The following is a 144,179-nucleotide window of genomic DNA, read 5'->3' on the forward strand; positions in this document are numbered from 1 at the left end:
GGATAGCTGACCACAAGTACCAAGCAGGCCCGCCCATTCTACACCACAGACTGCAATGGAGGTAGTATAAACAGCCTTCTTACACACTTGTACATAAAAATAAATAAGACTCTGTGTCTGTGTGCATGCATACCACCAAAACCAAGCCTCATCACACATGAGTCCACTACTAGTCAAGGAAAAGTAAACACATCTTTTACATCTGTCAAAGACCCATATGCTAGCCTGGTTCCAGGAGAAGGAGGGAAGGCATGTATGCGGCAGTGGGAGGAGTAGTACTAAACAACTGAGAATATATGAAATCACCCATTTGCCCCATGCCATGCTTGATAAACTGCCTATCAACTGTACATGTTTTAGTTGTGAAGCAACAGCGAAGCGTGGGGCATTTGTAGGGAGAACTATTAACAAAATACTGAGAAAATCATCATTCTACTGTCTGAATATTTTTGTTTTTTCTGAATGTGTTATATTTAGAAAGCTGTTTTGCGACCAAAGTAAAATACAAATAAACAATTTGAATACAACCTACTACCAGCTAAACACACTGAATGTGTTGTACTTGTCAAGCAACCGGTAAGGTTGAGTGGTGTGGGTAGAACTCTGAAAAAATGTAAAGAAAAAATGTGGATTCTGGGGAATACTTCATATCACCTGAGCATGTTTTATTTAGAAATATATAGCAAAGCAGGAGGGTTTTGTGGGGAAGAAGGAGAGCCACGTGTGCGGCAACTGTAGCTTGTATAGTACTAAAGATCATATCACATTTGAATAATCACCCATTTGCATGCATCCAAACAGAGACTTACACATCCTCTCACAAATGCACTCAGAGACTCAGGCACCCAGTCACAGGCCCACTCACAGACTTATGCACCCAATTGCTGACCTACTCATAAACTCACGCATCTACTTGAGGAAATATAAATTTTTGGTCAAGTTATGTTCCCTATCGTGTACCCCACCGTCTCCATGTACGAGTTAAAGTGCATGTAACTTCCCTCCTGTGCCAGCTATGAAGACGCAAATACATTTGCGTCCAACGTTAACATGTCCTCTTTTAGACCCACCCTGAATGGGTTGAATAGTCCGTTCCTAAGTATGCCATGCCAACGTCTTTTTGTAGTGCACTTTACATGTTTTTCAGCTCTGGCAAAGTAGGCCCAGAATTTCTGCCATCGAGCCTTTTCCTTCTTCTGACTCTGACAGCTTCAGCCCAGGCTGCCCAGGCCGCCCCCGTACCCGTGAACTCTGCCTTACTTCTAGCGCGGCCCACCACGCTCAGCTCAGCCTGCTGCCTGCCAAGACTGACTACAACCTTCGGGTTATCTGTTATCTGTTTTCCTCTCCGAAGATGCATTCCTGCCTACTAGTTTAAGTAAACATTCCCCCAGCTGCAGAGGAAAAGGGCCGGCCTGTCTCCGTGCAAGTAATTCATAGCCTCTGTTACCATGCTCCCATGGAAGGCCCATGCCCCCACGCCTCTCATGCAGACACTCCGGCGCTTATACACGCACTCACAGTCAGTATAGAATAGCTTCTGCCCCAGAGACCTTTCCGCCCCGATAGCTCAGTTCCTAAACATCAGATATCAGATATGATAGAAGCACAAGTTGATCTGACATCGCAGACTTCTGTCTCTTTCCGTCAGTGCAAATGTCAAGCCCCCTGCACCCTCCAGTTTCACGCCAATCACACGTCATGCAGCTGCGCGCGCATCCAAGCTTCCGATTTCTGCTGACATTGCAACATTTCTGTTTAGTGCCACCCACATGTGACACCTATCTGTGATGTTTCTAGAACACACCTACAGTTACGCCTAGTCCACGCCTTCTAATACGTACTAGTAACACGTGGATGTTGTTATCTTGTCTACTCTCAGCTGTTACGCCTACTACATTGCTTCCTATGATGTAAATTAAGTATATAAGCTGTGTATTGTTAATAAAGCATTGCTCTATCCCTTCCTGAACCCCGTGTGGTTGCAGGAACATGATATCCTATTCCGGAATAATTCCTTTTTAAGGAATAAAACCCCTAAGAACTCTAACACCACGGACTCTGTCTTCTTTCTTTCCGATTGAGTTATTATTGATTAAGTACTTACCTGCATAGAAATTAAGAGAGTAAATTAAATATTTACGACATTTTGGCGCCCGAATAGGGACCCCTCCCCCACCTCACGCGCTGGTTGGTGCGTTGTAAGCTCTGTCCCCTGCCATCAGTTAGAAGGAAACTACGCGTACCGGCAGGATTTCCTGTATCTCCCTCTGGCCCACGGAGGTGACGAAGATTACGATCAGTACCCAGACGAGGCGGTGAGGAGTGCGGAGGATCCCGACCAGAGCCTAGCCGAAAGAAGCAAGGTCCGAGGTGTCAAGAGGCCCACCAGTTTTCCGAAGTGTCCACGTGTCGAGCCGAGTCGAGTCCGGTCCAGTCCAGTCCAGTCGAGTTTTCCGAGGCCTTCTGTTTTCCGTGCTTCCCGGTGAGTACCATTGCTGGGACGTATCAAGACGGGTTTGGGTACACAAGTCCGGTCTGCACTGTTTTAGGCAGTGTATCTGTACTGTTTAGCAGTACATCCGATGATTCAAGTTCTTGCACTGTTCTCAGCAGTGTATCTGTGCTGTTTAGCAGTACATCTGATATAGGGGGTAGTAATAAGTGTTCTTAGATGTTTTTCTTCATGTGATTAATGTCGTGGTATGAGTGTGACTGTTTTAATGTGCATTATTGTGTTCTTGTATAACTAGCTGTATCTAGTATTAAGTAGCAAGGATTGAGCGTCCAGTACTGAGTAAACAAGATGCCGTTTTTCAACAAGTTAAAGCAGATAGGAACTAGGAAAGGGATACTAGAGGAAGAAATTCCTATCCCCCCCAGGGACACTCCTGGGAACTTTATGTACCACAAGCATGGCATAGATGCCATAGTGTATCTAGATTTATGGGCCGAGTATACTAAACATCTAGACGAGAGACACAGATGGCCAGTTACTGGAACATGGGATGCCGAGTGCATCATGAAGGTAGAGGAAGCATTATGGAAAAAGAAAGCCAGACAATCTCAGAAGGACGCCATAGAGTTTTGGCGTAAGGAATCACGTAAGCGTGCTGAAAAAGAACTACGTAGAGAAGACAGACTTAAAGAATCAGAGAAAGCCCAAGAAAATGAATTAATTACTGAGGGGATCCGAGTAAAGTCAGAACAGATAGACCGTGCACGAAATAACCTCGTAAACGGTATGTATCTCGCGGCCGAGGGTTCGCCTGAGGCCATGTCAGAAATACCGAAAAATCTACCGTCACCATTGGTTCCAACTAAAGTAACCCACAAGACTACTAAAGACATATTCCTGAATTCTTATCTAGAGGATGTAGCACCCGCTTACACCAATCTGCCTGTCCGCGCCCTGCCTAACGACAGGGATGGGGGTGGTAACCCGCCCCAAGATCATATTCCGCCTGTTCCATCCCCTCCACCGCTTCCCATACCTAAAGTTAATCTACCAAAGCCACGTTTACCTGACCCTACTAAAGGACAAATTCAAGTACAAATACAGACTTCACAGAGAGATAATGCCCAAGCTTCCGCCTCAGGAGGTGCGACAGGAGGTTTTCGGACCCCGCCATCAACACGTAGGTTACAGCTCGGGGACTTGCAGAGTCCCTACACGTACAAATCACCCCGTCTCGATGCATTCAAAGGACAACTTACAGTTTGCAGATATGATCCAGTACCCGGCAAAGACGATAAAATGATAATGGCATCATTACGGTTACGATCTGCTACTGATTTCCTGCTGATGTTTCCAGGAATGAAAGAGCACCTAGATAGAATATATCAGTTTATTCAGACTGGGAAAGACCCCGACAGTATTAAGGATGCCATAGAGCATCAGAAAGTTGACGTTCAAGGACAGATACTACGTTTTTTCATAAATTGCCTAATAAGAGAACGAGACAGGCCTGAGACAGATCAGGGTGAATTAGATGCACTCAACAGGTGGGGTCAAAATATATCTGAAGGAAAACACGACAAGGGGACTTGCATAGCCAGTATGTACAAGAAAATAAGAAAAGCAGTGATAGACGTACACAAAGAAGAGAAAGAAAAGGCTTCCTCAGAGGGGGAAGAAGAATCTGAAGAACCAGAAAAGATTACCGACACCATAGCATATGTAGGTAAGGGAACTTACCTTAGGAAGGGCATCCGTCCAGAAAGCAAGAGAGTTCTTTTCTCTGCCTTAACAAACCCGAATTCTGCTGAACATCAGTTCCAGGAAACTGATAAAAGGCTTCGAGATCGAGTAGGGTACCATGTACTCAATTCTATGGATGAACAAGAACTAGCCCGGTCAGCCATATTATGGACTGAAAATCCGGATATATATAATGATGACACCGTAGCACAGACATTCTTGAACCTTTCCCCAGACGAGCAGAAATTAGCAGGTGTATACATGATTCAGCACCTCCTCACGAAATACAGAAATAAACATTCTGATCCAGGTCCCTTACACAAGATATTAGAAGAACTACTCATGGACAGATGGAGAGGTTTAAGTACCAAATTAATTCAAATAATTCTAGAACAACGCCGTAGATATGACACTTTCATAAGCTCCGAATATGTTCCCGCCCCGCCCCCAGAAAGAAAAATGTATCATATGGAACGTCAGCATGGCATTGAAAGTCAGAACCCCTTACGAGAAGTGCACCCAGTTATGGGTGACGATCATCACTTGAAACGAGTGTATGTACACACGCCTCTGACTAAGTTAGAACTGTTAGAAATGAAGAAACTAGTCCCGTGCCATGATAAGGACCCTGCAGGTTTTCATAGAGAGCTTAAGGACATGTTACTGATGGGGGATTATACGTACGAAGATATCACGAAAATGTTAAAGGTATTGCTGCCCACGGGCATCTACGAGAAACTAAAAGAAAAAGAATGGGAGGTGGGAGAGAAAAAGATTGTATGGACAGAAATAGAAGACGAAGAGAACAAACGGGTCCCAGGGGTAGGCCTTGGGGAGAAAACTAAAGCATTACCAGGTCTGATAGTACAGGTTCTGCCAAGATTATTGACAACTAGAAAGGAAGACTGGGATGCAATATCAGCATGTAAACAGAAACCCGACGAAGATACTAGTGACTTCTATTCAAGATTCGAGAAATGTTTCATTATTAATAGTGGTCTTAAACCAAGTAGCGAGTCGTACCCGCATCTTTTTGTATCAAAGTTGGTCGAAAATTCCCTGTTAGCAGTCAAAAACCGTGTATACAAGGTCGAGAGTACATGGCAAGCCAATACGCCATCCCAGATGTTACAAATGTTACAATATCATCAGAACAGAATTAGAGAAGAGCAGGATCAGGAACAGAAACGTATGAAAGACACGAAAATGAAAATGCTAGTAGCCCAGTCGGTTCCAACCGACGGCCACAGAAAGGGTACGACCCAGACAGGTCACACTGCAGCTCCCGTTAAAGGGACATGCAACTATTGCAAGCAGCCAGGTCACTACGTACATGAATGCCCAGTTCTGAAACATAACATAGCGACAGGTAAAACTAAAGAAAGACCGCATCCGCCTAGACAAGACCATAATCAGCATCAATCTTCACAGAATATGCAGCCCATGCAGAATGCACAGCCTACGCATGCTTCATCATCTACAGTACAGACAGTAGCGGTATCACAGCCACAGCCCATTGCCGCAACACAGCAAGTTTCACAACAGATGTACCAGTATGCCCAGTCCGCTTACCCTGATTATCCACGATATACATGAAACAGCCTAGAGAGGGAGGGTGGCTTGCCTCTTATTGAGATTCCTGTAGATCAAGAGGGTCCTTATGTACACAGTCAAGTATTGGGAAAAGACAGAAAGTTTTTAATTGATACAGGGGCAAGTCGCACCACAATCAGTCATGAAGAAGTTCCAGGGGCACCCCTCTCAGGCTCCCAGAATGTTTCCCTTGGTTTTTCAGGAAAGCCCATTGTAAATGAGGTATCAGAACCAGTTCCCCTGGCTGTGGGTCCATTATCACGTGTTACAGACTTGTTACTTACGAAATCATGCCCAGAAAATCTGTTAGGAATTAAAACATTGAAGGCTCTAGGAGCCGTGATTTGCTGTTCCCCGGAGGGAGTCAGACTCTTTCTGCGGGATTTCAAGGGACATTATATGTTGCGTGAATTTGATATCAGATTGAAAAATGTACCAGATCACCTGTGGGCAAAAGGCCCAACTGATGTAGGTTGTATGCACATTACTCCATACCGTGTTACACTCAAACAAGGTGTAGTTTTACCCAGAATCAGACAATACAAGTTACCACCCGATGCTGTAGTGGCTTTACTGGAAATCATTGAAGAGCTCATTACCCAGGGAGTGGTCGTAGAGACCGACTCCAATATCTGTAATTCACCCATCATTCCGATTCTTAAACGTACTGATCCCAATGCACCGCCAGTATATCGGCTGGTGATTGATCTGAGAGAACTGAACAAATGCATTATTCCACAGTACCCTGTGGTTCCCGACATCTCATCCTTATTGACTGCTATTGATTCAGAAGCGACGTTCTTTTCTGTAATTGACCTCAAGAACGCCTTCTTCAGCGTACCTATTGATCCAGAGAGCCAATATCTCTTCGGATTCAGTTTAAATGGACGCAGTTTCAAATTTTCACGCGCACCTCAAGGATTCACAGAAAGCCCCAGCATCTATAGCCAAGCACTGAAAAGACAACTTGATTGTATCACAATGCCAGTTAACACCGCTTTACTGCAATACGTCGATGATCTGCTGATCACCGCACGAAGTGAGCCCGAATGTGAACAAGCATCACTGACAGTTTTACATTTTCTGGCCGACAAGGGACACAAGGTGTCTCCTTCGAAGCTACAATTCTGTGTTCAGCAAGTTGTGTACTTGGGTCACTTGCTGTCCAAAGTGGGGAGACAGCTCACTCCCGATCGCATTCAGTTAATTGCAAATATGCCACAACCCCAGACACAAAAGGAAGTGCGGGCCTTCATAGGCCTCACCTCGTACTGTAGACAATGGATTCCTCAGTATGCATTTCTAGCCAAACCACTCATTCAGTTAACAACACAGGAGGCAGCGACTTCGACTGTCCTTCCATGGACTCAGGAACATACACAGGCTTTTGAAGAATTAAAGAAAGCATTATGCCAAGCACCAGTTCTAGCGACACCATGTTACAGCAAACCTTTTACACTTTTTGTTACAGAACGTGAGGGTACAGCACTGTCTGTCCTCACTCAAGATGAAGCAGGTTCATATAAGCCTTGCGCTTATTTTTCAAGTACATTGGATTCAGTAGCCCAGGCACTCCCTGCGTGCTTAAAGTCAGTAGCAGCAACAGCATTAGCAATCAGACAGAGCGATTCAATTGTTTTAGGACATCCATTAACAGTTCAAGTTCCACATTCTGTAGAGGTTCTTTTAAACAGAACCCAGACTCAACACTTGACCATAGCACGATTGACAGGTTATGAATTGACACTATTCCAGCCACACATAGAAATCAGACGCTGTAGCATCTTGAACCCCGCAACATTGTTACCTACAATTATGACAGATCCAACACCACACGATTGCATAGAAATCATTAATACAGTAACAAAACCTCGACGAGATCTAACAGATGTTCCACTGACAAATCCAGACCTGACACTTTATGTGGACGGTTCATGCATGAGAACAAGTACAGGAGAATTAGTGGCCGCGTATGCAGTAACCACTGAAACTGAAGTTAAAGAAACACACCGTATTGACACACTGTCCGCTCAAGCAGCAGAGCTCATCGCTCTGACCCGAGCTTGTATTCTAGCAAAGAACAGAAATGTTAACATATATACTGATTCCCGCTATGCGTTCGGAGTCGTACACGACTTCGGCATGTTATGGCAAGAAAGAGGTTTTCTGACCTCTCACGGCGCCAAGATCCAGCACGGTCCTCTCATTCAAGCACTATTAGAGGCAATACATTTGCCCTCAGGCATATCAGTCATGAAGTGTAAAGCACATACTAAAGTTACAGACTCTGTTTCCCAGGGTAACGACCTGGCAGACCAGACAGCGAAACATACAGCATTGACTCACACCCAGACTACTGATGTGACAAAGACAATAGTACCAACTCAGTGTATGTCAGTCAGGGATCCCACCCTAGACGTAATCGATATCCAGACACATGCCACTTCAGAAGAAATAAAGAAATGGACCGAACTAGGAGGGATCCAGACAGATCAAGGATGGGTCACAAAGGGAAAACCTACATGGTTCCTCCCCGACTCCATGGTTCAAATCATGATAAATACAGAACATAGTCCTGCACATCTAGGAGAAAAAGCTATGTTAGACAGTTTACAGAATCTCTGGTACAACAAACACTTACGAGCAGCAGCAAAACAGAAAGTGCGTACTTGCATGATCTGTTGTCAGTTCAATCCAGGTAAAAGCGTCCCTGTAGAGCAAGGTGGATTTCATCCTCCCGATCATCCTTTTGAAGTCCTCCAGATGGATTATATCCAGATGGACCGTTGTCGAGGATTCAAATACGTCCTCGTAGTTGTTTGTGCACTTTCCCGTTGGACCGAAGCCTACCCAGTCTCAGATTACACTGCCCCGACCACTGCCAAGCAGCTGGCTCGAGAATTCTTCCCACGATACGGCCTGCCTCGTGTCGTGTACTCAGATAACGGACAGCCGTTCTCATCCGAACTTATGAGGCATGTCTCCCTTTTGTTTGGATATCAGTGGAAATTCCACTGTGTCCGACATCCCGAAGCCGCAGGCCTTGTAGAGAGGCATAACCAGACACTCAAGATACGCCTTGCCAAAATATGCCAGGAGAAAGGGGTCGACTGGATAGTTGCCCTGCCAGTTGCACTGTTCTATATGAGAATGGTTGCACATTCGAGATCAGGACTATCCCCGTACGAAGTGGTCTTTGGCAGACCACCGAATATGTGGGGGACGCCCATTCCTAAGAAAATTACCGATGTTGATTGTAATATGTTGACAGATTATCTTGCCTCCTTGATGTCTGCACTCCAATCATGTCGTTCACAGGTTGCCGCAGCCTTCCCTGACAACACTGATGTAAAGCCGCACGATGTCCGTCCTGGCGACATGGTGCTAGTGAGGAACTTTGACAGAAAAAGTCCACTGGAGCCCCGCTGGAAAGCACCGAAGACCGTCCTTCTTACCACGAGGACCGCCGTGAAGTTGGAGGGCAGAAAGGGGTGGGTCCACACAAGTCATATTAAGTTATGTAATGAACTGAAACCAGACCCTGACTCGCCCACCCCCATCAAAGACTGTATTAAACCTAGTGACTTTAAGGTTCCCGAACGAGAGAAAACTCCCCAAGAGGAGTATAAACAGAAGCTCCGATCTAGCAAGTCAGACAGTTTAATTGTTTAAGTCCTCCCCTAGGTGAATCGGTTAAATAGTCTCTGACATGTATCCCCTAGATCGAGATAGAGAGAGAGAGAGACAATTCAAGAAACGTACATACTGCAAATCACTGCGTAGTCACTGTACAGTGACATTATTAATCATGTTTTTTCTAAGTATTCTGATAATTGTTGCAAGCGTGCTTCTTCCAATCTATTGCCCTATTTTCAAGCGTGAACAATCTGCTTACAATGTTTCTGCTGAGCATTCTTTTAGCGAGTTACCTCCACATGAACTTTCTTACAGACTTGCGCTGCGCAACAACACATTCATTAGTATGTTACATCACTCCCATCAGACTAATAACGCTACAAACTGCTGGATATGTGGCCGACTCCCTCCCTACCAGAATTACAAGGGAGCTCTGCCCCTCTTTCCGTACCCGTTCACTCATAACGGCTCCTGTGGTGCATGGTTCAAAATAATTAATTCCTTAGATCCTGATATTGCTGTTTCCGACGGGAGCTGAATTTGGGGAAACCTGAACTTAGTCCTGCTCAACGTCTGTTACCCTGATAAGGAGGGACTCCCCATTAGAATAGGAACTGATCTAGAAAATGAAGTATATGGATTAAGCAATTACACAATTAACCTTATGATTCTTACTGTTGAATCCGAAGCTGCACCAGCCCTGCCCGCTATGTCAGTATTACCAGTTACTGGTGAATTATGTGTCAGAAAGAAAGGTTCAGTACACTTAGGTCATAGTAAATGTACTACTGTGGTCGAATTCAGTGATCATGGTAAATCATCCTTTAGAGCTACCCGTCATTCTTATTTTGTTTGTGGTCATACCGCATACATACGTCTGCCTCCAGATTGGGATGGTACCTGTTATATTGCATTCCTTCTGCCACCTGTTTTCCTAGCCCCTCCTGATTATCACAGGAACACAAATCTAGTAAAGAATAGACTCCGAAGAGATCTCCCGCTTGTCGACTATACAGAAACGGCATGGGAACAATACACCGATTTTAATAAAGGATTCTTTTTCTTTTTAGGCCCCGTTCAAAACAGTAAATTAATACGTAGATTAACTAGAACCCTTGAAGCTGTAGTACATGAAACTGCCTCCGCCTTAGGTAACCTAACAGAGGAGCAATCTGCCATGCGGGTTGTTGTCCTTCAGAATCGTCTTGTTATTGACGTCATCTTGGCAGATAGAGGTGGAGCCTGTAAGGTCATCGGGTCAAGTTGCTGTGTTTTCATTCCAGAAAACGCGCCATCTGTATACAAAGCTATTACACGTCTTCACAAAATTGCAAGTTTAATACATCAGACTCCAGGCACCTGGACTTGGTCCGGTTGGTTCTGGACAACGTTGTCCGCTTGGGGACGGAAGATCCTATCCTTCCTAGGCTTTGGCCTTGTCATAATATTCAGCTGCTGCCTGTGCCTACAGTGTGGGCCGGCGATATGTGGACTGTGTGCCACCTCGTGCATTGAACATTCCAGTTTTCTCTCAAACAGACAACGGAAGAGAGACGAACAAATTATGTTACAAGAACAAACTGATCAATTTATGATGATCGATATATCATGAAGGGTCCGTAGGGAACAAGGAGGGAATGAGGAAATATACATTTTTGGTCAAGTTATGTTCCCTATCGTGTACCCCACCGTCTCCATGTACGAGTTAAAGTGCATGTAACTTCCCTCCTGTGCCAGCTATGAAGACGCAAATACATTTGCGTCCAACGTTAACATGTCCTCTTTCAGACCCACCCTGAATGGGTTGAATAGTCCGTTCCTAAGTATGCCATGCCAACGTCTTTTTGTAGTGCACTTTACATGTTTTTCAGCTCTGGCAAAGTAGGCCCAGAATTTCTGCCATCGAGCCTTTTCCTTCTTCTGACTCTGACAGCTTCAGCCCAGGCTGCCCAGGCCGCCCCCGTACCCGTGAACTCTGCCTTACTTCTAGCGCGGCCCACCACGCTCAGCTCAGCCTGCTGCCTGCCAAGACTGACTACAACCTTCGGGTTATCTGTTATCTGTTTTCCTCTCCGAAGATGCATTCCTGCCTACTAGTTTAAGTAAACATTCCCCCAGCTGCAGAGGAAAAGGGCCGGCCTGTCTCCGTGCAAGTAATTCATAGCCTCTGTTACCATGCTCCCATGGAAGGCCCATGCCCCCACGCCTCTCATGCAGACACTCCGGCGCTTATACACGCACTCACAGTCAGTATAGAATAGCTTCTGCCCCAGAGACCTTTCCGCCCCGATAGCTCAGTTCCTAAACATCAGATATCAGATATGATAGAAGCACAAGTTGATCTGACATCGCAGACTTCTGTCTCTTTCCGTCAGTGCAAATGTCAAGCCCCCTGCACCCTCCAGTTTCACGCCAATCACACGTCATGCAGCTGCGCGCGCATCCAAGCTTCCGATTTCTGCTGACATTGCAACATTTCTGTTTAGTGCCACCCACATGTGACACCTATCTGTGACGTTTCTAGAACACACCTACAGTTACGCCTAGTCCACGCCTTCTAATACGTACTAGTAACACGTGGATGTTGTTATCTTGTCTACTCTCAGCTGTTACGCCTACTACATTTCTTCCTTTGATGTAAATTAAGTATATAAGCTGTGTATTGTTAATAAAGCATTGCTCTATCCCTTCCTGAACCCCGTGTGGTTGCAGGAACATGATATCCTATTCCGGAATAATTCCTTTTTAAGGAATAAAACCCCTAAGAACTCTAACACCACGGACTCTGTCTTCTTTCTTTCCGATTGAGTTATTATTGATTAAGTACTTACCTGCATAGAAATTAAGAGAGTAAATTAAATATTTACGACATACTGACAGACCCACTCAGAGACTCATGCACCCACTCACTGACCCCTCAGACTCATGCACTCACTTGCCGATCTGACCCACTCAGAGACTCGCACATCCACTCACAAACCCACTCAGAAATGTATGCACTTACTCACAGATCCACTTAGACACTCATGTGCTCACTCACAGATTGACTCACACACTCATGGAAGCACTTGCAAACCCACTCAGACACTTTGGCATGCCTCATAGACCCACTCAGACACTCACACATCCACTCACACACCCAGTGAGACACTCAAGCACTCATTCACACCCCCATTGATACACTCATGCACTCACTCACACAATCACTCTTAACCCCTTCGATGCGGCCGCGATTTTCCCCGTGTGCGGCCACCGGACGAACACGGGCGGGCCATGACGAACCCCAGCCGTCATCAGCACACGAGCACCGTAGTGCATGACGGCTGGGGTTCGTCACCAGCATGGAAGGGGTTAAAGGTTACAGTTTACAGTTATGATATAAAATTCAAAAAGTCTTAGAAATGTACTTAAAAAAAGGTTATAGGGATGTTATAGTTAGCAAATAACATTAAACAAACCTTAGAAATTCAATGAAAAAACAAACATTACAGGGATAATACAGTTAGAAAACATAATTTTAAAGACCTTGGACATTCATTGAAAAAACCAAAGGTTACAGGGACCATATAGTTAGGCTCAAATTTCACTCCTACAACATAATTTTAATTCAGCAGTTATAGTTACCTGAGCTAACTACAACTTACGCTCCTGCTATGCATTGCTTTTGACCTTAAACATTACTTCATTCATGAGATGGTCAGTGAAATCAGCTGATTCTCTCCCTCACAGCAGAACCCATAGCTAGCAAGAGCAACTTCTACAACAGGATGAAGGCAGTCACCACCTGGATGAAGGACAGCTGCCTCAAGCTCAACTCAGACAAAGCTGAAGTCCTCGTCCTGGGCTCCACCCTCTCCGTCGGGGATGAATTTTAGTGGCCCTCAGTGCTTGGAACACCCCCACACCCACAGACCACACAAGAAACCTCAGCATCATCCTGGGCTCCTCAGTCTCAATGAACCATCAAATCAATGCCATCTCGTCCTCCTACTTCTACATGCACTGCTTACTTTGGAAAATCTTTAAGCGGATTCCCACTGAGTCCAGAGAAATGTTCACCCATGCACTCGTCAGCAGCCGACTAACTACGGCAATGCAATCTACGCCGGCACCACCCAAAAACTCATAAAGAAACTCCAAAACATCCTGAACGCCTCTGCCAGAGTCATCCTAAACATACCCTGCCACAGCCACATCACTGGCCATCTGTCAACAAAAGAATTACCTTCAAGAGCCTCATGCATACCTACAAAGCCCTCCACAATACCGGACCTGCATACCTCAATCACCGCCTCTTCTTCTATACTCCCACCAGACATCTCCGCTCTGCCCAACTGGTCCAAGCCACCATCCCACGGATCCGCAAGACCACGGCTGGAGAAAGATCTTTCTCCTACCTCGCTGTGAAAACCTGGAACTACCTGCCTCTTCATCTCGGGCACTCCCAGTTGCTGCCTCAATTCAGGAAAGACCTCAGGATCTGGCTCTTCGACTGTACTGCAGATCCACCCCCCACCCAGCACCTTGAGACCCTAATGGTCACGCTTTACAAGAAACCTGATTGATTGATGACATCTTAAATGATACCACAGAGGGCATCACTGATGACACCTCATAGACGCCTTAAATTTTAGCGCCCCTACGATGCCCAGAGATGGTTCTCGGATGAACTAAAAGCTATAAAACCTACACTTAGAAGGGGCCAAATGTAGTTGGAGGCATAATTACGCCCCTGAGAAAAAAGTGCTATTCATGGCCCAGCTTAAAGACTATAAACTGTCCATCCTCCACGCTAAAACCTTGTATTTTTCCAAGAGGATTACTGATTCCGCTTCCAAGGCAAAATATATTTTTTTCATAGTGGATGAACTTTCACACCCTGACAGAGTTACTATTAAACCTTCCCCTTCCCAAGAATTATGTGACTCCCTTAATTCCATTTTTGTGGAAAAAATTGCAAAAATCACAGAGAGTATTCCCCGTTACACACCATCCACTACACTCACAGTTGCTCCAACATTTAATATTAGCAACTTTCACACAGTGGACCAGCTACCCTCAATTTCTGAGGAACTTCTAGCCTTACTAAAAAAGGTGAGCTCTGGCTCACCTACGGATTGTTGCCCCCCCATATTCTGCGTGAGGTTTTTACTGTTTGTCCCAAACCCCCCCTGGCACTTCTTAATAAATCCCTCCGGCTTGGTCTGGTCCCTGACTCCTTCAAAACAGCCGAAGTGTTACCCATTTTAAATAAACCTACCGCGGACCCCTCTCTTATGAGCAATTTCCGTCCCATCTCCCTGCTCCGCTACCTCAGTAAAGTACTTGAGACTCATGTCACCAACTTCTTGAGCACGTTCATTGAACGCACCCAGTTCCTCGACCCACGTCAGGCTGGGTTCAGACCGGCCCATACATCTGAGTCAGTCATCTTGTCAGTGATGGAGGAGCTGAGGAGAGGAGCGGACCTTGGGATCAACCAGGCCTTGGTGCTCCTGGATTTGTCGGCTGCCTTTGACACGGTCGTCCATGATATTTTGGTCGACCGTGTCGGCGACGCCGGCGTCCGGGGGCCGGCTCTTGGCTGGAGTTGGTCTTTCCTGAGCAACCGTCATCAGGCTGTGCGTCTTTCCAACTTCTCAGCGGATACTGTCAAGGTGTCATGTGGCGTCCCCCAGGGTTCCTCCCTTTCCCCCCTTCTTTTCAATCTATACCTGACTCCCCTCATTCGGGCTCTGCGGGGTCGTAATGTCACTGCATTCAACTACGCTGAGGATATCCAGCTGGTCTTTGATATTGACTCCTCCGAACAATCTATACATAATTTCCAGTCCACCTTATGACTCATCAGTAACTGGATGGAAAACAACCACCTAAAGCTTAACCCCGACAAGACTGAGTTGGTCGTGTTTGGAGGTACTTCCAATCCCTGGAACTCTAATTTTTGGCCTTCTGACCTTGGTTCCCCGCCTTGCCCTGTTAATTCAGTAAAAAGCTTAGGTGTCATCATTAGTAAGGACCTCTCCATGAAGCCTCAGATTAGTGCCGTGGTATTCTCCTGTTTTTTTCATCTTCGGAAAATCCGGAAGATCTCTCGATTTCTAACTACGGAGGCCCTGACCCTGGCTTTGCTGGCCCTGGTAGTCTCTAGGATTGACTATGCCAACTCCCTCTATGTTGACATCCCGGCATACCAGCTGAATCGCCTTCAGCTGGTGCAAAATCAGGCCGCGAGACAAGTCTTCCATCAGCCCAGACACAGCCATGTTCGTCCCTTACTCAAATCCCTTCATTGGCTCCCAGTGGCCAAACGCAGCAATGTCAAACTTGGCTGCATTATTTTTAAAGCCCTGGCCGGCCTCGGTCCTGTTTTTATATCCTCTCTTCTCCATCGTTACTCTCCTCTGCGTCATCTCCGCTCTTCTCACTTGGCCCTTCTCACCACCCCCACATTTACCCATAAAAAACACGGCGGTCTCAGATTTTCATTTCTTGCCCCGTCTCGAGGGAATGCACTGCCCTTGGAGCTGAGACTCACTCCTTCTTATCCCCACTTTAGGTCCCTTCTGAAAACTTTATTGTTCTGTCAAGCTTATGCATAAACATTTCCCTTTCTGCTCCTTCCTAAATCATTACACTGTCTTAATGTTTTGCTCACCCAGTGTTCACAGCGCCATGAAAACGTTCGGTGTAAGTGTGCTATAAAAATATTTTTAACATAACATAACATAACATAACATGGCATCATCCACAGAAGTAATAAGAAACGCACTCACACACTTTTAGAACCTCTCATACACCCACTAGCACATGCAGACAACCACTCACATTCCCATTTATTGACCCATACAAGTACTTACACAACCTCACTCATCCATAAAGCCACTCACATATTTATTTTTTTCTTAGAGTTTTATATAGTGCAAACTTGACCCGTTCCGAATCGGGTATCAGAGCGCTTTACATAGCACCAGTTACGTTACACGAGGACACACATTAATTTTTGTTAGGCACAGGGAGATTAAGTGATTTGCCCAGAATCACAGGATGTTTGGCGTCATTACCGAGACTCAAACCCACTTCCCCATACAGATACTGATCCATCCACTCACTCATCCACACGGGTACTCAGAGACCCACTCACTCACCTACGCAGACACACACCCAATCACATACCCATAAAACCCCTCTCACACCGCTTACAAACCCATACAAATACTCACACATGCATGCACACACCCACATAACCAATCAACCCTCATCCCCCACAACACCTCACACAGCCACTCACACATTCATACAATTACTCACAAACCCAGCCACATAACCATACAACCACTCACACACCCACTCACACCCACACAACCGCTCAAACATCCATACAACCACATACACACACTCACACACAACCACTTACAAAACCACTCATAAAAACACTCACACGTCCACTCAGCTACTCAGAACCCACTCACTCACCCATCCACCACTCATACACCAACTCACACACCTATACAGGCAATCAGACACCCACTCACACACTGATACGGAGTCACACAGCTACTCAGATAACATATTTTAGAAATGGTATCCCTTATTACTAGTGCACCTAGTATACTAATCTAGCTTTTGTAGTAGGTTAGTATATATGTTTAAAGTTCATAAAATCTGAGAAAACACTTGAACTGACTTGATGATGTCATCAGTGATGTCATTTAAGATGTTATCAGTGATGTGTTTTCAGGGAATTTCTACATTTTTTAAAATTCTGTGTCCTAATTATAACGTCCCTGTGGATATATATATTCACTAAAAAAACAAAGGATACAGGGATGTTATAATTAGGAAATGGAATAAAAAAGATATATGTATTCACTGAAAAAGGGAGGTCAGGTGTGGGACTATTTCAGAGCTGTACGTTTTATAAAATTGTTCTGTGAGGCCATCCAGCCCTGGGGGTTTATTAAGTTGCAAGGGGGTGATCTCTGTCTGGACCCCTTCTGTACTGATAGGTTCTCCCAGCATCTCCCAACATCTCGCTTTGAGAGGAAGTCACCTGTGGGAGAGCTAGCTTGTCCATATAGTCACGTTGGGCTTGGGTGTTGACTTGTTCAGGCCTTTTTTTACTTTTCATAGAACTTGCTGAATATCTGAGCTTTCTCTGAATCTGCACACTGCAGGGCTCCCGAGTCTCGCATGATATCGCCTATACATTACGTGTGAACTCACCATGCCATCCTGCTCATAGAAGTTTGTTGAGGCATAACTAAGTCAATTATACCCTATTGGTAGAAATTGGGCTTAATTTCCCCCATACTGCTCTGACTTTGCATTGTAGGGTTAGTGTTGATGAAGCTTTGTGTGCCTGTTTGAACTGTAATATCTCCTTTTCTAGTGCTAGGCGCTCTTTTGTTCTCTGTCTGTTAAGTGTTGAGATGATTGCAATACACTTCCCACATACAACCACCTTAAATGTGTCCCAATTGTTAGAGGAATTAGTGTTGCAAGGGTTGTTTAATGGAAAGAATCCTCTAACAGCGTTCCGTAAGTTGCCTCTGAAGAGACAACCTCTTGTAAAGGAGCTAGGGAAGAACCACCAGTAATGCCATGGTGGTGGGTCGCCCCAATCCAAGGTCACCGCCACAGGCGCATTATCAGATATGGAAATGGGGTTGATAGTTGCTGCCTACAGGTCCTGGCTAAGGGCTTGACTAATAAACACATAGTCTAATTTTGAATATGTTCGGAGTGTATGAGAGAAGAAGGTATAGTTAGGTGAACTGGTATGAAGTGTCCTCCAGACATCTACCAGCCCCATGTCCCAAATTGCCTGTTTGAGTGCTCTGGGGAAACTGTGTGGGGGTGAGTGCTGTTGGTTCCTGAGTTCCAGGTGAGATTAAATCTCCCAATTAGAGGGTCTCACCTTCTGAAAAGCCCCTCAGTAAGGACAACAGTGCATGTAAATGGCATCTGGTTAGTTTCGGACATAAACAGATGCAAATGTGCACAGTTTACCTCCAATTCGACCCCTCACCAAGATAATCCTTCCCTATTTATCTGTTGTGTACCCTTCGGGCTGGAATTTCTAGGGATAAATGGAACAATAGTGCCACACCGTTGCCACACCATTGTGTTTAGATGAGGCCAAGGATTTATATATCTTGGAGTATGGTTTGTGTCTCAATCTATGATCTTCATCCCACTTAAGATGCATCTCCTGTATTGCCACAATATTGTGATGCTGGTCAAGGAGATAGTTTCACAATATGGCAGAGAGAGCACGTGACCCCATGGAATGTGACTGAATCTACCTTTCGAGCTGCCTAGAGGATGACTTCTCTTACTTAAAAGGAGTGTAGTTTGGCCTGGAGATCCCTTAGGTGTCACTTGTGTGTCAACTCAATGGATCCTATCTATCTTGACTTTCAATGTTGGGCCTGCAAGCAATTCTGAAAATACCACTGTGACAAATGCTTCTTGCTCAGGGACTTCTGTCCCCTCTTCAAGATCTCAAAGTTGTATGTTTTCGCATTGTTATGATCTGGTTTCAAGATTAACCTTTGAGTTCCTCTTGGAGTTTCCTTTTAAAATTTTGCAGAGACATCAGCAGATCTTCTTTAGTGAGAGACGTTATCGCCTGTGGATGTCAGTGGTGAAGAGTCTCGGGGTTTTGCCAGTCAGTGGGTATTGCCCAGTAGTGACAAAGAAAAACCATTGCACTATCTGGCATGTATGACTTACATCCTCAACTGGGAAGCATGGATGGCATCGGTAGAAAGTTGACCACTGTCCTCTGTAGCCAGCCTTGTGAGTGGCAGGAACTGTCTAAGGGTAGGCAGTATGATTTGCCTATTGACATTTCTTGCATCTAGCCACAGGGCTATTATCCAGTCCTCCAAAATAAACCAAGAGATGTAGTGATCCCCTAGCTTTTCATACCTGGCCTACTGTGTCCCGATAGGGGGGTCTCCATAGTGAAACTTAGCGGAAGCACCCTGCCCCAGACTAGCACCTACTCCAGGTTGCACAGTTGTGAAGTGACCATTATACAGTAGCCAGTGGTGCTGTAGAGAAAGTCTCCAGGATGACAGCATGTTTCCCCAGTGAAGTCTGGTGTCCAGGTCTGGATACATTGACCACAGGGCGCTAGTAGTGCTTGGCTCCTTGTTTGCAAGTATGCTGTCCCCCCTGCATTGAGTGTTGACCTTGAAAATGTTACTGGGTAAAATACCTAGGCTCACTGTGACTATCAGCCACTTCAATCAGCATCGCCATCTTGGAGTCAGGCACTGAGTCAGTGGGAAAAAACATAAAGCTCATCCCTTTAAATTCAGTCAACCAGAGAGTGACTCACTAGAGTGCAATCCTGCTGGTTGAGCACATCTCATGAAGGATCAGAGGGACTCCATGGTTTCTACAGTAGTGGGCACTGGTGCAATTCACTGCCCTGCTTGGGTCAGGCGGGAGCCTCATGAGGCCTTCAGGGCCCCGGCAAGGCCAACATCATCTCAGTACCAAAAGGAGGGGGAGCCGCAAAACAACAGTCACGACCACCCATGGATCAGGGCCTCTGCATTATAGATTGCTGCAACGCCGGCCCCCAGGTGGCTCACACGATGTTGGGTGGGATTGCGGAAGATCTACGCAACAACCTCACCACCACCAAGGCTCTCTGGGCTCCCCCTGCCTCCTCTCATTTTTAGGCAGGGTCGGATTGCTAAGGCGGGCACTCAGGCAATGGCCGAGGGGCAAGTATCGAAGTTCCAGCTGTGGGCAGCTTTTTTGGCAGCCTGAGGGGGCCCATTTGCGCTGTGTCTAATGTCTTCAGATGTTGCCAGCAGCCCAGTGGGGCCCTGAGTGGCCTTTCTGGAGGCAGATGGGCATCCATTACCTCCCTTTTATCAATGGGCAGAGGTGTCGCTCCCTTTCTCTCGTGTGGCTGGCCAATTATTGTGTGCACACTGAGCGGGAGCAGGGGGCCTGAGCAGAAGTTGCCTCACTTCTTTTCAGGTGTTTATTAAACTTCACCAAAGCAGTGTTTTACTGAACGGCAATATGCAAATGTGGGCCTTTTTTTTTTTTGCCTGCCCTGGCCGATTTTTAATCCCAATTCAACCCTGCCCTCAGTATGGTATTAGATGGCTCAGCAATGAAGGGCGCTCCACATCGGATAAGGCCTCAAGCATCTCCCTCTAATTAAGGATACAGGCCGAGTGATGAGGCAGTCAAGCCACCATGCTGTCTCCGGTAGTCCGCTTCACATCCGCTGCCATCTCGCTGTAAGGTTCCTCAAAGTACCCACCAGGGGTATTGTTGCGGTGACAGGTAGGGTAATGCCTTAACTGAATTATAGTGAGCAACGGAGCCTCTATGGATCACGTCCACTCTGCCATCTTGGCTGGCCACAAAGGGGCCTGTGCTTTTTTATGATTATGATTAGGGCACTCGGTTTTATGGTATTTTTTTAAAAAAAATTCTGTCTGTCTGTCTGTATTTATCCATATTTATTTTTTGGCCACCTTATTTGTATTTATCAATATTTATTTTGTGTTTTGAGAATAAATGGCATCGTAAATGGTATATTGCCACATTTATTTAACTGATAAACATGCACTCAAACTTTTGATTTGATTGAAACACTATACTCACGGGTAAATATCAGCATTGTAATACCAATATCCATAAACACATGCCTGTATTTACGGCAATGTCAATGTTTTTAAACTCTCTATGTTGTGTCCCTGCTCAGCTGTTGTTCTGAAAATCATGAAAGTCCCTCACAAAAAGCTGAATTTTCAGTATTTTTTTACATTTAAAAATAAATACCTGCAGAAAAAAATCGTTTCCCATTTGTATTTACCTGTAAAAGTCAGTAAAAACTGAAAACTGGGAGATTTCATTTTTATGCAACAATCGCCTTTCCATTGTGCAGTAATAAACCACTAGTGAATACCGCTTGTGCATGTTAAGCCTCAGTTCTGTTACTGGGATACAACAATTCCTTATATGCGCCTGTGAAGCTTGTCTGGCTAACAAGAAAGCACTCCCTCTTATTTACGTTTACATCACAAGAACTTCCATTTGGAAGCAGGATACTTTTTCTTACAGATCTACTTTAGTATGGGGGTAGTTGTGTTGGTGGATGGTGTATGCTAGGTATGTCAAGTGTTACTTACTGCAGTTCTCTGTCTCCAAAAATGATATGCTTTTCATCCCATTTGAAATATTTTCCCATGGGGATTCCCTCAAACCCAGTGGCGGCCCATGCAGGTAAGCGCAGTGGGGTGGGGGTGGCGGTGTGTGGCAGTCGACATAGAACGGAATAGTGGAAATAAAATAAATAAAACCACTTACCTTGCGCTTGCCACATCGTCGACTCAGCACCCTCCCGCCCCACCTCCTCGCTGCACTTACCTGCATTTATTTATTATTTATTTTTTCAATTTGTAGGGCGCAACAGCTACCCAAAAAGGGTTTCCCGGCGCCTAGACACAGCTAGTATTGAGAGCGGAAAAAAGGGAGAAATGGCTGTTGAGTGTTATTGTTCAAACAGCCAGGTCTTAATAAGCTTTCTGAACCTGAAGTAATTTTCCTCCTTCCGGATGCAGGGGGGGAGCGTGTTCCAAAGGGAGGGTCCCAGATGTGCAAAGGACCTGCCACCTGTTCTCGCCCGTTTAAATCTCGGTACGCAGAAACAGGCTGCCGACTGCGACCGAAGGTTTCTCTTGGGAGTATAGAGGTAGGCGAGGGTTTGAAGATATTTGGGCGCTGTACCCGCTTTAATTCTGAACATATAGTTCAGGGCTTTAAAGCGGATTCTGTTTTCGATCCTGAGCCAATGAAGATTCCGACGATGGTTTGAGACTCCGGAGTTCTTGGGAATATTGCAAAGTAGCCGAACCGCTGCGTTTTGCACCATCTGCAGTCGGCCGATTACAGATTTGTTTGCGCCCAAGTGCAGAATGTTGCCATAGTCAAGCCTTGATGTAATGAGGGCATTGACTACGGTCTTTTGCGTTGACACAGGCAGCATCCAGAGGATCTTCCTCAACCATTTAACTATGGTGAGGCATAGGCCGGTTACTTTACTGGCCTGTTTGTTCATGGATAAGGAATTATCCAGAATAAAGCCCAAGTTACGAGCATGAGTCACCGGGGTAGGAAAGGCGCCCATCTGGTCAGGCCAGTGTATGGGATTCCAGAGATCTTGATCTTTTCCCAGCACCAGTATTTCCGTCTTGTCGCCGTTTAGTTTTAACTGTTTTTTTGTCATCCAGTTCAGGATTTTTAAGAGTCCTTCTTTGAGTAACGAAGGGGAGTGAGGACAAGATTCGGATAGGGAAAAGATGATTTGGGAGTCGTCGGCGTAGTTCATAAGAGTAAGACCCGATTGTTCAACAAGGTCGGCCAGGGGTTTGAGATATATATTGAAGAACAGTGGGCTTAGAATAGACCCCTGGGGCACTCCGTGCGATGCAGGCAGGGCGTCCGAAACGGCTCGTGAAGATGTGATCTGGAAAGTTCGGCTTGTCAGGAAGGACCGGATCCAATCCAGTGCCTTTCCTCGTACACCATTTTTATGCAGCTCTTTGATGAGAGTTTCATGGGAGATGGTGTCGAACGCCGTGCTCAGGTCCAATAGCACGAGCGCGACCGTCTGGCCTTGGTCAAGTAGCTTTCTGATGTGTTCAGTGACTCCAAGCAGGGCGGTTTCTGTAGAGAAGCCCGCCCTGAAACCAGATTGCGATGGATGTAGTAGAGAATTTTCTTCTGCGAAAGTGGCTAAAGCAGAATGTACGTGTCTCTCCAGACATTTTGAAAAAGCCGGGAGCAGGGATATGGGTCTGTAATTGGCCAGTATTTCCGGATTTGCAGTCGGCTTTTTCAGAAGGGGCGTAACCATGGCATGTTTCCATAAGGCTGGAACAGTGGCAAGATCAAGGTAAGAGTTCAGAAGATTTGCAATGATCTCTAATGAGTGTTCATCCAGTTTTTTAATGATTTTGATAGGGATGGGGTCCCTGGGGGAGCCGGATTTGATGGTTTAAGAATTACTTTCAGTTTATCTACTGAAAGAGCAGGCCAGGATTCCATTAAGTTTTCACCAAGGAGAGTAGGTGTTGAGTCAGAGGGAGAGGATGGTTCTGTATTTTTTGCCTTGATATCAAAGATGATTTTATCAATTTTATCAGTGAAAAAGCATGCTAACGCCTGACATTGTTGCGTGTTTAATGGGGGTGCAGCAGCTGTAGTGTGTGCACCAGCCAATTCTTTAACTTTATTGAAAAGGGTGGCATGGGCCACCACCACTCAAACCTGTTTGGCATTTTTACCATGGGTTAGTTTCAGCATCAGGATGATTAAAGGGGCTTCCACGCTGTTTCCTGCAAATCAGATCTGACAACTTCTGGCATTCCTAATGTGACCTAAATTGCACTTCATTTCAGATTCACATTTATCTTTGATAAGTTAAGAACTGCAATATATTCATTTTCAGCCCAGCAAGCATGGAAATTCTTGTCATAACCAAGCAAAATTCCTTTCATCAGGAAAAGTTTGGATATAAATTCTATTTTGGACAAACATTTCTGTGTGGTTTCCATCAATTTTGTATTCAATCTTTACACACAGTTTAAAGCGCTTCAGTCTGATGCATAAACTCACAGTTTAGCATACAAAAGTGTTTTGTTAGTGAAAGACATTAACTGTAACAAAATAGCAATGGATATGAACATAAGAATCAATGAAAGCATGTCACAAAATGGCTACTGTTGTTTGCAGCATTTTAAAGATGAAAGTTATCTTGAGGGAAAAACTTTAAGACACCTCAGGTGAGTACAGTTGTAGCCCTTCTAAAACGATGCAAAAATGCTTAAAAGCGCTCTAAAACAGGATAATTAGAAGCACAAAATGCTGTATTGAAGAATGGTATGACAAAGTAGTATCTCCATGAAGCTTCCTTATAAACAAAATGGAGACTGCGTTCATCGTCGCACTGAGGCCAGACCTTTGATTATTGAAAATTGATAGCTGAAGCTGAGAAAACAGCCGCAAAGGACATCTCCAGATTAAGGAGAGTATCCGCAGTTCAGGACTCCTCACCTGTCCCATTAAAACTGCAGTCTGCTGCACTCCGTCCGCGCCACCCCGGGGAGCCTCACTCGGATGCCGCCATCTTTCCCGGGCGCCAAGCCACGTCAAGCCATTGCCATTGACTTCTATACCCATTCTCTTCCCTATTGGACCACTCTGGCCAACGACTCCCTCTGTCAAGGCTCCCTTGCTGTTCCCTTCAAAACTGGGCAGGTCACCCCTCTGCTTAAAAAAACCCACTGCTGATGCGAATGACCTCAACAACTTCTGCCCCATCACTAACCTACCCTTTCTTGCGAAGATCACAGAAAGATGTGTTGCGAAACAACTCTCTCATCATATCAAGGACAATGATCTTCTTGACAATTTTCAGTCTGGCTTCATCCAAAACTGCAGTACTGAAACAGCCCTGCTGCAAGTGATTGAGGACGAGCTGCGGATACTCAATTTGGGGGGGTCTTGTCTTCTAATTCTCCTTGACCTTTCTGCAGCCTTTGACACTGTCAATCACAACACCCTCCTCAACACTCTTCACAGAGAATGAGCATGGAGGGCTCTTTGCTTAAATGGTTTGCTTCCTTCCTCTCTGATAGATCCCAAATGATCAAAATAGTGGACAGTCTTTCATCTCCTTTGGCGGTGGGTCAAGGTGTTCCTCAAGGCTCTATACTTGCACCCACATTGTTCAATCTCTATTTGGAACCACTGGGAAATCTCCTAAGTAAATCCGGGGTCCACTATCATCTCTACGCAGGCGACACTTAAATCTACCTCAAGGTTGCTTCCATTCACGATCTCTCCGTCCTAAGCTCTACTCTGGACTCCATTCAAAACTGGATGTCAACACATCAACTGATTCTGAATCCCTCCAAAACTGAATTCCTCCTCCTCTCCTTCTCACTTTCTCCTCCCCCGGTTCAATCATGGATGGACCAGATGAATCTACTGAACAATAAACCCATCATTGTCGACAGCGCAAAATCCCTTGGTGTCATACTCAACACAAAACTCAATCTACTCTCCCACATTAATTCAATTGCAAAGTCTGCTCGATACCCACTGCGCCTTCTTTTGGGAATTCGTCGCTTCTTCCCAGAGCATGACCTTAAAATCCTGGTCCAATCGCTGGTCCTCTCCAGACTGGACTACTGCAATTCTCTTCTTACTGGCCTCCCCAAATCCCACCTGTCCCCCCTTAAGTCTATTCTCCATTCAGCAGCTCGTTTCATTTATGGGGCCAAAAGAAGTGACCACATCACACCCATGTTATGTCACCCTCCGCTGGCTTCCCATCGAGGCAAGATCTATCTTCAAGACTGCGTACATCACCCACAAAGCCTTGCACTCCTCCTCTCCTCGCTACCTGGCGAATAAACTGAAACTCTCTGGAGGCTCGAGACCATCACAAAATGCGAAAAATCTACTGCTTGAACCTCCCACTTTCAAGAAGGAAAGATCGATGGACCAATCCTTTTCAGGCAACGCAGTGAGAATCTGGAATTCACTTCCGCCTCAGCTACGGACCACCTCCACCTCCCAGGCCTTCAAAACTGACCAAAAAATTCTCCTCCTTCAAAGACACTTCCAAATTTAATTCATGCCCTCTCTATTATCTGAAGGAAGACCTTTTATTATAGAAAATTTCTACTCTCCATGACTATGGAAGTGCCTTCCCAGTGTGTTCTTGTGGTTTGAGAGTCTGTCATTTATTGCAGTATTACCCTTTTACCTGTATTTGGTACTCTTTTGTAACATGCACACGTCACTTTTCTCTTGTAACACACTGTTTGCTACCTCTTACATTTTGTTTGCTTTTGATACTTGCACAATTGCCACCATTGCCTACATAACGTTTGTTCTTGTGTTTGAGTGTCCTCCATTTATTGCAGTATTATACCTCTACTTGTACTTTGTACCCTTTTGTATCCTGCACACATGTCACTTTTTCCTCCTATAATGCACCCTTTGCTAACTCTTGTATTTTGTTTGCTCACGATTGTCACTTTTGCCTCATGTATTGTAACGTTTGCTTTTGTAATTTGTTCACTTGTAATGTTCTCATGTATCAGTTCTGTTATTATTGTGAAGCGCTCTGACACTTCGGGTAAAGTCCGCGCAATATAAAAATGCATAAATAAAATAAATAAAGAAAAATAAAATAGATGTGCTTTAACTTGTTTTATATTTCATACACCAAATGGAATTGTCATACAAGTTCTCCATTATTTGCGGATCTGTCTGTAAATCATTTTCCATGCATTACATAGGTTTCTTCGGTAAAAGCTATACCCTAGTTTATTACATCATTACTCAGGTGTATTTTCTCATACTGACATTAAAATATTAATTTTGTTTCTCAGAAACAATGCAGCACTTATGTAAAATGTTACTAAAATGTATGTTTTTACTAAGCGCTGATCTGTTCTTTTTCTAATTTTCCATATTGTATCTTACTATTCTATTGTTTTACAAATGGTTACAAACAAATAAACAAATGATAACATACACATCCATTGGATCTCATGGGTACTATTGGGAATATGTTGTAAGCCTGGATGACTAGCAGAATGTATCTCACATGCTTAAAATATGTATGAGAAAACATATCATCATGAAAGCAAAATCCAAGTCTACAGTCACACGAAGGAGATCATGACATTCTTTCCTTGAGGTCCTCATGAAATGTATCATCATTTATTAATTTAAGCATGCGTACAGGTTTTACATCTGACCACTCCCTTACATCCATTTGCCATTTTTCAACAACAAGTTATAAGGTCCCATTAAACTAGTAATAACACACGTTTTAGCCAACAGATACATTTTCCCATGTTTCACTTTACTCCCTTTGCATGTGGACACTGAACTATGGTGTTGATTAGGATGGCGGAAGGATGTGCGTCCGTCCGCCACCCCCGAGGTGGAGGGACCGACCGCAGGGGCAGCGGCAGTCTCTCCGTTGCAATTAGGATGTGACCGCCACCCTGGCGGTCACAACCCATATACATTACATTGCGGCGGGTGCTGCTTTAAGCAGCACCCGCCGCAATGCAAAATAAGCATGTTTACCTTTGGCATGCACAACAAGGCAGGCACCGCGTGGTGCCTGCCACCTTGTGCATGCCAAAGCAGAGGGGTACCATAGGTACCCTCCATGTGCACCCCCAACCCCCAACATCCTGGGGGCTAGCAACCGGCCCCCAACAACAAAAGACCACATGCTTTTCCACGGCGGAAAAGCTGACGTGGAAAAGCATGTTTTCGCCAGCATCGTGATATGGCTGGCAGTGTCTTGCAGACACCGCCACCATATTTGCGTACACCCACCGCGGATCAACAGCAGACGGACTTGCCGTCCGCTGCTGATCCCAACGCCATCATAATCTGGCGGTGGGTGTTTGCTATGACCGCAGCGGTGAATCCGCAGTGAATCTGCATCCTCCGGGCCGGCGTAGGCTTCCGCCGGCCCGAAGGATGCGGATTCACCGCCATCGTAATTGACCCCTATATTAGGCTGTTGATGACCTCGGGCTCCGTGTATTTAACACCAATTGCTTGCGGTGGGTGATCTTCTATTTTCACACATGAATATTTTCTCAATGTTCATCAAATTTTCAAGCAGAGATTTCCTGATTTGAATTCAGAATACACGTATACATCAAACGTATTATTTGATGCCTATTTTGCGCTTTGTTTCCTGGGAAGATGTTAAGCTGACAGTCATCAGTCATTTTCTCAAAATATTTTAATTCTATATATAGCATTGTAATGTGGTCTAGACATATTTGCCTAGAGTTTAAAATTCATAGGCACCTTGAGGTTGTTAATAATTATGCATAATAGTTGTCTTATTATTGAACCTGCTCCCCACAATTCTTGCTTCATCCAGATGTCTCTCCAAATGACTTTAGATTTGGTATTGGTTCCCTGAAGGTAAGTATCTTCCATTGTGATGCTAACATTGTCTTATAACCAGGGCCATTGTTATTATACGAGTGTGCGCTGCAGAGGTTTTCGCATAATTATGGATCAGCCACGTTTGCCACATAATTCTTTATCTACTGCATAATCTGTAGACTTTAACAGCAACAAAAAATTGTTTGTACATCGAACGGTTCATAAATTAATAAAATTGCAGTGACTTATGTTGCAGCGCAGTGGAAGGTCCTGGGAAAGATGGACGTTTCATTTTTCTCTTGCTTATTGCTATATTTAGATATTAAACAGAGGTGCAACCTATGCCCAGACAATGTTAACACGTGTGAAAATACCAAAATAATAAAGCAATACTATCAGAACACCAGCCGCATTACTCTGCATAATTCTCATTTTTTTTGCCACATAATTTGCCCCTCTCTTGCTGCATAATTCGAGTGGCCTTGTCTATAACTCTACTACCTCTCTGTGTTCTAAATATAAAAACTGGTGTCATTTTTGTGAGGATTTATGCATAAATGTATCTTTTCAGGTGATTAGCTTTGATGTTAATGGAGTGAATAACTTCTGAAACCTCAATATGACATGGTTTAAAGACTGCAATCCTGCGTTGCTGTGGCTGTAAGAGAATGGATTGCTACTTTGTGGATACTTTGTAGCACAAGAGGGACGATTTTTGTGATTAAATCGCAATGTTCTATCTTAATTTTGACAGATTACATCTGTGAGTTTGCACATATCTTGAGTTGGAATTGAGCCTTCTTTTCTTTTTTTTTTTTTTTCTATCCTCATTTGTGTGCATAGCTCCAATCTATCAAAGCCGAGAAGAAAACCACCACAGAGCAAAGAGCCAACTGGTCATGTATTATGCCAACTCAGCTTATAGCTGGTAAGGGGATTTGTCTAACGAGAGGCGAGGCCAGTTCCCTTCAGCACTAAATACAGTGACAAATCTTGAACTCGCTTAGGATGGTTCACATCACATCACATCACTCCTCCAAATTTCCAAACTTGACCTTGCCAGGGTAGGAAATCCGAATACTAGAGCATTCTGGGCAATGCTTGGTTAGTCGTGATCTCACCTGGGGTTTTTTTTTTTTTCACCAGGTCCTTTGATTAATGTGAGCATTGCCTATCCTGGCTATCAAGACTAATAGTCTAGATTCCAATGGGGTCTCGATGATTCGGGCACTATCAACTGAGGAGCCTTCTTTTCTGTATGCTATGTGTTTCCACACTGAAGGGAGATTTCCCCAAAGGGCTGGCCTTCCCTGTTTTCAAAATTCATCAGTTAGTTGCTTCACTGGTTGGTGCTGGAACCCAGGTTGCTCCCAATACATCTTTCACCTTTTCCTGATGAAGGCCCGTGTATAAGGCTCTAACTGGTCCCCTCTTTTTGGTTTGGTTCAATACGCCAAAAAATGTTCTACAGCCGATATCGAAGAGACTATCCACAGAGAAGCAATATTGATTTAGGGAATCCCCTTAATGGGTGACCCCATTTTTATGTAACAGTTTGTAATCAGTGCACATTAACAAGCCCAGAACCATCCTCAATGTGGCAAAAGAAACCTTCCACAACAGGAAGAGTGCAACACTTCTCAAACTGTGCACAAAATAGCTCCATGATGTGTATGAGGTCTCAAATACTTCTGAAGGAAATCATTCACTCTGTGTGGGTGAGCTGGTATGGAAGTGACACTCACCAAACTCTAGGGAATGCCAATGCTTCAGTCCATTCCTCATCAGAGTAGGGCCTAGATCTTTTTCCCAGGAGAGCGCAAAAAAAATCATGTCTATTGATAACGAGAGACCAAAAAATGCATGTTCTTTCATGAAATGTGAATCCCCGTATTAGGTGGGATCCACCCCCCAGCAAGTGTCAGCAACAATAGGAATGTACGTTTTTGGGAGATGTTACAGGCTGTGTCGGGTTGGTGGCCGTTCCTTCCGGGTCAGAGCAGCCGAGCTCTGGAACTCCCTCCCTGCAGAGTTGCGACTGTTAGATGATCTGCTAGTCTTTCGTAAAGCCTTGAAAACCGTTTTATTTTAATAAATTCACTTTTCTCCCTTCTGTTCTGTTTCTTGTGGTGTTGCATTTTTACCTGCCGTGCGCCTGGACGCCCCTTAGCTGGGGCAGCAGTGCGCATTACAAATTTATGTAACATAACATAACATGATGGCAGGTGAAACTCTTAGATCAATCTCTTAGTTCCAAGAGGATTGAAGGTTGTATAAAATGCAGTCAGTTATTTCAGTAACTCCAACTTCACCAATGACTCATCCCTTATGTGATACATATTGAGATGCTCCATGACTTTAAAATCATAAAATAACATGCATTTATTTGTCCCTGGTTATCAATACATCTGATTTGGTGGAGCACACCAACTTCTGCATTGTAATGCAGCACGGCTAGAAGTGTTCCTGGAGGAATTATATAAACTGTTAAATCAGTTCACTCAATTTTACCATTTATTGTTTGGAAGTAAAGTGCCCTGCGAAATGTGTTAGTAAATGAAAAACTTATAAGCCTTTACACAACACCTATTATATGATACCAGTGAACATTTTGACCCGGTGGATTATGATAAAATAAGGACTTTATTTTAAAATATATGAATTCTCCTTCCCAGCTGGGCTGACTTTTTCTGACTTTCTAATTTATGATGAAATGGATGGAGTAGTCAAGACTCAGGGCACTCATCAAGCATTTCATTTGTCGCTGCATGTTTTTCTATTACTTAGCAAATCTTCAATGGCGTTTATTTCCTTATCTAAAGTAACAGTATCTGCATTTTGCCAATGTTGCAAGCTAAGAAGCTGAATAATAAAAAGATCACTCTAGATTGTGTTTAAGTATATTATAATTTTAGGAAAATGAAAATAATAATCCCCACAAAACTCAGATTTTGTTAAACCCATCGAGTAAGTTCTTACCTATGCTCCTTGTAGATGGATATTATAAGGCCCTCATTACATGTTTGGCATTGTGGTGCCGGGTCTGCCATGTCGCCGCACCGACAAACCCGTGGTCGGGTTGCTCTGTAGATTCCGAGTGTTTCTCGTGTCTGGCGGGCTTTTTTTTTTACGGTCCCATGGTGGTGCCTCAGAAAAATAACACCGCCATGAGAACACGAAAAGCAGTTCCTGCACGTGCAGGAACTGGTGTGCATGCAAACAAGGGGAACATGTAGTGCCCCACGTGTGCATCCGCATGAGGCAACAAAGGGCCCGTTGGGCTTCCTTTGTTTCCTCTCTGCCATGGTTTTCATGGTGGAAGAACTGCTTTGAAACCGTGGCAGAGAGGAAACTTGTAATATGCTTGACGGGACCGCAGCGATCCCACCAAGGATATTACTGCCTCTACACCGCCTCACCACCACCAAGGAACGGCTAGCTGCAGCCAGACAATGTCAGTCCAGCGCTCTAATTGTAATAGGGCGGTTGGTAGACCATCACCGCCGCATCCAGCGAGTCTGGCGGTCCCTGGACTTCCAGACTCATAATCAAGCCCTATGTGACAAAAGGGCTACTTAGTATATTATGGCTTTGAAAATCCATCTTCCTTAAACAAATGAAACTATTCACCACTGATGCTCATGAAAAAAATATTTCCTCATGGGTCAGCAATTTCGTTATATTTGTTAGGGAATGTATGGCATTTCTAAAATGTTTATTTTGCATCTGTTGTTTTTATTAATATACAATGGTTCTTAGAAAGTTCCCTTTTTTTAAATAAAGGAGTTTAGTCTTGTTTTTTGTCTATAAAATGCATTACATATGTGCTCACATCATGGTTTAAAGCTTCTACAGCAATGCCAATCCTGAATTTCTGATTTTGCTATTTTCCTACCTTTGAAGTACTTGCTACATGCCAGTCCAGGTTATTTATACAGCTTGACAGCCACTCATGAGGTGTTCTCAGCGGTCTGTAGAGAGTGCTGAAACAAGGCCTCCCATGACGGCACTAAAGAAAATCTGTGCCCATGACCAATACAACATAAAACAGTACCCAGAGGCAGGGCCAGACTGGGAACCCAAACAGCCCTGGCAATGTTGACTGACCAGCCCCCCTGCTGCTTTTGTTACCTGGGGCTGATATAGTAGCAGCCCTGTAAAACCGGCCCCCAGTAACAAATGCGCCCCTCACCTCTGCAAAATCAGCCCGCAACCTTCCAGTCTCCTGGGGAAAAGCCTGATGCCCACTAAGGCCAGTCTGGCCCTGCCCCGAGGTACAATCACCATCTTTGGCATTAAATCAGAATCTCTACACCCAGAGGTGGGTTGGAAAGATCACAGAGTCAGCTGGGCTCACAGCTGAAATACAGGACACACAGGACTGAACAGGAGCCATACTGACCGACCAGAATGCCATCAAAGGGGGCAGAGTCCACTTTTTAGAAGGTTTGGGAACATAGAGAGCATACAGCCAGAGATCTATCAAGGTGATAAAAGGAATGGTACTGGCCCTGCTACCAACCAATCACAGCCTTTGGGAAAAGGAAAGGGAAGAGTAAGGTCCTGGCATTCCCCTATATAACAAAGCCTCCTCTGATCTAAGGTAGAGACACAGGAATCCTCAGTAGACCACCTTCTTCCTTCCCAGGCAAGAGGGAACCTGAAAAACATAGAAGAGAGTCGGTAAGGAAGACACACACCTTGACTAAGCTACAGGGCCGGACTGGCCGTAGCAAGCACTAATCATTTCCCCAGTAGGCCATCGTAGTGGGGGCCGGTTTTGTCAGTGGGGGCCGTTTTTGCAGCAACTCTGCAATATCGGGCACCTGAAACAAAAGCGGGAGCAGTGCTTTGTGCTATCATCCCCTCCACCGAGGGCCAGTCGAGCAGCAGTCTGCCAGTGTTGGTTGTTGTTCCCAGTCCGGCCCTGCTAAGCTACCTTATTTCACAGTGCTTTTGACCAATTCAGAGCGCCAGTGCCTTGGAAAAATAAATGCGACGTGGTAAATCCTTATATTTCTGAGGGAAAGAAGGAGACTTGAGAAACTCAGGGGTATATTCACAAGAACGTGTGATAACTACAGCAAGAGTAGCCTAACGCAACTTTCAACATTGCAGCCTATCGTGGGAAAATAACCCCGTGTCAACGTGGAATTCACAATTCGGCGATAGCATGCGATAGACACCAGATAACATGGCAAACTCTGCGTGAAAATCAATGCCACGCCACTAAAATGAGATTCGCAAACGCAAAAAAATATGCGATGAAGCCAAACGAGGTACAAAAAGTTGCAAAAATCAGCCACAGGCCTTCAAATCCCACTTGTCTGGCGGGACAATGCACCATAAAAACCACAGAAAAAATTCACCAGAAACAAGCCAAAGCACGAAGCATTATGGATGCACCCTGACACAGCACAGAGGCCAACTCGAACCCAACAACCCCCACAGACTACCATCAAGGAACAACAGGGTCAGGGAAGGCCAAGGAGAAGAGGGAGAGGAAGATGGGGTGCAGACCGCAGAAAAACAAGACCAGCGTCACGGAGGTGACAGAACACTACCAGCAACTGGCACACTAGCAGACCACCTGGATTGCAGTCGGAGTGCCGAGGAGGCCAATCTAGGAGGCCAATAGGCGCCGGCATGATGTGACTATCTAAACCAGGCACCAACCCGCTGCCAACATGGAGGCAGCAACGGCGATAGCAGGTGGCAGTCCAGCACCCCCGGAGCAGTTGAAGGAAACCCAGGCCACAGTCATCTATTTGGAGACGGTGCAAGGCGTAGGGAGTATGGACACAGCTCGAGTGGACCTGACACAACATCAACAGGGAGTGCCACAAACAGGGACTGGGTGGAAGGGGGGAGATGGGCACAATGGCATACGTGCACAATGAGGCGTAGCACACTGCACACCCAAAAACACCCAGGATCATGTCCCAGATCCCCTTGGCACACTGCAGTTTACACACATAGCACGAACAGCACACCGACATTGACGACAACGTGGAACAATGCGCATAGCCAACACTGCAGAAAAGAGGACACAACTGGCTCCGCACAGCACAGAACCACGCCCAGGGGCGTGCAAATAGCAGTCACACACCCATGTTGGCTGTGCGTATGATGGCCCTGCCTACTCCCCTTACGAATTCAGTGGGTGACGACAAAGCTACATGTCCAAGCTCCAACCTGCTACCTGCGGTGACATGTCTGCATCCGATGTACACAGCACAATGTAATGTCGTAGGGCCCAGGGCCCACATGCCTACTACAAGACCACAGGCACACACGCAGATATCATGTTAAACTGGCTACGGGCACATGCGCCCGGCCCTGTTATTGGCAGGGCCACATGTACAGTGACGCCTGTGCTGTATGTGTGTGGGGTGAGTGTGAGCCATTCTGCACTGAATGTCTGGTGCTGGCAACCACTTAAACATTGGACACCAGTGCAACGGAAATAGAAAACACATGATATACAGAGTCAACTGCTGAGAAACATGGAGCGAGCCAGAGAAAGTCCAGAGGACAGCCAAAATGCAAGCAGAAGGGTCCATGAGTTGCAGTGTACTGGGCTTTGGACACTGGAGATGAGCGTGCTCATGTGAAGAAAAAGTCTTGGATTGTGTCCCTTCGATATATTACTGATGCAGATGCAGTGGGGTGTGTTAGACCTGCATAATATTCTCCATCAATGTGTCAGGGCTCCCACACTGTTTGAGGTGACATACCTGCACAACCGCTCCACAGCACAAAACACAATCAGCAACGGAAAATGGCCTGTGGTGCACTGAGTCACTGGCACCTGGAGTGCTGAGCAGGGTATCAGTCCGATGATGACATCCACAACAGTCCTGAGTAAGTCCGAGGTCTGTCAGGACCACTGCTTCAACTCTGGCAGATGGCAGTTGGAGGTGGTCCTTGCAATGGTGGCCTGTGCCTCCTGTGGGGATGCGTCATCTGGGCCGGTCTGGACTCGCTTTGGTGTGTGAGCCTTGGTGGGGTGCATTTGGGCCGGAAGGCTGCATACAGCGCAAGGACACAGAGTAATGGCGTTGATGACCCCAAGGCCTATGCCTCAGGGGCCAGCCAATGTCTCCGGAAAAGGGGTCCTGGGCAGGACCAGCAGCAAGTTAGTGGCGTCAGATGCACTGCGTCCGGCACAGGCACCCAGACATGGGACGGTGACTTGCGGTGCAGTCAGATGGGCCATGCTATCTCAGCGGGTCACCATCACTGTCCGAGGTGTATGTTTCAGAGTGTTTCGGGGGACAGTGGAAGGTGTCCTCTGGTGCAAAATGCCAAATGGTGTGATTATTTCTGAAAAAAGCAAATGGAGGAGTAGAATGCGACAGCCCCATTGCCACCACCAATTCCATATCAGCTACATGAGGATGAAAACTGCCCCCTAGTCCATAGGCCCAGACGCAACAACAGTTCGACCAGAGAGTGTCCATGAATGTCGGGGAACAGACTTAGTGGCACAGGGGCTGAGTGGGGGTGCAGTCTGTGATGATGCCGGTACACTGATATGAACTCCGCCATTGCTGAATCATGACTCTGTGACCTACTGGACCGCAGTGTAGGCTGGAGGCAGCGGTCAGCATGGGCCATTCACCGAGTGTCGCCGGCGTAGGGTAATGGCCCCACCGGCCTGCGTAGTTCAGGTTCAGTGGCACCATGTATTCGGTCACTTTCTTGACTGTGACCCGGCTTTCATCTGGACTCGGACTTATGTTCCTCTTACTCCTCTCTGTGCGACCACTAGTGTGAACTCTGCCATTCATGAATCGCGACTAGGTGCTGATGTGAGACCTACTGGTCCGCAGGGTAGTCCTGGTCCCTCATCCACGTGTAGCCGGATGGCATTGAACAGAGTTTGTGGCAGCACGTGTCACCGGATGGCGTTGAACAGGGTTTGTGGCAGCACATGTCGCCGGATGACTTTGAACAGGGTTTGTGGCAGCACGTGTCGCCGGATGGCGTTTAACAGGGTTAGTGCTACCACGTGGCCCAAGATGCACATATGGAATTATGCCTCACGGATCAAAGGGAGTCTGGTGCTTTGGCCGCTGTCCCGGATTTGGGGTCACTGCCATTCATGGGCCAGGACACAGTATCACACATGGGACCCACACGGCCGCAGAGGAAGCCGGAAGGATATGTCAATGAGGAAGAAGTAATGTGGGCCAGCGTGGGGGGACAGCATTGGTCTGAAAGGCTAGCCGGGCCGTGGGCCTTGGGCTCGGAGCTTGCACAGGCATGTGGTTGGCCCTCCATGACACATGCCGGTGTTGGATGCAGATCAGTGTGGCCTGGCTGCGTAGGCTCGGGCTCAACGGGTCAGTGGCCAGCGGGCCGGGGTATGGCAGGCGCACAGGATCTCAGGCAACTCCACTAACGAGGATGGCATCGCCTCGTGGTGGGATGGGAGGCCCCGCCCTGGCAGAGACATTGGGCTTTCCGGAAAAGGACCACGCCCAGGGCTATGTCCTTTTTATTCACACCCCTAGGCTGACCTGTTGTATGCTGGGCCATCCCACTCTGCTCACGCTTACTGGGGGCATAACAGGCAACATGTCCGCAAGGACCCCCACTGGCTGGGGTGACATGGTTGTGTCCCCGGTCCACTACACTCCATACACCAGAGGTGTATGTCGCGGCGGATATGGGTGTGTTCTGCATACTGAGGTCTGTCCAGCACTTTGCCGCCACTCTTGGCATTGTGTACTTTCCAAATCATGGTTCTACTGTATCCTTCACACATGCCTGGATGCCTCCTCTCCCAACATTCGTCTATTGTGTGGCTGAGGTGCCATGCCATTGACTGGTCATGTTCACGGCTTTCCCAGGTTACTATTGTGAGTTGTTCTATCGTGTCTGGTGGGTGGACATGTTGTTGTGCAAGTTGGTTGTGAAGTTGTGTCATGTGCATTGCCAGAGTTGTGGATCACATGGTTGTGGAGTTGAGGTCAGTGGGGTATTAATTGGGAACTTGCCAAGGGGCTGTGCATTTCCCTTGGTCCCATCCTGGGAAGGCTGGTTGCTGATGGGCTGTCGGAGGGTGAAGGGAACATGCATACTGGCTGTGTATTTGGAGGCGACATTGGTGTAGGTCCCACGGTGTACTGATGTTGCCTGCACATTGATGTGTGTTGTGTGCTTCCTGTTGCACTGATTGTGTGCTGTGTTACCAGAAGGCACAGGTGGGACATGTGTGCAGTGGATTGCCCCAACATGTGCGTGCATCTGGCTATGGCGTATAGCCCTTGCTTGGTCTCCATCGGTTCCTGCGCATTGTGTTGGCCGTACGGAGCCTGGGGTGGCAGGGTGATGGTGATGTCCAGGACAGGTGTGGGGGACCTGGATGTGTCTGGCTGTGAGACTCCTCCGACTCTGGGGGGTGCTGGTTGGGGTGTGCCAGTGGCCAACGGGTGCAGCACAGCCAGCAGCTTGGTGTGGGTTGGGTTGCCGGTTGTCTGCTGTGTTGGTGCTTTTGGCCTGTTGGGTGAGGACAGTCAGGATGAGATGTATGTTTGTCCCTTTCAGTCTGTAGTGGACAGTGACATTGTGAGGTTTTGTGCCTGTGAGGCAAGTGCGTTTCCTGTGTGCTCTGTCTTTGCCTGCGCTGCCTCTGTGGTGGTCCGGGGGTGGTGCTGGGTGGGTGTTGTGGCTCTCTTGAGTGTTCTTGGTGCATGTTGAGTTGCTCCATGGCATCTGTTGCCCTTCCGATGAAGCCCTGGGCTGGGCTGGGCGCCCTACTGTGGTGCAGGCTGCCGTCCGACTTTACACCAGGTCAGAGCAGGTGTACATTTCCTGCTGCTAATGTGGGCTGGTCATTGTGAATGTTGAGGTGTGGTGGTGTCGCGGCTTTTGGAACGGGAACACCTACTCTGCATCTCATTAGCTACAGTTGAGGGGGTTCTCTGTGTTTTTTTGTGACTGCTATTGCGGGAAAACTGGTGCTGTGGGCTGTTAGCACCTGCTTGTGAATGGTGGGGTAAATTTATCACAACTTTGGCTCCCCGTCTACAAGAGGATATACTTCAAGCTCCTCACCCACGCACATAAGGCAGTCCACAAGACTGTCCCAGCCTACCTCAACATACGGCTCTCCTTCTACATCCCCAACCACCAGCTACACTCTGCCGACCTCTCACTCGCCACCATCCCGCGCATCCGAAGAACAACCACCGGTGGGAGATCCTTCTCCCATCTCGCTGCCAAAACATGGAACACCCACCCACTGAGCCTAAAACCGACCCAAACCTGCTGACCTTCAAGAGGATACTCAAGACCTGGCTGTTCGATCAGTAGCACCCCCGCAGCGCATTGAGACCCTTGCGGGTATGTAGTGCGCTTTACAAATGATTGATTGATTGATAAATTGCCTCTTAGATCTGATTCTCATGCTGATTAAGAAGCAGTAAAACATTTTCTTTGTAAGCAGGGTCTTAATATGTATTCAAAATTTATGCAAGCGCTAGCTTGTGACAGATTGTGACTGGTTGCCATTTCACAGCCTATTGACTGAAAAGAAGGCAAATTCAGCTGTTTTATTTGTTCATGGTACATGATAATTTTAGCTTTGGGATCAGGGATGATGTGACCACATCCACTGTGCCACTTAACGGGATCACCAGGGAGACTAAAAGAGGCAATAGAGTCATGGAGAGTTTCTCGACTGTGACTTTCTCACTGCATGTTCAAGCAAAGACCTCTGGCTGGACATTGACCTTACTAAGTGTAATAGCTATTGTGCCATATTGTTTCTGAGACCAATCTAATCCATCCTTGAGTAAGCTTTAATTGCTTAACCACAGCTGTGATGGAGGACTTAAGGAAACTGAGTTAGTGAAGAGAACAGGAAATTTTATCTCTGATTCTGTGCAATGCTGTCTCCTTTTACAAAGATATGAGAAAACACTTGAAACTATTCACAAAAAATTATGACATAATTTTGTATTTTAAATTAGTTGTAGGTAGTACAAGGATTTTGTTTCTTTGTCTAGCTCCAAAAATGGACCTTTTAACATATTTTGGTAGACAGGTTAAAATTAAGCAACGTCAAAATAGGTAGCGGAGAATTAAGAATTTGCATATTGATATTTTACATGCTTTGGTGGTTGTTACCGGCCCTTGTCAACTACCCACAATACTCATAGAAAAGAATGCCATTGACAACAATGATCAAACCATTAGCAATTTGAGATTTGCCTATATACTGGGTAAATGGAATGAGGTCTAAGCAGACTGACACTAGCCATTGGGGTGATTTGAAGCTTGGTAAACGTTCTTACATTTCCAGCTGGCTATAACCTGTTTAAGTGAATATGCAGGCCAGAAGAAGTTTCAAGGTTTTTTTTCCACCAACATACAGCACAGTCTTTATAAATGCCTTCCTCTCCTCCAGTTTCCCCCAACTTCCACATCTTCTATTGTAACCATAGCACCCACTAAGTGAGTTATAGTATAGAAAGTAATGGTAGACTGTTACATAGAGAGTTTGAGAGCACAGTACAGTGTTTATTTCGTGAAGTACAAAGCAATAAATGAGGAGCCCACAACTTTGGACTGAGCTTACCCGGTACCGGTTGCATTAATTCATATTGCATTTCTTGGAAGCACGTGATCCTTTGACACACTGCCCTCTGACGACTGATGGTTGCTGGTATGCAGCTTATTGGTAGCCATCAGGTCATATAAAAATTGAGAAAAACAGAACTCGAATTAGTAAACCTCAACTTTGCCCTGATGAATTTGCTGAAATAATAGCAATGAAACATGTCGGCATCATTCAAGCATGGTATAATTTAAACCATTTTTAAATTGGGACCACTCGCAGCAATAGAATAAAGTCAATACAGCTAGCAAGTGGTTCGCAGTTTTAACAGCACTGGCCATTTTTCTGTACGTTGGCCATTGCAGGGGTTCTAGGTGCACTCACTGATTTTTGGTCACTTTTGGGAGACAGATGAGTGGTTGATTAGATCGTTTATTTACACAGCACTTTTTGATAGTTTGTACTCACACATCTATAATTATTTGGGTGTCTTTCTCTGTTTTTCTCTGTTTGTTTTGTCACAACAAAGAGAGAGCGACCAATGATGAGAAGTGGGTAAACTGACAATACCAGGTCAGGAACCCCCTCGGGTGTTACTACCGTGAGGCTCTCTCTTTTTGTTTCCACACGTTTTTGTTCCACGGGTGGGAATGAGATAAGACCTTATAAAACGTTGCAGCATTTACACCACGACCTGTAGATTAGTGTTAAGGATACACTTTTTGAGTAAGAGTATGACCCATTGTGCAACTCTGCCCCAGGTCTGCCTGATATGTTGGTGTCTGTTGGAGGAGGTATTCTGTGTTGAATATTACTGGTTGGTAACAGCCAAAATTAACAAATTTCGTCTGTTAACGACCGGTAATAGGCTTTCCTGATGTAGGAGGCCGAAATGAAGGATTCAGTAATTTACCGAAACGGTAATTTACCAAATCGGTAAATTACTGATTTCTTAAATGCTGATTCGGTAAATGACCAAATCGGTAAATTACTGATTTCTTAAATGCCGATTCGGTAAATTAATGAATTCCTAATGTAGGGAGCACTTAAATGAGTGCTTATCCCATGTTAGGATTCGTTATTTACCACCAACTACCAGCAATTTTATGCAAATTGCCCTTAGGGTATGTATGTTTGCAACAGGTGCACCCATACACAATTGAGGGGTGCAATAGGGTGTCAAAGTGACTCCCTGCCACCCTTCAATGTTTTCCCCCTTTTACCGAATCGGTATTTACAGATTCAGTAATTGACATTCATTCCTATAGGCCTCCAGGCCCATAGGAATGAATGGCAATTATCAAATTGGTAAATACCGATTCGGTAAATACAGAATCTTAACGATTCGGTAATTTTTACCGATTTTTTAGCTACATAGCATTTACCGATTCGAAAATACCAAATCGTCCACAGATTCCCACGGTTTAAACGATGAAATACCGTGGACGAGTCTTTAATAATAGATGTACAACATACATCTTTGTAAATACATCTAGACATAATAAATAATTCACCAATGTTGTATTCTGTTTCCTAGGCCGTAGAGAAAACCCTTGTTATACTGAATTATGGGCTAATGATACGAGTAGGTGGCAGGGTCCCACAGATTATAGGTTACCTTTACAAATAATCGACCATTTGGGAGTTTCTTGGATCCAGTGGTCCAGGGGTTATATATAAAAGACATCATCAGCATGGGTATTTATTGTCAATAACCGAATTTATGCAATACCAATGATTGAGGTAACACCTGTGCTTCAGTATTAGTTTGGCCACAATTCTGAGCACTGTTAAGCCCTGGGTTCCCTGAAGAACATCAGGGGTGATGACATTCGGATAATCACGAGAGATGAGTGCCCCGTATATTGCACTGGGCCTCACAACAGCATTAAAAATGCACTTTGATAAAAATGCTTTGAAGGATAAAATCGACAGTGGTACAGAAATTAAGATTTAGGTTCCTTAACTTGATCGTACGGCTGGGCATAGAAAGCCATGGGACCACGGATGTTTGGTAACTTTGTCTATAGATATTGTTGAACGTGGTCTCGCGTTCTAATCTCGCGAGATTTTCGATGCGAGGTTTGAACGGACCGTGTCAACATCAAGATTACACACAAACGAGCTCGGTTAACAATGCCACAGTTACGAGCACAATATTTGATCGTAATTTTATTTGAGGTGTCAACACCGCGCACTAAACGAGGCAATATTTGACGGTCGAAACTCCGTTCTCGCAGGCCACTTCCTGTTAAATATGCGGGTGGCTAAGCAGTTGTTGCCTCCCCCCTGACTCAGGTCTTGCTTCGAGGCAATGACGGACCTGTCAGTTAGCCCAAGATCTTTGTTTGGTTGAATGGTTGTTAGTTTGCTTTATCTGCCCTCATGCTTTTGATTTCGATCATGTCCTTCAGCATGGGAGTTTGATCATATTCTATGACTGGCAGCTTGTTGTAATTGTTTGAGCCAGGTTACATGTAATTAAGGTGGTAAAACACACTCAGTAAGAGCACTATTTTGGGGCATTGTGATGGATGTTGACTTTAATGAGCCTTGGTTGTTCCTTGATCAGAGTAAATGTGTGCTAGTGATAGTGGGTTCTGGAAGGGTGTATTTTATGTTGGGAAGAAATTAGGCGTGCTTATAGCCAGTTCTTCACTCTATATACCCCATACCTTGCTTTCACAGAGCGGGGCCTCCATCTTCCTGAGCTTGGTCCAGGAGAGGTGAGGTCTAGTCCTCCGTTCATTCTGGGTGAGTGAAAAAAACGTACAATTGTTATTGCAAATAAGCATATGTTTGTTTGAGATATACAGTGAATGTTTATTTTGGACTCCATTTCGTATCCTGACTGATTTGGTAACAGTCATGCCTGTTTTCTAGCCCATTGATTTGGCTTTGCATTAGACCCCCGGTTTTCTATAAGTATTGTCATTTTGTATAGTGCACAGCTTGCCTCCAATATGTAGGTTCTACCTTTAGTAGTAATGACGCCGTAGGTGGAATCTTCATGCGTGGGAGCAATAGTGTGTGTAGTGTGCCTTGCGCAAGTTTTGTTGGTTTGTAACCTATTTCATGCAAGTTGAGGTCCACCAGTCAGGATACTAACCATTGTAGTTGACTTGCTAAACAATATACTCGAAAATCTGGTGCACCTAGGCCACCCCCTTAGATCAGTAATTTTAATTTCGCGAATCCCACCCTCCTCGACCTGTTCCCCATATCAGGTCTGTTAACAGTGTGTTTAGCATCGTGAAATAGTGATTAGGGATCACTATGGGCAAGTTGGTAAAGTAATATAGTACACGCATTAGCATCACCATTTTTCATATTGCTATGAGTCCCGCTACAGTGAGAGGTAGGGATGTCCATAAAGAAATCTGACAAAACAATGATGATATTGCTTTTTGAAGATTACCATCTAGTAGATCTTGGGGGGCTCTCTATAACCTAATTCCACAGTATTTGAAAGTGTTTTGCGTAACCTGCAGGCTTTGATCCCCAAATACCATGTGTTGGATTTGTGGGTCACTTTTGCATAGATAGGCACGTGATTTATCAACATTGATAGTTAAGCCCGAAACTTGCTCAAGCTGCACAAAGGCATTGGTTATGAGGTGGATATCCCCTTGCAAATTGTTGATGTATAAATAAATGTCATCTCCATAGAGGGACAATGCCTGTATGTTTGGGCCCGTTCGGATTCCCCCATCTGGTGCCTCTTTGCGCAGTCTCAGTACCAGAGGTTCTAGTGTTAGGACAAACAAAATTGGAAATAAGGGACATCCTTGCCTAGTGCCTCCCCACACTGGTAGATGTGGGGTACGTGCCTCCCTGTACGCTCTCTGATGGGGATGTATACAATAGTTTAACCCATTTTAGGTATTCAGGGGGAATACCAAACGTACCAATGGCTGCTAGCATGTAATTCCAGCCCAGTGTGTCAAATGCCTAGTGTAGATCTAGGGAAAAAGACCTGGACCATTTAAGCTCAGTGGGAGTTACTTCCATAACGTGATATAGTTTCAGTATACTAGGACTTTACTTAAAATGTTGAAGTCCGTATTTAATAAAGATAGTGGTTGGTATCCTGTGACATCTTTAGGGTCTCTGCCTGGTTTTGGAAGTGAGGTCACTAGTGCCTCCATCTTAGTGTCGGGTAGGTTGCCTATTTGCAAGTCTGTTTAATATAAATTCTCCAGGTGAGGAACCAGTTGGGCAGAGAAGTTGCATAAAACTCTACTGAGAGTACGCCCAGGCCAGGTGTTTTATTGCGTGGTAGCCCTTTGATGGCTTCCCTTATCTCTGCCTTTGTAATTGGGGCCATCAGTGCTTTTTGATCTGTCTCTAATAATTGTGGGAAATGAAGATTGTTCGAGAAATCATCTATTTCTTGGTTCTCTGACAGTAGGGGCGCGTCATACTTTGATTCATAATAACTACAAAACACAGCATTGATCTCTTTCTGTGTGTTAACTGTTGTCCTGTTTGGTGTGTTAACCTCCATTATGGGAGTGGAAGGTGAAGTGATTCGTATTATCTGTGCCAATAAAGTGCATGCTCTCACCGCATCGGTGTGGATATTATCCCCCACATGCATCAATCTAGGATTTTGCATTTCTTAAATAGCGAAAATTAAGGAATCGCTATTTAGGAAATGCAAAATGCTATGCATCAAGAAATCCTAAAAGTTTTTAGGATTTCTTAATTTTCGGAAATTGCGATTCCTTAATTGCGAAGTGCAATTAAGGAATGGCATTACATTGATTCCTATGGGCCTAGAGGCCCATAGGAATCAATGTAGTCAATTGGAAGGCAGTAGCAAATTGCGAGTGGCACTTAGAAAATTTCATGGGTGCAGGGGGGGGTCCAAAGGACCCCCCCTGCACCCCTGAAATGCAATTGAAAGTGCATGTTTCACACACACACATGTCCTAAGGACATGTGTGTCTGTAACTGGACAGTTTAAAAAATGCATTTTCAAGCATTTTTAAACAATTTCGCAAATTACCACGAGGTTGAACCTCGTGGTAATTTGCACTTCCAATTTGAATAATCGCAATTTTTTTTTTAATGATGAATTGCTTTTAAGGAATCGCACATTTGCAATTCCTTAAAAGCAATCGCATTTTTGGAATTCGGTAAAAATACCGAATTACTCAAAAATGCTTGATGCATCCCAAACACATATTTAGGAAGTGCAAACGGCCGAATTTACCGATTCGCACCGTTTGCACTTCCTAAATAGGTTGATGCATGTGCCCCTTTGTGTATATGCTTGATCATCTATATTACGGAGCCGTTCTAGTGAATCCACAAAGTCAATACGTGCCTCCTGTGTTAGTGTTTTCTGTAAAATAATTACTTATGGTTGTGGCTAGTGTGTCTTGGAATACTGCATCTTCTAGAGTGTGCAGATTTACAGCCTGATTCATGTACGGGCCGTTTTGCGTGTCCCTAATAGCGATTCATAGCGAATCGCTATTGAGGACACGCAAAACGGCATTCATGTATTTTCATGGGAAAAAATAGCGACTCGCACGCGGGCGCAAATGCCGTTAGCGACCTACAAAAAACGCAGAAAAATCGCAATTTTCGCCCACCAGCGATCGGGATTGCGACACGCAATCCCGATCGCACGGGATAGCGACTCGCAATCCCGTGCGATCGGGATTGCGTGTCGCATTATCGCGGGATCCGGAAATACGGGATTACGCATTCGGAGCACCGTGATGACATCACAACCAGGAAGTTGCCAAATCGCTCCTCCAAACACCACAGTGACGCAGTCATCCGACTCGACTCCACGGAAAGCAGCCGCCTAACCGCCGATAGCGACTCCCGAACCGGCAGAAATTGCGTCCGCCATGGCTGAAGAACCACTGCCCGGCCCCAGCAACAGCGCTAGCCGAAAGCGCAAGCTGAAATTCTCCGAGTCGGAGTTGGAGAGCCTCATTGAAGGGGTGGTGGCCCACCACGCCCAGCTGTTTGGTGCAAACTCAAGGAGGGTCCCCGAACAGGAGAAGAGGAGGATCTGGGTGGGGATTGCCTCCAGCGTGAACGCAGTTGGCGTAGCGGCAAGGTCGGTGGAAGAACTCAAGAAGCGCTGGTACGACCTCCGAGGGCGTGCCAAGGAGAGGGTGGCGGCGCGTCTCGGAGAGTCATCAGGCACCGGAGGTGGTGGACCGACTGTCCCACCCAACACCCCCCTGGAGGACCAGGTCGAGGACACTCTGGAGAGGGAGGCGTGTGTTGGTGTGATCTCCCTGGACTCCTCCCGGCCAACCCACAACACCCAAGGTAAGTGGCATGCGACTGCGACCCTGTCCCTTATGACCGTCCATGCCCAAATAGGCTAACTCATTGGCCCTTTATCATGCCTATGTTGTGCAGCAGGAAATGCCCTGAGGCATAGTGGGAGACGTAGTATGTCCACAATGTAGTCGTACCACTATGCGGCCTGAAAGGTGCCTAAGCGCACATATCCACAGCCATCCAGGGAATGTCACCCAGCATGCATGTAACATCTGCACGTCTGACAGTCACATGCACCTAATTAGTATCCACTTACCCTCACAGGTGCAGACGACAGCAGTGACAGTGAGAGGCTGGTGATCGTCGAGGAGGCCCTGGAGGAGGTATCCCTACCCGCCACCCTGCCACCATCCACTGCCGCTGCGGCAACACCAGCAGCCCGGCCCACCACCTTACCTGCAGCTAAATCCGCAGGACCACCGCCAGCCAAGCTCAGGCCCCCCACCAATGTGCCTACAGTGCCTGCCGCACCTACAGTGCCTGCCGCACCTACAGTGCCTGCCGCACCTGCGACGCCAGCTGCCACGACACCTGCAGCTCGTCCTCCAAGATCTGGCCCAGGCACATCCGTAGCACAGCGGCAAAAGAGCAGGAGGGGCAAAGGGCATCTCCATGCCTGCATGTCCGTGGAGCGGAGAATGCTCCGTCTCCACCAGAGGCAGTCACAGCAGCAAGGAGCCATCCAGCTCCAGCTGCAGAAGATCGGCCGCAATGTGGCAGGAGTGGGCCAGCGTGTGGACCGCATGACGGCGGCCATTGAGCGCATGGCAGTGGCTATGGAGGCAAACACAGCTGCGCTGGGGAAGCAGCGCAGTGCTGCACGCAGGCGCCACCACCATCTGGTGAGCCAGATGGCAACCTACAGTCGATCCAATTATGTGGCGGCAAATGCCACCTCCCAGCTCTCCCGACGCTCAATGACACAGCAGCACCAGCTGGTCCAGTGCTGCGAAGAGGTCACCCGAGTGCTGGAGCACCTGACCACCGCCGTGGTCCCACTGCTCCAACCTGTGGTACCGGCCGTCGTTGGGGGAGACGATGGGAGTGAGGCAGCCTCCAGTGTGAGCAGCAACTCTGCCACACAGGCCCCCCCACCTAGGCGCAGCACCAGGGCAACGCCTGGTCCATCTGGGCTGGATGAGGATGAGGAGCCTCAAAGGCGGCTTGGAAATGTGCGCAGGAAGCAGCATTGACATTGTGTCAGGGACACAGCCACAGGCTGAGGATAAGCCTGCCAAGCAAAATAACATGCAGTATGCAGGAATACTGTATTTTTTATGTAAATAGTTATTTCCATGTCCCTTTTCTGTTGTGAATCAAAGAAATACATTTATTTTGAAGCATACATTTGCCTTGTGTTATCATTATATTTAGCATGCATTTGTGATATGTGGGGTGGGGGAAGGGGGTGGGCTAGAAATAGTTATCTGTGATGTGGTTGCGACGTCTGTGGCCTTCAGCTGGGTTCTCCCCGCATGCATGGTGCGCATTTGCTGGTGGCCGGTCGTCCCCCTCAGATTCACTGCCTGAGATGTCAACTGGTATCCGCCGCTTGGTAGCAATGTTATGAAGCATAGCACAGACAGCCACAATGCGGCAGCACGCTGCAGGACTGTAATACATGGCCCCACCTGTCTTGTGCAGTATACGGAACCTGCTCTTGAGCAGGCCAAATGTCCTTTCTATACAGTTCCTTGTCCGGATGTGCGCAACATTGTAGCGCCGTTGCTGAGGTGTGGCAGGGTTGAGGTAAGGGGTCAGGAGGTATTCCCGTAGGGCGTAGCCACTGTCACCTGAATGAGAGGAGCAGATGTTGATTGCCTGTGCAGCGCAGTTACTTCATAGCAATGTGACATTGTCGACAAAGTGTACTTACCAAGTAGGTGTCCTTCCCCAAACTCTCCCCTGATCAGTCGTGTGTGGAGTCCGCTGTGCCTGAAGATGAAGGAGTCATGGGTACTCCCTGGGTACTGGGCCACAATGTCAGTGATGATGCTCTTGGCATTGCAGACCATCTGTATGTTGAGGGAGTGGTAGCACTTTCTGTTGCGGTACATATACTCCGTGCCAGCTGGTGGGCAGATGGCGACGTGGGTACAGTCTATGCAGCCGAGGACATGGGGAAAATGGGCAACATTATAAAATTGTAGTTTAGTGAGGTCCAATTCCTGTTGGCTCGTGGGAAATGTGATGTACCGGTGGAGCTGGCTGAGCATGGCGTCAACAAAAGTGTGGAGGCAGCGTGACATGGTGGGCTGGGATATCCCCCCAGCAGCGGCTACTATGCCCTGGAAACTGCCGGAGGCCAGGAGGTGCAGGCTGCACAATACCTGCACATGTGTGGGCACAGAATTGTTTCGCCTTGTTGGGTGCTGCATGATGGGGTCGAGTTCTTGTATCAGCCAGGTGATCATTTCCCCATTCAGCCTGTATTTAGCATAAATCTGTTCTCTGGTTTGGCCCAGCAAGGTGACCCGCAGCCGGTAAATCCTTGCCTGCCTCATGCGTCTCCTCCGTGCTGCTCGCTGTAGCCTTCGCCGCCTCACCACCATGTACATCCCTGGCATTGTGGAAAGCCTAATGCTGCTGCTGAATGTCCTTATGTGTGATTGGTCAGGCCCGGCCCTGTTGGTGATAGGTCAACGGTTTTTTGAAAATTTTTTTCTATGCCTTTCATGGTTACCACCTGCTTTGAGTTGTCCTTATTTTGCGCCGTGCAAATAGCGATTTATGGCTTTTTCGCACATTGCGATTGTTCTTGAATGCCGATAGCGAGTTTCTATTGCGATTTCGCTATTATTTTCGCAGATTCCGTGGTGTGTCGCTAATTCCGATTCGCTAATGCTCTGCGGCAGGGATTCTGCGATTATTTTAGCGACTACGCAAATATGTGTTAGCGATTTCGCTATTTTGTTGTTGGATGCCGATTACGGAAATTGCGCCCGCAATTGCGTTTTCGCAGCGATTGCGGGCGCAATTTCACTTCATGAATCAGGCTGCTAATGCCCATATGCCCGGCGTAGGAATTCACCCCCAGGAAAGAGTGAGTTCGAGCAAGTTTTGGTCGGGCAGCGTCTTCCCAAATACGTAACTTATTTGACTTGTGACATTAGTTTACAAGTACAGAATATGCTGTCTAAGTGGGTATGCAGTGTATGTGGTGGGGAGTAGTAGGAGTACTCTCAATGATCCTCATGTTTGTTATGCCATGCATCCTTTAGTTCCCAGCCACTGCCTAAATGTTGAGAACTTTGGCTTGGCAGGCAGCTGCCGTTCCCTGTAGTGGGGGCGCGAGTAGTCCAGGTTTGTATCTAAAACAGCATTGTGTAGTGTTCTTGTAACTTCTTAGTCCTTCCTTCATGTCCCTTACACATTTACCTCATAATGTTCTGTAATATAATAGGAGTAGTGTAGAGTGTTTAATGTTGAGCTCAAAGGCAGTTGCATCTGCTAACTGAAGGATGAGGTCTCTTGTAAAGATCCTACAATAAAGATCTACAATTAACTCTTAGCTGCCTTTCTCATCCATCACCGTTTGGCACCTCTTCACATTGTAATCCCCCCTAGCACCCAGGGGTACCTTAACCTGTCTGCTAGTACTGTATTTAGGTGTTCTAGAAATGTATCTTGGTCGGTATGTGAGGCATATTTACTGCCTAATACGACATGCTTCCCATCCAGAGTGCCAAGCAGGGGGACATATCGACTATTAGTGTCAATTTGTTTCTGTAAGATACCAAAGGGAAGGCCAGCGTTTATCCAAATTGCAGCCCCTCATGCAAATGCTGAGTATGATGTGTTGTATATCTGCCCCCTCCATTTTTTCTGTAAATTAACTGCTTCAGTATTAATGAGGTGTGTTTCTTGTAGGAATACAATTTGTGATTGCCGCCTATGTAACTGGGCATAGATCCGATATCATTAATGCTCCGAACCCCATCCCCTAACATTCCAGGTTATGTTGTATAGCCCTGCAGAATCCATGTTTACATGTAGATGTCTTCAGGCGTGCACTGTGAACAGTGAAGAAGGGCGCAAATGTCTGTTTGCCCAATTTGAAAAGGTGTAGGTGCGCCTAGTACATGAACTTCCCAATACGAGGTCCGACATTCGAACTATGTCCGACCAAACTGATTTAGGTAACTTCATCCTTAAGGGCTGTAACCAACAATGTGCATTTACTTTTGGGGACCTGATCATAGTGTGTCAATAAGCCAAATTAACACTTGGAGTGGCAAATCAGTGGTGAGGAGCATCCTAGGGCTGCTAAGTAACCATTTCTAAATATGCCGGAAGTCTGAAGTGGTATAACCTATAAAAAATATTTCAGTAGATCCCTGTCCCCTGTCGGGCCTAGAAACACCATGTCTTTTCGATGTACTAAGTGCATAGCGCATTTGTTACAACGTCAAACATTTTTAAACTGTACATGCTTATTAGTTCTATTACATTAAGGAAAGAGATACATGCATAGCATAAATTGCCACCCCTCGTCTTCAATTGCAAATGTATGCAGCAATTAGTTCCTTACCCCAGTGACTCATTTGCCAGCTGCGGGGTGATGGAGGGGAACCGTGTTAAGCTATTGTCAGAGTCTGAATGTAGTGGTGTATCTTCTGAAGAGTCTTCTGCTGAGGGTGTGTCCATGTGGTTAAATGCCGCCGCAGTTTGTATGGCAGTCCTCCTACCTACCAGAACTTGTTCCAGTGACGGGTTTTTTATCTGTTACGGATCCCTTAATGCATAGTTGCTTGCCCTGGGTTGGCTTCTATAAATTGGAAGAAGTACTTCATTTCATCTCTCCTTGGGTTCGATCGGGGAAGACTTCATCTAACCAGGTATAAGCTGCTTCTGGGTTGTTGAAGAAGTGACTTTTCTGGTCATGGATGATTTTTAGTCTGGCCTGGAAGAGGAGTGCATACTTAAGGTTCAGTCTTCTCAGTATCGCTTTCACATCTTGATAATAGGCTCTTTTGCACTGTATTACAATTTTATAATCAGGGAAGAGTGAGATCCATTTATTTTCATGCAGTATAGGGGATTGTTCTCTGGAACTGCGGAGAAGGGTATATTGGTCCTTATAGTTAAGTATTTTTGTGACTCTCGGGCGAGGTGGTGCACCCTTCACTGGTCTTCTAGTCGGTACTCTGTGTGCTCTTTCTAAACAAAACATTTCTGTTAGGCCCTCTGAGGATACAACATCTTGCAATCATCGCTCTATAAACTAGGTTATGTTGGGGCCTTCACTATTCTTGGGTAGTCCAATGTTGCGGATCTTATTGTGTCTTCAACGCCTTTCTTCGACTTCAACCAGCTCCTGCAATGTGGCCACTTGGTGCTGGAGTTGTTTAATGAGGTCTGCATGTTCCATTTGATGAGGGGCTATTTCCGATAGTGTTGCTTTATTGTCTTTAACAGTATCTACTAGTTTAGAATGATTAGATTAGGGCAACATGAAGTCTGTGGTAAGTGCCCTCAGTTGTTTATCAATTGCCCGCCGTTAGTTCCTTATTTCCTGTAATATTACATCCAGTTTGTCTTGCGGGGAATCCGTTATTGTGGGAGGTATGGAGTTCTCCATCTGTGTATTTGAGGCGTCCTCTGATGATTCCGGCTGTGTGGGGCAAACCTACATCTGGTTCGTAGGCTTTCCCCTTGTGCGACCCATATTTCAGGCTATTATAATATTGACAGATGTTGGCCCCTACTGTGGGTATAATCACTTAGTTCGTGAATCACCAGGCTCGCCTGCTGCTGATCACCGTCTATTTTGGCTTCCAAATTTGTGTTCGGGTATAGTGTCAAATTGACCGATCATTTCCTGTTGTAAACACCAGGCAAAGCGGTTGCTAGATTTCCTTCCAGCACTGTGGGGAAATGCAAGCATCAGATTACAGTGTGTGGGGATTGAGTTGTCAGGAGGTCTATGGTCATGCAGTGGTCAATTCACTGCCAGGGGCATTATCCCGACAGGCTTGGTGCTTGTCAGGAGATATCTTGCTGTAAGGCTTGGTTGTCAAATTGGTTCAGTTAAGTTAGGTTTGGTTCTCCCTGGCACATCTCACAGATCCCAGGGTCTAGGCCTCGTGCTGTGTGTAATCCATGCTGCGTGCTTGTAGGGCATAGCTGCTCTTATATGTGCTGGTTATCTGGCTACAGTTTTTGTATGTGGGGTTCGATGGTGCAGTGCTGCTGATTCATAAAGGAGTGTGGTTCAGGCCTCCACCTCGCAGTTTCCTCCTATCACCAATGGTTTATCGGGCACACACTAAGCTCCAATTGCTGGTGACTGTGTTGTTCGGGTTAGGGGGATAAATTAGGCAGGCCTCACCCCTGCTCCCAGGTAATTTTTTTTCTTCTCAGCGTTTCTTCGCTTTGCTGATACATATTAGGGTGCCTGTCCCTGTTGGGACCTGGGTTGGGGACACTTAGATCAAGACCATCCTCCATGTGGACTATCCAGTGGTCTCATGGAGCATCGTAACTTTCCTTCTGCAAGTTTCCAGCTTACGGGCACAGGTCTCGCCCTCATCTGCAACTGCCAGCTTCCTAGTGCCCAGAATATTCCTGTAGCCTAGAGGAATGTGTTCATGAATTTGCTTATGCCTAAGTTTGATATTAGATTTCATAGCTGCTGTTTTCTTGTTCCCCTTTGCGGAAGGCCTCCCAATGTGTGGGGGCTCTGCTCCACCTCCAGGCCCTGTAGGTCTGCTCCTGTTGCAGTTGTGTTGGTAGAGGCCACAGAGGGCTATCCACCTTGGACCCTAGCAGAATCCCCCCGCATGCGGTATTTACATCTCCAGGCGTAGTAGAAGTCTGCTTGCACCCATCCTCCAAACATGGGGAGCCCTTTCCAGTCCGGGGGGGAACCACCTCCCACACAGATCTACAGCTCAGCGTAGCACGAGTCTGCCCCACTCTATTTGCTTCCACAGGTTGGGGGACTACTTAGCTGTGATATACTTTTGTGGCCTCCCACTGTTGTAGATGATTCTAGGACTCTCGTAAATATTCCCGATTTCATGTCCTTATGTGGTCATATGAAATCATACCCTTATACAGGCATAAGAGTCATACCCATATTAAGACATAGCCAATGCAGTCCAAATACGGCAAGGCTACTCCCATAAACTCCTAGAAAGCACAACGCTTTCTTAAACAAACCAAGCCTCCAGCAGCCCGGGAATTCCCCCTGCTTCTGTATTGATTTGTCCTAGAACTCCTGGAGTCCTGAAAGAACTGCGAGTTCTTAGTGACGTCTTATGTCCAACCTTACGTCAAACTCGGCACCTTCCAGGTATAAATATACCAGCATCTGCCTTAAGCAACACACGGTGGTTTGGAGCAGATCGACTATCTACTTGCCCAACGCCCTGCTGATGCGAGTGCCGAAGGAAGCCGACCCTCCCTGCTGACGCACTGAGAGAGACGCTGTCTTTTATCCTGCCGAGAAATCCAGCTCCAGTGTTTCCCTGTCACCCTTGTGGGTTGCTGGGAGATCAAGTCCTGAGAAAGAGATGCAAGACCTCCTTCATTCTATAACCAAGGTACGGAGCTGATTAGACCCACAGAGAATTCTTGATTCAGATTCTTGGCAAAAACTGTAACTCATCTACTCCTTCCCTGTACTAGGCTTAGGTTAGGTACACTGGGGTAGGCGTATCTTAGAAACACCAGTTGAGTACGCTTAGTCATTATTTTATCGTTGTATGTATTTTATCCATTTTAATTATCTTATGGCTTAGAAACCAAATAAATGCTTTTACAGTATTATTTCATAATACTCATTTTACTGTACGCACTTTACTTTATTACAAGTATTGCAATTGTGGCAATTCACTTCTCTTGCATGAGAAGGAAGACTGCTCAATAAATACCCTTTTTATTGAAAACGCCTGTCTCTCTATTTCTCTGTACTTCTGGTGAAACGAAGCATGCATGATTAACTGAGTGAAATAGCTATCTATTGTTTCCGTGACTCTGGAGATATACTCCTTATTCTGGGGGAGCAAAGTTGTCATGTTTATGCGGTTGTCAGAAACCATCCCTTCTTGTCTTTTCAAGAAAGTTAACAACTTCTTGTTTACTCGAGAAAGTTTCTAGTGACCTCTGAGCTAGCTGGCATTTCATAATTAAGTCTAACATATTCAATAGAGAACTAGTTGACCTCAGTCCTACCTCTACACTGTCGTTTATGTTATTCCAATGCGCAGAGCCTATTGGGAATATAGGAACTACACTACACCACCACCTCCACAGTGCGGCAATATGGCCTGGCCACTCACCTTGCTGTTGGTTTCTGCTTAACTGCGGCTCATGTTGGCTGTTCCGCGAGTCTCCGGGTCCATTAGAGCGTCCAGGTGCAGGGGAGCTCGTTTTCAGTTATGGATGCATCTCAACTAGCGAATTCCAGACAGGATTATACAGCACAGCCCGGGAGCTCTCTCAATGCGTGTCCTCCATTGCCAGTGGATGGCCATGCCCCCTCTTGTCAAAACGTTCTTTAACCTGACTTTGCATTGCTTCAATTCTGAATGCAATAGTCAGCAAATCAGGTGTGCTCTTTTTGCTTAACTCTCTCACCCAGTCAGGACAAACTGAAGCCATTGGAAATATTTTGCTTACCATGATAGACAAGGACATACCTGTTGTACTGTGTGGAGTTACTAGAAATGTCCAAACTTTCTCCCTGAGGAAGGTTTTGATCTTAAGGCCCATGGTTAAGTTAAAGCTGTCTTTTAGGAACTTATTCATGTGTTCAACCAAACTTTTGGCAGAAAGTGCAACTCTGAGATGAGTACTGTGAAAACCCTCAATGAAGTCCTTTATGCACGCTGATGTGAAATGTGTGCCATTGTCTGTAACAATGTATTTAGGTGCATCAAATATTATTTTAAAAAATTTGATTATAGCGTAAGTGTTGGGAATAGAGGTAAAACAAAAATGCACCCATTCTGAAAAATTACAAAAAAATGCCAACCCTATATCTTTTGTTAATCGTCTATAAGTCAAAAGGACCCGCAAACTCAAGTGCTACTTTAGAGGGACCACATGGTTATGTGACTTATGTACCTTTCAGTGCTTACTAGATACCAAGCAGGTGGTGCAATTATCAATAAACTTAGAAACTTGAGCTTCTAATGCAGGCAACCAGGATTTTATTTGTATTAATTTGCATGTGCTTCTGACCCCTAAGTGGCCCTTGTGTGCCTCAATGATAGCACCTCTGACAGTCACAGGAGACACAGACACATCATTATCTACCAGGACCCCTTCAACAACTGAGATGCCCTCCAAAGAATCCTAGATGGGTTTTGTGAGTTTTGTAGGTCCAGGGAATTAGAGATCAACATTAACAAAACAAAATGTATGATCTTTAACACTAGCAAATCTACACGCCCTAATCTGCACATGAATGATATCTCTTTGGAGCAGGTTCCTGTATTTGATTCTTTTATTCTAACTCTTACAGAGAATATGACTTGGGGGGCCCAAAAGAGTAAATCCAATCTCAAAATGACACAGACCATAGGTGGCCTGGCTAGGTTCTTCAGGGAAACATTCCAGAAACCAGTGAACCCGGCCAGGAGGGCTGCCCTCTATGGGGCCGAAATCTAGGGGCACTCCAACCATAGGCCTCTGGTCACAACTGAGAACAAACTCCTTAGACAATTATTTAGTTTACCGATCAGCTCCCCTCTGGTTCCACTACATATAGATGTAGGGGAGAGATCTATTGCTGAGGGAATTGACTGCAGACCATTATTATTTTGGCGGCGCCACATGGTAACACTGGAGCTTCTAGAGTACAGATTACAGCTATTGGAAATCCTGAGTCTCCCCGGTGCTGGAAATCTACCATGGTTTAGATTCATCAAGGAGTGCCTTTATGAAATAGGCCTAAAAGAACTATGGGATAACCCTGACATAGCTTGCCCGAGAACACCACGCACATTATTAACTACCAGCTACTGGGGCAGTTTATTCGCAAAACTCCATGTAGAATCCGCTCATGGTTCCCTTACATCACTCTACCTAGAAGTAAAAGATATTTGCAGGCTGGAGGTATGCCTTGACATAATCTGCCCGGCATTAGGCAGGAAATTATATCTACAGTTTCATCACAGCTGTCTCCCCCTGCGTGCCTTTACGTGTAAATGGTCGGGTGGGAATGTAAGTGGGTGTCCAGCCTGTAATATGTGTGTTGAGTCTGAACTTCATGTGTTCTTCTTTTGCCTAGGATATCACTCAACAAGACAAAGATGGTTAGTTCAATTATGCAAAAACCTAGGCACAACCCATTGCATCGAAGTTTCAGAATTTTAAAATAAAACACAGATTCCCATATAGTCTTTGCTGTTTCACGCTTGCAAAATTCCATGTGGTTCGTTAGAAGAAATTTCCTTAATATGCAAAATCAAGGACTTGATTGTGGCTGACTTTATTTTTATTATTATCTTTTTAACTTAAAATGTACTATTCCAGATGAATTGTTTTACTCTTTTTAAACTTTTCTAATCACTTTTAACTTGTTTGTACATACTTGTGCTTGTTCTTTGATGGTGAATAACTGAAATAAAGAAATATTGGAATTGGAGAGGTCCTCTGATATTTGTACAACAGGTCTCAAAGACACCTAAACATTTCATTCCTTGGGCCAACCTGCTTTCATACATTTGAAAACAGACTTTAATGTGACATCCTGTTGTATGTGTGATCACCATTCCTTCCCTCAGTATATCCACTACAAAAGCAATCACCTTATCATTATCCTTAAGAGTGTTGGATTTCTTACTTATGAAAGGTACACTGGAGACAGTCTACTTTTATGTTTTCCCACCAGGCATGTATTTAACCGAAAAATGTTATTCTTGCAGGTTTGATAACAATCTGACAACTCTGATGATGCTGTCTCGGAACCATTGCCACTCAACTGGTTTGTAGTGGAAACCCAAATTAAAGTCTTGAACCTTTGCACTACCCAACAGCATGCCAATGCACCTCGCTCAATGGTGATGTATTTGGCTTCCGCACTACTGAGAGAGCGAGAGGCAAAGGCAATGGTGTTTTCTTTGTCCTAACATAACTGTGAAAACATAGCCTCCAATTCAACTTGACTGGCATCAACAGTTATGATACACTTTCTGTCTGCTACAAATGAAGTTAAAGCTAGGGCTGAAATAATGAGATTGTTCACTTTCTGAAAAACGTCTTGCACATCATCAGGCCAGATATACTTCACTCCGTTCTTGAGTAAATAAAAAGGGCTGCACAATAAAAGCATAACATTGCACAAACCTTGAATAGTATTCTCGTACCCCAAGAAAAGTGCAAAGTGTTTCTTTGTCACAGGGGGGGATGCATATCTTCAATAGCTTTAATCAATAAAACATTTGGGGAAATTCCACTGGGAGTGATAGAGTGCCCTATATAGTCAATGTTTTCTGCACGAAATGTGCATTTATCAGTTTGGAGTGATACCAAACTCTTTACATTTGATGAAAACTGTTTCAAGAGTGTGAATATATTCAGGTTAAGGTTTTGCAAAATTCAGCACATCCTCTTGAAATGCTTGTGACTCACTCACACCCTTTAATATGTTATCCATGAGGCACTGAAAAACACTCACCTCTGAAGTCAATTCAAAAAGGAGTTTGCAAAAATGAAATGCTCCGAAAGGAGTTAAAAAGGTGGTTAACTCTTGGGACCTTCCAACTAGTGGGATCTGGTGGTAAACTGATTTGAGATCCAAAAGTGCGAAAGTTTTAGAGTCCCCAAAATCAGCAATTATGTCTTGGACAGAGGATAGCAATCAATCACAATGGTCCTGTTGAGACTGTTCAGATCTGCACAAAAGCTAATCTCATTATCCTTTTGCACGCAATTACAATTGTACTTACCTATTCAGTTGAGTCAGTGGGTTTGATAATGTTATTTCTAGCTAACTTCTCTAATAGATTTTTCAATTCAGCTCTAACACTCAAAAGGGACAAGTCTGGCTTTGTGTTTTACAGGTATAGCATGTCCTTTCAACTTAATTGTTGTGTACATAATTCTGAATGAGCCAAATCTTACCAGAAACAAATTGAGGAAATATTTTAATAATATCTTCAGTGGGATCAAAATTATCAGTAGTGAGCTACTCTGACTGGTGGTTCAGCACCAGGCACAAGCATAAGACCAAGTTTTGTAAGGTCCCGCCAATCAACTATATTTCTGCCCTGGACTGCAACATAGATTTTAGACATTGGGGCTGAATTAGATTTAGGCGGATGGGTTGCTCCGTCTCAATGGTGACGGACATCCCATGCGCCGAAAGATAAATCCTAAAATATCCTATTCGATTTATATTTCAGCAGATGGGATATCTAAATCCGGCATACAGTGTCTCGGAAGAACCCAACCATATCAATATTCTGATCACCATAAGCTTTAGGATGCATGTCCGGTATGCTATGGATAACATTAGACCCCCACTGTTAGTAAATAAAGTGTCAGATTTGATAGTAATAGGTGCACCTGAGTCACACATCATGGTAAGAACTATTTTGGAACCTATAGTTACCTTACATAAAGGTTCCTTAATTTTGTTTGTAAAGAATCTGGGGTCAATCTCCAGATTCAGGGCCATATTTGATAGATCCACAGGACAGTCTGTTTCATTTAAGTCAACACTGTGTCCTTTAGCTTGGTGTTTATCAGATCTGCTAACACTGTGAAAGTGTCCTATTTTCTTGCACTCATTGCATTGTTTACTGACTGTTGGGCATTGTGTATAATTGCTTAAATGGGATTTAGATTCTCACCTGAAACAAAAAGTGTTAGTATTATGTTGAACATTCTTAATGACTTTGCCCTTAATTTGCACAGCATCAACATGTTCAGGTTACCCCACTGCACTAACAATTGGAGAAATTGTCTGAGTGGATTCCTGAGCCATCATGCGACTGGAGATTATTGAATGTTCAATGCTTTTGTAGGGGAGAGATCTACAACCTCTGACAATGGAGGGTCTCTGCAACAGAGTAGCCTTTCTTGTATCTTTTTTGAAAAGCAGATATACACAAGCTGATCTTGAGTCTATATGTCAATGGACAATCCAACAATTGCATGTAGCAGCTAATGCTCTTAATGCTGATATACATTCTTCAACAATTTCATTATTGGTATGTTTCTTCTTGAAAAAAATAATCTCTCCAATAGAACACTAGGTTGTTCTGAGAATTTGACTCTAAGTTTTGTAATCGCTTCTGAGTACTCATTGGAATCTCCGGATTGTCCAGATGTGGCAGCAGCTAGAGGGAAATGTGCTACCCTTTATTTGTCAAATGACTAAGCAAAAATAGCTGCCTTTCTTTTGGTTTCAAAGCCACCTGTTCCAACTGCGATTAAATAGTTCTCAAAAGATCTTAGCCAAGCATTCTACTTAATCAAAGGCTTACCAGGAAGTTGAAGTTTGATTTGAGCTAAATTGTTAGAAGACATTGAAAACAATTGTTTAAGATACCACCCACCAATGAAGAGTTGATACAGGTAATGAAACAGTTCTGAGAAGTCAATAAGTAATTTTAGGTTCACTTGAACCGATTCAAATAAAAGCTATAAAGTGTTAAGTAAACATTGCAGTAACTTTGAAATAACCAAACCACCAGAATTAAAATATGAGCATATTGGCACAACGTTCATAATTAAACTAGAAACAGATCAAAAATGTAAAGTAAGTGCCAGGAGGAGTGCGCGTAGGGCAGCTAAGTATTTACTTGTAGGACAGTCTTGTAAGTGAAGAAAGGATATCAAGTGCATATATGAGCATGCTGGCTTGGTGGCTCATCCATGTAGAGGAAGAAGCAGAGCACCACATAGTCGAAATGATGAAGTGTGCGAAGCTGCACTCGAAATAGCCCAAAAGTAGCCTTGAGCTGTGTGGGCTCCCAGAAGTTCAGGAGAAGTACTCATTGGGTCATGGCTTAAATTTTTGAAATGATACTGATGATAGTGTGGGTAATCTGGAGTATGCTGTAAGCTTCAAATTCAAAAATGTCTTGATAAATCGTCGCCAAATGTAACATAGAGGTTCTGGGAGCCAAGCAGAGATAGTACAGCATTTATTTTGTGCAGTACAAGGTAATACATAAGGAGCCTGTCCTCCTACATAAGGCACCCAACGTAGACTGAGGAACCGATGAGGGACAGAAGTGCAGCCCATAAAGCAGTAACTTGAAAGGAAACATAGCAACCGGAATGTATTTACTTTTGACAAGTGAGCTCACTCTGCAAAGCAAAGACACACTCGTTCATAACTAGTTCTTAAAGGTACCAGGCACTCCATACATTACTACAATGTGTTATGGTACAACATAGGCCAAGTTACAGCACATCTTCTTCCTTAGCGAACTGCAGACAAATGTATACCTAAACAACTACAGAAGATACAGGAAAGAAAAAAAAGAAAAATAACATGCAATATCATCTATACTACTATTATAAAGAGAGAACTTGCACCTTTGAGCCAGGTAAACTCGAAAACTACACCACCAATCTGAACACTCAAGACATCTTAGAAAACCTCAGGGGAAGCAGAAGGACATAGGCTACATAAAAATAAAAAATAAAACGTTGTTTAAAATATTTAGAAATAAAAATAAAGTAGTCCCTTGCAAGTAGCGCCGGCCGCGACGTATGCGTGAGGGGAGTAGCGTCATTCACGAGCAACAGGAAGAGCGAGGACATGAGCGCCGGGAGGAGCGTCTGAGTGAGGGGAGGAGCGGAGTTCACCAGCAACAGGAAGAGGGGAGAACATGAGCGCCGGGAGGAGCTGCGGAGCAGCGAGAAGCGGAGGAGCAGTGGCAGCGCGGGGAGGAGCAGCGGATGAGGTAGCTGACAAGCGTTCAAGCAGTGGAGAGGTAAACACTCCAGCGTAGGGAGGAGCGGCGGATGAGGTAAGTCGGGACCTGAGGGGGGGGGGTTACAAAGCCGGGGCGGGAGGCGGAAGGCGGGCGGGAGGCTCAAGGCGCGAGGCGGTAGGCGCTATGCCCTATGTCGGGGAGGGGGCGGGGGGCGGCGTGCGGGAGGCTCAAGGCACAAGGCTCAAGGCGGGAGGCGGTATGGCCAATGTCGGGGCGGGAGGCGGGAGGGATGCAGACTGGGCAATGTCAGGGGGGTGCACAGAGGCTTAAAATACTGCCCCCAGCCCCCTTCTGCCCCGGGCAAAGCCGGGGCGGGCTGCTAGTATTATATAAAATATGAAAAAACAAGGAAAGATGTAAGGAGCACAAGATAAGGATTATGCATGGATAACAATGTCACAAGTAATGGTAGAGCAAACAAAATCAATTGTAAACTACTAGGTAATACAGAGAACATGCATGTTAAGTAACAAATCAGTGTTATAGAAAGGAACCATTGTGCTTAGGAGATAACAAATTTCAATAGCATACCGATATATACAGTGTGCTCCACAGAATAATGTAGTTCACACTTTATGTTCTTTATAATCCGCTAAATACAGCAGTTTCTGTTTGGAACAAGAACTACTACAAACCACACTTGAAATGGTCTCTGCATCGTCTACATGCATTGCCTTATTTCTGTCAACACCCCAATGTCACAGACAATAATCAATCTAAAGTGGTTCACTTCTGTAGGGTATTATCTCCCCCAAACATTGCCAACTTGGACATGTTCCACACATCACCATACCTCAGAACAACTACATTCTTCTTCAAACAGATTATTCATTTTGGACCCCATAACTCTGAATTACCCGTCAATGCCCAACCCGGTTTCTTTAGAAAAACCAAGTCCCCTACTTTCCACTGTCATTCACTTGTTCTGTGTTTTCTTCAAAACTTCTTTTATACCCCTCTGGGTATTTTTTTAGTACATTGAAATCAATCTCTTTCACACTCTTCTTGGTTGCCAACCATACCAGATTAAATTTTTATCCAGGTGTCTTCTCCTTAGTTGTATTTGTATTTGTATTTAATTTATTTATAGAGCGCTAACAATCATCCTAAGTAGGATATCACGGCGCTAAAGTTGGATGCTGAGAGGTCCGATAACCACACTGAGTGATGATTTATTCTGATTTAGGGAAGAGTAGTGTCTTTAGTTGTTTCCTAAAAGACAGAAGGTCATCTGTCAGTCTAAGACTGGGAGGTAGTTCATTCCACTTAGTAGCCGCCAGATGCGAGAAGGCTCACTCTCCCATCCTGACAGTCTTCACCCGGGTGGTGGTAGCTCTTCCAAATGTACTGGATCGAAGGTTCCTCGGTGGTCTGTGGAATTCAACTTTATTATGTAAAATGGTAGGGCCTGCGTTATATAGCACCTTGTGTGTGATACATAGTAATTTAAAATTGGCTCTTTGTCGCATTGGGAGCCAATGAAGCTCTCGTATGCAGCTTTTAGCCGAATCAAATTTCTTTTTATTACAGACAGCCTTTGCCGCGGCATTTTGTACTATCTGCAGTTTAGAAAAGAGATAGTCTGCCATTCTGACAAACAGTGAGTTGCCATAGTCCAATCTGCTCATCAGCAATGACTGAACCAGAGTTTTCCTACATTCAGTCGGGATCCAGGGGAAAACTCGTCTGAGCATTTTCAGCAATGCAAAGCTTTTGCCGCAGACAGTGGAGACATGTGATTTCATGGACAGAGCACTGTCCAATACCATTCCCAGGTTTTTTGCTTTTGGGGTGGGATTCGGAGGCAACCCCAGGTTGCTTGGCCACCAGCTGTTATCCCAAAGCTGGGGATTTTTGCCAAACAAGAGGATTTCTGACTTGTCTGCATTTAATCTCAGACAATGCTCTTGCATCCAGTTGGCCAGTTCAGTCAGGCAGTTTATCAGTCGGGTTTTAGGATCATCCTTTTCATCAATGTTAACCATTAACACTGAAATGGGAATATTTTGGTCACAGCATTGATCACAACAACTTAATAAATTTACTAATGGTCTGTGGTCTGTTCTGAGCACAAATGGCAGTCCCCGTAAGAAAAACGTAATATATGGACAACATGCAAGCTAGCACCTCCCTTTCAATGACTAAGTATCTTTCTTTGGCACCCCTGAGTGAACGTGAAGCAAAAGCCACCACTTTTTCTTCCTCCTCTACCACTTGGGACAGTAAAGATCACAAGCCATTCAAACTGGAATCAGTTGTAAGACTTGTGTTTCTAGTGACTTCAAAATGACCTAGTGTCAGCATTTTGGCAAACTCCTTTTTAATAAGCTCAAAAGTCTCTCCACACTCCTTGGACCAAGCAAATTGCACCTCTTTTTGGAGTTGGAGTTGGAGTCAGATTGGTTGTACTTCACTGGAAAACTTTGAAACAAAAATTGAATAGTACTCTGCCAAACCCAAGACTAATCCAATATGATCCATATTGGTTGGGAAGGGTGTCTCAATAAAGGAGTTAGCCAGGACCAATTTAGAACCAATGCCTTCATTTGAAATCATATGCCCCAAATACTTAACTGAGTCTACTCTAAATGTAAAAGTTTCCTTTTTGAGAATAAGGCCCTTGTCTCTTAATGATGCTGCTTGTTCTTCCCATATACCAGAATGTGATCCGGAGAGTACATCACCCAATCAATCCCTTTCAATACTGCTTTCATGAGCCTTTAGAAGCATACTACCACCAAAGCCAACCTAAAAGGCAACCTTTTAAACATAAATGCCCCCAAAGGTGTAACAAAAGAAGTAATGGCTTTGGAATTCTCATGTAACATGACCTGGTGGTATATAGCAGAACGGGCGGGTTATAGGAGACATTCCTCAAAAGCCCACCTTCAACAGACTGGGGCATGAACCTCGGTCGGACTATATTTTGGTGGAAATGTGTGACTGGGCTAGAGTCATGGGCTTTGATGTAATCAGTAGAGATGAAAGCGACCATAATGTGCTGATCCTAAAATACTTGGTCCCAGGTGTTACTGTTGATTCTCAGGGGGTTGACGACCTCCTGGACCCTAGAGTGATTTTATCTAGTGACAGGCGAAGAGTCAGGTGGTCAAAGATTATAGGGAACCCCAAGGATATTCAACGACTTTATGCCAAAACAGCCCCATCCCTACAAAAAGTTTAAATTCTTATAACACAAACTCGCACTGAAGAGTATTTCACTAAATTGGGGGATATACATTTGGAACTATCTGGCGCCCTGGCGGAGGTACTTAACCCGGTAATTCAGGAAAAGAAAGCCAAAGGGATAAGGGCCCCATGATATAACACCGCCTGAAGGAAGGCCAAAACAGACCTCCTGGCAGCCATGAAGCAAAAGGATAACATTGCTCTGTTTAGGGCTAAGAGGAAGGAGTATAGAGTCCTAATCCAAAATGCCAAGATCGAATGGGATAATGACAACTGGACCGAAATGATGGGTGCTCTAAAAAACAAAGACGCCCGTAAATTCTGGCAGATTGTTAAAAACCGGCTCTGCCGATCCGACCCCAGCAGTTGAAGCTAATATTGCATCATCTGTGTGGGAGGCCCATTTTCGATCTCTGTATGACCAAGCACCTTCAGGTCAGCCTGGGGAGCTAGGTATTTTAGTAGTAGACGCTCCCTCTATTCCATCCATGGAGTGGGATGAATTTACAGTGGCGGAAGTTGAGGACCTATCTCCAGACTCCCAGCAGAAAAAGCCCCGGGACTGGATAGACTACCAGGGGACCTGTTTAAGCATGAACCCATTGTTTGGGCCCCATATTTTCAGGTGGTATTTGATGCAATCCTGGGAGGGATGCCGGTGCCTAGTACTTGGATGGGAGCAGAGATTGTTCCCATCTTTAAGAAGGGGTCTCCTCTGCTCCCAGCCAACTACAGGCCTATTAGCCTTATCGACGTCCCACAAAAAATCTTTGCAAGGCTGATTCTGGATCATCTGTCAATATGGATGCTTGATCACTCCGTCCTGAGCCCATATCAAGCTGGGTTCGACCTTGTACCCCGTAAAAAACTATGGTCTGTTCTTTCTAACTTGGGGGTTCCTCAACCTCTATTAAATATAGTTATCCGCCTACACACTGATAACTTTGCACAAGTCAGATATGGCAGGGGGGAGCCTTATCTAACAGATTCCCCGTTGACAGGGGGGTAAGACAGGGTTGCGTGCTTGCACCGACCCTGTTTTGCCTCTATGTCAACGGGGTTATAGCCCATCTGAATGGGGCGGAAAACAGCAATGCCCCTAAGTTGGCAGGCAGCAGGGTGCCGGCGATTATGTTCGCGGACAACACCCTGCTGCTGTCTAAATCGCCCATGGGAATCCAAAGAGTGCTAGATGGTTTTGAGGCGTTCTGTGGAGAACATGGCCTTGAGATTAATGCACTAAAAACCAAATGTATGGTTTTTAATCCACCATCAAAATCTCGCCCCAACCCACATATTGGTGCAAACAGGTTAGATAGGGTTCAAACCTTTGAATATTTGGGGGTTACTCTAAATGAGAGAATGACCTGGGGGGACCATAAAAAAAATCACAACTAAAACTGGCCCAACTGTCGGGTGGAATCATCAGGCTTATAAACAAAAATAAATCCTCCACTAAGCCGATTAGACCGCCACTAGAGATTTACAGAGTCTAGGCCAGAGGTGCGGTTATGCATGGAGGTGAGCTCTGGGGCCACATGTGTAAGCGAGAACTAGTGGCAACAGAGAATACATTTATCAGGAATTTACTATCATTACCCTCTAGTACTACCCTGCTGCCAATGAGGCTTGATTTGGGTCTTAGCCCCCTTGATGAAGGCCTGGGTGTCAGGCCCTTCACCTTTTGGCACAGGTTTTGGACCAGGATTTGGACCACACCTGAGTTAGTCAATTATAGATCTGAGCTCCAGGAGATCCTGAACCTTCCAAATGTGGTGAAAATACCCTAGTTCAATTATATAAGGAATGAACTAGGGCGACTGGGATTAGCCTCCTTATGGTCAGACCCCCTGTCCTCCTGCACCATGGTATCACGGAAACAATTGGTTTCACTGTATCGCGAAAGTAAACTTAAGGCACATATGCTCAACATAGACTCAGGCCCCCTGACTGAATCATTCCTGAAGGCTAAGGACATGTATAAATTTGAACCAGTCCTAGACATTATATTTCCAACAGCCACCAGGAAACTGTACCTTCAATGGAGGTATGGTACCTTGCCTGTTTGAGCCTATACTAGTAAATGGTCTGAGTCTTCCCCGAATCATTGTCCCACATGCAAATCAGAGCAAGAAACTGAGCTGCACATATTGTTTTTCTGCCATGCTTATGCTCGAGTTAGGAGGCATTGGATTGTCCCGGTCTGCAAAAACTTGGGATTCTTTCGCTGTTTGCAGGCGTATATGGTTTTTAAAACTGATTTATCTGACATGATTGTTTTCGCTGTCGCAAAATTTTTGGAAAGTATATGGCACAAGAGAAACATCTATTAATTGGGGACGCTGGACAATTGCCAAGTGTGGACCATTCATTGATTTTATAAATGCCATTCTGCTGATGTTTGTTTGCTACGATACCTTTTAATATCTATTTGCTGGTTATATAATCTTTCGCAGAGGTGTGTTCTTAATGTACTATTTACGATTTTACTGTGCTGCTTTGTACCTTTTATGACAACCTTTGTCGAAATAAAGATTGCTATGATGATGATATAGCAGAAAGGTGAAACGTCCATCACAGTAAAGACACAGGCAACACCTAAACATACCTAAAGCTCTGGTTATATTTGGCAAAGGTTGGCGATCAACCCAGATGCACTGATTGAGATCCCTGAGATCCACACACATTTTAAAATTGATTCCATTGTCTTTAAGGGCAAGGGCAACCAGAGCCATTCACTCTGAAAACTCTGTTTCTCTGTAACCCCCACAAGCTTATCCAATTCTTCCTGCAAGGGCTTCAACATAAGATTGGGTACGCTTTGTGCACCACCATCTTTGCATTCCTATTTAAGTCAATCTTGTTATTATAATCTTTTAGGAGACCAAGCTCATCTCTGAACACTCAATTAAATGTTTTAACCAATTCAAGGTCTTCCCCAATAATGGTTATCATTAGTACCTGATTGGGAGAGTATATCCAAAAAAATCAATGTTCATCCTTCTGTACCTTTCTGGATTTATGTCGGGAGGTAGATATGTGATACTTTCATTCTTGTTTGTTTTCTCCCAATTTTGATCTCCCACTGGGGTGAAAGAGGAGCCAGAATACACCAAAACGGTGGAATCATTACTTCTAATCTCTATGTCACACTGTCATGATCATATCACCTGCAGCAACTACACCACAAACTTGTTTGATTCCCACCGTGAGGGTGCCACCTGAAATATTACTTTTTGACTCATCTTAGGCATTTCTACCACTTTGTGTACTTTGGCATTTTTGCACATTTGAGCAAAGTGTCCTTTTTTGCCACAATTATGACAGATAGAGTTGTAGGCATTGCATATAGGGTTCTTAGACAGGTCATAGGCACTACCGCACTTGAAGCATCTGAATTTTGAGTCCCTTCCTGAGCTTAGTTTTATTTAAGCAACCCCTCATGTGTAGACCTTTGAATCAAGGACCTCATTTATGGGATGTTGACGCAATGCAGTGCAGCAAGTCACCTTGCTGGGCTGCCCTATCCTAAAGTGAAAGGGCAGGAATGTACCATATATATGCAATAAAGTGCAGTCCATTTTGGCAGCCTAGCGCCAAATTAGGCACCCTCTGTTGCATGCAAGATTGTTTTTGTGCATGAAGGGACACCTGCCTGCACAGAAACAATGCTAGGAGGTCCACTCCTCTTTCTATGTTTTTCATAGTTCTCTTTCTACCTCAGGAGGCGTAAAGATTTGGCGCTTCCCCTGGTGTACATGATTCTGTAAATCTGGGGTAGCCCCATGAGTGTTGCATGGGAAAACCCACTGCAATGCCCATGAAGCGTTGCCTGAGCGCTGAGTAAAGCAATGCGTCACTTTGTGCTGCCTTGCCTTACTCCATATTTATGAGACCATCCAAAGCCAAGTATAGTCGCTTTCTGTTGCCTCATAGATATGATTTAGTAATCTACGCCACCGGGGAGACACAAAAGGTGGCGCTCCAGCAATGCAGGAGGCTCATAAATAAGCCCCCAAGTTTTTAGGAGAAATGTCACCCCTCCTTTTTTCTGCCATACTTACTATTAACCTGTCAACATAATTTTACACACTGCCTCACATTTCTTTAACCCACCCAGAATTTACTTCAATGCCTTCAGTTAGGTCCACAGCCTCTCTAAGGGTAGGATTCTTGGTTAATAGCTTCTCTTGCACCCTGGGGCCTCATTTATGAAAAGTGACGCATCGCTGCGTGAAAACAGCGATGCGTCACTTTTCACTGTGCACTCCTTGCGACACCAATGATGCGTCATATTTAATGTATGGCGCATCATGTCGCAAGGACTTACAGATGCGTCAGTATTTCTGACGCATCTCTAAGCGCAAAAGTGACGCATTGCTGGTGTGTGTCACAAAAGTGACGCAACTCCAGCAATGCGTCCTTTCACATGGGGAAAGCCCCATGTGAAAGGGCTTGCGTCAGTCTTACGCCTGCTGTGAGGCAGGCGCAAGATTTTGACGCAACCGCATCCTAAAAGTGACGTAGTGAAATCTCATAGATTTCACTGCGTCACTATTACGAGGCTTTTTGCGGGGGAACGCCCCCTCTGCATACATTATACCTGACGCAGGTATAATGTGGCGCAGGGGTTTAAAAAGTGACGCATCTACCTAGATGCGTCACTTTTAAAATATGGCGCAACAAGGCGCATGTTTTACGCTGCCGATGCGTCACAAAAAGTGACGCATCCGCAGCGCAAAACTGACGCAAGGCCTCATAAATGAGGCCCCTGGAGTCATTGGTGCATCATGTCAGCTGATCCCTAATGAGAGAATTGGTTAATTCTCCAATTTTGCAAGTTCAAGCAAGACTTTTAATGTAACCCACATTATTTGCCAATCTCTCATTCTTAGCTTGAGGTCCAGTGAAAAAATGTATGCCTTTCCATTACAATGTTTATCTGTGGGCCAAAATGTTTTTTCTAGCATCAGTATAGACATTTCATATATGTCTCTAGGTTCACCTTCTCCATCAATACTTCATCAAGACCATTGTATACATAAAAACCTTGTATAGCCAAATTATGGAACAACACTCCTTGCTTCTTGGCTGAAGAGAGCTTCTCTCCACTAATCACTATTAAATAGGGATCAAAAATGCATTTCCACTGCTTCCAAGGTAATAAAGGTTCTCAGGACTAAAATAAAAACTTTGGAGGCTAGGACAGGCTTGCGTCAGCCGTGTTGCAACCCTGCAAAGATCAATCTGAAAACAGCAAATTGAAAATTAATTGACATAAGAAGCTAAAACAATGAGCTAAACTATCAAGCTAATACAATAAATAAAAAAATAAACAAGTGTCATCATCATACCCTGAGCTGTTATTGGAATCCAATTTCTTCAAAGATATCAACATAAAGATGCCTGAAGGATCAACTTATCATTTGTGACCATTCTCTGTATATTCCTCCACAATGCACACTCCTTGTGAACTTTGAAAAACATTCAATGGGAAAAATGGAAGAGAATGTCTAGAATAGAGTTCAGAATGTCATATTTCTCAATGGCGTCCTATTAGTCACTGTCGGCTCCAAGCTCGAAATATTTGGAAGTGCCTGAACTTAGCCTCTTGAATAGAAACACACAACGCTTTCAAACTACAACAAGTGCTATTGCAAATGTTAGCTATACTTAAAGTTCACTCCCAAGGAACTGGTTGTCTGAAAAGGGCACAATTTATTTTACAAGTGTAACGGTTGCTTGAAAATTAGATCACGGTGGGTCCTTTTGGATTCCTGAGTGGTGTTGGTGGATGTCTGAGCCCCTCACAAGCTCTCTTCACCAATGTTAAAGTAAATACACAAACACAAAGAAGTTTCAAGGGCTTTATTTCCACCAACATATAGCACAGCCTTTACCAATCTTTTCTCCTCCTCTAGTCTCCTTCAACCTTCCCAACTTCTATTGTAACCATAACACCAACTAAGCGAGTCATATAATAGAATGTAATGGTAGACCCAATCAGAGTCCAAGTTATAACAGAACCCCAAATGTTTCTCACTATTTTTCTGTAACATACACTGTTGGGCTGGCATATGACAAGGTTGAACTACCATAGACCAGCTTGAATTGCATTGTATGGACGTCAAAAAGAATATGAATCTCAGTACTGTATAATTAAACTCAATGTGATTTGACCTTAATTAGCTCAAAATACTGGCCATCTCAAAACTGGTGACTCTAGCTGAGAGACTTTACGGGCAGTTCAATAAAAAATGCTTTAACCCAGAATTATTAGCCTAAAGGTTAGGCGAGAATGTTCCAATTTCTCGTTTATTTAGGAAGCACATGGTATTATCAATCAAAAAGCTGATTTGATTACTTTCATTAACTAGTTTTTACAAATGTCATGATTTTTAGAAAGATGATAGTTTATTATTAATAGGGTAAGAATTTGTAATATTCATTTTGCTCCCCTAAATTCTTCTCATATATATGTATTCAGCTCTCAAGGTAGGTTGTGTGGTTTCCTAAAAATATGTCACATACTACAAAATTCACACACCTATGGCTGGAGACCTTAATTTCAACCTCTCATATCTCTGCTCTGTGGAGATATCCACCAACAGGTGAAAAGTTAGTAGTAGTGACTTTACACTCTTAAATTCTATTGTATTATCCTGTATTAATTGTAAAACATTGTAACGGTTTTTATAAACTTATAACAATAAACATGAAAATGAATGAATCATAAACTAAAAAAAGAACTGTTGTAGAAGGCTTCACTCACTTTGAAGGAGTGGAGATGTATAAGTCTACACCTAGGTGTAAATCTCCCCTATGAATAGCAAAGAAGTGGAGAATTGCACCTAGGTATGGTTGTAAATATAAACATGAGTAAATATTTGCGAATCAGGCAAACAGTGCAGCCTCTGGTTGGGTACTGGTTAAAATAGCTATGTTAGTTGAACACTCATTGTTGAGGTCTGTCAATGATGCGCAGATTGCCGGCTCCAGTCCCAGCAACATCTTCCAGCCATTCATCCTTTTTAGTTCAGTAAAAATAGAACCCATTTCCTCTGGGTAGTAATAATAGCATACAATAATGTGCTATGTAATACTGTTTCAATAAATTTTTTTATAAATAACAAATTATTATTAAAAAAATTATTACGGTTAACAGTAGTAGGACATCTTGATTCCTGCATGTCTGAGCATTATTATTGCAGTGTCCTGTAATAACCTGAAAGGGTAAAGAATATCCATATACTTATTACATTGTGGGTAACTACAAACTTCTGTGGAAATAGTTACACAACGTTTCCCATCAATGGGTGTAGTAAAACCCATTTTTATGATGTGAATGGGAAGAGAACACCCCCCAACTAAATGAAGGTTTAAGGGGTTGGGCCCAAATGTACTAAGACTTGCGACCGGAAATTGACCCTTGCACACATATCAACCCCAAATTGCGATTCAGTAACACGCAGATTGGGGTTGCGACTATATACCGAATTGGAATTTGGAGTGGGAGTGTAAGGGCATTCTTTCCAAATAGCGAGTCGGAATCTGATATGTTAATGTTTTCTGACCAAAATCTAGAAAGGTAGTGGTAAACAATTTGACACTGGAAGGGATATCCAAATGTTCCATTCGCCTTTGTGAATGTTGACACCAGGACCACTGCTTAGTCACAAGACTAAGCAATGGTCATTTTCATTTGGAAAAAAAGTGATCCCATTTGCCTTTAAGGAAGATGGGTTGAATTAAAAAAAATAGTTTTTTTTAAAGCAATCACAGACATGGTGGTCTACTGACTTCAGGAGTCTACCAACACTGTGATGGTAGCCCTCTTCATATTCATGAGGTAAATCGAATTATTAATCGCTACTTTTCAGTATTTTGCAAACCGACCCTTTATTTCATAGGTTGGTTCGCAAAATACCATACTGGTCACATAAATACTGGTTGCAGTTTTCCACAGAGAAAATTATTTTCCACAGGGAGAATATAAAGCTAATTACAGTGGCATTCTTGAAATATGATTTTCACATATTCCATTGTACACTATTTTACATTAAGCAAGTAATTAACATTGCAGAGACATTCTGAAGAATTCACAAAATATTTTTATGAGTACTCTCGGAAAAACTGAAATTCATACACCTGTGTTCCAGGCAATATTGTATACTCACAGGTGCAGATTTACGATACATTTTATTATTTAGGCCCTATGTTCTTATCTCAGTAGATTTAAAAGTTTCCTCTTTGTTTGTCTTTTATCCTCACTTGCTTTTTTGACACCTTTCCAGTAATGCTTGTGAACTGGCTCCACCACCTTTATGATATTTGCCGTGGTCACTATTTTGGGGACAAAGCTAAATGCCTCTATGCCTTCAGTACCACAATTTTAGAATGCTGCAATTGGGCCCCTACATATGGGAAATTTGGTCCTTTGCCTTAATATTACTATTCAGGTACTTGCATTACCACACCCTGTAACTCTTGTATTACTGTAAAAGGAGCACTAAATGCATAAGAAACACATGAAACCTGTTTTTCAGCATGTTTTTTCACATTTCAAGATGCAGTGTTAGGATCAACTTTCTGCTTGAATCAAAAGGCACAGATTTCCCTTAGTGTCACTGTCAGAATCCATATCTACTGGGCCTAGCTGTAGGGATTGAGGCTTTATACTCCTGGGCCCTTATTACAGATAGTGAGCACTTTTCCTGTTTGTGCCATGGCTCACCTTTACCAAACAGTGAAGTGTGACCTATTACAGCGGATGTGCTGCTCCCAGGGCAGCCGTAAACTAGTGCAGCACTTAGGACAGCACATTCAAGTGAAATACAGAGCAGCTGCTTCAAATCTGCTTTGCAGTTTCACTGTGCAAGTGGCAGCCCACCAGCACTTTGAGGAGCGATTAGAGATTCCTCTGCAGGCAGGTGCAGTGAGTGACTGCACTCGCCTGTAAGGAGATGTCTAGGGGTTCTGTAGGTCCCCACTTTCCCTCCCTTAGAGGGCTGACATCAGGGGGCGCACTGACAGTGAGACACCTTTTTGTGAAGCATTGAAAGTGTGCCTCCTGACAGCTTCTTTACTTTTGCGCTAGTGTCTATATTACTGCGCAGGAGCAGTGGGATTCCCTCATTTGCTTGGGGCCACATCCCTACACAAATGAGCGAAGACCCAATAGTGCGATATAGTGAGATAGTGCTGGCACTAGATGTGCGTCAATGCTATCAGTATTACAGAAGAGTCTGCACAAGCATCTGTGGCCCCTTCTGTAATACCAAAGTGTACCTGGGATGCACAAATTGGGTGCACATGTGCCGGTAGCGCCTCCAGGGCACTTTTGTAATATTGACCCCATGTCCCCGAGCTCAACCTACAGTGGGCAACTGGGCCAAGTACCCCATAAGCACCTGACTCTCAATAGTAGCATGGGTCCATCAGTCCAAGGTTTCTCGTGGGGGAGGTAGGTGCAAGGGTTACACAGGCACAAGCCTCAAAACACATGCAGTAACCCCAATAAATGAACATGCAGCCAAATACTTGTTGATGAATACATTAATATTCATACATGAACACAGAGCAAAATATGACACACCATAATTAGTATACACAGTCCTCGTAAGGCTGGCACTCTAGTATTGTCTTGGTAAGATCATGAGACCCACTTCCATGTCTACAGTCTGTGGTTATTCCCCATTAACTTAAGGCAACATTCAAGCTATCATTAGTAAATACAAGTCTTAAAAGTTCCACAATTACTTTCAAAAGTTCAAAGTATCTCTGTGCGATAGCATTTCAGTCATATCTAGCTCCCCCAGAGGTCTGGTGGTGCAGTAATTGTTAGGGCTCACTTCAGTAGCCTGGCAGTGATCAGAAAACTGGATGAAGGTGAGGTGGGAGGTGTTGACTGTGCTGCTCCGGTCATGTGGTAAGTCTTTCTTGAGACTGGCAGCAAGCCTCAGGTGCTTCTGGGCTCGGGTTGTTGAGTCAATGTCATGCTTCGTAACCTGCTGTGTTACACTGCCCCACACAGCTCCAGGGTGATGACCATCTCTCTCTTCACCGGGGCCCCTACCTGGCATTTGGGGGTCATGAATATAGACAACCAGGGCGATGGCCCCTTTGGGCCACAGCACAACACCTCACAGCGTGATGACTTACTTCTTTCTCAGTAATCTACCAGGGTGACAGCTATTAATCTTCACAGTGTCCCCCACCTAGCACACTGGGTTGTGAACAACAGCACATAAGGTGAAGGCACCCCTTGAGTCACAGCACTGCACAAGGGGACAGCACTCTTCTTCTCACAGCAATGCACCAAGGTGATGGACCTTACTCTTCACCACAGTAATCACCTGCCTTTTAAGGGTCAGATGCAATAGCACACAAGCAGATGGCCCAGTTTGGTGGTCCAGATATGGAAAAGAATATTCCCACTAGGCCTTGCCCCTTCTCGGCACTCCTCTCCTCCTTATAGAGTCCTCTGAACTCCACAGGCAGGAAGATGCTGGTGCTTCAAGGCAAGTGGGTTTGATTATCCTGGGTGATGACCCTTGCCCAGCAGAAATACTAGGAGACCTACATTCCGGTCACAATAGGTAAAAGTCATGCTTAGCTCCTCCACACTGATGAACAGCAACAGTTTGGCAATTTTGGGAGCCTCAATCTCCTCTTTTTATAATCTGTTTCCAGACACAAATGTGATTTAGTGTCATAGGCGTTGAAGTTGTGGGTTGGCTAATTTTAAATACCCAATCCACTGACCTGTCCTTTATCCAGGAATCAGTGTGTGTGTTCCACACAGCTCTCAGAAATGCAGGCAATCCAAAAATATGTCTGGGAAGGCTCTTCCATATGCCGTTCAAAGGCTAAATTTATTTATCACACATGTAGCTAAAGGTTTTACACATCTGACGATCTCTAAATGTGAGCTTTGGGGCTTTCTGTTTTATTCACCTTTAACACTAATATTGCAGTTTTATTGATTTGTGTTTGGCTTCCAATTGGGAACCTACAGGCCTCCATGTACTGTCCCACAAACACGCACACATACATGACAGAATGCACATGCAATCACACACGCAGTGCACAGCACTACATAGTAACATGATGTAGGCCAGGGGTGAGTTAGGTACAAAGCAACAGAGCTTCACTGAAGTGGGCTGATAGGGATCATTCCATGCCATATGTAAAATGGCCTATTCACTCTATAGACCACTATTACAAAATGGTATGCTGCCACCACAGCACTCACACTACTTAACACTTAGCAAGGGAAATAGCCCTTTACCACTGCAAGCAAGGGTAACAATTTGTGTGCCCCTCCCAGTGTAACTGGACCGCAATCTGTGAGACAGGCCTGGGTCACGGAGCACACGGATGATCCATGTTTGCAAATGACGAAATATTGGTACTGAGGATCCAGATATTGCTGCAACTGGGGCACTCAGGGCAGGGGTGCGGGTTCATCAATATGATGGTGACTTTCTGTGTCCCAACACTCACATGTAGTTCTTTATTTCTTGAAGCAGTAATATCACGTTATTCTAAAAATAAACATCATGTTAAATGCCCCTAAATTTACTTATCACACATGTAGCAAAAGGTTTTAGACATCTGACGATCTCTAAATGTGAGCTTTGGGGCTTTCTGTTTTATTCACCTTTAACACTAATATTGCAGTGTTATTGATTGTTGTTTGGTATTTGTATGGGCCTAGCTCTGGACATAGCAGATGTATATGATGTGTTCGGCGTGTCCATTGCCATAATTTTTAGTGGCCTGCAGACTGGTGGTGTTAGGACTAGTGAGTAAGAAGCTCCTATAAAAGCATTGTAGCTTGCTGCCTATATAACTATACCAGCAGTTGAAGGCTCTGAATCCGAGTTGTAGGCCTGAAGCACTGAGGATGGCATTTAATGAAGGAAAACTGTTTTAAATTTTAAAGGGAGAAACAGAGAGACAAATATCGGAATGTTGTAGCACAAGGCCTATACCAGCCATTCCTGCCCGTAGCCACTCTATTGTCTTCAGTGGAGCTCTTAACATTCTAATGTTCTAATAAACATTAGTCTTATTTTAAATCTTCTGCCTGGCTCTTCTGTACCATGTACCACACTAAAATAGCCTTTAATTATATTACTGACAATATGCTCACTGGCATACATCGTATGAATTTAAACTTCAGCTCAAAATGTATTTACAGTGTATTAATGGCTTATAGGGATCAGTGGCGGCTCCTTGAGGGAGTGCTGTGGGGCAGTGGGTGTCATAGCCCAGCTCACCTGAGTTTCTGTTCAGTTCTGATGGAGGTTGAAGACAGTCCGATCCCACCCTGAAACTGCTTGTTCCAGCACACTAGTTTTAAAACAGTGCACTAAGAACCAGAAGCTCAAGGGAAGGGGGGAAGTGGATAAAATAAAAAAAGAGAGACAACACCGTCATTGCGTTTCCACTGTAGAAGAGCTGCTAAAATCTGCGTCCCGCTCTGACTTCTGTAGAAACTGGTGCCTAATGAAACATAAACAAAGAACAGATAAGTGCAACCTATCCCTAAATGTGTTCCTGACTAAACCTTAATCTTATTAGAAATTCTCTTCTAAAAGTACCTCTTGGATCCTGGTCTCAAGCTTCCAGGTTTGGAATGTGTTACTGTTCTGGGATGTGCTTTCTATTACTGTAAAACGTCTGTAAAATCAAACGAATATCATTATCAGAATTACCAACGTCTAACATTCACCTCAATATAACTAAAGCCTAAATTCTTAATAGCAAACTCACTTTTCACACATTTCCAGAGTTTTTATAAAACAAATACTGTACTTTTACATCAAAATACAGCAGGTAATTTGTGCAAGTCCTTGATTTATGGTTTGCCTTGCTGTCAATGGTTTCCTCTGTTCGATTCTTAAAAAAGTTCCATGTAAAACAATGTTTATTTCACAAAGTTCCACAAAGTATTCTTGTAACAAAGGGTTTGAACCACAAAGTTCGTGGGAGATATCTTGTTCCAAATTGTCTTTACATGAATCCAGAAATCGCCGATAAAGTTCTTTCAGGTAATAAAAGGTTTTGCACTTACTTGTTGCTGAAAAGGGATACTGATCAGTCTGAGCTTCTCAGAAGCGGTCGCTCCCCTCGCTGCTCCCTGCTCATCCAGTTGGTATCGTAGCGCTCTGATTGCCACGCATTGCACGCATTGCTCGCACTGCTAGAATTTGTTTGTCATCGCAGCGCTTATTGCCAGACTTGCTCGCACTGCTGAATATTAAGTCATCGTAGCGTTGTACTATCAGACCGTGCTTTGTTATTTACTGTACCATTGTTATTTACTGTGCCACTCGCTTTGCCTGCTCTAATAATTGTTGCCTGACTGTGCTGCCCAGTTCATAGAGCTTAACTAAGGTCATGCCCCAATCTCGTCCTGTTTCGCTTTTGGCTTGCTGCCATTTTGTTGTTTGTTGTTGTGCCTCCCAGCCCGGCTCTCCCCCCGCTCCCACCTCCCAGCTGCTCCTCCCTCGCCCCACCCCCCTCCACTATCCACTTATGACAGATGCTTTTGCGCGCAGCGTTCACGCGCAGCGGGAGCGCCCCATGCGCACCAAAGGTGCGCCAAAGGTAAGCCCGTCTACGCCCGTCCGCGCCTGGACCGCTCCAGCACCAGACACCCTGGCCCCCGCAAACCCCTCTCCACCGCATAACGTACGACTCCGCCACCCTCTCAGCACTCAACTCCGGCCGTCTCCCCGACTGCTACCAAGCCGCCCCAGGACACACCCATGGATTTTTCACCTGCCACTCCTGCAAGTTCGACTGCATCAGAACACACACCAAATCCACTTACTCCAAGCAGAGCTCCGACACTAACCACCTGAAGTGCATCTTACTCAACACCCGCTCGGTCCACAGACACGCCATTGAACTTTGGAACCTACTTGACACCACATCGCCGGACGTCGCCTTTCTTACAGAAACCTGGATGAACGCCTCATCAGCGCCCGACATCTCCATTGCCATCCCGGACGACTACAAGATCATCTGAAAGGACCGTATCAACCAAACAGGAGGAGGAATCGCCATCGTTCATAAGAACACCATCCGCATCACGACCAGTTCCGATGACAACCTCACATCCGCCGAACACCTTCACTTCCAGACAACCTCACACCGACCCGAAGACCACACTCAGAGGCACCCTCATCTATAGACCACCCGGACCCCGCACACAATTTAGCGAAGACATCACTGACTTCATCAGCCCTCACGCCCTCCCCCCCGAGGACTACATCCTACTGGGAGACCTCAACTTCCAACTGGAAAAGAATGACAACAGCAACTCCACCACCCTTTTGGACAATCTCGCCAATCTCGGACTCAAATAACTTGTTGACACCCCCACCCACTCTGCCGGGCACACGCTCGACCCAATCTTCACCTGCAGCGAGCACATCTCCTTTAATCACACCACTGCTCTCCATTGGACGGACCACAGCTGCGTTCACTTCAACTACAAAAAGACTACGACCCACAACCACCCACAACCAATTCCCAGGAGAAACTGGAATAAAATTACCACCGACCAGCTCTTCACATCGCTTCACCAAAACCCTCCTGCAAAATCATCGGACTCAAACCAAGCAGCCACCAACCTCACACAATGGATCACCCACAGCGCTGACGAATTAGCACCCTTGAAAAACCATCAAATCAAGCAAGGCAGCAAAAAAGCCCCCTGGTTTAATGATGACCTTAAGAAATCCAAGAAGATCTGTTGCACCCTCGAGAAAGCCTGGCGAAAAAACCCAACCACTGACAACCTGGCCACCTTCAAGATCGCCACCCGCGAACACCACCAACTGATCCGATCCACCAAGAAATCAGCATTCAAGGATCGACTCGACAACAACGCCCACAACATCAAAGAACTATTCAACATCGTCAAAGAGTTTACCAACCCCACCGCCGGCACCAATGACATCACTCCATCCCAAGACCTCTGCGACTCTCTAGCCTCGTTCTTCCACAACAAAATCGCTGACATACATAACAGCTTTGGAGACACGCCCACCCCACCTACCTCCATACTAAAACCCCTCTCCAACAACCTTTACGCCTGGAACCCAATCATCACTGAAGACACCATCCGCCTGATGAACTCCATCCACTCAGGATCGCCAACCGACCCATGTCCCCACCACATTTTCAACAAAGCAGACTCCATTATCGCACCCCATCTTCGAGACGTCATCAACTGCTCCCTCAACTCTGCCACCTTCCCGGAAAGCTGGAAACACACCGAACTCAGTGCCCTCTTGAAGAAACCTACAGCAGACCCCACTGAACTTAAGAACTACCGCCCCATTTCGCTCCTCCCATTCCCTGCCAAAGTCATTGAGAAAGCCGTCAACAGTCAACTCGCCGCCTTCCTCGAATCCAACAAATCCCTCGACCCTTCACAGTCCGGCTTTCGAACCAAACACAGCACCGAGACCAGCCCTCATCGCTGCAACAGACGACATTCGAACTCTACTAGACAACGGAGAAACTGCTGCCCTCATCCTACTCGACCTCTCCGCAGCCTTCGACACAGTCTGTCACAACACCCTTATACAACGCCTCAGCAACGTCGGAATACAAGGAAAAGCATTGGACTGGATAATCTCGTTCCTCGCCGGAAGAACCCAGAGAGTCCGCCTCCCCCCTTTTAGATCAGAGGCCACCGAAGTCATCTGCGGCGTACCCCAAGGATCTTCACTCAGTCCCACCCTCTTCAACGTATACATGAGTCCCCTCGCATACATTGCGCGCCAACACAACCTCAACATTATCTCCTACGCAGACGACACCCAGCTGATCCTATCCCTCACCTCACCAAAGACCCAAACACCGCCAAAACCAACCTACACGAAGGGATGAAAGAAGTAGCCGAGTGGATGAAGAACAGCCGTTTAAAACTTAACTCGGACAAAACGGAAGTCCTCATCTTAGGATCATCCCCCTCCGCCTGGGACGACTCATGGTGGCCACCGGCCCTGGGCAGCGCACCCAAACCGACGGACCACGCACGTAACCTGGGCTTCATCCTGGACTCCTCCCTCTCGATGACCAGACAAGTCAATGCCGTCTCATCATCATGCTTCAACATCCTATGTATGCTCAACAAAATCTTCCGTTGGATCCCCACCGAAACTAGAAAGACGGTCACCCATGCACTGGTCACAAGCCGACTAGACTACGGAAACACCCTTTACGCCGGAACCACAACCAAACTACAGAAAAAACTCCAACGCATCCAAAACGCCTCAGCCAGACTCATCCTAGACATCCCCCGCCAAGCTCACATTTCCGAACACCTGAAAGACCTCCACTGGCTCCCCGTCAACAAGAGAATAACATTCCGCCTCCTCACCCACGCACACAAAGCCCTCTACGACCTAGGACCCGAATACCTCAACTCGCGCCTGTCCTTCTACACCCCCACCCGCTAACTTCGATCGTCCAATCAAGCCCTCGCCACAATTCCACGCATCCAAAGATCCACCATGGGAGGAAGATCCTTCTCCTACTTAGCGGCCAAGACCTGGAATTCCCTCCCCACCCACCTCCGCCTCACACAGAACCACCTCTCCTTCAGAAAACAACTCAAAACTTGGATATTTGATAAGTAAAGCTCCCTTCCTCCCTCAAGCGCCTTGAGACCCTCTGGGTGAGTAGTGCGCTATATAAATTTAAACTTGACTTGACCTCTTTCTCTTTTGCAGGTCGATTGCAGTGGACAGACGAGGGGCTGAGGCAAGAAGTAGTCGTAAACCAGAAGAAGGAAGAGCCAAAAGCTGTGCCCGTTGAAGTCAATGAAGGTCTGGAGAGAGCAGGAGTGCCAGCGCCGAAGGATCTGTTCTCAGGTAAGTGGGAGGTAGACGAGCACAAGCACTGGGTGAGGCTCAGGGGCTGCCTTTTATAGACAGGGCTGGGTGTGGTTCGAAGAGCTGGGTGTGGTTTGAAGAACTGGGTGTGGTTCTCACAAGCAGGTGTGCAGAGCTTCAGTTATTATGCTAATGAGTTGAAGTAACACATGGCCTAGGGAGGAGTGTTCTAAATAAGCCTTGGTAAAAGCAAGGTCCAATGTGCAAACAAGACAGTAATGTCCAAACTTGTGAATACATTGAGCAACATACACAGAAGTCTTAGGGAGCGGCTGAGATAACAAAAAAAGGCTTTCAGTAGTATGTTTAAAGAGAGCTATTACAGAGACCACTAGTGCAATGAGAGGGGACATGCTCTTTGCTGTGCACAAACCCTAAAAGTGGGGAGGGACATGGGAGGGGCAGGGTGGGGGTTAGTAAACTCCAGCATACGGCCAAACAGAGTTAAGTAAATTAATAAGACAAATTACATTGCAGTGCATCACTGCAGTATGCCGCACTTTACTACCCCCCACCCTGACTCTCCCCGCCTCACCGCCCGGCAGCCCTCCCTCGAGGAGCCGCCACTGATATGGATTGGTGCGCCTAATTCTCATAAGCATTGCAGGAGTCCAGGACATACGGTTGAGCACGTCTTCTCCGCCATCGGTACCTTCAACCACAGCCACACCACCGGACTCTCCTGGACTGACCGTCATTGTATATATCATGGCTTCACCATGCCCACCGTACACAAATGCTATCATCGCCCCCCTTGCAGTTGGATCAAGGCAATAGAAGTACGTCTCATCAACTTCCTCAGCACCACCACTCCGCCAACTCTTACAGACAATGATACCACAGCACACAACCACCACCGATGGATCTCCAACTACGCTGACACCCGGGCACCCATCAATAACGGCACTGTGTCAGTACCTTACGCCTTCATGATGGCAGGCTTAACTGTGACACAGTGTCACAGGGATAGGCTGGCCCTATGCATTTGTTGGAGTTGCGTCATGGTTGTGACGCAACTGCAGCAATGGGTGACTTTAGCGCAGACAGATACGTCAGGATTCCAGACATATCTGTCATTACTTGTGTCATGGAGCACTGTCCAGTAATTACAGCGCATCCATGATGTTGCAAGAAGGGGGTAGTGAAAAGTGTTGCAACATGGTCTTGTTGCATCGCTGCAACACTCTCATGAGTGAGGCCCAGGAATGCGCATTGATGGTGTGCAGTCCTGTCCTGTAGTTTTGTCTGAGGGCAGCGCAGCAATATTGCTTGCAGCATGGTCCAGCAACAAAACCTGCTGAAAGGAGGCCACTAGGGTTATTTCCATTTTTAAGACCTGCTTTTTTCTGGTCTTAAAAAACTGCCTCTAACTGTAGTTAGAGGCAGTTTTTTTGGTCCTCCAGACTTAAGGAATATCCTTGTAAACATTGCTAAGTAGGGTTAGCCACCGTTTTTGCACAGGAACGCCTCCCTTGCATGTCATTATCGCTAACATAAGTGGCGATCTTTATAATGGAAGTTTTCGTCAGAAAACTGCAGCTAACAGAGGTTAGGGGCAGCTTGTACGTAAGGCGATAAACATCTCGCCACAAAACCGTCGGGAAAGTGCCGCTAATGCGGCAGTAACTCCTTGTACATATGCTCCTCAGTATGCTCCATACGCAGGGGAGGATGTGGCTTAACTGCTAGAGCGGCCAGCTTTGGAGCTGGGGAACCAGGTTCTAGTCTGGCAGGAGGCTCAAACATCCTGTGATTCTGGGCAAATCGATTAATCTTCTGGTGCAAAAAAATTAATGTGTTCGGCTGTAAAGCAACTGCTGCTCATGTAAAGCGCTCTGGTACCTTCGGGTTAAGTTTGCGCTACATAAAACTTCCCCCAAAAAAGTTGTCTTTAAAGTATGTGTAAGCCATCAAAACAAAGCATCTAATCTGCGTGCGATATAAACGTCCTCATAGACATCTAAGCCTTATTTGTGAGCACAGCACATCAACCCTAAATGATGCGGTGTGAGTCCGATTGAAGACGATCTAATTATCACATGAGATACAGAGGAACCAGAAGGTCTGGTACCCGAGATTGCGTTACACGTGGTATCAAACAGGGCTAATGAAAAAAGTCATAGCTTCTGAGAATGTGATAACAAGACGCTTAAGTTACAAGTAGACTCTTTCGGACCGGTAGGAATCGCTGATAGGACCTTAATTGTGTGATAAAAGTTATCCCGGATTTGGAGTGTTCGCCAGATAAAAGGCCTAGAAAAGATGCACCATTGCAGAAGACTGTCAAGTGTGATTAAAGATAAGTTGGTGGCACTGAAGGGATTCCAAACCGACTACAAAGCAGACTGCATCTGACAGCTACCACTACTATTTCATGAGCTTTCTTTCCCTGCGTCGATCAGTGCATTGTTCGGTATACGAGGTAACTTTAAGTGCAGGAAATTAAGTTTGGTTTCCTTTTCATCTGAAGAACACTCGTATCGCTCCTCTGCATATTACTTTGTTTGATAACTATAATGGAAAAATACAAGTTTTCTCATATTACGGAATCTGCAAGGGTTGGAACTCGGTACTGATGCTAGCAGTCACATGACTGGGTTTTTAACGGAATCCAATATCTCTTTCCTACAAGTTATTTTTTTTTATCAGAATTGCTTACAATTAAGTCACTAAATGCTTAGCATAAAATGTTCTAAAAATCTATTTATTTCTATCGGTGATCTATTCTCTGGCATTATAATGTGTGGTTGGAGGATACATACATTGGCGAGCATCCTAACATGCTAAACTGTGGAAGGATTATACATAATTAACACTTTCAGACATCTTGTTTTTCTTTGAACTGATACGAAAAAGTTAATTAAATAAAAAATCGGCGCCTTTTAATACTGCATGTGGTGAGATTGCCTTTTATTTAAGGCCCCTATATTTCTAGTTAGCAAAGTTAATACTGAGAAAACTCAAAGAAACATTATTGACATAGCCAACATGTTTGGCTTTAACTACTGTAAACTATTAGTCAATTGATCATGCCATTTTTCAATGATTAGCTGTATGCATATTTAATTTCGCTTACTGAGGGCGATTATCTGTAAACATATTTTAATTCACTTAGGGCCACATATATCAAAATAACATTTTGCGATTACCAAAGAGCGTTTTTACCAAATCACTATTTGTTAATCGCAAAATGCTCTGGATTGAAGGAATCGCCAAAGATGTCGCTATTCTTTAATATTAACTTATAAAGATTTGGTAAATAGCTAACCACTTTTAGGTAATATTACTCAATTCAAAGGCTCAAAGGTGCGAATGGTTTTGATTACCTAATTTTGCGACTGCAAAGCCTTTTATACATCATGAAATGCTATTTTGCATTCGCAAACGGTCGAAGTTTGCGATTCCCACCATTTGCAAATGCAAAATAGTTTCATACATGTGGCCCTTAAAGCCCTTGAAGCAGGGGTTAAGTAGTAAAGTTACAAACTAGCAGTGTTAACTGTCAGTGGAACTGAAGCTTTTAACGACTGTGTGATAAATATAATAGCTACAGTGTAATGGTTCTGTTTCCAGGGGTGCCCTCAATTGCATAATTTTTGATGTCACAAGTGGTGCTGCATTGAGGGGTGTACCATGACCAAGGCCAATCCCATACTCCAGTTCTTCCCTGCTGTCAATGGACAGTAGTGTGAGCCCTTGGCTATTCTAGAAGTGATGATGTTAATGCCTTGTATGCTGGCCTTCCCCAGGACTTCCTCTACCAGCTTCAATCAGCTTAGAAGGCAGCTGTAAGGCTCGCACTTACCTTTAAAATGTACATTGTTTCTATAATGAGAAAGTGGCTGAGCTCTCAGGCAATTAAAGGCAATCAGAGTGAAATATATAACATTACATTTGTTTCATAAGGCCGTCCACCACAAACTACCCCTTTATCTTGTTCAGAAGGTTACCAAGCACTGCCCCTAAATAAACCTTCATTTCTTAGAGGGAAACCTCTTGGTTCCAAGTGGAACGTGCCAAAAATCAGCCTCAGGGGGATTTTTCGTCTCTTGATTCCAACTCTGGAGCACACTACCAGAGGATCTGCATGGTTAGGCCAAATATCTTATTTTTAGGAAGGCTGTTGGAACAGAAAGGCCTTTCTACATGGCTAGTGGATCATCCACTCCTGTCCTTAGTTCACTGGAAAATGGCCTGCATCAGACCTATTCTCAAAAAAGAATCCCTTGACCCCTCTGAGCCCAAACACTATCGTCCCATCTCCTGTCTGCCCCTACCCGCAAAAATCCTAGAAAAAGCTATGAACCATGAAATAATGCAACACGCAGAGGAAAAGAAGCTACTCGATCCCTTCATTCCACGGAATCAGCCCTTATCATGGCTCCCGAAAAAATTCACAAAACCATGGACGAAGGTGGCCGGTCGGCCCTGATATTATTAGACCTCACAGCGGCCTTCGACACCGTAAATCACTCTGTCCTATTAAAAAGACTTACGTCCCTAGGCTTCACCGGCCCTGCCCTGGCCCTCATCACCTTCTTCCTAACTTCCCGCACTAACCAACTGATCTGGAACGGACTACAATCCGCTGAATTCTCTCTTCCGGGTGGAGTCCCACAAGGTTTAGCCTTGTCACCGACGCTATTCAATCTATAAGTCACCCCCCTTGCTGCCCTGATTAGATCCCATAGCCTCCAACTGGTGTTTTACGCCGACGACACACAAATCATTGTGTCTATCTCACAATCCATTGATTCTACGGCGGAACGCTTCAGGAAATACCTTACTCAGGTCAAAAACTGGATGAGCCATAACTTTTTACGATTAAACACAGACAAAACTGAAATCATTGAGTTCGGTCATAAACCTTCCATTTGGAACGATTTATGGTGGCCCCCTGAAGCAGGAGCTTGCCCTCTCCCTGTAGACAAAGTCAAAAACCTTGGCTTTTTATTAGATAAAGAACTCTCTTGCAAAGCCCAGGTGAATCAGGTGACTTCCACCTGTTTCCACAGCATCAAACTGCTCAGGAAAGTCCTACCCTACATCCCGGACACACTATGGAAAACGGTGATGGGAGCCCTTGAAATGTCCCGAATAGACTACTGTAACTCCCTCTATCTGGGAGCAGGAGAAAAACAGTTGTCCAAACTTCAGGCAATCCAAAATGCGGCAGCCAGAGCATTACTGAACCTTCCCAGACGTCACCCTACGTCCAAAGCCATTCGGGAGCAGCATTGGCTCCCGGTCAGACGTCGCATCCAATTTAAAGCCCTCTGCCTGGTTCACAGATCTCTACACGGCAAGGGACCTGACGACTTCAACAACCTGCTATTCCGTTATATACCCTCGCATACATTGAGGTCAGCTACCCTTGACCTAGTCTGCCAACCCAGAATAAAAAGAGCCCGATGGGGGGAAAGTCCTTTTCCTACCGGGCGGCTAAAATCTGGAACTCGTTACCCCCAACACTTTGGGCCCAAAAATCTAAAACGAACTTCAGAAAGGATATAAATACCTGGCTCTTTACCTAAATCGATCTGTCCCCCTGCCCTCCCCTCTCTCTGTATCTTAGCGCCAAGACGCCGCGGCATTCGTGCGCTCTACAAATATTTCAGTCAGTCAGTCAGTCAGTCATAGCAAGTACGTGTCTGCAGAACTAGATTTTAGAAGGAAGGACAGGGCTTTTTTAGAAGGAGAGTGTTTACTGACCTCTACTGTTTACATTTGTTGCCAGTAATTTTTCACCTGAACCCTTTTGCCATGTGACATGAATGGCAGGTCCTCGTGTACTTTGTGCATGTGCACTAGGAAAAGGAGTGCATAGGAGTATCTGTATGGAGAGAAGAACTCCTGTGTGCTAACATGGTGGAGGTCAGAGCTGAGCCTTGGGAGACAAGCATGAGAATTTGAGGGTCATGGCTGAGGTTCTTTTCAAGTTAATCAAGCTTTGCTGAAGGATGGGTGGGAAAAAATGTATTGTTTGATGTGAAAGACATCTCTCAATCCGCTTCCTACTTTCCCTTTCGGCCCGAGGTGGAGCTCAGACAAAGCAACATAGCGGTGAAGAAGAAAAGAACCTCAGATCCTGGGAAGGACTTCAACAACTCAAGATCAGAGAGACCCCAAGGCAGAGCAGAGCTCTACAACCCCATATTAATCTACTAGCTTATTAAATATGAAGAAGATTCTCTAGATGAGTGCACTACGCTCTACTTATTGTTCAGTGTTCAGTCAGCACACAGATGTGTTGGTGAAATTTTCTGAGGCAGCCTGCTCAGTCCCCATGCGGGAACAACCTTGAAGTCCTACAACAACCCGATTAGAAGTGCTACTTGATAGGATGATTGAAGGATGGGGCTTTTACCGTGGACAAATTGACGCTGAAGGTATCAGTGGAGCAAGGAGCCGATTCAGAGCCCATCATCCTGTAGGAACAAGGAAATGTGCTGGCCGAACTGAGCAGCATGAGTGAAGCACTGAGAGTGCTACCAGAGAGAGCATGGACTGCCTAGAGCTGTGCTGAAAAAAAGTTGCTAAGTCCATTTTCATTTAAACCTTCAGATAACCTTGGGGTGCGTTACCATTAGCGGAGAAGCCTTCCTGCTGTAGGCCAGACAGGAACTTACTGTCATTTCTCTTATTGTATTGTTCCATAGGTATGCCTAGAAAAAACTCTAAGTGGATGCAACAGAGTACTCAATGTGACCTTAGGCACAATCTGATCAATTCATCTCCTGTGGGTTTCATCACCACCCAGATATTTTGGTGTTTGGGCCCCAACTATAGTCCTTATCAAACTCCTGTAGACTCCATCTCATTCTGATGTTGGAGAACTGACTTTGTGATGGGCTGTTTAGTCCATTTCATGTAGCTGTTTATTTTTAGGCCTGCATGACCTTCCAGAGGTCACTTACCAAAGATCTCCTCAGGTCAGGCAAGATAGTTATTTTATAACGTTTTGTAGAGCGCACAGCTGCCCCATCGAAGAGGCGTCCTGGCCCTAAGCAACAGAAAGAGCGGATGCAGAAAATGGAGGACCTACGGCGGAGGGAAAAGATGGGTCTTGATGGCCTTATGAAAAGCAAGGTAGTTGTTAATGCTGCCGATGGAAAGAGGGAATGAATTCCAGACTTTAGATGCCAGAACACGGAAGGAATGCCCACCAGCCCGCTCCCTCTTTACCCAGGGAACAACCACCAGATGGTGACCAATCGAACCGAGCTGGTGAGTGGGAAGATAAAGTGACACCAGATTGGCCAAGACATCAGGGGAAGAGAGATTCAGAATTTTAAAAGTTATGCTGTGGGCCTTGAACTCAATGCGTCTAGCCACCGGCAACCAGTGTAGCCGACAGATAGCATTAGTGGTGGAACAAGTTCGAGGCAGGCCGAGAAGAGTTCTGGCAGCTGCATTCTGGAGCCTCTGCAGTCTCAGAATCTCGTATTTGTTGGTTACCAGGTAGAGCGAGCTGGCATAATCCAGTCTCGATAGAACAGAGCCTTGACACGAATAGAGCCAGCAACATTTTGGCTACAGTAATCTCCTGGCCTTAGTTCAGGCCTCTGCTCAATAACCTGAGAGCCTTGTCTGCACACATCCATGCCTGGGTGACAGAGCCAGCTTGTTGTCTGTTGGGGAACCAGCTTAGGTGTGGGGCTGCAGAAGACAGGCTGAGACCTGAATAAAACTGCATAAACTGTCTGCTAAGTGAGAATCTCGGAAGGGGAATGACCAAAGGCGGCCTGTGCAGGTAAGCGCAGTGCGGCGGGTGGGGGAGTTGACAGATGACCAAATAGGTTTTACTTATTTATTTGATTTTACCTATTTCATTGTCTGGCGACTTCCCCCCTTCCATCCCGCCCACCCCGCCCCTCCTCGCTTACCTGTGCTGGCTGCTGCTGGGAAGGACCCAGAACTGTACTGTACTGTAGGAGATTACCTGAACATCGGAAGTATCTGCAGGAGTGCTTCTTGCATACAGAGATGAGATAAACCTTATAATATTCGTTTTAGTCCACTGCAGCTAGCTATAGGCGCCTGATTGCCCATAAAGTGTGTAGATACCTCTATCGATGTGATCATAAGTATAGGAGTACATTATGAAGTGAAATACTTTAATTAGACATGGTACTGGCTGAGCATCTATTTATTATGTGTAATTTATGTACTACTGAATTTTGAGTTTTTAACTACGTACCATCATCCTGAATATTTATCAGTTACTGGTGCTAGTTCGCATAATTAGAGCCCAGTAGACCCTGCCTGTCCTGTGTTCCCCGAACCACTTCTGACAAAGTCCATTAAAAAAGACCTTTTTTACTTAATCCTATGAAACATGAAATAGGCAAGGTGATAACCAGTGTCAAGTGACAGTTCAATCCATAGTCCCCATAGTGTGTGCTGTATAAATGTCAACACTCACTGAATCACGACTAAGGAGGTTTAGTGGCTTTTAGGTCTTGAATCATATGAATAATGTTCCTTCAAATTAAGATTTTCATGACGGGGGTTATATTTTGTGGTTTTAATTGCAAACCATATCATCACAAGGTCCAGCCCATTGTTCAGCGATCCTGCTTGCTAACTGGGTACAAATGCAGTCTATGTGCACAATGTCCTGGGCATAGTTCGCAAGTGTACTGTGTATCCAGTGTGCCTTCCTATAGTCAACCAATGGTAAAGCTTATAGCACTTCCTTTAACAATGCCTTGTACACAGGTACCGTGCCCACAGACGTCACTGTACATGTCCTGCAGTGGTGACCAGTGGACACTGTGAATAAGGCTGTGCAATAACCCCTTCACTTAGTGCTTCCTGAGCCTGTAATGTGACCCAATTTAAGCAATTGCCTTCAATACCTTCTTTTTGTTGGTTGTTAATCTATACATTCACATAACATCTTAACACATAGTAAAAAGAATTCCAGAGTCCAAGTCCAAGAATGCATTTTGAGAGAGATATGAGTGAGCTATTACAATAGTCCAGTTTGTTCATAAAAAGTGAACTAATATGGGATTTAGCTTTCTGAAACAGGAGGTGCAGGTATCTTTTCCTAATGTTTTAATTAAAGAACTGATAGGTTAAGAGGAACCTGGCTAAGACATACAATGAGGCAATAATGGATACCATTCACTGGTGGTTCTTAAACCTTTGAATTCAGTTGACCCCCACTGACTCATTACTGGAATCCAGGGACCCCGCCGAGTCATTATTGGAATCCAGGGTTGCTAAAGAAGTTATTCTTGGAAGGCAGAAAACTCAGTTAAGTATTTACAATGAGGAGAACTGCAAAACAGTACACAAAAATACAGAAACAAGCTTTTAGCAAATAAATAACCAAAGGATTAAATATTTTATTTAACTCACAAATTTATCAATAAATTATCATTTTAATGGGAAAGTTAGAGCTTTTATAATTTCAATTGAGGCTACTTATTTTCCAAACTTTATTTTGCAGCGCTCCCACAAATCAACCTGAGGATACTAACTCTCACATTGATAGAATCTTTTTAATTTTCCATTTTTTAAAATGTATATAAACTTTATTAATATATGCAGTCACGCACTCCCTGAGATTGCTTTATGGACCAGACAGAGGTCTCTGGACCACAGGATAAGTATCACTGCCCTAGACTATTAAGTCTGATCTCACTATAAAGATGTGTTTTTCACTGCTGTGATGCCTACTCCTTCGATAAGCTAGCATTGAGGATTCCTTAAAATACCTTTATAGCTGTAATTCCTGATTGGAAAGGAGTAGCTACTTCATGTTTAATATCTTTGGAAATGTGGTCATAAATCCTCTTTACTGGTAAAGTTGGATTTGACATTATCATTTTTGGAATGCCACTTTTAGAAAGGGGACACTTCTCTGCTCTTAACGTTGCTCTGTGTGCCTGCAGCCTGCCTCCAATACATGTCTTGGTGACAGCTAAACTTTGGACATACTCTCTAGACAGCCACACACAGGAAGGGCTGGATGTGGCAGGGTATACATCTACATTTATTTGCATAATGATAGTCTTCCTGGGCAGGGAGAGGGTGTAGTTCACACTTGCATTTGAATAGGGATTCTTGTGCACTTCAGAGCACTCTTTTGAAGAAACCTCCTACATTAAAGATTGACTGATTGATTGTAGAGTTTTGTACAGCGCTAGCCAGACCCGAAGGTATCGGAGCGCTTCACAACATGGGTTGAGGCAACATATTACTGCGATCATAAACACATTGAATCAAGGCAAACTGGAAGACCTGTGTGTTGAATAACATTACAGGAAAGGAAAATGCAGGGAGTCACAAAAGTAGCACAAGCCAGGGCGGGGGAATAGGCATAAGTCTTGGTGAGGCCGTGGATATGTCCTGCGAAGTGCAGGCTTAGGTGTTTGGGCAGCGACGATACATTCGGGAAAGACCAGTTAAGGAAGAGGTCTTTGAGTTGTCTTTTGAATTGAAGAAAGGAGAGGGAAATCCTGATATGAACTGGGATGGAGATCCAGATTTTGGGGGCATTTCCAGAGAAGGAGTGTGAAGCAGTTTTTTGTTTGCGGATTTTTGGCGGGATGAGGAGTAGAGTGTTGGAGCTTCTGAGGCTTCTTGTCTGACCAGCCTTCTTGAGTTTGGCGGCCAGGTAGGCTGGTTTCCCTGTATGAAGGGCTTTGTGCGTGAGGCAGGCCGTTTTAAAATTGGCACGCATTTCAATTGGGAGCCATTTTAGCTCTCTGAATGCTGGTGAGATGTGATCAAACTTCTTCACTCCAGAGACCATTCTGGCTGCTGCATTGAGCGTAGATCTGAGGGGGGCTAGGTGGGATTTTTGCTGCACCTGTGAGGAAAGCATTCCCGTAAACTAGTCTTGACAGCACCAGGGATTGAGTGGCTAGTTTGAGGTCGTTAGGCGGGATGAAGGGCTTAATTTTGTTAAGAAGCTTCAGGTTAAGGAAGGCGCTCTTGGCGGTGTTCTTTATGTGTTTGCTCAAGTCAAGTTTGGGGTCCAGGGTGATTCCGAGCGATTTTGCGGAATCAGCCAGGGTGAGTTGCCGTTTAGGGCATCGATTGAGTTTAGCCATCTGTGATTTGGGGGTTCTCCTCTTTGTTAGAGATGATAAGGATTTCCGTTTTGTCTTTATTGAGTTTCAAGTGGTTTTGTGACAACCCATTTTGGACGACTCTTAGAGTGTCATTGAGTCTGTGAATGTCATCAATGGAGGATGTTTCAAGGTAGATCTGGGTGTCGACCGCGTAGTGGTGGAAGTGTATGTTTGACATTTTGAGAATGGGAGTGAGGGGTTCCATGTAGATGTTGAACAGTTGAGGTGATAGAACTGATCGCTGGGGGAAGCCTCTGTTGACAGGGTGGAGGTCTGATGAAAAGTTTCTAATCTTTATACAAGTACCAGGCCTCTAGACCTATCAAATCAATACACTACTGAATCTCGAATGAACTCTGCTGGAGTAAAGACTGTTGTGCATAAGGATTTTTACTCTGCTGTGCCTCACTTTTTCAGGAACTGCTTCCCTGCTTTCCTGAGCTGCCCTGCTGCCTGCTGACCTCTGCCCTGCTAAAGGACAAAGGACTTAAGAGGGACTTCAAGGGCTGGTCGACTTAGAATTTAAAATACCTTGCCAAGCCTTAAAGTCCCCTTTTACAACACATAAGTCACCCCTAAGGTAGTCCCCAGGTGACCTGAAGGGCAGGGTGCTGTATCAGTGAAAAGAAAGACATGTACTATTATGTTTTGCATGTCCTAGTAGTGACAATCACCCAAATTCGTTTTTTCACTACTGTGAGGCCTACTCCTCTCATAGGTTTGCATTGGGAATTCATTAAAACACTTTAAAGTTGTAATTCCTGTTCAGAAAGGAGTAGCTGCATCATGTTTTGTGTCTTTCAATCAATCAAACAATCAGCATTTCTAAAGCACAGCACAGTCACCCCTAAGGGTATCTGGGCACTGAGGGTGCCAAGTCTCTGTCGAAAAGTCAGGTCTTGAGTCTCTTTTTGGAGTCTGCCAGGGAGGGTGATGTTCAGAGATGGAGGGGCTGGTTGTTCCAGGTCTTGGCGGCAATGTAGGAGAAGAAATGGCCCCAAGTGCGGTTGTGACGGCTCAGGGGAGTTTGTGCGAGGGCAAGTGAGGCGGAGCGCAGATATCTTGAGAGCAGATGGAAGTTCACTCAGGGGTGGAAATAGCTTGGTTCTTAGTTGTGAAGAGCTTTGTAGGCATGTGTGTGGATCTTGAACTGGTGTCTTACTGGATGGGGAGCCAGTGGAGGTGTCTGAGGTGAGGAGTTAAGTTTGTCCATTTGGGGAGGTCCAGGACGAGTCTGTATTCTCTATGGTCTTGAGTGTTCTGAGGGGATGGGTGGAGATTCCCGTGTAGACAGTGTTGCTTTAGTCGAGGGGGTGGTGACGAGTAACTTGACTGTTTTGAAGAGCTCCTTCTTGTCATTGGCTGCGGTATCGATGCGGCCAGTGATGGCTGCTCTCTTGGCTTTCTTGAGGCGCAGGCGCTAGTTGTGAAGGCTGCTTTGTGAGCTGCTCTGTCGGAGGGGTTCTTAGTTTGGAATGGTAATGATAAATCCTCTTTAAAGAAAAGTTGGATTTAACATACCTATTTTAGAAATGCCACTTTCCGAAAGTGGACATTTTTCTGCTCTTACTGCTGTGTGTGCCTGCAGCCTGCCTCCAATACACGTCTGGGGTGGGTGACGACTAAACTTTGTGCATTTCCTCTAGACAGCCACAAACACAGGACGGGTGGGTGTGTCAGAGAACTCATTTGCATTCATCTGTATTCTGATAGCTCTTCCTTTGCAGGAAGAGAGTGAGGGAGCTGACACGTACACCTGAATAGGCAGTGCCCTGTTTCCCACACAAAGAGTTGATTGCATCAAACTGAAAGAAAGGACATGTGTGCACTTCAAAGACCCGTCTTTGAAGTCAACCTTACTTCAAAGGCAAAACTGAGTATAAGTAAAAGGCTCCTGACCCTATCAAGATAGTGCACTACTGGACTATGAAGCACTCTTTTTTTGTAAGCACTACATTTTGATTTGTTCTTTAGAAATTCATAACTCCGGTTCTTCTTATTGGATTTTTATCATTTTGGTCTTGTTTCACTCATAAAATATAATCTATCTTTCTAACCCTGTGTGAAGTATTTATGTGATGTTATCATTGTGTTACTGTGTGTGTGTATGGTGCACAAATACTTTAAACATTGCCTCTTTAGATAAGCCTGACTGTATTGTGCCAAGATAACAGAGGGTGAGCACAGGTTGTCTTTCAGTGTGTATCTAGCTTACCCTGATTAGAGTGGTTGTTCCTGTTTGTACAGGGTGCATACTCTGAGAGCCAAAACCCCCACGTCTAACAGTAACAAAAGATTTCAGTCACATGTATGAACATGCATGTGAATGGTGCCACAAAGTTATTAAATGAGGGCAGAATGTTACTAAATCTGGGGGATAGTGACAGTAAAATTAAGGGTTTCGGGGGCCAATATGAATTGCTGTTCATTCTTTGAGATTTGTATTCTAAGGAATGTTACTCTACAGAGAACTAGAAAAGGATCTATATATAATTGACATATATATCATGTGAGAACATAAACGTATCTATGAAGTCATTGAAAGAGTTTGTGTGTTTGTATGATGTTACAACGCATTCCATTGCACCACATGTCTTTACCACGCATGCGTTACAATGCGAATGCCATTACCACGATTAACCTTTACCACGAAAATGCCTTTACTATGCATATCTTTACAACGATTTTTGTTCTAAATCCATGCATGATATTGGCATTTTCTTGTTAAAGGTTATCACCGATCCCTTCCATGTACCCCTGTGCGACCCCCGCCCCATTCCGTCTAATAAATACCCATGCCCTTAACACTAAAAATCTTTCCATGTGCGATTCCCCCACGCACAACCCCTTTTTTCAAATTTCCCTCTCCTTAAGCCTATAAATTTACCCCTGCGCAACACATACCCCTCATCCCTTAAATTTTTAATTTCTGAAAATTATATCCCCCTTACCTCCAAGTCCTCTCTCTCCAAGCTCTTCTGATCTGCATCACACGTCGTGAGGAGGAAGCAGAAGTGTCTTTCCATTTTCCTCTAACAACGCTGATTGCCTCCACATCGCAAGTGCAGTATTTTTGGGGGGGAGACCCCTCAACCCCCCTTTTCTAATCGCACTTGTTTGGGGAGGAGACCCCCCAAGCCCCCTTTTTTAATTTTCCCTTTAACACACATGCCTTTACTACGTATCTCATAGTAAAGGTATGCGTGGTAAAGGCTGTTTGTGGTAACCACGTATGCGTTGTAATGCATGTGTGGTGATGGTTATGTGTGGAACCGGCTGCGTTGTAGTGGCCGTTTCCCGTTTGTGTACTGAGGAAAGAAGAGATGATTAAGCAACTAAACAGTTAGGTATTCTGGCAGTGAAGGGGGTCGGTGGCTTGAGTAAGGAACACCAGAAGATAGGAAGCAAAGCCTTCTAATTTAGGCTCAGGAAAAAACAGCCATAAGCAAGAATGAAAATGGAAGAGAGATGGGCATGGTATGTAAAGGACATGGAGTTCTAGACGTTTGAAATGGTAATTTCTATAGTTTCCAAAAGTCAGCTTGGAGTTCATAAAAGAGACTGAAAAGAGAAGATAAAGTCATGCACAAGATAAACTCCAACCATTTAAGGTTTTGGATATACTGAGTTCTGAGTTTCTAACTGCACACCATTGTCCCTTGTATTTATCATTTATTGGTCCAAGGAGATGTACAGGGTTAGGAGGCATCAGAAGGTTGTCATTTTTAAACAATCAAAGGTACAAGCACCATGGTTATGAAAAATTTCAAGAAGAAGTCAGAGGAAGGAAATAATTCAAGAGTTTGGAAAGGTAGGCCAGACCCTCTAGCAGCTAGAGGATTTATTGGATCAGTTGGCAGGGTGAAGGGTGAAGGCTTCAGATGGATCCCAAAATAATTTGGTCTAATGGAGATTAGGGATCATTTCTGAAAGAGATGATGTGGCAAAGCTTGTCAGTTGAGTGAAGCAAGTGGGTCAGAAATGTATGTTGCACAAGGATAAAGGAAGGCTTATGAGTTTTCTGTGTGATTCTAATCTTGGAGATTTTGAAGACAAATAAAGATCATTGGTATTGGGACTGAGGACGGAGATCAAGATGTTAGTTTAAGGATAAACTTTATTTACTTGTAAATGCTAAGGGGTTCTTGGGTATTCGCTTTTTCCATTTGAGCAGGTGGGTGCATAGCTTTGTCTTGATTAGTGTGATCTTGGGACATCGGGACAATGGAAGGTGGAAAATGATTATGCATAACAAAGGATTTTAAGGTCAACAGCATTTTACTTTGAAATTGACAATGAAGGTGTCATTATCATCATATTTAAACAGCTTGTTACTGTCATTGGTGTGGTGTTGAAGTGCTGTTACCTTATCTAGGAAGCTTATGCAGGGACATGCATGCATGAATGGAAAGAACATTAGTTTGTCTAGCCTAGAGAGGGTGCCATGTGAGTGCTGACCTTAAGTGTACTCTTGATATGATATGGAAGCAGTTAGATGGAAATTGCTACAACGCGGACGTCTGAAAGCATTGCTTCATATCACGATTGATGTCTCTGAACACCTTTAAGGAGGTATATGTTAGAACTGAGTATTGGGTTGTGGCAAGGTCTATAAAGAACCTTTGTGTGGTGCACAGGAAATGGTCGAGTAAACGTATGGATAAAGTGCACTGGGTTATTGTTTTTTTTAAGCTGATGTTCCCTAGAAAAGGGTGGGCGTGATCACAGGATAGGCAGTTTGGACAAGTGATAGATCTGTTCATGAGTATCTGTTTATGAATTGATGATGGGTAGGTGAAACGCTGGTCGACAGGCATTTACACAGTAACTGCACTGGTGAAATTGGGTTTGAACAACATTTTGGATAGAAGCATTATACCCAGAATGCCTCACAGACAGAGCCCATTTTGAAATAATAATGCTGACTTTTAGTATTAATTGGAGGTTAGAAAGGTGTATAAGATAGAGCAGTTGAGGAAAACGAATTTGCACTTTATAGTCTTATCATGTTTTATAATTGTAATTAATTAAGTTGTTACAAATAACGAAAGAGATATATTCTTTCATGTTATGAGTTATATTTGTACTTCTTGGAAAAGAAAAGGAGGGACCTTCGTATAGGCCTTTGCATAATAGAGTCACGTGAGCTCTTTTTAGGGGTACCTTCCTGTAGATATATATGTGATAGGAATACATTACCATTAGTATGTCCTTGTGGATGAGAGACAATACTAAACGGTACATACAGTTATGAATTACATAAACATATGACTAGTGGGAGGTGATAGATAGAATGGCGGATGGCTCTGTGGTCAGGAAACAATAAGAAATTAAACCCTCATGTCCTCTCACACGAGTGAAACTTTAAGAGTAGCCTTGGCAATCTGGAGAGAAGGTAAATACTGCAATTCTCTAGAATCCGAATCAGGTGATGGAGTTTCAATACTCTGAATGATCCGACCAGGAGCCTGCACTGAGAGGGTTATGAAGGACAAAACGATGCAGGTTTGCTGAGATAAAGCTGGCTTAGGTGGGGTGTGGGGGCATAGAGTTGAGGCATCTTAGATTAGATAGCTGGGGACCAAACTGCTGATAACTAGGGAAACAAGTAAATGCCACCTGCTGAATGTGGAATGGGTTTAAACCGCAAACGTGTACTCAGTATTACAAAAGGTACCATTAAAACCCTCTGTAATATCTAACAGGACAGTATGCATAACATTGATTCTAATTTGTAATAAAACACCAAGTTCAGTGCAGTTTGTGGCGTTTATACTTTTTTATAACAAGATTCCCACTATCTATTTTTATTATACATACGTTTCCCAGAAGGCTTCATATAACTGGGTTTACTGTGTTATGGTCTTTGCCTTTCATTGCAGAATGTGGTGTACTCTGGAAGTTAAGTTTCTTGGTTCACTACAATTGAACAAATCCTGCGGAATTACTAGAATACCATTGAACTGTATAAAGAAAGATCAAGACTGGAACATATTCACCTTCATGGTGTGACCTCATCCTTTATTTTTGCACATGAGCTTCATTAGTTACATCTTTTCTACTAAAATTCAGCTGTATGTATTCACACTACTCGACAGCTTAAATAAGCAATATTCACTTGTAACGGAGAAGGGTTTGGCAGAAAAAGAAACACACATATGCAAAATTTATAAGAAAGACTTCTTATATTTCAACTCATGAAAAGTGTCCATATTTACAACAGCAACACATATACAAAAGGTTGTATGTACAGTGAAAAGTGCAGTGCGTCCCAAGTGATTTTGTGAACAAAAACCAAAACAAATACAAATAATAAATGGTCTATACAGTTTTGCGTTATGGGTATTTACACAGGGAAATGACCAAGCAATATGATACAGTAATTGCTAACAGTGACTATATGAAATCACAAATCACTGTGCTAAATGGGTTCCTTCCGTATAGCGTCGACGGCGTTTCGACCTGTTTGATGGAGGTCTCGTCAGGACTATGCAGTGAGGGACATCTAGGGAAAAGGTGAGAGTGGTTGTTAATATGTGTGGTTGCTGTACTCTACAGTATTGTGTGGACTTAAAAATGGGGATTTTAATACCTCGTAGTGTCTTGACTTAGCGCAACCCATGCGTGATAAAATAAATTAAATCGGACTTACAGTGTACCCAGCCGGGCACTGTTGAGAAAAAAGGTAAAACATTTGTTAAGACTCACGAACGCTGTGAGACAACGTTACCATTGGGCCAGTCATGATATAGTAAAGCCACTTACCACTGTAGTTGTTTGTGGTAATAGAGTCTGTTGGCACTAAGGTTGCAGTTGAAGAAGCAGGATAATACCTGGTGAAAAAGGGCCATGTGGTAAGAATGTTGTATAATCACGAGAGGGGGTGGTGTGGGACAAGGTGTCTCAGAGCTTACCTGCTCTTCGGACGCGGAATCGCTCGATCGCACTTTCCCGGTCGGCTGTTTGGTAAACAGTGGAGTTCCGGGTTCAGTGCGTCAGCGCGTCTATAACGTGACATGTGCGCGCGCATCTAGGAGGGCGGGAGTAATGCTAGCGCGTCATTTGTTGTCAGCTAGCGTGTTTGCATGGGAGGTGGGTGCGCAAGATCGTGTGCTGTGTACCAATTCTCAAAGCAGCTCGCCACGCATAGAGAATGAAGTGTGCCATTGGATGGGTTATTAGGATGTTTTATCGTAATTGCACAAATTATGTTAACCTAAAAATCATAGATTACCACTTCATTTATCTTCTCTAAATACAAAGCTTAAAACAGTAATTATCGCTTTTTGGTAAAATTAAGCTGCACATAACGGTTATAACAGTAATATGTGCTACCACATTCACAAGCTATTTTAAGCATGATTAAGTCAGCGTACTATGTAAAGTTCACAATTATACCAATCATATTGATGTACTCGTCACAGAACAATGTTTCTACCATGCATACAGTAAACCACCCTACAATACATAGTTATACCTCATGTTAGTACAGGGATGTATGGCTAGAAAGTTTGTCACAGTTAATTTGTCAAACTGGAGACAAATCCTCTCCATTCATCTGCAGAATTGAGCCCCTTGTTGATGGAATTGACTCTGTCAATCCAGTGACATTCACGACGTTGTAATATTTGTGAAATGTCACCACCTCTCTCAGGTACAGTAGCAATATCTATAACTTGCCATTTCAACTGGTCTGCAGAGTGATTTTTTTCTTGAAAGTGGCATACCAATGGAGCTGTCAGAACTGCCTTTCGTATGCGACTTCGATGCTGTCCTATTATCGCCTTAACCGATTGTTGCGTCTGTCCAATGTAGGGCAGACCACAGGGGCACCAAATGCAGTATACAACATTGCGTGTATTGCAATTGGAAAAGAACTTTAGTGTATGTTCAAAGTTACCAAATTTGAAGATGTTTGTCTTTTCTTTCAATGGACAGATCACACAGTTTCCACAGGGATGGTGGCCTAGAATGGGTGGAAGATTCCAAAGTGTTTCTAATGTGCCCCCTGTCTTAGTGGTCTTTTCATTGGAAGATCTAACTAGGTGATCTTTCAAATTTTTCCCTCTTTTGTACGCAAACAAGGGCACCTCAATTGAGGGATCGATGCTTTGTATAATATCCCAATTTTTCGTAATACTCTTCCGGATTTTGTTGGTATGAGTTCCGAAAGTAGTTACGCATACTATTTTCTCCATTTTGGCTTTTGGTCTGGTGATCAAAAGTTCTTCTCGGGGACAATACCAGGCACGTTTGAGCGATTGTTTGACTATTTTGTTGGGGTAACCTCTTGTGAGTAATTTATTTTTCAATATTCCTGCTTCTAGGTTAACATAATTTGTGCAATTACGATAAAACATCCTAATAACCCATCCAATGGCACACTTCATTCTCTATGCGTGGCGAGCTGCTTTGAGAATTGGTACACAGCACACGATCTTGCGCACCCACCTCCCATGCAAACACGCTAGCTGACAACAAATGACGCGCTAGCATTACTCCCGCCCTCCTAGATGCGCGCGCACATGTCACGTTATAGACGCGCTGACGCACTGAACCCGGAACTCCACTGTTTACCAAACAGCCGACCGGGAAAGTGCGATCGTGCGATTCCGCGTCCGAAGAGCAGGTAAGCTCTGAGACACCTTGTCCCACACCACCCCCTCTCGTGATTATACAACATTCTTACCACATGGCCCTTTTTCACCAGGTATTATCCTGCTTCTTCAACTGCAACCTTAGTGCCAACAGACTCTATTACCACAAACAACTACAGTGGTAAGTGGCTTTACTATATCATGACTGGCCCAATGGTAACGTTGTCTCACAGCGTTGGTGAGTCTTAACAAATGTTTTACCTTTTTTCTCAACAGTGCCCGGCTGGGTACACTGTAAGTCCGATTTAATTTATTTTATCACGCATGGGTTGCGCTAAGTCAAGACACTACGAGGTATTAAAATCCCCATTTTTAAGTCCACACAATACTGTAGAGTACAGCAACCACACATATTAACAACCACTCTCACCTTTTCCCTAGATGTCCCTCACTGCATAGTCCTGACGAGACCTCCATCAAACAGGTCGAAACGCCGTCGACGCTATAGGGAAGGAACCCATTTAGCACAGTGATTTGTGATTTCATATAGTCACTGTTAGCAATTACTGTATCATATTGCTTGGTCATTTCCCTGTGTAAATACCCATAACGCAAAACTGTATAGACCATTTATTATTTGTGTTTGTTTTGGTTTTTGTTCACAAAATCACTTGGGACGCACTGCACTTTTCACTGTACATACAACCTTTTGTATATGTGTTGCTGTTGTAAATATGGACACTTTTCATGAGTTGAAATATAAGAAGTCTTTCTTATAAATTTTGCATATGTGTGTTTCTTTATCTGCCAAACCCTTCTCCGTTACAAGGGAATATTGCTTATTTAAGCTGTCGAGTATTGTATATTCTATAAATTCGTATGCCACAGGAACCATTGTTCTTTGGATATACACTTTGCCCTGGTTCCGCTGTGAGTAGGGTTCCCTTGTTTCCCCTTTTCGTATGTATTCACACGGCGCACACCAAGACTTCTCATAGAAGTAGAGTTAGTGGATATCACTTCTGCTCCACCTTTTAGGGAAAATGCAGAATAACAAAATGTTTACCAACAGATGCAGGGAAGATTATGATTGATGGGAATCTGACGTTCTAATGTAGATTCACACAGGCCATAACATTTAGAGGCAACTTTCATGGAAGTGTTATTTGCGACTAAAAAAACTCCCTTCTGCAATTGTAATTTTCACTGAGTCGTAGGTGCTATTTGCGGCCAGTGTACTCCTAGTTGTAAAAAATTTGGGATATAATGTACACAAATGGTATATGAGCCCTTTTTGCTTCTGTTATTACTTTTAGTGTCCTGATTTGCACCAAAACATTTAACCAGGTAAAACCTAGTTGTAACTGCCAATACCAAGGTGTGGCCACTGGTTGCACCTATCTCTTTAAAAGAGTCAGTGTAAAACAGGTGCACACTTCTCATAGGCAGTTTCACTGTAAAGATGCATGCATGCATATGGTCCCAACTTTATATTCGTTTTTGAGACTAAATTACTCAAATGGATGTATTGAAGGACAGTATAGCTCTCCCCAAAAACGCCACTGAAGTCTGGGACACCATCTCCACCCTCGCCCCAATGTCATCTTCATTACAGAGACCTGGCTCAAGGCCTCCTCTTCCCCCGACATCGCCACTGCAACACCCAACATTAACAAGATGACACATCAGGACCGCAAAAACAAGCATGGAGGAGGCTTCGCCATCACCCACAAAGAAACAATCTGCTGCATCACCACAGAAGACGACACCACACTGATCATCGAACACCTCAGTTTCCAACTCCACACCGACAACAGCACAACCATCAAAGGTACCGTCGCCTACAGACATCCAGGGCTATGCACTGGCCTCTGCGACACCATCACAGACCTCATGACCACACTTGCCATTGATTCCAAACAGTACATCTACCTCTGAGACCTCAACTTAACTTCCACCTGGACAATCCCACAGACACTAACTCTGTCAATCTCCTGGAATGCATGGACAGCATCAGCCTCTCCCAGCTGGTCACAGACACACACAGAGCAGGACACACACTAGACCTAAACCTTCACATCCAGTGACAGAGTCAAATACAGCCATGCCACAGAACTCACCTGATCCGCCTGCTCCATCATCCACTTAACCATCGCAGGACCACCAAGCACCACCACCAGCCCTCCCAACACCTCCCTCCACAGCTGAAACAAAGTGAAAGAAACCCAACAGATGGATGCCCTCAACACCAACCAGCCCAACCCCGCAACCAACCTGGAACAAGCAGTCCAGACCTTCTCCACCTGAATCACTAACACTGCCGACCTAGTCGCCCCGATCAAACCAGCCAAGACTCACGGATACACCAAACAAGCCAGCTGGTACACATCAGAACTCAGGACAATGTAACGCAGCAGCAAACAACTGGAGAGAAGATGGAACAGCAGCAGCAAAGATGCTACAGATAGAGCCACCTTCAAATCAGCCCGCAACAAATACCACTAAGTACTCAAAGACACAAAAAAGAACGCTCTTGCAGATGGCATTGAGGCAAGGGCCAACCACACCAAGGAACTCTCCAGCAGCATCAGAGAGTTCTTTTGCCCAACAACCACAGAGAGCACAATCCCCTGTTAGAACTGGGCGTCTCTAGTTGGCAGAGGTAGGTACCACTGTCCAAATAGGGACCCTTGCTTCTAGTCAGGGTAAGGATGATACGCTCTTTAGATAACCCCTTCTCACCCCCTTGGTAGCTTGGCACGAGCAGTCAAGGCTTATTAAAGGCAATGTGTAAAGTGTTTGTACCAACACTCACAGTAACACAGTGAAAACACCACAAACTGACTCCACAACAGTTTAGAAAAATAAAGGTATTTAATCTAAACTACACAAGACCAAAATGACAAAAATCCAACATACACAGTTCAAGAATATGGTTTCAAAATGGTTTTTAAGGTTGCGATACAATAATCCACAGTTGCATGAAAAGTTCTCAGTTGCGTCCCTTTTAGCCAACAGTAACTTCAAATGAGACAAAGTTCCTAAACAGAAACTGGTGCGGTGGAAAACAAGCGATGCGTCACTCCTGAGACCTTGGGAAGGTGATGCAACAGCCCCGCTGGATGTAGCGGAAGTGATGCGGTGACTCCGGTCTGTATGGGGAGAGATGCGATACCTTGTATGGATTCCGGTGCGGACGTTCCGTAGTGAAGAAGCTTGCAAAGGCACGATGCAATGATCTTTGGAGTTAAGACGATCTCCGGGGTGATGATGTGCGGACCAGCGGTGATCTTCCTCTCGCAGCTCCGCGATGCGATGGCTCTGCGACGACACTCGCAGCAACGTGATACGGTCCGCAAGCAAGCGGTGCGACGATCTCACCCGGCGACGACAAGCTCTGTGACGACACTTGCAGCAATGGTAATCTTCTCGCACCGGTCTGGTGCATCCCGCAACCGAAGGATGCGACGACTCTGGCAGGGGCAACGGCCTTCGTAGCGGCGAGAATTTCCTCGCACTGTGGGGGATGCGCTCCATAAGAGAGCGATGCGACAAAACTTGCAGACAGTCTTTAAAAGCTTGGTTTCAGGCTTCCCAACACTGGCACCACAACTGTCCCAAGCACTCTAGGAAGGATAGAACTCTCTCAGCAGAGTTCAGGGAAGCTGGTGGTGAAGTCCTTTTGTTCCTGAGACTTCTTAACAGGGAGCCAGTTTTTCTCAGGCCCTTAGAGATTCCTTCAAGTAAAGGGACACAGCACCAAAGGCAAAGTCCTTCCCCTCTCCTTGGCAGCAAAGCAACAGCAGGTCAGTCCAGCAGAGCAACAGCAGGACAGTCTTCCTACTTCAGTTTCAGCTTTCTCCTTGGCAGAGGTTCCTTCTTGATTCCAGGATGATCTAATTTTCTGTAGTCAGGGGTCCTGTAATTATACCCCACAAAAGTATTTGATCCCTTTGTGAATCTCTACTGTCATGGAGTCGTACTTGCTGTAGCTATGCCAGTGGTCACCATCTGATAGGTAATCACTATTGTAACCTATTCCTATAGCCTCTCATAGTTTTTATATTATTTTTTTATATTATTTTTGTCAGACTACTAGGTTATTCGTGTATTGTTACTGTTCCCATGAGGCACAGGGTCAGACTGATTTGCATATGGCCATGTCTGAACTGGGGTAGCTGAGTGAGCTAAAGAATGGTGATGGATTAAACCCAGATCAGTTAACTGGGGGTGAGTGTTTGATTTGCTCAAACGCTCCGTCCATCATCCCCTTTTGTATCGCTTTGTTCGCCCTAAGTTGGCAGGGTATGCTCAGACGTGAGTCCCTTGCTCACTTGGCCACTGGATTCAAAATAGCCTGGATGATGAGGATTATGAATCCGAAACCGTTCCCAGGATGCTTGTTTCCGGTCCAGGGAAGACATGGTTTGGCAGTTCGAGCTGGACTGTTCCCATGGGGCACAGGGTCAAACTGATTTGCATATGTCCATGTCTGAACTGGGGTGGCTGAGTGAGCTAAAGAATGGTGACGGATTAAACCCAGATCAGTTGACTGGGGGTGAGTGTTTGATTTGCTCAAACGCTCCGTCCATCATCCCCTTTTTTATCGCTTCGTTCATCCAGAATATAATTCATAAGAATAGCACTTTAACATTACCCTGGTCAGTCCCTCGAAAAAGATTGATCCCCTACAATAGAGAATCAGATCAGGTTAAACTCGTATATCTCTGGTAGCGGCTAAACAACTGAGCACAGAGTATAAGGTACATGACCTAACAGTAGCATCACATAGGTGTTGTGGGAGTTATATGTTTGGTCGTGAAATTTGGCCATCGAAACGCATCAACGCTTGAATACACAATCGGTGTAGTGGTGTAGGTGGTGGTGGTATTGTTTGTGGTGGTATAGGTGGTGCTGGCATTGGTGGTATTGGTGGTGGTGGTGGTGGTATTGGTGGTGGTATTGGTGGCATTGGCGGTGGTGGTATTGGTGGAGGTGGTGGTATCGGTGGTGGGGGTATTGTCATTGGTATTGGTGGTGGTACTGGTATTGTTGGTGGTGGTGGTATTGGTGGTGGTGGTATTGGTATGGGTGGTGGTGGTACTGGTATTGGTGGTGGTGGTATTGGTGGTGGTATTGGTAGTGGAGGTATTGGTGGTGGTATCTGTGGTGGGGTATTGATGGTGGTGGTATTAGTGGTGGGGTAGTGGTGGTGTTGATGGTATTGGTGGTGCTGGTTTTGGTGGTGCTGGTTTTGGTGGTGGTGATATTTGTGGTAGTATTGGTGGTATTGTTGGTGGTATTAGTGGTGGTGGTATTGGTGGTGGTGGTTTTGGTGGTGGTGTTGGCAGTGGTGGTATTGGTGGTGGTGGTGTTGGTGGTTGTATTGCTATAGGTGGTGGTTGTATTGGTGGTGGTGGTTGTATTGGTGGTGGTATTTGTGATGGTGGTATTGGTGGTGGTGGTATTGGGGGTGGTGGTATTGGTAGTGGTGGGGTATTGGTGGTGGTGTTGGTAATGGTATTGGTGCTGGTGTTATTAGTGGTGGTGGTATTGGTGGTGGTATTGGTGGTGGTGATATTGGTGGTCATGGTGGTGGTATTAGTGGTGGTGTGGTATTGGTTGTTGTGCTGTTAGTGGTGGTGGTGGTATTGGTGGTGATATTGGTGGTACTGGTGGTGGTGGTATTGGCATTGGAGTTGGTATTGGTGGTAGTATTGTTGGTAGTATTGGTGGTGTTGGTATTGGTGGTGGTGGTAATGGTATTGATGCTGGTGTTATTAGTGGTGGTGGTATTGGTGGTGGTGGTATTGGTGGTGGTGATATTGGTGGTCATGGTGGTGGTATTGGTGGTGGTGTGGTATTGGTTGTTGTGCTGTTAGTGGTGGTGGTGGTATTGGTAGTGGTATTGGTGGTACTGGTGGTGGTGGTATTGGCATTGGCGTTGGTATTGGTGGTAGTATTGTTGGTGGTATTGGTGGTGTTGGTATTGGTGGTGGAGGTGGTATTGGTGGTGGTATTTGTGGTGGTATTGGTGGTGGTGATTGTATTGGTGGTGGTGGTATTGGTATTGATGTTGGTGGTATTGGTGGTGGTTGTGGTATTGGTGGTGGTACTGGTGGAGGTGGTATTAGTGGTGGTGGTGTTATTGGTGGTATTGGTCGTGGGGGTATTGGTATTGGTGGTGGTATTGGAGGTAGTATTTGTGGTGTTGGTATTGGTGGTGGTATTGGTGGTGGTGATGGTATTGGTGGTGGTGGTATTGATGGTGGTATTGGTATTGGTGTTGGTTTTGGTATTGGTGGTTGTATTGGTGGTGGTATTGGTGGTGGTGTTGGTGGTGGTGGTATTGGTGGTCGTGGTATTGGTGGTGTTGGTGGTGGTATTGGTGTTAGTGGTAGTATTGGTGGTGGTGGCGGTGCTGGTATTGGCGGTGGTGGTGGTATTGGTGCTGATGGTGGTGGTATTGGTGGTGGTGATAAAATAGACTTTTGAAAACAATCCGTCAGGTGGCTTTAGTACAGATGACATGTAACACAGATGTGCTCTTGTCAGCTTCAGCCCATTAGCATAGGATTATGTGCTACCTGAAATTCACATGATTTAATTTGCTAATCATTTCTAAATCCATTTTACTTGGGGGGTTTGAAACAGACATAAGATAATGCTGGGTTAAAGTGATTGAGAGCATGCGCCGGTGTTACGGGGGCCGCTGCGCTGCTTTAAAAAAACACAAGCGGTTTCAGCTGAAGCAGCACATGTCCAGCCTGCAGTAAGAGAAACTCAATACAGAAAATAGTGCTCACAGACTAAATAACAGGTCCCGCATAACAACAAAGTTAAAGAGCCAGTCGCCATGGTAGGGTACAAATGAAGACAAGACTGTACTAAGGAGGGACTAACAAGCCTATTAACAAATCCGAAGGCAGCATTTACAAAAGACAATGACAGAAGCCAATGAAAAATATGGGCGGAGAGTGGGCGCGGCTTCTTTCCAAAACTCTACTACAGCAGTCTTGCAGAGCGGGCAGAGCATGTGCACTGCCCCTAGGCTCGAACTAAAAATGCTAATTGTGTCCTCAGCAGAATCAAACATAAGACAAGGTTCTTCAGCATACTCCTAGTACTACCCTCTATCCCTAGCAGGATGTAACTACCCATTATCCAATATAATCCCTCTCTGAACTATTCAATAATGTAAACCAACCTTAAAAGCCACTATCCAACAAAACGTAACTCTAAAAAATAATTAAGACAATCAAATACACTGTCAACAAGCGACTGTGTCTCAGGTTAACGATTATCCAAAACGGTAAAAAGTGCACAGAATCCATAAGCTCTAGCAGACCAAACAAATTGTAGAAATGTGTTAAACAAATGCGTGCGCCATAACATATCAGGATGGTGGTAACTCGAAATGCTTCGAACACATACAAACACTGAGGTTTGCGAAGCAATCATAATAGTTTATAATAGAGGATTACCATTGAGTAACGTGTATTTCAGAAATGTTTGTAAATCTCTGAAATCACTTAAATGTTCCTGACACGTCAGAAATGTCCAACCTTTCAAATGTTTGTGAAAAATCATCGAAAGTCGTCGATATGTCTTGCACAGAGTGGAATGATTATGCAGTTTTCTGCAGGCCAACGCCTAGCAGTGAAGCAGAGGATTCTCATCGCAATTGGTGATAGCAATCGTGGCACTTGCTTCATAAAGATATTGGTAGGTTATTCCCTTAATTGCCTGACTCCATGAAGCATGCCTTGGATGAAATATTCACAATATCGTAACTGTATTTACAGCTTCTTCGGATCATTTAATATAAATAGTGTAAAATGCTTTAAATGTTCGTCTTTAAAGATTTGCATATGTGAGTGTATAATTCTATATCATGTTTTCGGCCTCAAGTTTATTACGTGTATAAAGACACCAAACTCTTTTCAAAAATACTATCTCTCTCCCAAAGAAATCTAAACGACCTTCCATAATTATCTTGTTCTAGTGGTTTGATTTAAGCCATATTAAGCAAAAATCGTTCATACATATGACAAAAAGATGGAATAAATCATTATTGAAATAATGTTTGTTATTCTGTAGCCAAGAGGATGTCTTTAGTTGTTTGATTGGCTAGCGCGTTAGTACAATTTCTTCAACAAATCTTCCAACGTTTAATTTACAAAGTAAAACTGAATAGTGGGAGAGAAGTGTGTGGTTCTGCTTGTTCAGCTTTCATGCTCTAATGTTTAATTTTCTTTCAAGTGGGCAATTTTCAGGGTCAGTGATTAAGCTGTTATGTTTCCAAACAAATCACTTCCGTTTCCTGAGAGGGTTTGAATGTTTTGATAGCTAGGCGTGCTAACCCCCTCTCTTGAACATTTTCAGTCATACCATTGTATGACAGAAAGCATCAAGGCATGCCTTTGGGAAAGGGTGCAATATGATTGCACTACACAATAAAATGCAGATTAAAGAAATGTATTTGCCTCTTACTTGAGCCTGGTAATATGTTTGAAGGACTCCCCATATCTATGTTCTGAAGTTTTTAGTGAGCAGAGATTTGTTTTAAAATCATACAGAGACTTATTATTTAAAGTACAGTCCGTTTTTGAAAGCGGCAAGTAGAGAAAGGTCTATGCAGTGGCTGACAGTGCAAATGGCCATGCTCCCACTATATATGTACTGAGAAAATGTATGCTGCACACTTCATTTGTGTGTGATAATGCTCTGCTGTACAAATGCACATTGTCAGGAGTGGTTTCGCCTTGCCCGTACCTGAGAGAGTATGCTGATTGAACTTCTGGGGTATCATGGTGGCCCCAGGGGCCTCACGAGTATCTGACTATGTTACACTATCCTAGCAGAGGTGAGCAGTTCTGTTTGGTAGCACCTGACTGTTCAACTTATTATAGACACAGGTCTAGTATGCAAAGGATGTGGCACACACACACACACACACACACACTCGCACGCATGCACGCACAGACACAAACACACACACACACACACCCCTTAAAGTACGTATTATTATAAGGACCGGCCATTGACCATAATGAAGTGCATATTTTATAATCTAACTCTACGCAAGTTTTGATAGTAGGGTAGGTTATAAAGAGGACCAAGACAAATATAACAGCACTTTTATTTTTCTGAAACACTCACTCGAAATTACCTAAATACTGGGGGCCTTATTTATGAAGGACTTGCGCCACCGGTGCGTCGCTTTTAACATGGGAAAAAGTGACGCACCGGTGGCGCAAGTCCTTCATAAATAAGGCCCTGGGACCGGTCCACCTAGCGCACCGGTTCACACAAAGATAGTTTTTGTCTGTGTCTGCCAGGGTTTTCCCACATTACACCACTCACAGAGTGGGTTATACATGCCCACAAACACTCACACGCATGCACGCACGCACATGCACACACTCTCTCTCTCTGCTCCTGGCAGAGCACCAGATGTATCTAGTAACCCAATAGAACACAAGTTTTTCTTGACACATTGTTGCAGAGTTGGGTAGTGGTGCTCGATCATGCTTGTGCATGGCTCATATGCGTCCTCTGTTTCAGTTGTAAAGCACATGAGCTTCAGAGGTGACTGTGCATCTGCCTTATCCCCAGCACAAAGCATCATCCATGGCTGGATTGGAAATGGAATGCAAGTCTGGAAAATTATACAAGCTCCATCTTAGTCTGAGGGAGCTTTGCCACCCAAGGAAGTTAGGCAAGAGTTGAGGCCATCAATGCAGTTTACTAAAGTATACAAAAAAGTGATGGCTGGAATGTTTGAATTAATCTTAGCCACTTGCAATTACTAGGGGGAGAGTGGAATGTTCCATTCTGACCACAGAATTGGCAGAATTTGGTGACCCTGCGTTACTCTTGTAATCACTGTGTGGTGGAAGTTTTTCTCACGAGGCTCCAGAAATGTGAACGCAAGTGAGATTTGGCATCCCCTGGTGTCATTTTATAACACGGGCAGTTGTGGTCAGAGAGCTGCTTTTCAAGTAGATTTGCTGCTACTCAAGTAGATTTTTTATTCAAACCGCATCAAAATCATCTTGAATGGCTGCGCACTGCATGGTGACGTTCACATTGATTTTTTTGCACTGCTCGGACTACTGGTATGTTGAGCAAATGAGTTTTGACTCTGCTCCAACTGCCAGGCCAGGTCCCCACTGAACTGGAACACACGCTACAGAGCACTGGTTTCCTCATTAGGGCTCATCAGTCGGTTGCAGCTTGGCTCCAGTGACACAGTGTGTACAGGACCCACTTCTGGGCATACCCATCCCACTTAGGGCAACCCACTAACAAATACAAAAAAGTGGCGGATGGAATGATTAATTAATCTCCGTCACTGGTAATTAATTAGGGCCGCATCCTAGTCCCTTGTTATCACCTTTTGTGTGTTTGGACAATACATTTTACAACACAACTGTTCGCACTAGCTTTCATAGGTCCTTCTAAAAGGACACAAATGTCTAAGTCTGCTACAGTACTCAGAAGAACCATTTGTCGATGCAAATAATGCATGATGGCCCTTTTTGGAAACTGTACACCAGGCAAAAGTGAGTGAACAAAAGGCAAATACATTTGTACCAAAGACGAAGCAGCCTCGAACTACTGCACTGCGTACAAAACTAGGCAATAGCTCACTTAAGCTCCTTGACGGCCCACAGTGCCTTGAAACCTTAAGGAGTGATATGTTCGCACTTTACAAATAAGAAATTACAATTACAATTCTCACAAACTCAGCACCATGTGACTCTGAACAATAGATCACTTAATCTCCCCGTCTGCAATCAGCACCTTGAAACCTTAAGGAGTGATATGTTCGCACTTCACAAATAGGAAATTATAATTCTCACAAAACAAGTACATGCTAATCTACACATCTTTCTCACAAGTGAGAGATCCTCTGCACTTTCAACAAGCATTTGCAATGCAATAGGTCTCTCATTAGGAAAGTTTGAGCTTTTGGTATTGTAAATGACAAATGTTTTATCTATTTGTTGGGTTTGAAAATAGCGAAATTAATAGCTTTTGTCATTTACAATGCCAATATGTGACACCTGAGGATTTGTAATGCAATATGTGTTGTATTTACTTGACTTAGATGTATTGTTATTACAAATAACAAAGGCTTTTATTTTTTTAAATAATTAATACTTAAACCAAAGGTATTGTAATTTATATTGGCAATAGCTTAAACTTTTGTAAATAACTTTTGTGAAGATTATGTTCAGTGTATTTTATTGTGACGAAAATCCAAGAACAGAAGTGAAATATAAACTTCTTTTTGTAACATTTGTAATAAAGCTGGAAACATATTTGAACCAGCTGTTGTTGAATGGTTGCACAGATTGCTGCTGTGGCGGCGCTGAGTGATGTTGTGGTGGCGACGAGTCATGCTGTGGCGTTCAGTGATGCTGTGGTAGCGCATAGTGATGTTGTAGTGCCCCAGAGTGATGCTGTGGTGTTGCTGAGTGATGATGAGGTGATGCGATAGATAGAGTGAGTGCGATAGATAGATAGAGGGTGATAGATAGAGTGAGGGCGATAGATAGATAGAATGAGGGCAATAGATAGATAGACAGATAGAGAGAGTGAGGGCGATAGATAGATAGATAGATAGATAGATAGATAGATAGATAGATAGATAGATAGATAGATAGATAGATAGATAGATAGATAGATAGATAGATAGATAGATAGATAGAGTGAGGGCGATAGGTAGATAGATGGTGTAATTATGTGGCGTGTAATTATTTGGCACTGAGTGGTATTTGGAGTGTATGTTGCATTGTAATTATGTAGCATATAATTATGTGGCACTGAGTGGTATTGTGTGGAGTGTATGTTGTATTTAGTAGAACAATTGTGTGGTGTGTAATTATGTGGCACTGAGTGGTTTTGTTTGGAGTGTATGTTGCATTGAGTGCAGTGTAATTGCTCATTGACCATTGTGTGTACTTGAGGAGAGATGGGAGAGGAGAGGGGAGAGAAGAGAGAGTGAGGAGAGAGGAGAGAGATGGGAGATGGGAGGGGAGGGGAGAGAAGTGAGGAGAGAGGGGAGAGCGAGGAGGAGAGAGGGGAGAGAGGAGAGAGAGAAGAGGGGGGAGAGGAGAAAGGAAAGAGGGTAGAGAGGAGAGGGGAGAGTGAGGAGAGGGGAGAGTAGGGAGAGAGAGGAAGGAGAGGAGAAGAGAGGGGGAAAGTGGTAAGAGAGGAGAGTGGTGAGAGGGGAGAGTGTTGAGAGGGGAGAGTGGTGAAAGGGGAGAGTGGTGAAAGGGGAGAGTGGTGAGAAGGGAGAGTGGTGATAGTGTAGAGGGGAGAGTGGTGAAAGGGGAGAGTGGTGAGAGGGGAGAGTGGTGATAGTGTAGAGGGGAGAGTGATGAGAGGGGAGAGTGGTGAGAGGGGATAGTGGGGAGAGAGGGGAGAGTGGGGAGAGGGGTGAGAGGGGTTAGAAGGTAGAGTGTTGAGAGGGTAGAGTGTTGAGAGGGTAGAGTGTTGAGAGGGTAGAGAGGTGAGAGGGTATAGTGGTGAGAGGGTAGAGTGGTGAGAGGGTAGAGTGGGTAGAGTGGTGAGAGGGTAGAGTGGTGAGAGGGTAGAGTGGGTAGAGGGTAGAGTGGGTAGAGGGTAGAGTGGTGAGAGGGGAGAGAGTGGTGTGAGAGGGGAGAGTGGTGTGCAAGGGGAGAGTGGTGTGAGAGGGGAGAGTGGTGAGAGAGGGGAGAGTGGTGAGAGGGGAGAGTGGTGAGAGGCATTGAGACGTCTTCCTGTTTAAATTTCACTTGAGTGGTTCTAAGAGGAATTTGCATCATATGTTTGGAGGGCAACAATTCTATCTGAAAAGGAGTTGCTATGGGGTGAATTTTAGCTAGTCTAGATTTTACAGTCAACAACTTTAAGCAGGTTGGGACTTCTACCGTTAATTGTACTTACAAGCACATGTGAAAGTTCTACCATTTTGTTGGATGAAAAACCAGAAGTCACTGAAAATCGTGCCTAATAGGAAGAGGCGAGTTAACACATAAAATACACTGTGGTTTTTGTTGTTGTGCTGAAACAGTTTCACCTTCTACGTGGAGGCAGACAGAAGTTCAAGTGAAGTATGCTTTGATTCAAGCCACAGATTTGCAGTTTATGCAAATTATTCTTTAACTACACCGACTCGTGATTTACACAAAAACTGTGATATTGCAATTTATGGTGTTATGCATCAGGGTTTCAAATAGTAGCTTTGGACTGAAACATATTTTTTGTAACTATATACCGTCAGATAATGATTCAGACACAAGTATTCAATGATGCAGGATACAGGGTGGATGAAACTCAAAGGTATCCAGGAACTCCCATTTTGTTGTTACCGAAAAGGTGAAAAGGTATTTTCTGATGAGGAAATTGATGCAATGTGACCTGGATGCCAAATGCGGCCTCTTAAAGTGATCTCTAAATAATGGAGACAATGCTGCATATTCTCCGTGTGGAAGGAAAACAAGTAATGTAGGATAAGCAACAATGAAGAAAAAAAGGGATTCTGACATGGAATAATGAGTGAAGCGCGTCCATTTCCTTCCTTTGAACTGTGAGTACAAAGAGGTACCTCTGACAAAAGCCCGGCTAATCGGTGGAAAAGTGAGAAAACGTTTGGGAGGATGTACCTGAAATAATGACACATGTAACAGCTTGCTGAATAGAAAGCACATGCCTGTGTGTGTGTGCGTGTGAACTGCCATATGTGTTAGTTTACTAAACTGCTCGGTAATTTAAGTGGGAATCTCAACATTTAATGCATGATCAAGCATGTAAGCGGTACATATAGATCTGTAAACGGAGCGCAAGAGAACTCAACATAACACTCAACAAACTTTGGCAAAGCAAGCAAGTCTTGCCTTTCAATGGCATTGGAGCGGCTGCTGTAAGGGGGTGGGGATGAGAGGGGGGAGCTGAGACCGGCACAGCGCAGCTGAGCAGTGTGGCGCATTATCTTATGCTGAGCCTGCAGTGGAGGAGGGGGAGACGAAGAGAGAGACAAGCACAAAACAAATAGACACACACGGTGAAGTGGGAAACACGCAAAGGCGTGAGGTGACGCCGCTGATAACCAGCTAGCCAGAGAGAAGAATCATCTATTTATAATAAGATGAACAGAGGTTCAAATACCGAGAGTAATACAAAATCAGAGACAAGCTTTGGCAAAGCAGGCAAGTCTTCTGTGCGCCGTGCTGAAAGTGAAACAAGCTCTCGGCATTGCCGTAGCGGGAGAGCATTCCTTTGAAGTCTGATGCTGGGCTGGGGACCGGCAGCCTTTGAAATCTGATTGGGGGGGAAGCGGCAGCCTTTGAAGTCTGATGCCGAGGCACAGACAATTGGTGGTATGTGACATGGCTGGTCTCGTGGCCTCGTGCACGCGCCTGTCTCACATGAACTGTGGCTAATCCGCAGTTTTGGCATACTTTTCGGACCGCTTACTAGAATCTCGCCAGCAATGCTCAAGCGTATTGGCTCAGCGAGACCTAAAAAGTCTTCTTCATTTTATCTTGCTTCATGCACCAATTATCCAAGTAGTGTGACTTTTGTAGCTCTTAACGCACATGCCTCCTGAACTGCCATGTGGTCAACCTCCCCACTACAGAGACATCCATAGAACACCCATAATGTACAAGAGGCAGCAGGTGAACTTTAAAAGTGGTGGGGTGTAAATACCTAAGATTTGCCTCCTAGAAAATATTTGAGAAATGGTGCCAAAGTGGTTCATTTCACCGAACAATGTACACATATATTCATCAAACAGTCATCAATTATGAAAGACCATTCATGTAATAGCCTAATAATATGATCTGCAAGAAAGCCTGCTGTTCCGAGTGAAGTTGAGGGGTTCGCCCTCTCTATGAAAACATGACAACAGTGAAATTAAAAGTTAGACAGATCTTACAACCTTAGTCTGGTGGCACCTGAAATAGCCAGATCTCACAGGTTTGCACCACGCAGCAACCCCCCCCCCCCTCCCAGTTGTAGCGACATTACCAAGTTACACCAGTGCTGCAAGCTTATGCCTTTGACAGGTTGCAGTGATAACGTCATTCAACCTCTCTGACTATAGAAGAATAACTGCTGCTATATGAGTAATTAAATGACACCCATAGCATAAACATACCTCCTGGCATCAAAGAAGCACTTGCAATACATTGTCCAGACTCATTATTAATGATCAAATACAGGCTCAAATATATACATGGCTCAAGAAACCTTATAAATATCTGATTTAATTGAAATGGTTTGGTTAGAACTATTTGAAGCTACAAATACATTATTTGTTGTCACGTGTAAAATGTTAAAGTACCTCGAAGTGAGTGGTCAAATAATGAATAATTGCACACAAGTGGTGGTGGACTGTATCTTATTAGAATCTAGGTGCAAACACACATTAGGACCACTTCATGGAGCTGTTGTTGCTCCTGCACAAGGGAATTCTGCCAATCCCGTATGTGGGTTGCAGCTTCAAAGATGGCACTTTGCGTTACATCTATAATTATTATTTTTTCAATTAAAAATGCATGAAAACGAAATAAGACATACCGATAAATATCGTATATCATAAATCAATCCATAAAAACTTTTCCTAACTATTATTCTGTGTTCCATGAATAACTAAAGTGGCCTCAATTACAAGAATGTCGAAAAGCAATAATGAACAATAATGCATCATATGACATTACAAAATTAACAGTTTAGAAAGTGTTGACGAAGCTCAGGTCGAATACTTAGGAACCAGAAAACGTATTGCGGAAGATACCAGTCGAATAACAGCGCTACAAAGTCAGTTACACCTATCATAAGAAACCTGAAAAGATGGAACAAGGGGGCATATTATCAATAACGGCGTTTAAGCTATCGCCGCTTTAGCGGCAGGAAACTGCCGCTAAAGCGGCGATAATGGGCTTGATATTACGCCCTTGAGAATTCCAATAGAAGCCCATGTTCACGCTAGAACACGGACTTCTATGGGAATTCACAAAGGCATATTATCAAGCCTATTATCGCCGCTTTAGCGGCAGGAAACTACCGCTAAAGCGGCGATCATGTTAAGGCTGTGAATATGCCCCAATATTTTTCCCGGTCAAAAGAATATAGCGAGCAAAATAATTGCTAGTGAACAATCATTTCCAGCTGGTTATCGTTACATAAGCAGACACTTGGCGTTGTCTGATTAACTCTGTATTCAGGAACATTAATCAGAAGTTTAGCTTCCAGGCAATTTTCTTAAAATGGACCAGTAAACTACAAGGGAAGTCCAGGGGATGACGTCATTGCTATAAATTAAAAGAAGGACTATTTGCTGGGACGGTCTAGACCAGGGGTCTTCAAACTGTGGGGCGCGACCCCCAGGGGGGCCGTGGACCGATGCAAAGGGGGTCGCGCCTTCACAGTGTCACTTCTGCCTCCAGGGCTTCAGCCCCCCTCCTCCCCCATCCTGTCTCTCAGCCCGGGCTGCTGCAGTGCAGCTCGCGCTCCTGGGGCCTCGGCTGGGCAGTGTCTGGAGTCTTATCTCCGGCCCGAGTTTTCACAGGTCTTTAAAGACCATTAGCATATTTACATGCCTTTGTTAACCAATTACCAAAGATTCGTTTTTTTATGGTTCCAGTACCCCCTGGGCCCCCACCCTGCCTATTTCTTACATTTGTATTTTTACACTTACTGTTGCAGTGTGAGAATGCATTTAATGAAAATAAATGTAAAGTTGGGTTTCCAAAAGAAACATGCCTGCTATGTGTTGTTTAAAGATCCTGCAGAGGCCTACTCTTGACACTAAATTAAGTTATAAATAAAAAAGTATGTATTAATTAGGTATGTGACTTTTCTGTCTTTATTCTCTTTAATTATTAGTCATGGATCATCAAGGTATCCCTAGAACACAATTAAAAGTGCTTTCTATTTATATTTGCTGTTCTAAGTATTCACAGATAAGTGCAAAAAATACAGCTGTAGGTGACTGCTTATTTCTGGGCCATCAAAATAATGAGCTGGTAACCCTAATCATTAGACTGGAAGTTTGTTGCAGGATCAGCACATTATTTATTTCCTTCACCCTTGAACCCCGATTAATGCCATTATAGCAATAATTTAACTTATATCTGAAACCCTACGCTTCAAGTTTTTGGGAATGCACCCTGCTTTCAGACTACTCACTTCTCATTCTCGCCTTCACTTTCACGTTCACCCTGCACTGCCAGCGATCACCATGCACTCACACTGATCACCATGCACTCACACTGATCACCATGCACTCGCCATGCACTCACAGCAATCACCTTGCACTCACAGCAATCACCATGCACTCACAGCAATCACCATGCACTCACAGCAATCACCATGCACTCACAGCAATCACCATGCACTCACAGCAATCACCATGCACTCACAGCAATCACCATGCACTCACACTATTCACCCGCTCACCCTGCACTCACACCATTCACCCGCTCACCCTGCACTCACACCATTCACCCGCTCACCCTACACTCACACCATTCACCCGCTCACCCTGCACTCACACTGACCACCATGCACTCACGCTGATCACCATGCACTCACGCTGATCACCATGCACTCACACTGATCACCATGCACTCACACTGATCACCATGCACTCACACTGATCACCATGCACTCACACTGATCACCATGCACTCACACTGATCACCATGCACTCACACTGATCACCATGCACTCACACTGATCACCATGCACTCACACTGATCACCATGCACTCACACCGATCACCATGCACTCACACCGATCACCATGCACTCACACCGATCACCATGCACTCACACCGATCACCATGCACTCACACCGATCACCATGCACTCACACCGATCACCATGCACTCACACCGATCACCATGCACTCACACCGATCACCATGCACTCACCCTTGCTGCTATCGGCCATGGCCAGGTGAGCTTCTAATGTGGCAGCGCGTATTCCTGCGGATTGGGAGGCCCTTCACAGATTTTGACTAGACATCTTTCTGATGTTAATTGCTGTATTTTGGTTATAAACTAGTACTGATGGGGTGAAATCTTTCCTCAGTATTACTGTGTTTAAAAAAATTCTAAATAATAAAGCAATGCTACCCCTGAATACGCAGCATCACAGAACATTATTTACATTTTCTACTCACACAATTTAGTCAAGCCTTGTCGCATAATTTGGTCCTCACCTTCCTCATAACCTAGAGATTTAGAAATTTTTGTCAGGAGGGGGTCCTTACGCTTGAAAATGTTGACAGGGGGGTCTCGGCATCCAAAAGTTTGAAGACCTCTGGTCTAGACACATCACAGTTTACAGATTTTAATTTTGCACGAATTCCATTAGCAAAGAGATTACACATCACAGTTTACAGATTTTAATTTTGCACGAATTCCATTAGCAAAGAGATTAAATAGAAGTGATTGGGACCTTTGGTGAGGGTAGCAGTTCCAGATACACGTTCGCAGTTACGGGTAAGCGTTTTATGCTTAAAACAGCAGTGGCCAGCCACCCCCGAACCATTATGCAACTGTCCCCACCGCCCGCATGTTTCACTGATGTTACAGTAAGCTATCTGAAATGCATTGTGAGCATTTCCTTCCCTGCTTGCTTTGAGACTTTATCTATGCCACCCCGGCGCCTCTTCTGAACTACTGCTCAGGAAGGCGAGGTATTCCAGTTGCAGAATAACGTGCATCTCATAGTTAATGTATGGTGCGCCACAATGTGCACCTGTCACAATTCTTTGCACACCCTGGAACAAAAAATGTGCATGGGTGCAAGCCATTTTATAGTTTTCCATCTTAAAATGCACATCAGAATTTTATGTACAATTAATGAGTGCAATGATGCCTACGGATAGTACTACTCGTTAGAAGTAACAATAAACACATTTGATGATAGACACAACGGGGCATATTACCAAGCAATAGCGATAATTATCGCTATTGCTTGGTTAGAGACAAATATTTACCGCAGCGCTGCGGCGATTTTTTACCGCAAGGTTTAACGCAAATGCGGTAAAAATCGCCGCAAAGCATGAATATCGCTGAAAAGTCAGCGATATTCATGCATTAGCGAGCTAATACTCTTAGCCATGTTATCAACCTCCCGTTGGATAACATGGCTAAGAACTGCTCAGTCAACAAAAGAAGAGTGTCTGGGAGGGATAGGAACCAAATTTGGAGCACAATAACAACCCCACTAGGGTGTTTAGGAAGGCCCTCACTCACCACCTAGTGATGACATGCTTCATCATCGGGCCCCACCAAAGAGACCGAATGTCTCTTTGGTGTGCTGCAACGCCAGGATTACTGCGGAGCTGGTTGGTGAGTTTCAGGGCGTGTTGGGTGAGAATGAACAAATAGTGAGTGATGAGGGTATTTAAAATTGTCAGTAGTGTATCTGAAGTATTTTTATTAAGTGATCACTAAAGACAAAAGGTATAAAATATGTGAGGATCCAGTCCACTGTTAATTGAGTGATGGGATCCTAGAGAGTTGTCAACATGTTTCTTGCCATCGAAACGGTGTTAATTTACCCGGCAATTCTTCAGGACTGGGTGTGATAAACCCTGGCGGTATGGGCACTCTAAGGCCCACCCTTACCTAGGGACGTGAGATGTGAAAATTATAAAAATGGATGGTGAAAAAAGTGCAAAAAAATTAGGAATATTAAAGTAATTCCTAATTACTCCTGGTTTAGGAGGCTTCTACTGACCGTTTCTGCACTTTTGGGGTGTTGGGAAAAAGACCCTCCTGAGACCCATGGTGTTTTTTCCCAACACCCCAAAAGTGCAGAAACGGTCAGTAGAAGCCTCCTAGAAGCCTCCTAAGTCCCAGTCCTGAAGAATTGCCGGGTAAATTAACACCGTTTCGATGGCAAGAAACATGTTGACAACTCTCTAGGATCCCATCACTCAATTAACAGTGGACTGGATCCTCACATATTTTATACCTTTTGTCTTTAGTGATCACTTAATAAAAATACTTCAGATACACTACTGACAATTTTAAATACCCTCATCACTCACTAGTTGTTCATTCTCACCCAACACGCCCTGAAACTCACCAACCAGCTCCGCAGTAATCCTGGCGTTGCAGCACACCAAAGAGACATTCGGTCTCTTTGGTGGGGCCCGATGATGAAGCATGTCATCACTAGGTGGTGAGTGAGGGCCTTCCTAAACACCCTAGTGGGGTTGTTATTGTGCTCCAAATTTGGTTCCTATCCCTCCCAGACACTCTTCTTTTGTTGATTGATACTTGACCGGGGAACAAGAGTGTCAGATACTCTCCCTACCTCTCTTCTTGGTACTTCATACTAAGAACTGCTCAGGGCAGGTGTTAGCTTTTGGAGATATTCCCGCTTAGCGCGAATATCTCCAAAAGTTGGTAATAGGAGATAGCGATGTTAGCGACTGTTTTCAGTCGCTAACATCTTGGCACGCCCACTTTGCATCTCATTAGTGATAAATATCACTGACATGCAAAGTGGGGCCCAAGATGGTCGCTATCTCCTACTAGCTGTCGCTAACTGGTGTTAGCGGCAGCTAGGTAATAGGGAGATCATTTTATCTCCGCTTTCTTGGCTTTTAAAGCCAAAAAAGCGGAGATAAACCCCCTTGATAATATGCCCCAACATTCCATAGATATTGCTGTCAAATTCAATTTCCTCCATCAACGTGCAGCCTACACAGCCTTTACCTTGCTGCACCCTCCAGTCAACCATGTTGCAAGACTTGGTTGATAGACTGTATGCAGCAAATAATCAATAAAAATCAATACTGCTTATTAAAGCGTGACAGAACTGTGGGTTGCGTTTAAAGTGTCATCTAACCATGAACATGTGAGGTAAGTATTTGCAGAATATTTGCAGTCTCTGAGTGACTTGACTACTCGTGGATGTGTGTGGTGCCGTGTGAGATTACAGTGTATAAAAGTGTGTAGAGCCATGCGTTTACACTAGTGTATGTCTTATAACAGTGATCTTGGCACTGTGGGTGTAGGGAATCGCTAAATTATTACACCCCAAAAATAAATCTCAACCAAAGGTAAGGTGTTAAATCTCAATTCGTGAGGAAATGTAGACCAAGACAAGACACCACACAACTTATCAAAAATGCAATCAAATACGTAAGGACAGACTATAAGTGAGTTCTAGGGCAAATTCAAAAATGTAGAGATTTATTATACGGCACAAAAAGCGTAATTCTTTATAAAATGCAGATGTAAAAGGTAATTTTAATGGAGGCACTAAAAAATGATAAGCAAAATCAAAACATATTCTAAGTTCCAAATGACCAGCAAAATCAGCCACTTCACTCCACTCTACATCATTCCACTCTATGCCAATCCACTCTATACCACTCTAAGTCGCTGGACTCTATACCACTCAACCTACTGACACTTTACTCTCCTCTATACAACCCCACTCTATGCAACTGCACTTTACTCCACTCCACTCCTCTCTACAGCACTCTTCAGCACTCTACGCCACTCCACTGTACTCCACTCTATGCCACACCACTCTACGCCAATCTGCTTCACTCTATGTCACTCAACTCTATGCCAGTCCACTCTACGACACTCCACTCCATTCCACTCTACACCATTCCACTCTCCGCCACCCCACTCGGTGCCACTCTAAGCCACTGGACTCTGCGCCACTCCACATTTAAATGCCAGTAAATGAATTGCACAAATGTTTCAGAATATATCAGAATTAGGTAAGAACAAATGAAGCAAATGTTTTGTAATTCGGAAGTGTGGTAAAAACACATATTTTAATATGATCAAAACAAACCAATACATTCTGCCATGAGTGTGGAGCCTTCACCGCAACTATATAGGCTCTTTGTTAATTGGACCATCTGTTATGCCAATTTCCATAAATTATCGTTTGTGCATTACACACTATGATACTCTACTCCACTCTCCACTACTCCACTGTATGACTCTCCACTCTACAACACTCTAATTCAATCTTCGCCACTCCACTTTAATCCCAATCACCTCTAATCTACTCCAGTCTATGACACTATACTCCACTCTACTCCTCCCTACTCTATGCCATTCCCCTCCAAGACACTCCACTCTATTCTTCTCAACACCACTCCACTTTATGTCACTCCACTCTAAAACACACTTCTCCACTCTACTCCACTTCACTCTATGACACTCTACTCCACTCTAAACCATTCCACTTTATTCCACTCCACTTTGAGACACTGCACTCTATGCTACTTCCCTCTACTCCACCTTACGCCACTCTACTCACCAACACATTACTCCACTCTACCCAACTCCACAATATTCAACTCCACTCTCTGAAACTCCACTTTGCTGTACAGCACTTTACTCCCCTCTGTGCCATTCTACTCCTCGCCACTTCCCTTTACAATAGTCTACTCCACTCTATGCCACTCCATGACACTTTACTCCACTCTACTCAACTCCACTCTGTGCAACTCCACTCTACTCCACTCTAAGTCACTCCATTTTACCCCATTTGACTCTATGCCACTCTAATCCACTTTACACCACTCCACTCTATGCCACTCCCCTTTATGGCACTCTATTCCAATATATGCCACTCTATGCTATGTTACTTCATGCCATTTTTCTCTATGTCCCTCCACTCCACTCTACACCACTCTACTCCACTCTATGTCACTCCACTCCAGACTCCTCCACTCTCCTCCACTCTACTCCACTCTACACCTCTACACTTCACTCTATGCTCCTCCACTTCACTCTACGCTAGTCCATGGCCACTTTACTCCACTCTATGCCACTCTTCTCTGTGCAACTCAACTCTACTCCATTCTACTTCACTCTACGATATTTTACTTAACTCTATGCCACTCCACTTGACACCACTCTATGCCACTCAACTCTATGCCCCTCCACTCTACGCCACTCCACACAACACTCTACTCCACTCCTCTCTAGTCCACTCTATGCCATCTGCTCCACTTTACCCCACTCCACTGTATGACACTCTTATCCACTCTGCATCACTCTAATCCACTCTACTCAATGCCACACTATGCAACTCCACTATATGGCAACCTCCCCTAAGCCACTCTACTCTACTCCATTCTCCTCCACTCTACACCATTTCACTATATGCAGCTCTACTTTACAACACTGTACTCTACTCTATGCCACTCCACTCTATGCCACTCCTTACCATTCCACTCTATGCCACTCCACTCTATAACACTTCACTCTATGTCACTCCACTGTACAACACTCTACTCCACTCAACATCACTACAGTCTACTCCACACTATGCCACTTCACCCTACACTACTTTGCTTCACTCTACACCACTCTACTCTACCCCACTCTATGACACTCCACACTACTCTACACCACTCAGCTCTATGCCGCTGCACTTTATGCCACTCCACTCTATGCCACTCCACTCACCAACACTTTACTCTACTCTACACAACTCCACTCTATGTGATTCCACCCCAGGTCACTCCACTCTACAACACTCCACTTTATGACAGTACCCTCTTCAAATCTACACCAATCTACTCCACTTTACAACACTCCACTGTATTCCACTCTATGCCACCCCACTCTATGACAGTCTACTTCAATCTATGCCAGTCTGTGCTACGCCACTCCATGCCACTTCACTGTAAGCCACTTCACTCCACTCTACACCACTCTACTCCACTCCACACCACTCCATCCTACAACTCTACTCCACAACACTCTCCTCCACTCTACACCACTCCCCTCCACTCTATGCCACTCCACTCAACACAATGCCACTCTACAACTCTCCACTCTACCACACTCCGCTCCACTCCAATCCACACTGCGCCACTCCACAGCCACTCTACTCCACTCTACACCACTCCACTATATGCCACTCAACTCTATGCCAATCATTTCCAATCTACTCCACTCTATGCCACTTTACTCTACACTTTGCCACTCCACTCTATGGAACTCTATGCCACTCCACCCTACTCCAATCGGCACCACTTCTCTCTACTCCACTCTGCGCCACTCGACTCTATGCCACTCTCCTCCACTTTTAACCACTCAACTCTATGCCACAAGACTCTAATCTACTCTGTGCCACTCTAATCCACTCAGCTCTATGCCACACTATGCTACTCCATTCTACGAACTCCACTCTATGCCACTCCACTCCACTTTATGCCACTGCACTCTATGCCACTCCACTTTATGCCACTCCACTCACTGACACTTTACTCCAATCTACAAAACTCCACTCTACGCAACTCTAATCTACTCCTCTCCATTCTACTCTATTCTATTCTACTCCACTGTACACCACTCTACTCTATGACACTCCACTCTACAATACTCTACTCCATTCTATGTCTTTCAACTTTATTCCACTCCGCTCTACTCTACTTCATGTAAGTATACTTCTCTCTACTCCAATCCACTCTACGAGACTCCACTCCTCAATACTCCACTCCAAACTACTATATTCCACTGTACACCACTCCATTCTATGACACTCCTCTGTACAACACATTATTCCACTATACTCCATCACATTCAATGACACTCTAATCCACTCTATGCCACTCTGCTCTACTTTACACCACTGCACTCTATGCCACTCCACGTCACTTACCTCCACTCGACAGTCTTCCACTTTGTGCAACTCCACTCTACACCACTCCACTCTACATCATTCCTACATTCTGCCCCACTCCACCATAAGTCACTCTATGCCACTCTACTCCACCTTATGGGACTCCAATCTATGCCACTATACTCCACGCTCATCTACTCTACAATGCTCTACTTCAAACTATGCCCCTCTATGCTATGTTACGCCACACCACTTCACTCTATTCCACTCCACTGCACTCTAACCAAGTCTACTCTACTTCACTCCACACCACTCAACTCTGCACCCCTCCACACCACTTCACTCCTTGACACTCTATTCCACTCTACCTCACTCAACTTTACACTACTCCATTCAACAACACTCCACTCTAATACACTCTACTCCACTCTATGCCACTCCATTCTATGCCACGCAACTCTATACCACACAACTCTGTTCAATTCTACTCCATTCTACAGCTCTTTACTCCACTCTACTCTATGCCAGTCTGTACCACTCCACCCTACACCACTGCACTCTGTGCCACTGTATGGCACTCTATACCACTATACTCACTCTATGCTACTCCACTCTTTGACAGTCGATGACTACCCTCTACGCCACTCCACTCCATGACACTCTGTATATTTGTATATTTCGAGTTTTGTATAGCGCATAGTTACCCTTGAGCATCCCCGCGCTTGTTCCAGAACAACAGAAAGGTAGCAGTCAAGCGTAATCAGAGGCATCAGTTAGGAAAGAGGTGCGTTTTAAGGAGTTTGCGAAATTGGAGAAGACAAGTCTCTGAACGCAGACTCAGGGGGAGTGAATTCCAAAGAGTCGCTTTATTCACTGAGAATCTTCTCCCCCCCCGTACGTGCCTTTTTAACTTTAGGAGTTTTGAGCAGATGTTTCTGATCTGAGTGGAGGGCTTTATTGGCATTATAGGGTACAACTAAATTCTTCAGGATAGGAGGTCCCTTATCCTACAGAATTTTATGCGCAATACAGAGGGACTTAAATTTGACCCTTTCGCGCACCGGAAGCCAATGCAGTGCCTTCAATGCGGGTTTAGCTGACCACGTCATTGGGGTGCTCTTAAAAAGCCGTGCTGCAGCGTTTTGAATCTGTTGGAGTTTGTTGAACGTTGCTTCAGGGGCACCAAGAAAGATAGCATTGCTATAATCCAATATTGATACGATCAGCCCCTGAGTGAGCAGCTTCCTAGATGGCGGTGGGAGGAGGGGCAAAACTTTCCGGACTAAGTGGAGAAGACCAAAACAAACTTCGGACATTTTTTCCGCCTGGGTCCTAAAAGAGAGGTCTTGTTCCAGCCAAGCCCAGAGACTCTTAATCTCCTCCTTTGGACTCGGGAGCTCGCCCAAACAACTGGGCCAGATAGTCGGGGGAGTGAGGATCCTTTATGCCCTAAAAGCATTATTTCGGTCTTTGAGCCGTTCAGCTTCAGTGCTGATTCACTCATCCAGGTGTAGACTTTGGACATGCAGGAATACAGCGTGTCTGGACTTTTAGCAAGCTGGGATAAGGCGACCACCAGCTGAGTATCATCAGCGTAGCTCACGATTTTGATACCAAATGGGGCAACCACATCCTCCAAGGGGGCCCATATACACATTAAACAATGTGGGGCTTAAGGAAGAGCCTTGTGGCACACCACAATGGAGGGGGATTGACACTGATCGTGCGCTACCTTCCCACACCTGGTAAGTCCGGTCGCTAAGGAATGACTTAAGCCATTTCAAAGCCGTCCCTGTCACCCCTACATCTGACAGACGTTGAGTTAACACTTGATGATTAACAGTGTCGAAAGCCGCACTGAGATCCAGGAGGATCACTGCCACTGATCCTCCCGAATCCAAGATGCTTCTGGCTTCCTCAACAACTGCCAGAAGAGCGGTGTCAGTGCCCTCTCCCGGCCGAAAGCCTGTTTGCAAATTCTGTGCCTCTCCATGCTACTCCATGCCACTTTACTTGACTCTACACCACTCCACTCTATGCCTCTCCACTGTATGCCAGTCCTCTCTATGATAATGGCTCTCTACTCCACTCTATGCCAATTCACTCTATGCCACTCCATGCTACTCTACACAACTCTATTCTACGCAACTCTACTCTGCCACACTCTAATCCACTCTATGTCACACCACTCTACAACACTCTACTCCACTCTATCTCACTCCACTCTGCCACTCCACTCTGCGACACTCTACTCCACTCCATGCAAGCCCACTCTACAACATTGTACTCTATGACTCTCTACATCACTTCACTCTTCAGCACTCTACCCACTCCACTGTGATCCACTCTCCAACACTACTCCAATCTACAACACTCTACAACAATCTACCCCACTCCATTCTATGACATTCTATACTACTCAATGCACCTCAACTCTACACCATTTCACTCTACTCCACTCTATGACACAATACAACACTATCTGACACTCTACTCTGCAACACTCTATGCCATTTCACTCTACACCACTCTACTCTACTCAAACCTACGACACTCTATTCTATTGTAGTCTGCGACATTCTACTCAACTCTGTGCCACTCCACTCTTACCCACTGTATGCCACTCCATACCACTCCACTCTACGCCGCTTCACTTTATGACACTCTACTCAAATCAATGCAACTCCACTCTACTGCACTCTCCTTCACTCTATACCACTGCACTCTACGACACTCCACTCTATGACACGCTCAACAGCTCCACTCTACTACACTCTACTCCAGTCTGTGCCACTCCACTCCATGCCACTTCACTCTATGACATTCTGCTCCACTCAATGCCACTGCACTCTACACCACTCCACTTCACTCTAAGCCAGGCTACACCACTCCACTCTATTTCACTATACTCCACACCACTTCACTCCACTCTCCTCTACATCACTAACTTTAAGCCATGCTGAACAGCTGCCACACTGGTTTCTAAAATAATTGGCAAAGGTAAAGCTGTCATGTTGGCGAGATCTATTGGGTCTGCCATTGCTTATTCTAACTGCAAAAACCCCCACTGCACCAATAGCAGTTTTTTATTACTTTTATTATTTGGCTACAAATATTTCAATTATTAGTGAAAGTAACTTGTTTCTTATAAAGCATTAAATATATGATGAACTGTGAATACTAGATATTATTATCTGTCATAGAAGAATTGAAAGCTGAGTCTGTTTGCATGGATTTGAGCTAACTGCAGTGAATGAGGCTTGGTTTGGTTTCCCCTTGGTATCAGCCGAGCATTTCATGGTGTCTGGAGCCTTTTAAGTCCATTTTTTAGAGTAGGCATCTACCATCTCTGTCACTTCCTCCTACTTAACCAGGTACTTACAGTGGGCCCAGAGAAAGACTCCATGAGAGAGAGCAAGAAAAGGAAAAGGGGGAGAGGGTAGAGAGAGAAGGAGGGAGAAATGAGCAGAGCAGGTATTTGCTCAATGAGTGCCCTGGGCAAAATCTAATTTTGCAGTCCCTCTAGCTCATCCTTTTGTCTATGTATTGAACATTTGGGAGGAGTAGAAGGAAGGTGAGGAGGCAAGATTAAGAAACACTATGAAAAAATAACACCCAAAGGGGTGCCAAATATCCTTCAGAAATAGTGTTTACCCACACTTTTCTTTGTATCTTAGGCCCAGATGTACTAACATTATGAATACTTATTCCTAATTGCGATTATATCCGAAATCAGTATTCCTAATGTACAGAACCTCCTATTTCTAAATAGCGGTTCCTAGTAGGTCACAGATCGGCCTACCTGATGAATATTAATGAGGTAGACCGTATTTTGCGTCCCATTAGGAATCTAAGCCCTCACAGGAATGATGGCCTGCTGGGTCAGCAGACCACCATGTCAGTGATTGCTTTTTAATAAAGCAATCTTTTTTTTTTAAATTGCAGCCCGTTTTCCTCAAAGAAAAGCATTATGAATTTAAAAAGAAAAAAATGTAACTCTGAAGTAAAATTTTTAAAGAGTAGGCAGTGACCTGTGGGATCACTGCCTGCTCTTAGAAATTATTTTTTCTGCATTCTTAAAGGGGAAAGGGTCTCCTGGGGACTTCTTCCCATTTGAGAACGGGTTACTACCACTTTTAAAATGGTGGTAAAGTATTACTGTTTTGCAACTGGAATGAAGCTGCAAAACATACCATATGAATGCGATATGGGGAAGGGACACCCAAAGCACTCTCCTTCCAAATACCGAATCGCAAATTCAAATTGTGATGAGGTAACGGCCCACATGCATCAAGCACTTTTTTTTTTTTTTTTAAGTTTGAAGTTTATTGAAATATAAAGAAACAAAGACAGAAAATGAAGAAACAATCAAGAGTTATGAGAAAATGAGAGTAATCTTACATATTAGCGAATTACATTTAGGAAACTGAAGCATAAAATATGAAAAAACAGGTAATGAGTATGAGGAACATAGGAGGATGAGGAGATATCTTAAAATATAAAAACAGATTAAAAAATATGATAAAACATTAGCTATAAATAATAATATGGTAATCGAATAAATTAAGGTAATGCATTTATGGAGGTTTACAAACTTCAACCGTACGTATTGGAAGTGGTGGAGGAGGTTTAGCAACTGAGGATAGATAGTCAGTGAGGGGAAGCCATAAGAGATCACGTTTGATTGCTAAGGAGATAGGAGAGACAAAGTTAGTGTCAAGTCGGTGATTAAAGCAAACTGCATTCCACCATGCAGTAAAAGAAACATCCTTAGCTTGTTTCCAATGCGATGTGATATGGTGGAAAGCAATGGCTATGCATAAGTCAAGTAATTTGTGGCTGGAGCTGGACTCAACAAAGGTGGGAGATAGGGAACCTAAGAAAATGTGTGAAATGGAGAATGAAACCGTAAGTTTGAAAAATTTTTGTATCTGGGACCAAACTAAGTGCCAGAAACGTAATATAGGGGGACATTCAAATAGCATGTGTTTCAAATCAGCTGAAAGGGATGTGCAGGACCAACAAGTAGATGGAGTGTCTGGGGAAAAGGAGGACAGGAGCAATGGAGTGAATAATATGCGATTATAAATAAAGAATAAGGTTTGTGTGGTATTTGCAGCTCTGGATGTACTGTGAATCTTGGACCAGATTTTGTCCCATAAAATAATGGACCATGTGTGAGAGAGATCTTCTTCCCAAGCCAACTCAACCTTAGATTTTGAACGATCAGCAGAGGATTGTAGAGATTTATAAATAAATGACGCAGAAAGAGATTGATCAATAGCATTAGAGATCGACAGATGTGTGGTAGGGATAGAGTTAGAGGTTGGGAGTGAAGAAAGATATTGAGTAAGGGATGGAAGTATCGATAGATATTGTTTACGGGATGAGGCAGGTAACGAGAATTGAGTTTGAAGATCTTGGAAAGAAAGAGGCTGATTATCCGAGAGAAGTTGTGAGATCCATTTTAGACCAAGGGAATGCCAGGATTTCCAATATAAGGAACGGTTGCGAATTTTGAGGAATTTATTATGCCAGATAGGTTGAGCGTGGGTGGAGGAGGCAGATGGGTAGGTGGATATTAAGTATGGACGAAGAAGAGAGCAAGAGTGAGAAATGATGGGGGAACATATGGATGACACCTTAGAGGTAAAGGATAGGACTTCTCGAAAATCGTAAGGATGCAGAAGAGAAGATTCCAATGTGAGCCATAGTGGAGGAATGCGAGGAAGATCTGAAGAGAGCCATTTCATAGATTGTTTTAATGAAAATGCGTTATGATATGACTTAAAGTGGGGGAACTTGACACCACCAAGGGATTTGTCTTTTTTCAGGGAGGAGAGTGCAATCCGAGATTTTTTGCCTTTCCATAAAAATTTTAATAGAAGGGAGTCTATCGATTTGAAGTAATGATCTGGAATACGGATGGGAATCATGGAAACAGAATAGAGGACTAGGGGTGCTAACATCATTTTGATGGAATCTAGTCGACCCCACCAAGAAAGGAATAGAGGATTCCAACGTGTTATTGATGTATTGATTTTGTTAGAAAGAGATTCGAAATTAAATTTAAGAGTGTCTGGAATACGGGGGGCAAACCAGATACCTAAGTATTTAATCTTTATGGGCTGCCAGGAAAAACCAGAAGAGTCAAAGAGATGTTTTTGGCATAAGGGGTTTAAAGGTAAGATTTCACATTTATCTATGTTAAGACGATATCCTGAGACGGTAGAGAAAGAAGAAACTTGACGAAGGAAGGAAGGGAGAGTTGTTTGAGGATTTGAGCAATAAAATAAAATGTCATCAGCGTATACAGATAGTTTAGCTTGTTGGTGAGTACCATATTGGAAACCAGTAATCGTGTCATCAAGTCTAATCTTAGTTAAAAAGGGTTCTAAGGCTATAATAAACAATAAAGGAGATAGTGGGCATCCTTGACGAACCCCTCTTTGGAGAGGAAAGTAATCGGAAATCATACCATTTGCAAAGATTGAAGCATGGGGGCTAGAGTATAGTAGAGAAATTAGAGATATGAATTTAGGGGGGAAGCCAAACCAATGGAGAGCTTGGAACATAAAGTCCCAACCAATTCTGTCGAATGCTTTTTCAGCGTCAAGGGAGATAGCAGCAAGGGGGGAGGAAAGGGATGGAGCTTTACTCAAAATATTAAAGAAGACACGAGAATTATCTGATGATAGGCGACCCTTAACGAAACCGGATTGTTCAGGACCTATAAGTTCTGGTAATAAGGGATCTAGTCGGAGAGCTATAATTTTGGCGAAACATCAAGCACTTTTTCATTCGCAAACGGTGCGATTCCATAAAATCGGCCGTTTGCGAATGCAAAAGTGCTTTTTGGGATGCATGAAGCAATTTTAGAATTCGTAACATGTTTGCGAATTCTAAAATTGCGGGTGCTTTTAAGAAGTCGCAGATGTGCGATTTCTTAAAAGCAATGCATCATTATTTTAAAAAGTGAAAATTCGCAAATAGGGTGCCAAATTTACAGAGTGGTTGAACCACTTGGTAAATTTGGAAAAAGTGTTTAAAATGTTGAAAATGCTTTTTTTTCAACATTCATGTTACGGACACACATGTCCTTAGGACATGTGTGTGTGCAACATGATGCGAAAAATACATTTCAGGGGTGCATGGGGGGGTCCTTTGGACCCCCCCCTGCACCCATGAAATTTTCTAAGTGCCACTCGCAATTTGCATTGACTCCTATGGGCCTTTTGGCCCATAGGAATCAATGGGAATTGCGAAAATTAACTTAAGAATTCGGTATTTCTTTGGGATTCGGTAAAAATTGCGATTTTTACCGAATCACAAAGAAATACCGAAAAAAATGATGCATAGCATTTTGCACTTCTTAATTTGCGATTCCTTATTTTTCGCAAATTAAGAAATGCAAAATGACACAATGATGCATGTGGGCCTATAAGTTATAGAATTGCATTTTGTATATTTAAAAAAGCATTTTTTCCGGTTGTAAATGATTGTGACCCAAACAAATGATTTGTACATCTGGACCTAAGTGTAGGGAGACTGCTGCAGGAAGCTTCAACGCCACTCTAGAGGTAAACCCGCCCTGGGCGTGGCCCAGCTTGCACATGCGAAAGGTCTGCACTGAAGATGAGAGAGACGGAGGGAAGGGAACAGGGATGCTTAAAAAACATTTTTGCCAGGGCTGCTTTTGGTTTCCAGTCTGGCCCTATCGATGAGCCATTCTCCTGCACTTCTGTACTTGTTTCAAATTTTGCTCTCTGTCAATTGGTCCACCCACATCATCCAAACACTACAAATCTACCCTTTTTTGCACTCCTATTACAGATCATTGGGATTTCCGTTACCTATTTCAAGTGCTCACTGCCACAACCGACTCTGCACTCCAAGTTATTCCACTTATTAAGCTCCTTGCTGGGCGCTAGCATTCATGCAAACCCATTAACAAATTAATTTGCAAGCAAACGAGACCCACCACAATTTTCATGGCGACAGAAGATTTTATTTCCATCAAAACACGTGGATTAAAATGAAACTACAAATTCTATATCCTTAGATGTGTTATGTAGCACAGAACACCAACGTCCTTTTGCAGTGATACAGAGTTGGCTCTGCTCTCTGGGCCTTATTACTGGACTAGCTGCATAGGTTTGGGAACTAAATGACTTTTTGATAAAGACAGCTCATGCAAATCTATCTTCATAACTGAAAAAACAACTTGTGTGGCATCCGCTCTTTTAAAATAATACTATAACTCCTCCTCCTGTAATTTTACTGTGTTTAGTTCTGCAGGATAATTGCTTTTCAGGAATTAATTTCATACCAGTACTTGCCAGGAATAATATTCGCTCTGTGAGGAGGATGGAACAAAAAAAAGTTTGCAGTGAACTGAGGTTTAACAACACATAAAGAAGGAAATATCTTAAGCTAGACAAAATATAATTTCATAATCAGCTTTCTTTTTAATCAACAACGGGAAGGAGTTTGTTATGAAAGTTTACTTATTGTGAAACTAAGCATTAGCAGTGCATTCTTAATATCCAATTTGGGAAAATGCATTTACTCTGCATTTGTGGATAAAAAAAAGGCATGGAAATATTTCTGCTGATTTGTTTGGATTGTTTACGATGTGATCCAAACCATAAAAGCTTGATCAAAAGTTTGATAGCTTCAAATCGCTGGGCACGACTGAAGTACTTTAATGTTCAATATGTTGTGCTGTTTGTATTTCATGACAAAGTAAATTTGTTGGACTAAGTTGCCATGGGTCTGCATCTGGATCCAATAAGCGCTGCCTTACTAATGCTCGACTGGAGAACTGATTCCAGTACGTTAAATGCGGCCTAAATGTAATTAACTTAAGTGGCCAGAAGATGAAAGTTTATTTGCTATAGACTGGATTAAAGCATAAGTAGCTAGGTAGTAAGAACAGGCTGTGCAAGTTAACTGCCTCTTGAAGTTTCCAAGACTCGGCATGCTAGAGTACTGTGTGGCACTGGTGGGCAGGAAGTCCCGGGATGTTTGAATGTATGAAGTTTGCTGTAAAGAAATGTCGACCTGCGACGTCATAGGAAGATTAAGTGGAAACACAACTGCCATAATGAAGCGGTTAATTCTCCCTCTCGAGTAATGGTAACTGTATATCTCGGTGTCATATTTGATTGTTTTTTTGCCACAGAAATGATTTAGGTACATTTTTTTTCTCTCTCTCACTCGTGCACATATTCTGTTTTTTATTGTATTAGTGAAGACAGCGTTAATTATTGATGTTCTGTGTATCTCTGCATACAGGGCGAGGTGCCCAGGTGATTATTGCGTTTATTACAGTGGCAAAAGTCATTCGTTATTGATAACTGGTGCAGGAAAGCTGGCGCCATTCAGGTAAACAACTCACATAATGCTAAACAGGTTTGTGAACCACAGTATATTCGGAAAGTGAAACTTAAAAAACTGAAATTAAGTTAAACGCCAAAACAGTACAACACAGGCACGATCAACACTGATTGCAATGCAGAATGCGTGACCACTGTGAAGATAGCAGCAGGGCCTCGCTGACAGAGCAGTGACCTGCAGACAGTAGTCACAGAGGTAGAACGAATTATCATCTGCTGGGAGATAAAAATGGCTGCTTGGGCGACGTTTTATCTCTCAAGAAAGTACGATGGGTCTCATGTATGAGGGCCTATGGCACTATTGCACCCCTGGAATGTCACTTTTTCGACATTCCGTTGGCGCCAAGTGTCACTGACATATTTATAAGGCCACGTAGAGCCACGTTGCCTGGCTTTTCACGGCCTTATAAATATGTGCCTGTCTCACGCAGAAGTTCGTGAAAGGGGCATTCCATGGGTGTTGCTGGGGGCGTTCCCAGCAACATCCGTGGCTTTTTGACACTGCCCCAGATTTACGGGAAATCGTATGTCAAACCTACACCTTCCCAGGGGAGATGTAAGGGAAGCACAACAGGGAAAAATATGTTTATTTCTCCTTGTGCTTCCTCTTTCTCTGCAGAACACTTGGAGAGGAAAAAGCCTCTGGGATTGCAATGCAGGCACCCTTGCACCATGGTGCACAGGGCCTTCGTGGGAGCATGGCAGCCCATGGTGCGCTGACACAGGGGAAAAGGACAGGAATGCATCTTATCTAATAGATACAGCACATTCCTACCATTTTCTTTTGCCGTACGGCAGTGCAGCAGCAAGGCCTGTGTTCCATGTGTGCTGCCTTGTGCAGCACACATGGAAAAAGCAAAATGCCATTGTTCGTTTATGTGTAGGAAGGTGTCCCTTCCTGCACATAAACACATTTTTAAAAAACAACAATTTTGTCACTTTCATGTGTGCAGCATGAAGCAGCATGCATGTAAGTGACAGAATGGCATTTCTAGAATTGTTTATGGACAGGAAGGTACACCTTCCTACACATAAACAATCCTCCCCTGCACATAGACACCCTTGCACCAGAAGTGCAAGGGGGCCTGTTTTGGCTCTAAGTTGATAAATTTAGCTCCATCGCAAGGGGAAACGCAAGGCTGCACCACATTCTTGTAAATAATGAGCAGCCTTGCATTTCAGAAGTGGAGGAGTGAGGTGTTAAGCAAGGAAGCCAAATGCCTCTCTCCTCCACTTCCTTGTACATATCCCCCTAAAAGTTCCAGAAAGAAAAGGACCGGCTCAAGGTTGATATGATATAGATCTGGTTTGTAGCTGTGACTTCAATCGTGAGTTTTTACTCACTTATTTACTCCCTCGTTCGTTCATTCATTCATTTTAGAATTATTGAATTGCAGTAAACTGACCCACAAGATATGTGACAGAGTACTTTACTAAAAGGCTTAGAGGCAACTACATTACAAGTATGTATAGAACAATAGGTGATGGCAGAAATGAATGAGTCACAACATCAGACTTGTAGTAAGGAAATAAGGTACAACAGTTGATAATAAGAGAAGAAGCACATCTAAGGGACAGTATTAATTTAATGATGTGAATAGTTCTCCTTTGACCCAGAGTATGAGAACATGTGCGTGTCATGAATGAAAGCACAATATATTCTAGTACAGAAACTGAGAAAGAAGAGAGATCAAAGCAGGTAATTGGGGAATATGATCTAATAGTGTCAATGAGGGGTTCCACTGAAATCATAAACTGTAAAGCAGAAGACTGATACATTTGTAAATGTGAGTGAACACAAGACTGCTGTTATGTGCTTGGACCATGAGCGATCCTCGCACATTTATTTATACCCTCAGATCGGCGCCGGCCCCTCGGATTCCTGCCCATACATTGTATTGCAGTGGTCGGATGGCTCACAACATTCCTCCAAACCTTTGTGGCAACAAAATAAATGAAAATTAGTAACATAAAATAAAATGATACAATAGATAACAGTTCTGTAGTCTTCAGCCTCCAGGGCTGATTCCTACCCCTTTTCCAACCCTTCAGCACACATAGTCCCTTAACAGTTGGCTGAGCTGTGGATTTTCTCCTAGATCATAAGGATGACCCTGGTAGGTTCCCTGCACTTCACTCTGGGACACTGGTCTTTCTTCGGCATTCACCATCTCCTCAGGAGCTGCCAGGGGTGTGATTCTGGCACTGCAGTGTCTTCTCTCACCATTGTCATCAGGCACCCCCTCATTCAGGCTTGTTCCACATGTATTGTGTTCTGCTCAGATGCCACTTGTAGATCAACCTCATTCAAGGCCTTCTTAAACTAAGAGATGTTTTGCGAGACCACCAGTCCCTCTATCTTAACAGTTATCATAGTTCCTATTATTCCATTCACTTCCCAGACTTCTGTTTCAAACAGGGTCTGGAACTTTCAGCCAGGATGTCTTTAATTACTACTCTGTCTCCGATTGGTATTCTAGACTCATGCACATTTCATCATTTATTCGTGCCCTCATTGTTTTCTCTCCTATTGGCCTGGGCTGCTTTTGCATCTAACGTTGCAGGTCTCGACCCGGAGCTCACGGATGCTAAGGGGTCTATGATGATGGCGGGTGGACTTTTGGCCTCCCGCCACCCTAGCAGTGCAGGGACTGGCCGCCCGTTGTGCAGCGGTCCCGCACCAGCAATTAGGATGTCACAGCCACGGTGGCGGTGCCATCCCCATTCATAACATTGTGACAGACGGTGCTCACAGCACCGCCCGCCACTATGCTGTGGAGGCATATTGTGCATTTGCACGCACAAAGTGGCAGGCACCGCACAGTGCCTGCCACGTTGTGCATGCAAATGCAGGGGGGTAGGTACCCCCATGCGCACCCTCCCAACCCCCCAAACCCTGGCGGCCCGCAACCGGCCCCCTCATTCAGGGATTGCATGCCTTTCCATGGCGGCAGGCGGTAGATAATGGCGGGTGGATCGCCACCACCATACGGGTGGTGGCGATCCGCCCACTATTGTAATTGAACCCTATCTTTCATGAAGTGGAATGGGGTGTTTGGCGATATGCTTTTAGGAACTGCTGTGGGCACACTTCCAACTCATCTGCCCAATCCATAACTATTTGCAGGGCTTTATTTAGAGTTCTCATAAATCTTTCCACTTCCCCATTCACTTGAGCCACTGGAGAGTGATTTTTCGATGTCAGATGTTGAGATTATAGAGGTATTCTCTGAATTCGTGGCCATGAAACGGTGGTCCATTATCCGTTTTCACCTCATCCAGCAGACCAAGAATCGCAAATATTTTCTCTAGGGTAGGCTTTAAACACTTGCAAGACCTTAGACCATATGAGCTCCAGCAGTAGAAATTTGGTATTACTGTCAATCATCACTATCATGATCCTTCTATCCGGAAAATTCCAGATGTCCATATTTACTTAGGACCAGGTTCGGTCACAGGGTTCTTCTGTGAGGGTGGTGTTCACTGCCGACTCCGGCCTGTGATCAGGCACAAATGATATCCCTGCACACATTCCAGGATACCATACTTTGGAGCAAAAACATGCCTTGGTTTTCTCCAGCCCCTGATGTCCTTGTTGGGCCAACTCCACTGTGCATCTTCTAAAACTGTGTGCAATTACAATGAGATGTCCCCTCAGCAGGAGCCTCTCTGCAATCTCACTGAGCTCGTCCCAGCAGAACCATATGCTGAGTTGAGCTTCTCTCTCCCCTTGATAATGCTGCCTACCCCTGACAGAAAGTCCTTCCACTTATGCTCCTTCAGTACTTCTTTTGCTCTTTTGATACAAGTATTTCTTTGAGTCACTTCCACAAAATCATCTATAGAGCCCCCTGTCTATATTCCCCCCAGTTCCAGCATGGCATGGACGTCACTGTTCATGCTGTGCTGGACCTTTTTGGACATTCCCAATGTGGTGACTGTTTTCATGGCACTGCCATGGGCCATGGGAAAGGCCAAAGGATCACTGACCGTGTTACGAGTTGAACTTTTACAAGTCGTATTATGGCTGGCGGTCCATGTGCGGGTTTGGCGCACTAGATGAGGCGTTGAGCCGACGCCGCTGGCCAAACTCGTAATCAGGCCCTATATCTCTTACAGATTTACAGATGTCTAGAAATGAATCTAACTATGTCACCTCACAAAAAGGAAAATGTCTCTTAACCTATCTTGACTGAAGGCATTCCCAAGAAAACAGTATAAATGAAAGAACACATTGTAAGTACTAAATAATTAAAGTTAAAGACTCTATAGAAGACACGGTGCAGCACAGCCATTTATCTTCAGTGGCAGATCTTAAAGTGAGACTTCTTATGAATGATCAAAAAGCAACAACATCTACTTGTACCGTATCTACAGGCACCATAGTAAAAGATTATATTCCTCAAATGCTGAACACCTATCTAGACAATTGTTCCTTTGCCACATTTGAAAAAAAGAAGTTAGCACAAAATGAAAACAGCAGCAGCATCCTAGCCATCAGCACTGCTCAATAAAGAACTTTTCAAAGTATGTGCCAATAACAACAATTAAATATTTGATAAAGTACCCTATGCCATTCATTGTAAACACATGGCAAGTCACAGGTGTGTGACCACGTACAAAAACTAGACAAAAGGCTGAGTTCCTTCATGTGGCCAAGGACATCAGAGGTGACAGGTAGAATCATCTTAATATATGATAGGATGTATTTTATTTCATATAACAGGGAACTCTCCTGCTGCCGGACACTTGGGAAAACTCCTCTACTACCTGGTCCTCACCTGATGATCTCCTGTGTTGCCTGGTAGCCTGCCTTTTGCCTCCCACCTTCCGCCGCCGCACATAACCAGCTTGCTGTGTGGCCGCTGAGGGGAGGGGGGCCCAGCGGCCAAAACAAACTATAAATCCCAGCATCCCTAGCACCGCATCTGGGACCAGCGCGCCAAGGGGCGCATAAATAGCGGTAACATCTCCGGGGGAGCGGGGAACTCTCCTGCTGCCGGGACACTTGAGAAAACTCCTCTACTACCTGGTCCTCACCTGATGATCCTGCGTTGCCTGGTAGCCTGCCTTTCGCCTCCCGCCTCCCGCCGCTGCACATAACCAGCTTGCCGTGGGGCCGCCGAGCGGAGGGGGGCCCAGTGGGCAAAACAAACTACAAATCCCAGCATCCCTAGCGCCGCACCTGGGACCTGAGCGCCAAGCGGCACATAAATAGCGGTAACATCTCCCGCGTCGCGGGATGAGCCGGGCAAAGCCCGGGACAAGGGCGGGGCCATCTGTGGCCATCAGGGGCCAGAAGAGGCTGGCCACCCCCCTTGGTTCATCCATCAGGTACCTTTTGAACTGGATAGTATCAGTTGCCAACGATTAACCACCCCTATAGACTTTGGACAGTGTAAGAAACGGGGTGGAGAAGACTGTATACGATTTATGAAGGGTGTGATTGAATTGAGCACCTGACTAGTGGTGGGGCGTCTTGTTGTTTTCACTTCTCTGTTGTTTGTGCCTTAAGACAATTGAGAGTTAAAACTCAGTGCTGTTTACTACAAGAGCAGTATGGCCACTAAACCAAAAACTCGCTCTACTAAGAGCAAATCCCGTACCCCAATTATACCCCCTAAATCACGCCCAACCCCTATTAGTACAGTGGGTCAAATAACAACTCCAACAGCAATTGAATTAATGCTGAGGAAGGTCATAGGTACAGTAAATGGGGAGATTGAGCGCACGGAGAGGCGCTTATCCATGACACCTACAATCGTACCCCTTACACCAACACAAGTTCTAGATTCTAACTTGTGTGAAGCTTCACTCGATGATAGTCAGGACAAATCTTTAGAACTTATCCCAAATGCCCAACGGGTAACAGTTAAGGGGGGTCATCCAGATAGGGCTAGTAAGGGTATTTCCCAAAGTAGAGGGAAGAAAAAAGATCCCAAAAATCACGTACCAGGAAACAGAAACATACTAGAAAAGACAACAGGGCAAAAGAAACAGGGGATGAGGCAGAGTTAATAGAAGCCCCATGCCCTGTAACACCCCCAGGGTGGCTGGATCCTGTAATTTCAGAACTTCAAAAAAATCTTGAGGCTTTCATAGTGAGCCAAATAAAACCACTAGTGAGTAAACTAGACAAGATAGTAAATGAGCTCCCCAAACAGGGCAAGACAAGGGAGGCCTTAAATACTAGTCCAAAGGGGACCGCCACTGCAGTAGGGTCGTCTTCAACCAGGCAATCCCCACCTAAGAATAACTGTGTGAGCAATGAGCAGTGTACCATTGTACAAGTTCACGCACCGCCCAAAGTCCAAGACCAGCTGGGGGAAACTAGCACACAAAAATGCGGGAATAAGGATAGAGTTAATACCCTGGGACACACAAACGCGACACAAAACCAAATAGGGAACCCCTGTATCTAACAATCTGGCACATAACTACCAAATAGGCCCTGAGCATAATGATAGAATGTATTGTCGCCTACCATGTATAAATTTGCCCCCCGAAGTAAGTCCATATGTTGTTGTCTTCACAGGAGTACCCGAATTAAGGGTGGGCCAGAAGGAGAAACATATGGAACTTAAAAATAAGATTGTTCATTGGTTGAATATCCACAGGCCATTGCAAGGGGAAGAGCCTGGAGAAATTCTACATGTAAGAAGGGCAAATTGGATCGGTAGTAGGAGGAAAGACATTGAAGGGAACTGTATTATAGCAAATTTTAGGAATCCAAACCTAGTGGACTACATACTGGGTAACCGCAATAGGAACGCCACAGGCACTATAAAAACTATGCCACTAGGGTATTTTTATCCCAGAAAATGTGACAACTTCCCTCCGAGTCAGGTTCAGGGTAGGAATGGCAGATTAACAGATGGGTACTGGGCAAGGAATTATGAATACCCTGGTTTCCCTACAGTAAATCAGGCCAGTGCTCAGTGGTCAAATATATTTAGGCCTTTGCAATCCATGGATGAAAATTAATGACTACTCCATTTAAGTCACAGTTATGATGGGACGGTCAGTCAGATATCCAATGATCGCACTGAACAAAGGGGTCAGGGAACTCAACATGTGAAAGGGTCCCCAACTCCATTATTAACACAGGATGGGGGTGAACAGGGGGTCAGACTTATGAGGAATGACAAATTTAGTTTAAACACGCAGGGCAGTAAAGTAGTGAAGGTTCCAGAGGGAAGGATGAACATTTTGTCCTAAATTGTTGCAGGTTTGGCAGGAAAATTCGAAAACACTGAGTGGAGGAATTACATAGGTGGCTTTCACATTCTAGCTTTCCAAGAAACGTGGGTAGTCAATTCCTCTCCATATCAGATAGAGGGCTACAAGTGCTTCTTTGTTCCAGCCCAAGAAAGTAGTGCAGGAAGGGCCAAGGGTGGGTTAGTTATTTACGTTGACCTTAACGTAGAGGGGAAATGGACAACACCAGTCTGGACATCATATACCCTCCAAGCAATAACATTTCAAGGGCAAGGGTTAAAACTGCAGTTGTTTAATATCTACAATTCAGGACCTATAAATGGGAATAATGAAATCCTGCAAGAATTAGATGATAGACTCACTTATGAAGCCAAACACAGGAAGGAGGGGGGAGAACCAATTGTGGTACTTCTGGGAGATTTAAATTGTCACCTTTGTCCAAACCTGATCCCTGTTACAGCTGACTGGGATGCGTGCCCAATTAAGAAGGGGCCACACCTGGAGCATAGTAAGGAGGGAACGATAATAACTAAGGCACTAGACTCCCACTCGTTGGCACACACGATTGACCTGATTGCCCTTGGTCCTGAGGGCACGCTTATCCCAACATTTAAAGTAAGGGGATGCTCCTCTATTATAGACTTTATAATGATATCCGTCTTTGCCAATAACTGGATTTTAGAAGCTAGAACTGAGTAAAGTTCCTTCAGCGATCATAACCCCTTAATGCTAGAATTATTTTTACATGGGTCGTCTGGATAGGAATAAGCATGAAGATATGCAGCCTGATTCATGAACGGGCCGTTTTGCGAGGCTCAAATAGCGAATCATAAGGAATCGCTATTTGAGACTCGCAAAACGGTATTCATGTAGGAATCGCAATATTAATTGCGATTCCCACTGATTCCTCATTTGCGATTAGCAATTAGCTAATCGCAAATGAGATTGCGAGTACAAGGGTGCCAGGGGTGTCCAAAGGACACCCTGTAGCACCCCTGCAATGGAAATTAACACAGGTGTTGCACACACACATGTCCAAAGGACATGTGTGTGTGTAACGTGCAACTCAGAAAAATGCATTTAAATGCATTTTTCTGAGTTTTCGCAATTTACCACGAGGTTTGACCTCGCGGTAAATTGCGGCCCGAAATTGCGATTTCGCAATTGTAAAATGGATGATGAATTACATTTAAGGAATCTCAAATAGAGATTCCTTAAATGTAAATCCTCGCAAATATGCGAATTAGCAAATAGCGATTTTTGCATTTGGGATGTTGAATCCCAAATGCAATAATCGTACTCGCAAAGGGCCAGATTCTCAGAATCTGGCCCTTTGCGAGCCGATTTAGGCTTCATGAATTAGGCTGTTAGTTCTGAGGCCTACGGGCCAAGGGAGGCGATTAAGATGGGCGAAAATCAACTCGCATGATTTTTACAGCAAACTACTAGAAAAAGGCAAAAAACATGTAGAGGACTGCTTAGATCCTTCAATAGAGGGTACTGAGCTAGTGGCGACTTTTGGGTCGATAACCAAACTGGCAGACTCCCTATTGATAGCAAAGGGTCCGAGAAAGATCAGTATACAGTCAAGATGGTTTGATACCAACTGTTCTAGAGCTTTAAGGAATTTAAAAGCAAGCCTGATAGCTAAACCTAGGGACAAGGTCGAAGTAGCTAAATGCAGACAACTGTATAAACTAAAGGTAAAAGAGAGGAAGATTACTCTTCAAGAAGAAGTCTGGGCTGATTTAAGAGAGGCAGGAGAAAATAGGGACTTCACAGAATTCTGGAGGATTGTAAACAGGCCCTGTTTTCAGGACTGTAATGCTCCGGTCATTAGCACTAATATCCTCCCTGAGTAATGGGTCTCCCACTTTGAAGGTCTCTATAACAATAGCAAGGAAACTATTCAAGAAGGGGGATGGGATG

This window comes from Lissotriton vulgaris, chromosome 3_2 (genome assembly GCF_964263255.1).
Source record: "Lissotriton vulgaris chromosome 3_2, aLisVul1.2, whole genome shotgun sequence".
NCBI lineage: Eukaryota > Metazoa > Chordata > Amphibia > Caudata > Salamandridae > Lissotriton > Lissotriton vulgaris.